At 47.3% G+C, this 144179-nt stretch overlaps 2 protein-coding genes across 7 annotated transcripts in view; one reads left to right on the top strand and one right to left on the bottom strand.

Annotated features, from left to right (window-relative positions):
• Positions 1-44473, top strand: part of LOC116954415 (transcriptional coactivator YAP1-like) — a 73629-nt gene extending 29156 nt beyond the window's left edge. Inside the window, exons 2-8 of one of the 2 annotated variants that reach the window (XM_032974905.2) lie at positions 41-165; positions 1669-1782; positions 15843-16069; positions 21600-21712; positions 24835-24950; positions 26012-26194; positions 28894-44473. In XM_032974905.2, coding sequence (XP_032830796.2) covers positions 41-165; positions 1669-1782; positions 15843-16069; positions 21600-21712; positions 24835-24950; positions 26012-26194; positions 28894-29081 — 1066 coding nt within the window. In that variant the 3' untranslated portion in view covers positions 29082-44473. The remainder of the gene's footprint in view (positions 1-40; positions 166-1668; positions 1783-15842; positions 16070-21599; positions 21713-24834; positions 24951-26011; positions 26195-28893) is intronic. The other variant, XM_076052303.1, reaches the window with a different exon arrangement.
• Positions 44474-71248: 26775 nt separating this feature from the next.
• On the bottom strand, positions 71249-143929 carry LOC116954593 (ras-related protein Rap-2b-like). Of its 5 annotated transcripts, none has more exons than XR_012929637.1 (4): positions 143490-143929; positions 138465-138838; positions 109498-109916; positions 71249-78387 (listed from the first exon to the last, which is right to left on the bottom strand). XR_012929637.1 is itself a non-coding variant. In XM_032975241.2 (4 exons), exons 2-4 carry the CDS (start codon positions 138735-138737, stop codon positions 78376-78378), a joined length of 504 nt encoding a protein of 167 aa, XP_032831132.1. In that variant the 5' UTR covers positions 138738-138838; positions 143490-143928; the 3' UTR covers positions 71249-78375. The 5 variants fall into 5 exon arrangements, 2 of the variants coding, with proteins under 2 accessions (XP_032831132.1, XP_032831128.1); XR_012929638.1 differs by having other exon boundaries at positions 143634-143929; XR_012929639.1 differs by having other exon boundaries at positions 143818-143927.
• Between the last annotated feature and the right edge of the window lie 250 nt (positions 143930-144179).

Raw genomic sequence — 144179 nt, 5'->3', positions numbered from 1 at the left:
GGGCGCCTGACGCAAATTTGCCTTCCGTCTTCGCTTGCAGCCACAACAATCAGACGACCACGTGGCAGGACCCGCGGAAGACGATGAGCCACGCAAGCCTGATCTCGCCGCCGACGCGCACCGCCGTGACCAGCGGCCAGACCCGGCACGGCGTCCACGTTCTGGGTGAGTAACCCCCCACCGCACCCCGCCGGCTCGTCGCCTCCGCTGCCCGTGAAGAATATCTCGCCTGGCCAGGATTTGTAGATCGGTTTAGAGAGCGCAAGTGAGGCGAAGTATATTGTGGGTGGGGTTTTTGTTGTTGTTGTTGTTGTTGCAAATCTGTCATCGTCCATAATAGGTGCAGTGCCACGGTGGATAAGAGATGTTAACTACCTCGCCTTATATACAGGAGGCCATGGGTTCGATCCCGACCTTGACGATGCCTGCTGTATGTTTGGAGTTTGCTGTGTGTCTCTCTTCCTCCCCATGGTCGCGTGGATATTTCTCGGGGTCCTCTAGTTTTTTCGTCCACATTTAAAATCAACATCACGCGTTTAGAGTATTTGGCTGCTATCAATTACCACGTGATAAGCCACTCGAGCGATAATTTGTGGTCAGGTCGCTTATGAAAAAGAGTTATATAGCTCAGTGGGTCTTACCTGGTGAAATTAAAATGTATCTTTCGTTGAGTTTAGAGTGAGTGATAAGGCTCCCCATCGCAATATATCGTATATTGTGGGTCAGGTTCTTTGTAAATCTGTCATTGTCAATCATTGTTGTCAGTATGAGTTGTGTTCGACCTGATCATTATGATCAGCAGCAACAACGGCAGCATCACGACCACTGTAGTCAGCATAATCATCAATCAACAGCAATGTCATCATCCGCAGCAGCAGCAACAACAGCTGTACCATCATTGCTATTGTGGATATATGCAAAAGTAGCAAAACCATCGTCACTAACAGATGTGGTGGTGCATCATGATGTCTTCTGGCAATGCAGTAGTCATATTCGTGAAGAACAGGCATGGTAGTAATGGATATGAGTGGTCACACACAACGTGACTTTACCGAAAGAGCTAAGAATATTATTTTAATCATGTTGCTTATGATGATGATGATGACATTAAGGATGATGATGCTATCCTTCCCAACTGATAAAATACACGTCCGCGTAAATATAAATGAACATCCATAAATTAGGTGTTTTTGGGTTAGATCGCGTAAATATAAATGTGTCGTTGAACCCGCCACCACCCGACACAGCCAATTAGTAAGGGTTTGTCACGTAAACAGAACGTGCCAATTGGTTACTACTACACCACACCGCTTTGGTGTTGGAGAGTGAACCCACGGCAACATTTACAATTCGAGTACCGTGACATTTCGCCGGTAATTACAACCAGCATCATCAGGTGAGACCCTGCTGTGTTTCACGACATTTATATTATCCCCACCCCCCCCCCCCCCAAAAAAAAAACCCTATTGGGGATAATATCGGTCGCGAAAGCCTACCGCGTGTTAAACTGATTATGAACATCGTGCACCAGTTTTGCCTCTGGTCGCATTCTTCACTCGACAATTCGTCCAATTTCATAACTCGTCCCGCGAGGCAAATCCGCCGTGCGAGCAATTCAACCGCGATGGACTTCCCCCGCGTCGTTCCCCTTTTTTTAATTACCAAAAGGGTCCTTTCCGGACGGCTGGGAGGAGGCGGTGAACCAGAAGGGAGAGATGTACTTCATCAACCACAAGACTAAAACCACCTCGTGGATGGACCCACGTCTCGATTCTCGAGCCGGTGAGCACCACGTCGCTTGCCTACAGCACCGCAGGGGCCGTCGTTGACGCTCACACCAAACTCCACTCGCCCATTTCCTTCACTCGCCCATTCCTCTGCTCGTCGATTGGTCCACTGACCAATTCCTTCGCTTGTCGATTCTACCGCTCGCCGATTCCTCCACCCAATGTTAAGGGCTGGACATATGTGTAAAAGAGCTTCATAGCTCATGGGATTCCTCCAGGATGAATAAGTAATTCTGATTCTGATTCCGACTGGGCCTTAATGTGGGTGGAGGCAGGTGGCATTCGAAGCACAGAAGCATGAACACGGGGCTAACAAACAAAAAATATTGAAATAATAATCAAAGAGTTTATAACTCGCACATTTATCACGAAAATACAAAGCAACTTCCAGTCAGCGACGTGGAGGTGCAGAGCCAGGGTGAGGGTTCCTCATACCCCCAGACCTAGACGCGCAGTGGACAGATGCACACGCAGTCAGCAAGCGGACGACATTTCTGACTCTATTGCCAAAAAAGGACTGGGCAGCTTAATTCCGTGCCATTGTTTTTTTTTGTTGCAGAGGCATGTGCTTAAAATAATGTCCCAACCCATGAGGGCCACTCGCACAGCTGTGCGTGAACGTCTGTGCGATGAAAACTCCCCCCCCCCCTCTCCCCATCCTACTCTCTCCCTCGTGTTCATCTCCCGAGGCAGCATCTGGCCGAACACAAGTTGTCGTTTCCCCCAGATAGGAAGCAAAAAGTCTAAACAAGTGCAGGGTTCACCATGCTCAAAACAAAATGCTGCTGGATAGAAAAAAAAGCAAACAAACGCTGGTCTTCTTCTTGCGCATCGGCTCCGCAAAGAAAGCCAAGAGTCCATGACCAGGCCTGATCGCCAAGGGATAGCCTTGCCGCAGACTGAATGGATGTCGGAAATTCCCTGCACTGAATTGACAAGGTTCCCATAATTTAACACCAGCATGGGTTTCAGCATGATCATAAAATAATGGTTCAGACTTTCCAGCCTGTAAACATTGCTAACCTATGTTGCTTACCGGCCTATACCAAACACTCTCGGCAGCCTATAGGCTGGTAAACATAACCATTGTTTTGTTTTGGGTGGTATAATAAATCATCCTATGTTTGTATAGTATCTGTCCATAGTTATCTGACAGCGGTTGGCCTCCTCGCCCTTTTCATACGGCATTTTAATTATCCAAGGGGAAAATACACTCCGTAAATCCGGTGGAAGCAGCATCATGACCGCATGCCTCAAATGTCCTCAGCAGTTTTCCCAGACGCCGTAGCAGACTGAGTGGGCATACAGCACTGCTGGTCGCACTGCCGGTAACGTTTTGCTAAAATCCCTCACAGCTGAATATCAGTGCAGTTGTCAAGAGATCGCACTTACTTCCAATTGTCACCGTATATATATACACGAACACTGCCTTGAGCACAACAGTAGCAATACCATGACTGGTCTATACAATTCTCGCCTGCGGCAATATGTTCAGGAGCTAAACAGCAATGTCGAGGCATGCTGGCAACTACGGTGGTCCATAGTTTGGGTTTCATAGCCACAGCCGCACTGTGGCTCATCTGTGATGTAAACCGTTAACCCTCTCCCATTCTGAGACGCGTTGCAAGTTGCAAGGGTGGTGGGTGTCCCGTTCGCACCGCTGCTTCTGGGAACGCGCGAACGTGTTCCAGCGTTAATTTTATTTAGAGAGGCGTAGCTGCCCCATTGTTTTTAAACACGTTGTACTCGTTGCAGCCAACCGTAGTGGCACGACCGCAAACTCTAGGATGGCTGGTGCCAAACTATGCCACACGCCCTCCCGCATGGCCTTGTGGGAGCCTCGGCACCGATAAAATTTATTAATTTTAGTTTTTCTTTCTGTAATTCCTGCCACGCCGAATGATTAGAGTCAATGTCGACGAGCTTAGCGTCCAGCACCGTAACCACTGCACTACTCTGTCAGATAACCATGAGTTAAGAGTTTAATCTCAACTGCACCTGTGCCAACAGACGCCAGCCTCAATTCATTCTTAAAAAGATGATGACGGTAAGGGCTGCAGCCCTGCAATTACTTTCCCATGCCTCTGCTGGAGGAAGGCGGCGTGGGGGGGGGAGGCGGATTCAATAAACTTGCGCCATAGTTTAAACTGCCGTGCCAGGTGAACGAATCGAAAACCGGCGACCTCTGGATTGCGAGTCAGGTTTTCGTGCCATCTCTTACACCACCGCGGCGTCATCCGTGATTCACTCGCGGGAACTACGGCAAAAAATAAAGCCACCGGACTTTGCGTTTGAGCTAATTTCGCGAATGTCTGTCTGTCACTCTCTCTCTCTCCCTCTTCTTGCGATCCACGCGCCTAACTTTGAGCGTTTTGTTACATTCTTCTCCAGAGTGGGGGGGGGAGGGGGAGGGAGGGCTGCCTTATTTGTGCCTCGCGCGTTGGCTGCTTCAGCTGTTGCGCGGCAAGGGGGGGGGGGGGGTCGAGCAAGGGGGGTTGAGTGGGCACGGCACGTGCAGCGGCCAGCTCGGGTGAGGCGACTAATCCTGAGGAAATGTGGATGCTGCGGTCGGAATAGGAATGGAGAGCGGAGCGAGTGAGTGGGCGGTGGGTTAAGAGAACCGGCGTGGCAGCGCCTCAGCCACCGTGGGTGTCATGGATGTCCGGACACTCACAAGCGGTTGTAGAGACGCGGCTAAGAGGCACCGACAACATTTTGGACAAAAAAACACGGTGTTTCTTTTTTTGAGTCTGTGATTGTATACCTCAACTAAACTATTAACTTACTTTTTATTTTACCCGGGTCAGGACCACTGAGCTATTTGATTGTTTTTCAGAAGCGACCTGGCCACAAATGATAGTTGAACGAATTGGCTTATCATGTGGACATTATAGCAGCCAAACACTTTAAATTCACGTTGATTCTAAACGTGGAGAACATGCAAACTCCAAACATACAGGAGGCATCAAGTCGGAATCGAACCCACAACCTCCTGTACAGTGAGGGAAAAAAGTATTTGATCCCCTGCTGATTTTGTACGTTTGCCCACTGACAAATAAATGATCGGTCTATAATTTTAATGGTAGGTTTATTTGAACAGTGAAAGACAGAATAACAACAACAAAATCCAGAAAAACGCATGTCAAAAATGTTATAAATTGATTTGCATGTTAATGAGGGAAATAAGTATTTGATCCCCTCTCAATCAGAAAGATTTCTGGCTCCCAGGTGTCTAGGAGCACTCCCTTTAAGAGTGTGCTCGTAATCTCAGCTCGTTACCTGTATAAAAGACACCTGGGAGCCAGAAATCTTTCTGATTGAGAGGGGGTCAAATACTTATTTCCCTCATTAAAATGCAAATCAATTTATAACATTTTTGACATGCGTTTTCTGGATGTTTTTGTTGTTATTCTCTCTCTCACTGTTCAAATAAACCTACCATTAAAATTATATACTGATCATTTCTTTGTCAGTAGGCAAACGTACAAAATCAACAGCGGATCAAATACTTGTTTTCCCTCACTGTATACCAGGCGAGGTCGCTAACATCTCTCCATACATCTGACACAAATGCCGGACAGACCTTTTGTAGACACAGTAGTGCATTAACAGTAGGCTGAGTACTGAGTCACAGTCGAACTCCTGTTAACCCTGATAAAGTGGTGGAGGGGGGGTGGGACATGTCCAATCTAGCCAGCCCTTCAATTACTCACTGATATTCCTGCAAGAGTTGAACCCTGGCATGTGCCTGAAGATGTTGGTTGTAATTGCCAACGAAACATCCCTGTCAAATCGTTAAACATGGTGGACTGCCCTCTGAAGCAGTAATACATTGGCTTCCATACTAATGGGGTTTTTTTTGGGTTAGATCGTGTAAATATAAATGTCTTTAAATCCGCCACCACCCAACACAGCCAATTAGTAAGATTTGTCATGTAAACAAAACGTGCCAATTAGTTACTAGTTCAGCACACCGGTGTGTTGGAGAGTAAACCCACAAAATGTACAATTCGAGTATGAAGTTTCGCCTGTAATTACAACCAGCTTCTTCAAGTGATAGCCATAAATTGTGGAGGATTCATCCTGTTTCGGTCTTAAATAGAGTGGGGTAAATGTGATGTCTTCACTTGTGAGCCAATCACGTTGCTGTAGTCATATAAATGACAATGGATGCCTATTGATGGTTGGGTTATTGACAGTTAATCAACATACAATACGTATGTGCAGTATGCTAATCTGGGAGTATGCAGAGAATATTCATTCACGTGGCTCTCCCAGGCGTGCGTGCGATGCCAACGCGCGTTGGCATCGCACGCACGGCGACATGACCCACGGATCAGGACCAATTTAACGAACCGTTGGATTGGTCCGGGCGAAAGCCGATGCGTACACGTCAAATTCGCCGGGTGGGCCGTACACCATCAGGATGCCCCCCCCCCCCGATCCCAACTTCCAAAGCAAGTGTTGGGCTGCGCCCCAAGTGTGGCAAGCCAGCGGTACAGTGAATGGTGTTCGCACTGCGCTGCCATACTGGCGACACGGGTTCTATTCCCAGCCGAGCGTATCGCTATCTTAGTCGTGTTCTGAGTGATCCCTCGGTTGACTCATCCTCAAATTACCACCTTGTGTCAGTGGGGGGGGGGGAGGGGGGGATTGCGGTGGGGGGGGGATCGATTGATATTTAGAAGAGAAAATACATATAATGCTTTATTTATTAGGATAATAGGTTTTTCCCCTTTTTTTCTGGCCAGAAAAAAATGGGAAAAACCTATTATCATATTTTGGTACTGGCAAAGGAGGTCCCATGAATGTTTTATTTATAATTTATGTAGGGCCCTATTAAAAAAAAAAATTGGTATTTTGGGACTACCGCCTCCCCCCGCCCCTTGGGAAGTTTCTAGGTCTGCCTCTGCCTGATGCAGTGCGTGGACATCAGCACTGGGGAGACAAAGGCGGACACGTGTGATGCTGGCCACCCACCTGGTCATGTGCGGTGCTGGCCTTCATAGTTAGTTCATAACAGCACTTGCCACCGGGCAGCCTGTTAGGCCACATGGGCGAATTTTTGTTGCTCTATGTGTGGCACAACTTTGTTTGAATACTGGAAGAATCCGATGAGCTATAAAGCTCTTTTTCTGAGATATTTAGGAACACAATAGTAGTGCAAAGTACAAGAAAGGTCAACAAATCACCCAAACACGTACAAATAAAACTAAACCATCCCCATCATACCAGGCAAAGGCCACGGATGTAGTTACGTATATGTTCAATACTTCATTTGAAGCTTTTGTGACTGCAGGAATCCATACTCTTTGGTTCTTTCCGTGAAGTCACGTAGGTAGAAAAATAAAATAAAATAAAAAATATAAATCACGACGTTTCGACCGCAACACAAGCGGCCGTCCTCAGGTGGGAAAAAAATAATCATCCAGCAGTGGAACTGCTGAACCCCCCTAATCTCCCCCATTAACACAACTGACGTGCTTGCGTCCAGGGATGGAATTTCATTCCAGCTCAGACCCCGCCCGCTTGCCCATCGCCACGTAAATAACCTCTTGTTGTTGTAACAGCTGTCTCGCTGGTTCAGCAGTTTCTACTGCTGGATTTTTATTATTATTTTTCACCTGAGGATGGCCGCTTGTGTTGTGGTCGAAACGTCGTGATATATAATTTTTAGTAATAGGTTTTTACCCTTTTATCTGGCACCAAAACTGACACCTTTATTCAAGGCATCATGTTTGCAATAACCACAACACAAGCAGTCAAAATGCAAACAAAAAGAGACAACTCTGATAATGATGATGGCACTGTCCTTGAATTTGATTGGTCCACACCCGAGACGGATTTTCTTAGAGCCCAGTCTCCACTGTTGGACCAGATGACTCCAAAAGGCGTACAACTCAAAAACAGCGCACTATCAGAGTATTGAGAGCTCGGGGTAAGCATTTACACTATGATACCTCCTTTTGGCGTCATCTGGTCCAACACCAGTGGAGACTAGGCTCTAAGAAAAGCCGTCTCGGGTGTGGACCAATCAATTTCAAGGACAGTGCCAATATCATTATCAGAGTTGTCTCTTTTTGTTTGCATTTTGACTGCTTGTGTTGTGGTTATTGCAAACATGATCCCTTGTGTAAAAGTGTCAGTTTTGATGCCAGATAAAAGGGTAAAAGCCGATTACTATATCTTGCTACTGGCAAAGGAGGTCTCATAGTGTAATATTTTTAATTATATTAAATTTTTCTACCTACGTGAAAGAACCAAATAGCATGTTCAATACTCGCCAGTGCATTTCGGTAAGAATCGGAGTGCTCCAACCCTGATACATCCGATTTATCACGGTGCGCCTGCGAACGGTGCGAGAGAAGTTCAACACGCGTACGTAACGTACGACACGACAGCGGGATTTTAACTCCAGCCGAATTTCACAGCAGCGACGGTTTGATCGAAACGTCACGGTTCGCTACTGCGAACTTACAGCAAGAGCCACCTTTTGCAGCGGCGGCGGCGGCGGGGCTGCGTATTTTTATTTCCCTCGCAAAACCAATAAAAAATGATTCCTGGAAGAACTTTACTGCTCCTTTGCCGGGCACTGAGAGGGGGGGGGAGGGGAGATGTAATTGAAGCCACACGCGTCCGTTTGCGTTTGCACGCACGCACACGTGCACACATCCACGCGCGCACAAAGCGATTGGCACCGCGCCCTCTGTTCCACATACTTTGAAATAAAAAAAACTTTCTGTTATATTTACCTTCCCCCCCACCCAGCTCCCCAAACACTCCGCAGAGGTGGAAAGTTGAGCGCACATCAGAAGTACATTCCAGAGGTCCGTTCTCTCGGCGTGGCAGCTGAAACAATTTAACACGTGGTCGGCTTTCACGACCAATATCATCCACAATACATGTTTTTTTTCGGGGTTAGATCGCGTAAGGATTTGCGTAAGTATTTACGCGATCTATCCCCCCCAAAAAAACCTGGATTACGGCTAAAACAATTTCGAGTTTCTTAAATCTCCCCCACCTCTGTCCACCCAGCAGTACATCAGAATCAGAATATTTATTTACACTGGAGGAATCCGATGAGCTACAAATCTCTTCTTCACAAATGTCCAGTAGGGGCGGGTAAGAACGTCACAACAACAACAAAAAGACGAAAGTCGTGCAAAGTACAAGAAAGGTCAAACAGATGGGTGCACCAGCGTTTGTCGACAAGCAAGTTGCATGCGGTGGGTTAAAGCGTGGGTCACTTCCACCACTTCCCAGATGTCTATCCAGTGTGGAAGAGTAGACCAAAATACCATTTAGATATCCCTCCAGTGGAGGCCCCTTCCTGCAGCAGTGGCATGAGCAGGACATTGCAGGGCCGCGCCTTTGCCTTTTCCATTTTGCCTCTTGCTAAGCGGCGAGTTCAATGGCTGAGGCAAGCGATATCGGTACCAGATGTTTGACCGCAAACCTGATTGAGAACAGGGGCAGCCTCTTCCCTGTGTTGTGACTTTGAACAGCGGTCGCAGCGCGCACGGAATAACCGAACGCATTCCAGAGTTGTTCCGCTCCTGACGGCACTGTACACAGCCGTCTGAGTATCAGCTGTTCTCTGATCTTCAGCAGGCCAAGGTTTCTCTCTCTCTCTCTCTCCCCGTATCCACCTGGCGCTGATGTGCTGCAATGGACAGCGCGCTAGAATTGAGATCCAGAGGTCGCCGGTTCTATTCGACCTCCCGGCGCGACAGTTAAAAACAACGGCGCGAGTTTTCTTAAATCTGCGTGGCCCACCTCTTCCAAGGCGTCTGGGTGGCATGGAAGGGTAGGCCAAATACCTTCTAGAGGGCCTGTCCAAGTCATAGTCCCATAGTTCCATTTATGTTGGTATAGCCCTGTGAGCCATTCGGCTCTTGAATCGGGTGCAACCGCAACAAACAAAAAACAAAAACATGAACAAGAAAACATCTTAAAGTGACTATGTGACTGTGCAAACACAAAATCCAGAGAAAAAAAAAACATCAAAAAATAACACCGTACACCAACGCTGTGTGCAAAAATCCCAGTGGGATGCAAGTCAAACAACAACAACCACAAGACAACTAAGATTAAGGCCATCAGTCTAACTCCGTACTACAATAAACAAAAACATGGCCAAACCAAAAAAACTTTTCGAAATCACCAAAATGAAAGCCATAAATGCAATGTAACAGTCTCCTTCTGGTGGAGGCTCATCTGCCAGCAGTGACATAGTTCGCACCAGTGCCGGATTAAGCTCGTGCGGGGCCTGTAGCATATGTTATAAAGGGGCCCTAAATAAAAAAAAAACACGTAAATATTAAAAAACATACATTTTTAAACTTGCACAGTAAAGTAATTGTATTTTTTCACTTGCTATAAAGCCAGGAAATACGACGAATCGCTAACCTTAAACACCCAGTCGTTCATAAAAGTTGAAGGCAGTATAGTACTATAGTGATAGAGCAAGTGCAGAATCACTGAACCGGAATTGATAGCTTGAAAGCGTTTAGCGCGGGGCCCTTGAAAGTGCGAGGCCAGGAGCATACGTACGTAGCTACTTTTGCTACGAGGATAATCCGGCACTGCTTCGCACACTGCACTCGAAACCTTGTGATCTGAGTTCGACTTCCTGCCACAGCTAACAGGGCTGGCCGAGTGCTATCTGAACCGGTGCTGCCTCCGGCAACCCATCTCCACTAACCCACAATGACCAGCTTAATGGAGTAGGATCGCTGCCGTTGATACAACTTGGGGAGGTCTTCATCCAGCAGTGGGCTTGCCATGTGCGTATGTGCGTAGAAATTATTTTGCGCCGTACGCATCCAATCGTGCTAATCGGACGTGCGGGGGAAGGACAACAACCCGAATGCACAAGAAGCAGTTCTAAAAAAATAAGTTTTCAATCTAAGTGGCATAGCCCCAGTGGCATCCTAATGTCGGAAAAAAGAGCGTTCCAGACGGCCACAGAAGTGCATCTGAAAGCGAGCGATGCGGTGACCGTCTTTGTTCTATGGCTAGCCAAAAGGGTGCCATCATTATTCGATGATGATAATGATTTGACCACACGTGAAACACAGCTTTATGTAAATTGTGGTGATACTGCTTTCACAGTGACGCATGGGCACATCTAACGAGAGCTCAACTACAACAAAAACGCAATCATTGCCGTGCCATTGCCAGAGGCGTCGCCTATCGTAGAGTGATTCCTTTTTAACACGTAGCAGGAGGCTTTCGCGACCAATAGTATTCTTAATCGAGGGTGTTGGGTTACATCTCGTGAATGTAAGTGTGTCATCAGTGACGACATCACATGTATCCCTCTATTTAAGACCGAAACAGGAGGAGGATTTCTCCACAACTCTGGCTGTCGACTGATGATGCTCGTTGTAATTACTGGTGAAACATCGTACTCGAATGGTAAATGTTGTGGGTTTACTCTCCAACACACTAGTAACGAATTGGCATGTTTTATTTACGTGACAAACCTTACTAATTGGCTGTGTTGGGTGGTGGCGGGTTTAACGACACATTTATATTTACGCGATCTAACCACCCCAAAAAAAACCTCTATTATGGATAATGATTCCTCTTCATGGCAGCGTTAACGATGACTACGTGCCTGTTCTTTCTTCCAAGGATTGTAGAATCTGTATAAGCAGGAACACTCACAAAACTCCCGTACTGTTAGCGTCCGTTCCTCGCGATGCGCTGAGCGTGCCGGCGACGGATTCGCAACCGCCCAACGATTCTTTGCGGCACGGAGCCCAACTCCCTAAGATTAAATTAACAGAAGCTGTCCCTGCATTAAGCCCACTTCTGGGTAGGCTGTAACGTGATCGGCAGGCGTCAGACGGGGCATATATTTGACCCAGCCCGCAGAATCCATCCCAGTTTAGCATCCGCATTGGTAGCGTCAGAACCAACACAGTTGTTTTGGAAAGAGTATCCGCTTTGCTGCTTTTTATTTTTGCCATTTCACTGCGGAGGGAATGGACAGCTGCTCGCAGAGAGGCTGTTTGGCGCTGGCCGATATGAAAAAGCCCTCGGGGGGGGGAACCGGAGGCCCAGAGGCAGCAACCTGCTACCTCTGTCATTCTCACGCCTCTTCCTTGCCAGGCCGCCTCGCAGTGATGCGATCGACTGCATTGTCCGGCACTCGGCGTGCGGCACAACGTGGATTATCCCCCCTTCCCAGGAACGAGCGACGGGAACTTTCGCCAGCAAAGTGTTTTTTTTTTCATAGTTTTGTGAGTCAATAATGGTGTGACTACGATAGAGGGAGGTGAGGGAGGGAGATAGAGAGGGTAGGGGAGGGAGGGAGGGAGATAGAGAGGGTAGGGGAGGGAGGGAGATAGAGAGGGGAGGGAGATAGAGGGGGAGGGGAGGGAGATAGAGGAGGGAGGTGAGGAAGGGAGATAGAGGGGGAGGAAGAGGTGAAGAGGAACGGAGAGGAGAGGGTTTGGGAGAGAGTGAAAGGGCATGAAACGAAGAGGCAAGAGAGAGAGCATAATGGGAAGTGGAGCGAGCGCTGGAAAGTGACAATAAGTGGGAGAGAGTATTTAGGGAGAGGCAAGAGAGATTGAGCCAGGAAAGGGATAGTCGGGAATAGGGAGAGCGATTGGTGTTTGGAGAGAGAGAGAGAGACAGGGAGAGAGACAGTGGGGAGAGAAGTGAGTGAGATGCAGTGGACGATAGTCGTTGTGCACTCGTTGATGACCGAGCTGAGATCATTTGCTACACCTGCGAAGCCAGTTGAATTACAGATGGCTGCCTGCATCAGAACCCAAGTACCTTGGCAGTGCCACCACGTGGTACCGGGCCCTTTAATCTACCGAGATGCTTCTTAATAGTTCTTTGAAGCGGCAACAACATCTCTCTCTGTCCATCCACTCATCCGATCCGTGAATCTCCAAAATCCTTGGTTGCTCTGCCAGCGTGTTAGTTGCAGCATAAAAGCGATTCTCGTGCAAGCAAGCGTGTGCACGCCAGCATGGGGATACGCTCTCACTCGCAGGCGCTCATCATCCACATGCAAAGGAAAGGGTAGATTGCTTTCCACACAACAACATCAACTGCAGCTGTCATTCGCCACTAGGTGGTGGTGACATCTCCACAGTGCTTGTGCTCGGCCAGATTGCACTTTGACGCCACGTGAAGTGTGTGGAAGAAGGCTTCACTGGCATGAGGCTCATGGGACAGAGCCAGTTGTTGTGGGCTAACTGACTGAGATGACTGACAGATGCACCCACGTGTTCTCCCGGCTGTGCCCACTCGCCGCATTTGAGCTGCCCGGCGCTTTGCTCTTTGCTGCGAGCGTCGCTCCTCTGCCCTCCGTCGTTGTTAAAAGGCAACTGCCCCCAGTAGCGTCCTTCATGAGCCTCAACCACAGAGGCCGATCTTGACACCGCTGGTGCCGGTAATCGGCAAGTCCACTCAACTCCACATCCCCCTGTACGGCATCACTCCATCTCTTCTCTATCCCATGGCGTGCCTGTTTTAGCCCCCTCGATCCGTCCAAACAGAAGCTGCATAGGCATGTGGTGGCCGGGAATGCGGGCTACATGACCCGGCCAATGCAGCCTCGCCTGCCGGAGGAGCTCACTGTTGCAACTGTTTTCAGAACCTTCAAGGGTCTGTGAGCTCCTCATACAATCCGTCCCGGTTAAACCCCAGACGGATCGTAGACGGGCCTGCCTAAATGTTTTAACCGGCGCACATGTTCCATTTAAAGGGTCCTTGTTACACAACTGTGGCCGGCAAGAGCCACCGTTATGTGGAGTGATAGGTAAGGTAGCTTCCGCACAGCTGAACACAGCAGATGGCAAGATAATGCTGCTTGACCGAGCGAGCAGCAATTACCAGATCACCAGCGAAAAAGAAGGTTTGACCAACAGGGAGCTATCCGTTGACCACATCCAGACCTCGATCAGCCACCCGTTGTATCTGTACAAGATGGAAATTATTCTGGTACAGCGATGTAAATGTCTGCAATTACACGAAACTTCCCTTGGCTTCCCACACACATACAAAGACAAAGATCGACCTCATAGCCTTGAACAGTCTGTTGGGGCAAGTGCCTTTGGGCACCTATAAAGGCCGCCACATTCGCTGTGCGTACGTTGATCTGCATTCCACAGTGAAACCAACATATCGGGTTGGTGCAAGCGCAAGGTTTAGAGTGACATGCAACCGTTTTGTTACAAAAGCATCAACGTGTAAATGTAAAGTCACAAATACACGGAGGGCAATGATAGAGGCACGATTTACGTTTGGAGTTTGCGTGTCTCTCTCCCCTTGGTCACGTGGATTTTATCTCCGGCTCCTCCGGGTATTCCCTCCACATTTATAAACGCGCGTTTAGAGCATTTGGCCGCTAGATATTTCCACGTGATGAGCCACTTCGTTAAGGTCGTCTCTCAAAAAGAGCTCTATAGCTCAGTGTGCCTTACCTGGTAAAAATTTAAATAGTTCAGTAAATTTTATAGTTTTAGATAAGCATTAAAAAGACAATGTAATTTGTATTTATTTAATGAACATGCAATCATTATCTCTATCTCGCATCAACCATTCGCATATTCAACTATTCACGAGTGTCGTGTTTTATTTAAGTGTGAGCTAAATAAATAATAAACGGTACATCAATATTACAAAACGTGGAGTCAAGTTGACGAGAGGTAGCCCTGCGGATCGGTGCGTTGAGAGCTATGGACACGAACGTCAAACACACAAATCCGAGCAGCCACGAGTGATGTTTTTGTTGTTGCAAATCGTGACGAGGATTGCCACCCCACGTGCCCCTGCGGGAGGCACTGACAGGGAGAACGGCGACTTTGGGGGAAGTTTTTGGGCGATTCTCGCATTCAGCGCGGTGCCACTGCTAGCTCCCGTTTTCCGTGCGGAAATATATTCATTTTATGGCATGATGCCGAATGGACTGTAATAATACGGTAGTTGGGAGACCAATTAATTGGATGCGTGGCATAATGCGTGCCATATCTGCGTATTGAGGGGATGTTATAATTATTGCTTTTAAAAAGTTGAGGATTACATTGCACAGACAGCATTCGTGTTGTCGTACTGTATCGATTGAGCCTTTATCAGTTCGAGCCTCAAAGTGCCTGTATGGCTGTGTGCATGCAAATACGTTTAATTAACAACATTGATATTCGACTATTCTGCGGAAAGATAATTTTACTACAGCAGCGTTCACAAAATGCAGTGTCCCCCCCCCCCCGCTGTCAATCTTTGTTTTTTGCTGCGGGAGTTTTTGTCACACTCACTTGGCACGGCTCTTTATCAGAGCCAGACCGTCCGATTATTTAATCAATCGTTGACTCTGCTCGCTGTCCGTTCAGTTACTCGATGACTCTGGTAACACGAAAAGAGCTGTGGAACGAGTCTCACCTCCGTCCCCACGTGCGCCGCTGGACAGGAGGTGATGGGGTGGAGCCTGGTGATGCCATCCATCAGAATGATCAGCCGCGTCACACCTGGGTGTGGCTTGCAGGGGGGTTTCCCTCCTTCAGGATGTGGGAGCCGCCAACATTTTTTATTAAGGGGGTGCCTGAGTGGTTGAGGTGCCTGAGTGGTTGAGTTGATTGGTCGATTACTCGACTAATCGTTCAACCTCGAACTGTCGTTGTTGTGTTTTCCATTTTCAACGTAGTTTCTTGACAATATGGGCCAAAAAACACCACCTACCATGGGCAATTTGCCCTACTGGAGATGGAGATTATCATACAGGCTTTTAGCGAAAACATCTTTCAAAAGAGGCACATTTGCCAACGTGGGATTTGGGTCTGTTCCTTCCTGCTCTTGGGCACAGTTTAGAAAACAATTCGAACTTCAACAAATTACTCAAACGTCATCGCTGCTGCAGAGCTTGCGGCCCATCTTCGTCGCCACGTAACGCCCAACATTTCAGTTCAGAATTGAACGAAATCGATCGCATTTTGGAGCCTGTTATTGTATCAGCAGATTGAGACCAGGTTGGCAACGCATTTTTTTTCCCCGCGTCTCATTGTCTCCGTTTCTCTCTCATTCCTCCTCCAGCCATTCCGCAGTCGCCCGTGCCCCCCATGCCAGCCCAGAACGTCGTGCAGCAGTCTCAAAGTGGCCCCGTACCGAGCCTGCACCCAATGAACGCGGCCGCGTGTGCCCTGGTGTCACCACAACAGCAGCAGCAGCAACAGCAGCAGCAGCAGCAGAAGCTACAGCTGCGGAGGGTGTTGATGGAAAAGGAGAAGCTGTGGCATCGTCACCAAGAACTCATGCAGCAGGTAAGCGACTCACAGGGCTCTCATCTCCCCATCCTCCCCCTCCTCCTCCTCCCCCTCCTCCTCCCTCCTCCTCCCCCCCCCCTCCTCCCCCCCTCCCTCCTCTTGAACTGAACTCTGAAGCCGCAAAGGCTGCCAAGCGCGTAAACCAGAATCCGGAAGCTTTATTCGGACGGGAGGAATCCAATGAGCTGTGAAGCTCTTCGCGTCCGGCAGAACGCGGGGACGGCAATGCCGGACTGCAAACGGCGCGACCCGAAAACCTATCGGAGTTTCCGTGCAGCGCGTTTGCCGAAACCCACGCACCGCTGTACAATGGGTGATTGTAAGAAAGATTGGGATGGACGAATCCGCGGATAGTCGGGTTACGGATAAGCGGAGCTTGACCTGTAGTAGGCTATGTATATTAAAATGCACTCTGTACATTAATTGCATAGTTCTACATGTAACAGCCCTGTGCAAATCTACTGCTCGACGAGGGCCCCACCGCACCGGTCAATGGGAAGTTGGGAAGTTGGTCAAAGGAGCATTGAAGTACAGCACAGCAATGGACATTATTGCTGCGCTGCCTCGCCACTGCCCAGGACGTAGTCCCCCCTCCCCGTAGTCTGAGACGCCTGTTGTGCATGGCGGTCACCTATTCAGGCCCCAAAGCTTGCTGAGATTTCCGAGCTATTTTTTTTATTTATTTTTACGGCGCATCAATTAAAAAAAATCACGAAGATAAAGAGCGTTTGCACAAAAACTTCGCCTTCCCGTCCGAGCCCTTTCCTCCGTTGCCTGAACCCGAAACGTGAGGTTACCTAAACGGGGCCCCCGCGGTGTTCAGGCTGAAGCGTGCCTCCCACAAAGGCTCCCCTTTGTGCCACGAGACGGCACACACACACACCCACGCATGCTCGGGCAGGTGTGGAGTAGCTTCTGGTGCTGCCTTTGCTATGCACAGGACGGTGGCTCTCGAAGCTTTTTTCGTATGGCCCCCCCAACCTCCCCTCCACCCCTGCCCCACCGTGCTAATCGGAGGCGCGGGGGAAGGACAACAATCTAAACCCAACAAGCAGTTCCAAAGAAATTCGTTTTAAATCCTTAAAATGTGTTTTCAATCTAGGATGTGGTGGCGGTGTTGGCTGCGGGAGTGATGGTGGTGGTTGCCTGATGTTGGTGGTGGTGTGGGTATGTATGCATGTATGTTGAACTTCTTTCACACCGTACGTAGCCAACCATGCTAATCGGAGGGGATCAAGAACAGTCAACTCCGCATCATTCGCTCCGTCGCCTCCCTCCCCACTTCATGGCCAGCCTCAAAAACGCACATTTATTCGGTTATGCTACGGATAATAGTAATAACGATGCAATTGATAACGCGCACAGTGTTTCACAGACAAAAATGACCGTGACTCTGAGACGCCGAGTGAAGTTCAGTGTCGCTCGAAAGCCAGGCGAGAGAGGAGGTGGGGCCGCGGTGGCTAGGAGATGTTAACTCCCTCGCCTGGTATGCAGGACGTCGTGGATTCGATCCTGACCCTGACACCTACTGTATATTTGGAGTTTGCGTGTTCTCCCCATGGTCATGTGGATTTTTTTTTCCCCGGGTACTCCGGTTTCTTTCTCCACATTTAGAATCAACGTGCGTTTAGAGTATTCGGCTGCTAAGAATGTCCACGCAACGGGCCACTTCGCTGGGCTATCATCCGTGGCCCAGGTCGCTTCTGAAAACGAGCTCTATGGCTCGGTGGGCCTTACCTGGTAAAATAAAATTAGTTTAGTAGTTTACAATTGCTTATTCTCTTAAAAGTCAGTGCAGATTGAACGCTGCTGCTGCTGCTGCTACTGCGACGGCAGCGAGATGATTGGATTACAAAGCGGCACGGTCTGCCACGGAAAAAAATAAACCGACGCCCGGCAGTGTCCGACGGTCCTGCTCCGTGTCGTAGTGAGGCGGAGGGTTGTGAGTTGCTCTGCTGCTACGGAGAGTTCTCTACCGCGAGCAAGCTGTAGTGCAGGGTTGGCGGGAGAGGGATAGGAATGGACGAGAAGAGAGACGAGGTTTGCGGAGGTGCAGAAGTGCAAACAACAAAGAAGCTCGCTAGAGACATTCGTCAACGACGCTGTGACCTTTCAGGGAAGGGACATTATTCAAAGCACAGAATTAGAGAGGCCAGATATCTAGAGTGGTCACCTGGAGTGGATAATAGACTGCACTTTACACTACGGACACTGAGAAAAAAAATGACATTTTCAAAATGCTTCCTGATTAACAGGTTTTTTTTTTAAATTGACGTATAAATAGTTCACGTTATCACCTGCACGGTATCCAGGCCGCAGCCTGCTCTGCCCCGCCACCAACCTTCAGTTAAAACTACTGGCATAGCAGCTCACAAGCAAGATGTGTTTAACTCTCTCAGTTCATTGCCCCGGTGGAGTTACGGTACGAAGTTGGTTCGACATTTTTTTAGGTCACTTAGGCTCGTCTCTCAGTCGCGACGACGATAAGTCGTGAGATGCAGGAAATATTGCATTTTTCTCCCAGTCTTGCGTTTAAAAAAAAAAATGTACAGTGCTCGACAGAGAGAAAAAAAACTTTGACGGACACAGGCCACTCTTTCCACATTCCTGAGTGCGCGTGTAAGCTGTGGTGGTGGTCGCCGGCCGTGGTTTTGTTGCAGAGGGGAATTGCAAAGGGGCACTTTTTTTGGCTTCAAGCGCTCAGATTTCGCCCCTGCCCTCCCCGCCGTTGCAGTAAGGTTCTGGGTCATCGTTGTTGTGGCGGTGGGGGAAAAAAAACACAACCCCAGAAGAAATATTAACCGCGCGTTTAGTTAATTTTGAACAACGGGTGTTACATTATCCGTCATCTCTCCCTTCTGTCCGCTGGAGGACCGCGCAGGGTGATGGAGATTTTGTTTTATATGAACAGGCGCATGTTGTGAATCCACTGCTGGATGACGGCCTAGTTAAGGGACCAGCAATTGGGGAATTGACTTCCTTGACGGCGACACATCGCCACCGGCACGCGTACTGAAGCACACGCGTGACGGACGTGTCAGCTTGCCCTACGTCTTAAAATGCCACGCAAATAGGGGGTGGGGGGGGGAGGCGGGTTATGCGCGTAGAGGGGAAAATACATTTTGTTTGAATATAATAATCATTATAAATGTTAAAATCGTAAATTTTACCCAGGAAAGGCTCAGGAAAAAAAAAACGTGAAGGATTTATCTAGTTTTTTTAGGAGAGTTCTTGCACTGCTGTGGACAAGTAGCAGTGGTTCGTTAGTCAATTGGTGGACAAGTAGCAGCGATTCGTCAGTCAATTGGTGGACAAGTAGCAGCGATTCGTCAGTCAATTGGTGGACAAGTAGCAGCGATTCGTCAGTCAATTGGTGGACAAGTAGCAGTCGTTTGTCAGTCAATTGGTGGACAAGTAGCAGCCTGTTCATCAGTCAATTGGTGGACAAGTAGCAGCGATTCGTCAGTCAATCGGTGGACAAGTAGCAGCGATTCGTCAGTCAATTGGTGGACAAGTAGCAGCGATTCGTCAGTCAATTGGTGGACAAGTAGCAGCGATTCGTCAGTCAATTGGTGGACAAGTAGCAGCGATTCGTCAGTCAATTGGTGGACAAGTAGCAGCCTGTTCGTCAGTCAATTGGTGGACAAGTAGCAGCGATTCGTCAGTCAATTGGTGGACAAGTAGCAGCGATTCGTCAGTCAATTGGTGGACAAGTAGCAGCGATTCGTCAGTCAATTGGTGGACAAGTAGCAGCGATTCTTCAGTCAATTGGTGGACAAGTAGCAGCGATTCGTCAGTCAATTGGTGGACAAGTGGCAGTCGTTCGTCAGTCAATTGGTGGACAAGTAGCAGTCGTTTGTCAGTCAATTGGTGGACAAGTAGCAGCGATTCGTCAGTCAATTGGTGGACAAGTAGCAGCGATTCGTCAGTCAATCGGTGGACAAGTATCAGCGATTCGTCAGTCAATTGGTGGACAAGTGGCAGTCGTTCGTCAGTCAATTGGTGGACAAGTAGCAGCGATTCGTCAGTCAATTGGTGGACAAGTTGCAGCCTGTTCGTCAGTCAATTGGTGGACAAGTAGCAGTCGTTCGTAAGTCAATTGGTGGACAAGTAGCAGCGATTCGTCAGTCAATTGGTGGACAAGTAGCAGCGATTCATCAGTCAATCGGTGGACAAGTAGCAGTCGTTCGTCAGTCAATTGGTGGACAAGTAGCAGCGATTCGTCAGTCAATCGGTGGATGAAGGCCTCTGTAGCACGCTGGACGGGTTGGCGAAGGCGGGGGGGGTGACCATAGATGTACTTGAAGGGCAGTACAACAATGGATTCTCATGCACTGGCCCCCTGCTGTCGAGCATGTCGTCCTCACAGCCTGTGACAACCTGTCTGTGCGCAGTGGCGGTCACCCGTCCAAGCACCGTCCAGGCTCAACGCTGCTTAGCTTCCGAGGTTTGGTGCGATGCGCAAGTTGGCACGTGGATGGGGGCGGGTGTCTTCCTGCGCAAGCGAGCGTGGGCCAGTGTTCAGTGGTGGAAGTTCCCATGGCTGGGCTAATTTACTCGAGGCCATCGCTGTTCACTTCCCGCAACAGCCACGCTTTGAACGAGCCCTGCAGCAGGGCGACGAGCCGAGTCGGGATTTGAACCCGCGGCGTTGTGATCGTGAGTCAAGCCCTGCAATGTGAGGTGCCACGGTGGCCAGATGTTAACTACATCGCCTGGTGTGCAGGAGGTCGTGGGTTGCATCCCAATCCTGACGCCTGCTGCTGCTGCTGCTGTATATTTGTTGTTTGCACGTCTCCCTGTAGGCCGCGTGGATTATTGTCCGGGCCCTCCGGTTTTAACCTCCTCATTTAGAATCGACACGCGTTCAGAGCATTTGGTTTGCTATACGTTTCCACGTGATGAACCGCTTAGTTGAGCTACCATTTGTGACCAGGTCGCTTCTGAAAAAGAGCTACATAGCTCAGTGGGCCTTACCTGATACCATAAAAAAGGAAATCGCTAAAACATGGATGTTATCCCGAACTTCTTTTGCCATCGTGCGTATCCGACGATGCTCACTGGAGGTGCGGATGACGTTCCTGGAGACGTCGCTGCAGAGCTCAGTATAGTCGTCATCATAATCATCATCGTCGCTAGAGTCATCAATAATTTCATCACCATCATTACCATTACCATCATCATCATCAGCGTCAGCGTCACCGTCACCGTCATCGCCACCGCCGCCACGATCATGAGCGGCAACAGGTGCCGATGTTGTCCATAATTATTGACGGCGATGTCATTGCCGATGCTTCTTCCATTGCTGCTGCTGATGGACACGACGGTGACAATTATTCTGCTGCTCTGCTGCTGCCGTGATTGACGACCACCGTCGTCGTCATCGTCGTCGTCACAATCACGGTGGACGACGCGTTGTCGTCGGGTTGCCCCACGCAGCCGCTAGAAATCCGCGAGCGCTGTCGGAGAGCGACGGAGTCACCGATGATGAAACCCTACGCCTGACCTGACCCCACTGTGTCCGCAGGAGCTGATGATCCGCGAGGGGGTTCAGCCGATGGCGCAGATGCCCACCAACCCCACGCACAGCCCGGACCCGAGGCCTCTTCCCAGCAGCACCTCGGACCCATTCCTCTCCAGGTGACCCTCCTCATCTCATCGTCGTCGTCGTCAGAATCGGGGTTTTTAAGTTGAGACTGCAGGAGAAATCCCGTGAGCCTCCTTGAGCTCTGTGCTTCACAGATGTCCAGTCTGGGCACACGGGGTCAGCACAAGGTTACAACGGGAAACGATACAAACGCTGACGACGGGAGTGCAAACAGAGAAACGGGGTAAACCATGTAACGAAATAACTAAGTAAGCGTTTAATTGTACAGTAAAACCTTGGATTGCGAATAACTTGGTCTGCGAGTGTTTTGCAAGACGAGCGAAAATTTGTTTTAAAATAAATATTCATTTGATAAACGAGCGAGGATCTTGCAATACGAGTAGTGTACGTGTACGCTTTGTCTGCCGAGCGTCACGTGATCACAACTGATACACGAGTGCTTTGATATACGAGTGCTTTGTATTACAAACACGTTTCCGGAACGAATTATGCTCGCAATCCAAGGTTTTACTGTAGAAGTGCAAATTAATGGAGCTTGGGCAACGAATATAAAAAAAAACGAAACAGTCCCAGACCACACCAAGACCACACGCAGCCCCCCATTGAAAATGGCAGATTAACACTGAACTATCGATACATGGGTAAGGATCAAATTACAAATCGCATTTGCAAATGTGATTGCTGTATCCGGCACTAATCTTCTGCTGCAGGATATAATGACCGTCGTTTAACATTTATAAACCGCTGCAACGGCGGACTACATCTTGAGCAGCCAGAGAAAAAAAACCCAGCGATTGAGATCATTCCTTCCGCGTGAAGGGTTTGCAGGCCCAAGTGGGACGCTCCGAAACAATGTGAGATAGACAAACCGCACAACAAACAAGATAACTAAATCGACAAGCGAAGACACGATTGGGTATCCGCTCGTAATTGGCGCTGAACCACCGGAGTTGTTAAAATAACCGTCTTGCATTTTGTCCTAAATTGACGAACTCTGGGTGCATTCGTTACAATCGCTGGGTAAGCTGTTCCACGACTTTGGTGCCAAAAGCCACCAAATGGCATTATCCTTAATTTCATCTGACGTACCTTTAACAACAACAACAAAACACCCCTCCATCACTCGGGTTTCTGTGAAAGAGAACGCAGTGTCAGGGGCTGACTGCACAATGCCTGTCAGCCCCTTTCCATACTTAACAGTGGCTCAAGTGGCACTGAAGGTTTTTCTCGTCAAAGGGGTTGCCACAAATATTGGGAAACTAAGGTGTCGTAACGTAGAAGATCTAAAGGTAAACCTGGCATCCGCGTTGCTAAATTTTGTTGTTGCCGTGATTATCTGAATGATGTTATTCCCTCGAAATGTTTACGAAATTCGAAGTCGATCACTACATTTGTAAAAGCTATAAACCGTTACATTAGTGCTTTGCGAAATGTTTTTTGGAGCAATTGACAGCAAGGTGATGATCTCGTATCTCGCGGAATTGTATTTTTAGTGTGGCTGAGAGCCTGTTATTTGTTCAAAGCGTGATAGACTGTCATAATTACAAAGGTTTGTAATTGGTAAACGGCAGTTGACCTTTTGAGTGATCATTGAATAACATTGTGTTTGTACAGCATTGACTGTGGTGTGTGTGTACAAGCCTTTAGTGTGTGGGTGTACAAGTCTGTGTGTGTACAAGCCTATGTGTGTGTGTACAAACCTGTGTGTGTGTACAAACCTATGTGTGTGTGTACAAACCTGTGTGTGTGTACAAGTCTGTGTGTGTACAAGCCTATGTGTGTGTGTGTACAAACCTGTGTGTGTACAAACCTATGTGTGTGTGTACAAACCTGCGTGTGTACAAGTCTGTGTGTGTACAAGCCTATGTGTGTGTGTACAAGCTTGTGCGTGTGTGTGTGTCCACGCACTGTGCTTGTGTGTGTCCACGCTTGTGTGTGTGTGTGTCCATGCGCTGTGTGTGTCCACGCACTGTGTGTGTATGCATACACGGCCACCACCAGTGACGATTATCTGAACCGGTCCTGGGCCTCTCCTAGGTCGACTCAGCCGTAAACGAGCACCTGGCGCAGTGTCATTTCACAGATGGCGATATATATTCTTGGTTATTTCGGTAAAGTCACGTAGAAGGGAAACAATAAAATCATAAATCATTTCGGGTCGTAATTGATTGTTCACGCTTACGGTGGCTTTCAGACCGCATCCATTATTTTCGTCTCCCCCCTCCTCTTTTCCGAACATAGATGGACTCGTCCATCTGAATGACTGCCAAATCGCTCTCCGTGGTGCTAACGTTAAAAAAACCGCCACTTTTTCAAACTTTCTTGCTGTGGGTTTCACACCTGATGATGATTGCTTGTGTTGCAGTCGAAACGTCGTGAGAATTTGATTGTTTTATATTTTTATTATTTCATTGTTTCCCTTCTACGCGACTTTACCGAAAGAACCAAGAATATGAATCCCTGCAGTCACGAAAGCTTTTAATCAAAATATGGCGAAATGTTTCACAGATGATTCTGTTCTGCCAGTAGGGATAAATATCGCAATATAGATTCCCAATCGAGCAATTTGCGAACAATCTTTATCAAATTTTTTTGGACCATGACACCGGCGACAAACCATCACGGCCCACTTTTCGTGTGCATTTCGCCGGGGGAACTTCATCACCGTGAAGCAGACGGGGCCGTGTTTGCACAGTTCATACCCTCCGCCCCACCACCACCACCACCGCAGTGATAAGCGGGGTGGCCCTCTCGCTTCGAACCTCTCCAACAAGACGCAAACTCCCGCTCGGCCGTGTTGTAGCGTCCCGACAACGCCCCTCCCGGACGTCTGCGAGAAAAGAGCTTTCGATACTCTTTGGTTCTTTCGGTAAAGTCACGTTGGTATAAAATAAAATAAATCACGACGTTTCGATCGCAACACAAGCGGTCGTCCTCAGGCGGTGGAACAGCAGTTCCACTGCTGGTGTCGCGCCCGAAACGTCGCGATTCATTTCATTCTCTACCTGCGTGACTTTTACCGAAAGGACCAAATAGCATGGATTCCTGCAGTAACGAAAGCTTCAAATCGAGCGCTTTCTAGCTCATCGGATTTCCTCCGGTATGAATAGATACTGCGACTCTGCCTCTAACCATCCCGAATTTGTGAACGCAGCAATGGGCCGTTCCACTCGCGGGAGGCGAGCGCCGACAGTGGCCTCGGCATGGGCAACTACAGCCTCTCCCGCACGCCGGAGGAGCTGCTCAGCAGCCTGGATGAGATGGACACAGGTGAGGTAGCACAGCGGCGCTGCCCGTCGCCGCCGTCGCCCCCAGCAGCGTCGTCACCCTGCGACGCTGACGACGAACAACGTTTTGATCGTCGTCGTTGGCAGCAGCGGTCATCGTCGTATTCATCGTTTATCGTCGTCGCCGTCGTCAGCAGCAGCAGCAGCAGCATTGGAAGCATCGCCGTTGACGTCGACATTATTGTCAACGTCAACATCAGTATCTGTTGGCGCTCATGATCATGGCCGTGGTGGTGATGATGATGATGACGGTGGTGACGCTGATGATGATAATGATGGTGACGAAATTATTGATGACTTTAGCGGTGGCGATGACGACTCTTGTCGCTGATGATGATGATGCCACTAGTGACGTGTATGATTTTGATGATGATGATGATGATACTGCTGATGACACATTGGTGTGACTATTCGTGCTTCTGATAATGATGTTGATGTTAATTACGAATGATTGTGATTTTGATGATGATGACAATAATAATAATACTCCTGGTGACACTGTTAATGTTGATGATGATGATGATAATGCCACTGTTGACAAAAACGATGGTAATCATAATGACAATTCTCCCGGTGACACTGATGATGATGATCTAACTGTGGAGGCCGTCCATAAATTACGTCACGCACCTGGGGGGGAGGGGGGGTCAGACATTTGTGTGTGTGACGAGAGGGGGGGGGGTTGAGAAATGTGACGTCACGTCAAAATGCGCAACTTTAAATAAATATAGACAACACGTTCTACTTGATTAAATAGACTTTTTTTAATAAGTGTTTTCTCCGACAACATCAGAGTGCAGCGCCACATTAAATACGCACTACAATGACAATAGTTTAAAGCGATTTGAAGCATGTTTTTTTTTTGGGGGGGGGGGGAGGGGCAGAGCTTTGTGACGTCATATTTGAGGGTGGGTCTGACTTTTTGTGACGCCGTGTGACGAAGAGAGAGGGAGGGAGGGGGGGGGGGGGTCAAAAATCGTCCAAAATCTCGTGACGTCATTTATGGACGGCCCCTTAGCACTAACGATGTTGCCCTGTCTGTAGGTGCCGCTCCTGTCCCATGCCCTGGCAGCCACTTTGGTGCTCCCTCCATGGGCCAGCCGACAGCCGGGAATCCGGCTCCGTGTGCTGTGAGCAGCCAGCAGTCCATGGCCACTCCGTGTGCCATGCCCTCTCAGCAGTCCATGTCGGGACCGTGTTCCATGTCTGCTCACCACCCATCCAGTGGTGAGACAATTAAACGATGCCATGCACCGTGTGCCTTTGTCGATGATTGTTTGTACGCTTAGCAGTATGGGCTGCGGTAGCGTAGCGGTTAGCGCTACGCTACCGCTACGAACCCGGCGACCCGGGTTCGATTCCTGCTCACGGTCAACACCCGTGACGTTTGTCTGAACCGGTCCTGGGCTTCCCCTAGGTCGACTCAGCCTCAAATGAGTACCTGGTGCGGTGTGTAAAACTTGCCACTGGGGAGACAAAGTCGGCCGGGCGTGGTGCTGGCCACCCACCGCCTCGTGTACCGTGCCGGCCTTCATAGGTGCTCGCTAACAGCACTTGCCCCTACAGTCTGTTGAGGCCATATGGGGGATATTTGTCTTTGTAGCAGTAGCGGTTAGCCCACCGCACTCCCCCTGTGCTACAAAGCCGGCGACCCCATTGCTATCCACAACCAATAACGTTGACAAATATACGAGCCAGTCTTCTGGGCCTCCCCTAGGTCGACTCAGCCATAAACGAGTACCTGATGAGGTGTGTAAACATCAGCACTCGGGAGGCAATGGGTATCGGGCGTGGTGCCGGCCACCCACCCCCTCGTGTGCTGTGCTGGCCTTCATAGGTACTGCTCGCGAGCACCACTTGTCCCCCAACAGTATATCCATACACTTCACAAAATAACCATTCAGTGGCGACCTTGTGGACAATTTTAATTAAAACGAATAGTACAGCGTCTCCTTCGGATATCTGAATCTCCACGCAAAAGATCAAAGTGTTTTTTTTTCCGCTTCCCCTTCGCCACACGGCTTTCTGTTCGTACAACTTAGCGGCGTTGGGTCAATGCATGCAAATTCGGGAGCGCTTTCAGCATTCAGTGTCTCATCGGCAGAATCGGCCTCGTCTCAAACCAATGTTGGTGAACTGCCAATTATTTACAGGCAAGGACCTTTTCTGAAAAATAAAGCATTCTTACTCTTTGGTTCTATTGGGTAAAGTCACGTAGGTGAAAATAAAATAACAAAAAAATCACGACGTTTCGGCCATAACACAAGCGGCCTTCATCAGGTGAAGGGACGAGACTGTCTGGAGGACAGCGCTGGAGTGGGAGAAGCCACGCTTAGATCACGAGATCACGACCTTTAAGCTGCGTGAGAAGAAAAACACAAAGCACCTTGACAAAGGAATTAGCATATAATTTAGCATTGAAATGGCTCATTGAAATAGCCAAGTTAAAGTATACACATCCGCAGAGGTACCCCTTGACAAAGGAATTAGCATAGAATTTAGCATTGAAATAGCTGAGTGATTAGCTTGTAACTGGTCACAGTAATAGCTATGTTAAAGTCAGAGCATGTACATTCACCGAGGCACCTAGTACTCATCAAACATGAGAATTTAGCGAAACACATCCACGCTCAGACAGCGGACCTTTAAACTGTGTGCGAGCAAACAAGGTGTTCTGACAAAGAAATTAGCATAAAAATTAGCATTTGATTGGCGGATTTTAGGAAAGAGGTGGTGTACGTGCCGTTTGGCGCGGGGGGGGGGGGGGGGAAGGGGGTCAGGGGGAGTTTACCTATTGATGGTGTGAAAAGGGAATTTTTTTCACACCATCAATAGGTAAACTCCCCCCTTCCCCCCCCCCCCCCCCCCCGCGCCAAACGGCACGTACACCACCTCTTTCCTAAAATCCGCCAATCAAATGCTAATTTTATGCTAATTTCTTTGTCAGAACACCTTGTTTGCTTGCACACAGTTTAAAGGTCCGCTGTCTGAGCGTGGTTGTGTTTCGTTAAATTCTCCTGTTTGATGAGTACTAGGTGCCTCGGTGAATGTATATGCTCTGACTTTAACATAGCTATTTCTGTGACCAGTTACAAGCTAATCACTCAGCTATTTCAATGCTAAATTATATGCTAATTCCTTTGTCAAGGGGTACCTCTGCGGATGTGTATACTTGAACTTGGCTATTTCAATGAGCCATTTCAATGCTAAATTATATGCTAATTCCTTTGTCAAGGCGCTTGGTGTTTTTCTTCTCACACAGCTTAAAGGTCGTGATCTAAGCGTGGCTTCTCCCACTCCAGCGCTGTCCTACAGACAGTCTCGTCCCTTCACCTGATGAAGGCCGCTTGTGTTGTGGCTGAAACGTCGTGATTTTTTGTTATTTTATTTTCACCTACGTGACTTTACCCAATAGAACCAAAGAGTAAGGATCCGAGCAGTCACGAAAGCTTTAAATCTAGAAAAGGATTCTTAGTTCAGTGCAAAACCTCTGCAATGCACAAACGTTGTGGAAGGCGGTCATAACTAAATAAAAAACAAAACAGCTCAATCTCCTTATTTAACGTACACACCGTCCATCCCTGTCAGCGTATCGTCCGGCACGATGTCCGACGTTTTGTTCCACGTTCTGCAACCTTCTTTTTTGAACCTGAAAAGCTCCCAGCATGTGCAAGAAAAACGTCGGACGCTGTGCCGAACGAAACACGTGATTGCCACACGCGCGGGGGGGGGGGGGGGGGGGGGAAGTGGCGGCACCAGCGGCTGGCGCTCTCCGGCCCCATCGCCTGCATTTGATTCCCGGCTGTGGCCGACTATGAGTAGGAGGGAAAACATGCTTTTGGGGAGAGCCGAGGAGGGTCGGGCCCACGCCGACCTACGAGCCGAAGCAATTACCGGAGCTGCATCTTTGCCCTTCCGTTTCCCAGGTGCCCACTCGGGCCCAGGCTTGGTCTTCCCGGACCTGCTGGAGCCCGAGTCGATGGCGATGGACAGCGACGAGCTGGTGGCGAGCCTGAGCGACTCCCTCGTGCCCGAGATCCTGGGCGACGTCGAGGCCGTCCTGGGATCGGTGGCCTCGCACGGCAACCGAGACAGCCGCATCACCTGGCTCTGACAGTGACATTGCGGGGAGACAGCCTCATCACCTGGCTGTGACGGTGAGAGGAGACAGCCTCATCACCTGGCTGTGACGGTGACGGTGAGGGGAGACAGCCTCATCACCTGGCTGTGACGGTGAGGAGAGACAGCCTCATCACCTGGCTGTGACGGTGAGAGCAGACAGCCTCATCACCTGGCTGTGACAGTGAGAGGAGACAGCCTCATCACCTGGCTGTGACGGTGAGAGGAGACAGCCTCATCACCTGGCTGTGACGGTGAGAGCAGACAGCCTCATCACCTGGCTGTGACGGTGACGGTGCTAGGAGATGCAAACCGCCAAGCGACGGTGATAACAAAAACAAACAGCCCTACCTTGTGGTTATTTGGGGGGAGGGGGGGGGGGGTTTGCGGCCTTCCAGAAGATAAAGATGAAGAACCCTGCTCCAAACCAACAACAACAACAGCAACCTACATTGGTGGGGGCAACACACGCGTGTGTGTGTGTGGGTACAAGTGGTAAACAAAAAAGGATTCTGGATGTTGATTCGATTCTGAGGCGTGTGCGTGCCAGGTCTGAAAGTGACTGCAGACCTTTCGCAAATGGAATTGAAATGTCGTTTTTTCTTTGTCAACCACCGTTAACCGATTTGCATGAATTGCTTTTGACGGGGACTTCATAAGCCACCCTCTGTAAACGAAACGAATAGCAAAGGGACAACCAGCCGGGACTTTTTTTATTTGTCCTCTACGTGTTCAGGCAGTAAGTAAACATGAATAGATTCTTACGCTCACGAAGCATGCACAAAACAATGCTCTTGGGTGCACATTATTCCCATTTTATAAAAATTATATGGCAAACGTTGCCTGCTACTGAATCGCCCGGAATTCGTTTAGCCTCATGGCCGAACGCAAGATAAGCAAGCGGTGGGCCTGGATGATGCTCGGATGGGTGACCACCACGCATCAAACATGTGTTGCGAGCAGGTGACACTGCAGCAACAATATATCGTTGTGGTGTTCTTCTATGCCACTCTGTCTATGCTCCCAGCCCTCCGGCCAGCACGATGTAAGGTCAAATAACTCCCACGACCTCCACGGCATGGGGAGACCATGCACACGGACGCACGGCACTTGCTAATGCCACCTTTAGGCTGATGGGGCGAGCAAGGGTGTTGTGAAGAGAACGAGGGCAGAACGAAGGGGAAGCGGTACGAACGAGGCAGTGTAAAGGATGCGACAAGAACATCGGCGAAAGATTCTCGTAAGGAACGGCGAAACCACCCCCCCCCCCACCCCAACATACGACGGCCGTGTTCGTGAAATCTCGGGGGACGGTGGAGTTCAAGGGTTACGTGCCGACACCATGAAATGTAATGGAGATCGTGACCGATGCGGTGGTATAAATATTGCCAGAGGAGTGTCAAACTATCGTTGTGAGTGCATTATACATGGCGATCCGTTTATAGATACCCGACCAATATAATAGGAAGACGTTACTGAGAAAACAACATTCTATTCCAAGGCCTCTCTGGGCGTTCCACCAATCACAACGCAGATAATAATATATAATTTTAAAAAATAACACTGCTTAAGACACTATGTCCAACATAGCCACTGTGATTTGCTTACAAACCTTACAACATTCAATGACACTATCAGCTTTGTCAGTGAGTGGGGCTTTGTCATGGGGACTATGTCAGGCGAACAGGTGAGCTAACCCAATTGTTCCTCCTCGGCCAATCCGCAACACAGACGTCGCTCGTAACCAATCACGCCTGGCATGAGACCAGGTTGAATAGACATCAGTGGGGTCTCTATGAATGGATCACCCTGTGATTATAATTGCAGTAGCCTGGTCCAACAGCCAAACTCCGGCGTTCTCAATGACCTTACGACCTGTTGTGCTTGACAGTTACGTGTGATAATAGGGAAAGCTTACAGGCAGGGTATAAAAGCTAGCCCTATACATACGCGTGTGTGTGTGTGTGTGTAAGCTGTTCGTGGTTATTAGCGCGCTGCGCTACGAACCCGGCAACGCGAGTTCGATGCCTGCTCATGGCCAACACTGGTGACGATTATCTGAACCGTTCCTGGGCCTCTCCTAGATCGACTTTAATGAGTGCCTGGTGTGGTGTGTAAACATCGCCACTGGGGAGACAAATGCGGCCAGACGTGGTGCTGGCCACCCACCCCCTCGTGCGCTGTGGTGGCGTTCGTAGGTGCTGCTCGCTAAATGCACTCGCCCCAAAAGTCTGTGAAGGCTACACGAGGGAGTGTTGTGTGTTGTGTAAGCCGGCGCTGGATTTGAATGAGGCTACACGTATTTGGCTTTCTCAGAATCCTGCATTATAAATCCATGAGCAATCCATATTCGTTTAACATTTATCATTTGTGTAATCCTCGGAGAAGTACAAAACCAGGCAGCAGAGTAGCAATACAGACCTGTATATGTCTTACTTGAATTAGATGCCATAGAACTGCCGTGCTTTATTACCGTAATTTAGATCATCGTTATCTTCATCATATCCATCGTGACAGTCAGCAACATTCTCATCCCTTGGATGAAAATACAATATATCACTTACGGCAGTGCATAAGTGTGGCAATGGTTACCACGGAAAGCATCGGTGAATCCAAAGGCTAAGTTTCTTGCGGGTTCTGCTTTGTAATGGTTGGTCAATTCCCCCTTGTTTGAGTCCTACTACGGCGTAGGCGTTCGTGGTTGTGCCGTATCGCTCTCTCGGGTTGGCACTGTGCGCGTTTTGTTCGGCACAATATCCGACGCATCTCTGCACGTGCTGGGAGCTTTTCAGGTTCCTAAAGAAGGTCCCAGAACGTGGGGCAAAACGTCGGACGTCGTGCACACCGGACAACACGCCGTACAAGATGGATGGTGTGTGCATTGAATAAGGAGATTGAGACGTTATACGCCTTTTTGAATACCGCTTTTCATTGCATTTTGAAAAACAGCATTTTCTCAAACTATATTAGACGAATATTTTTTAGCGGTGCATTCACGGCGCGGCAACATTAACGCACACACACTTCTTTGCTGTTTGTAATATCGCCCGCCTTATTTTTGCAACCTTCCATTACATCGACATGTAAATGCAGAACCGCGGACGGAGGCCGTGCCGTTGGTAAATCTACGGCAACCCTTCTGCCATATCACATCTGGACAGAATATCGAAGCGCCTGCTGAGCCACAGCGGGGCAACACCGCCACGATTTGGCGGACCATTTCGCATTGTCCGTGGCGTCTCCGGAGGACACTGGGCGATGTAAATACGAGAAAGTGGCACGGCCGCCAATTGGTCACCGATCAGACAGGATGTGCCCGCAGCATGGACGAAAGCAAGTGTGGTGTAATTTGTGGGTTGATCCGCCGTGTTGATTCATTGCCGATCGAGCCACGGATCGAGTAATGACGTGGGCACTAGCCCCCACCCACCCCACCCCCCCCCCCCCTTGATTCGATTGACTAACATCAGCGAGATCGGCGATTCCGTCACAGTTCACATTTTGTTGTTACCACGGCGCCGCATTTTTTTTAGTTTTCTCTTCGCACGCGTTACGCAGCGTTACCTCGGACACAAGGGAACCCGCATTGGCAGCATCGTCGAAGGCCGCACATACGGCCGTGGTTAAGGCGCACTCGGCCTCAACGGCAAAGGCGCAGCACTGCAATTGCTTGCTCTCGCCACCGCTGGAGAAAAGGATTTCCACTAGACCCCCCCCCCCCTCCCCATACTCGCGCCTAGAGGGCATTTGGCCTACTCTTCCACGTTGGCCAGACTTCTTTAAAGAGTTGGAAGTACCCATCGTAAACGGTCGGCCTGCACGATTACAAAATGCACAATTCATTGCATGCCTGCTTAACGTATGGTAGGTTTTATATATATTAGATAGAAAAGATGAGTGTCTGTAAAATAATGATTTGTTCCTTGAGCCTATTTATTGGCTTTTTGGATCAATGTTATCCCAGCAGCATTTGTTTAAGCAGGCAAAGTCAACAAGTAGCTGCTTTAAATCATTGATCAAGAGAGCCCACAGGCTGAGAGAGCGAATCCTCATTGTATGTATTTGAAATGATATAAAGGTCCTGATGGTTGCACATTATAGTGTTGAATGTTTTTGGGATTCACTCATGAATATGTACACGTAACAAAAGCATCCTTTGCGTTAAATTAATATAAAAAAGTGCAAAATACAGGTATACATTTTAAAAGATCCAACTGACAACACTTTAAAATGTATTTTCTTCATTCGTCGGATTATTATTTAAACCAATTAATTGTTTTCACGCATTTTTAATCCATGAACACAAAAAAACTAAAAACGTCGGTCGAGTGTAAAGGATACTTTTATTGAGTGGAATAGATTTCTATTTTATGTTATATATAAACATGATTAGTATACTGTACCCACACACGTATTTACACTCACACATACATGTACACATACGTACATACACGCGTAGAAAATATAAGATGTTTTCTTATTTTTCCTTGTTAACTGGTTGGTCAGAGAAGACGCAGAGGTGATAGGAATAACTAAGAACATACGGAGTAACCTGTGCCAAATGAACATTCATTTTACGACTGTTACATTAATGATCAAAAGTCAAAGCGCCTCATTGGGCACACGAGCCTGAGTTGGTTTTCATCTCTGTTGGCAGCCTTCGCTCAAATTCCACATTCCTATGGTGGGTGCCAGTCATTCGTGAGAACAACCACTGCCGACTTCCCACAAAAGTGGCACTCCAATTTAATTGACTCCAGAGGAATGATGGTTAAACAGCGAGAGCGGAGTTCTCGAACAACTGCAGGGCCACCTGCCCAGCTGTATCGTAAATTGCTCTTAAAATGCCATTGTCTCTACGTTTCTATAAATTTGTCGCAAAAAAAAACATGGTGCTAAGCATTGATAGCTTGCAATCTAGTCCTGTCGATCAGAGATGCTGACAAAAATAGTTGCTGTCACCATATTACTCTCTGTTAGGGTTGCCACCTGAGGTGCGGACACTTGGGATGCATCGTGGGAATATGACTATCTCACGATGTATGTAGTATGTATGTTGAACTTCTTTAGTACCGTACGTAGCCAGCTATGCTCATCAGAGGTGCGGGGGAAGGACAACAAACTAAACACAAAAAACGGTTCTAAAGAAATTAGTTATCAATATAGTTTTAAAAGTGTCATAGCTCCAGTGGCTTCCTTATATAGGGAAAAAAGATCGTTCCAGACGGCCGCAGTAGGGCACGATACCGGAATAGGGGAGAACTGCATGTAAATGCGTTGTCTTGAGTGTTAAATTATTCCGTAATGGACATAAACCAGGACTTTTAATGTTCCTAGGAAGAGGGACAGATTTTCCAGGACAGCAGCTGCGTCAGCAGGAGCACGATCCTGGGATGATCAGGACAGGTGGAGACCCTCCTCGGGAATGGGGAGATTTGGTCTCAAGAGTTTTGGGAATTATATATTACCACGTACGTGATAATCAGAGTTTCATCATGAGCTGATATGGATTTTTTTTTGTATCGATGCCAAAAAATTTTGCATATTCTTTTTTACTGACCGTGGTTTGATAACGATTTAATACAAAGCATTGTGCGACAAGTTATAATGCATCTTTTAAATGAATGAAAAGCAAACAGCTGATATAGCATTCTGTGTACCCTATTTTCCCATAATGCTTTAACAAAAATGTGCTGGTATGATTTGCAGTTGTATGAGCATATGAACCAAGAATATGTGAGCATCTGGTTCCCAGAAATTGTTTTATTTACATGCAGAACACTTAGAAATGTGTGTATTCAAAAGTAATCTGATCAGAGCTTTGCTGATTGGATTTGTGGTGGTAAGTCAGTTGTGTTTTGAGTTGTACTTTTAAAAAAAAGCTTCGCTTCGAAAGAAAGTGTTACTACCGAGATCTGCATGATTTCACATTACTCGTGGGGTGATCATTGTTCGAACATATTCTGTTAATTGATGGGAAAATTAGAGAACATGTATGACAGCTTGAGTTTCCAACTCAGCTTGATGTGTTGTTACGTTAAAAAAATATCCATTTAAAAAAAGTTTTTAATGAAAGTAATTTATTTTTTACAAAACTTCCGTTCACAAGCCCGTTTTGATGCCTCATGTCCTGTCTGTGATGAACTGGGTGAACACCATAAAGCATAACGAAGTGATGCTTGGTCAAAATAAGTGCCTGAACGGTTAATAAATATGCAAGGCACGTCTTCAGATGCATGCGAGCTCGTTTAAATCGATCGTGAATGTCACGTGTGTACGGTAAAGGTGCAGTCACACTTGGCTCGACTAACTATCGTGAGGTGCAGTCACACTTGGCTCGACTAACTATCGTGAACTTATATTCTTGGTTCTTTCGGTAAAGTCACGTAGAAAGGAAACAATAAAACAATACAAAATATATATTTAGATATTTTATATATTTTTTATTGTTTTATTGTTTCCCTTCTACGTGACTTTACCGAAAGAACCAAGAATATGAATCCCTGCAGTCACGAAAGCTTTAAATCAAAATATCGTGAACTTAGTTATAACGCTGGGCGGACAGAGGCGGTGGAGGGGATTTAAAAAAAAAACTTGTTTCAACTGCAACTCCTGGAGAACGAACCGGCGAGCTCTGGGTTGTAAGTCCAGTTTGCTCACCGTCACACCGTGGGACGCATCTGTGGCGTAAGCGTTAGGCGCGTGTTGCCCAGAAAATGTTGTTGTTGTGCCTTTTTTTTTACCCTCCCACAAACCCCAAAGAAAAAAAAAAACATATCTTCGTAGTAACTAGTCCGTTTTGTACAAGGTGGATCTGACCTTTAAGTTTGAGGCTTTGTTTTTATATACTAAAAAGGCATGAAGATCACGTTCATGGAGATGCATGCTTCGGGTTACGTTTAGAGACAGAAATTGGAATACGTGGATTCGAAAGCATGCGCAGATGTGTCGAGCTTATTTCGCACCGTACGTAGCCAAAACCGTGCTAATTAGCCGAAACCGTGCAAATAGCATCATCCAAACTGTTGAGAAAGTAAGCGGTCTCGAGCAGAACGCATCGCTATAAGGGATTGATAACCAATGGCAAGACATCACGAGTGGCAGCCAAGCAATTGAATGTATGTGAGAGGGCAGTCACCGAGGAGATGGAGCTATGAAGTCAGCCTGTATGCAGGTGCCAGGTGAATTAGCGGATAGCAGGTTCAGGAGATGTGGTGGGGGCTTTGGGAAGCGTGGTCTGATGGTGGTCGCTGATGATGTACGTTATGCGATCTGTTCGTTTTGAACTGTCTTCCATTAAAGCAGTCGAGAACGTCTCGTGACAGCACCTGTCTTTAGCGAGGGAGATCTGTGGGGGGGGGGGGGGGGGGAAACAGTGATGAACACAACTTTCACTTGAACTTCTTTCGCACCGTACGTAGCCAATAGCGCTAATCGGAGGTGCATAATCACAGGGTGAGCTTAGGGCACAAAGGCTATGAACAACGAGATGTGTGTTTTTACTCTCTCGCAAAGTCAAAAGTGAGATGTATTTTTGCTCAAATGAGTAATCTCTCATTTGGTGACCTTGAGCCTGGGTGAAAACACCACATTAATCATCGGATGACCACGGCCAACTACCTTCAAAGTGGTACTCATTTTATAGCCTACAGGAATAATGGGGTGAGCCACCCCCCCCCCCCCCCAACGAATCTGTAATTTCCAATCCAAGTCGAGTGCTGTAAGCTCACAGCGCCACCCTAGATATGCAGTCATGGAGAGAAGTACTCGCATGTGTTTTGTGGATTATGATGAAAATAAAACCCAGATGAAAATCTGAAAATATGTTTTACTTGAAGGACATGCACAGACACGCTGCAGAAATTCCGAATGATCGAGGCATCGTCCCACGATAGAGGCATTTAATTTCTGTCGATACATCTCGCAATCAGGATTTCAAAACTTGTTCCAACAACTGATCTCACCCCTTTGATGATGTCCATAGTTTTGCCATCTGGTCTAGGCGCTTTCCCGTTTTTCACACTCTGAAGGGCTGTGCTCGCTCCGATCAATTGTGACATCTAGAACTTCGTGAAGGCATTTTTTAAAATTCCTGGGATACATGACATTTGCTGCGGTCGAAATACAAATATCTCTCATGTTGTATGGCTCTCTTTTTCCCATTTATAAATTGCCAATTGGCAACCTCTGCGATGACTTCACGCTCCTATTGCTTGCTATTTTTCCGTCAATCACATTTGTGTTGGTTTTATCTGATTTCTTTTGTCGTACTTTTGTTTGGCAACTCAATTATCAATGTCTCCCCTCTTCCTAAACTTGTGTAGTGTCAGATTGTGTGTCCTGGATTTGCATTTTAACCTCTACACTTTGAACGCACTATCCCATCATTATGGTAGTCATGCCATTATTTAAAATGGTAACATCCATTTCATACGTCTGTTTCTGTAGACCTTTGGATATGAAGGTATGCATTATTTCCGCGCCCTTGCTGGCTGCAAACTTATCATCAACACATCTCTCAATATCAGACTCGGTCGCCTCTCACCAAGATCATTGGGAATTATTTGCAGAAGCAAGGAGAGGTGCCATGCCTGGAATTGCAGAGGCAGAAAGAGGAGCACGTGGATCAGAGGACATAGGCAAGTGAGAGGCATCATGTTGACTGTTAAAAGTAGCGGGCTAGGACAGGACACATCGTCGTTAGAAGGGATGACGTCGAGACGGAATGATGATATTAGCCGATGAGCAGGAAGCTGGGATGGATTGTTGCATCGCGTGAGGGATGGCGATGGCTTGAGGAGCAGCTGATAGGTCACGGATGATGACATAGACCGCAGCGTTTTTTGGTTGTTAAATCAAAACCCGAAACAATTTGGATACTACATTTAAAAAATGTACAGAAAATAAATAGTAAATAAATTATGTGCATAACACTAAGGGCACATCATAATCACACAAAAACATCCACGAGGAATTAAACATATAAGTGAAAGGATGGGAATGAAAACTTTAATGATAAGATATTTGCAACTGAGACCGCATTTCAGACTTTTCTGCAAATGTACCCGTTATCAAATGAGACAGTTTTAATAACACTTGGGAAATTAATAGTAATACAAATTAACAAGTGTGGGGCACAGACGATAGATATTCGTGTTCCATTTTGACTGCCCTGCATGTGTTAAAAGTATCAATGCAGATCGACCCTGGGATCCAATGTTAATTCACAAAAAAAAAACACCAATAATGTTAGCGGAAATTAGAACCGCACATAGCGCTCGAAAATCTTCACGACTTCCACAATTACAGTCGTAATTGAACCCGGTTCTGATTAGGCAGGTGCTGTGAAATGGCAAAGAAATTAGATGTATTGGGGGTTGGTGGATTGCTTGAGGACGGGACCGCTGTAGTGAGTGGTTATATGAACAATCCGAGCTTCCATGCATTGTATCCTGACAATGTTACAAACGAATTCCAGTTGGACTCATCCATTGTATTGAGTCGTGCATATTTAAACTCATTGCTGTTACGGTCAACATTTGAGGTTTAAAAAGAAAAGAAAAATATATTTTGACTTATTGGTGGACTTTTTATTTTATATTTTGGTAAATAAAAATACGTGTTTTATCACTCAATTATGGTATGCAACGTTGCTAGAATACTAACAACAACAAAAAAAAAACATGCCTCATTTTTTACACTTTGAAGAAATTATTTTTTTTAAGTCAATTGTTCTTGTTGTTTCTTTATTATTTTACAACTACCGTTGTGCCTAAACGTTTTATTGATGTAACATGCAGGGCTTAAGCTGTTTGTGTTTTTTTTTTTCAGCAGTCCAACTGAAACCGTGTTCATGGAATTTCGCATATCAATGCACTGTAATGTCATTTGTTCATCCGTTATTTGCGTTTAAAACACTTCTTTGTAAATCCTTGATTTGAAAACTGCATTCGCAGTTGCCTCATGTTGTTGTGTGTTCAGCTGCATAAAAAAAAGCAAATAAACCGAATTGTTATTACACCAAAAGTGATTAAATTACGTGACTTTTGTTATATACTTGCGTGAATTATTGTTTCTGAACATTGACACTGTGTGCTTTATTAAAGGGAATTGATCGGTTACTCATTGTCAGGCTACTTAACCCTTTCCCATTCCGATGACGTAGGTATCCTTCATCGCAACAGAATCAGTACCGAGGCTCCCACAAGGCCATGCGGGAGGGCGTGTGGCACAGATTGGCACCAGCTATCCTCGAGTGCGGTCGTGTCGCTACAGTTTTATGCGGTGAGTACAATGTCTTTAAAAACAACGGCGCTGAGCCTCTCCAAATAAGATTAACGCTGACCGCTTGCACGTCCGGCGGTGAACGAGATTTTACCCAGCAGCTTGCAGACATCTCAGAACGGGACAAGAGTAAAGCACAATACAATGTCGCATATCCCACTCGCTAGGGAACTGGGGTAGAGCAGGATAGTGAAACGCTCAGAGTTGTGCACATCGATTAAAAAATCACGGTAACACCATGCGTAAATACTGCAGTGGACGTGAGCGATCAATCGGTCAGGGTGGATATGTAATGGTCAGATATGTGACGGCCAGATATGCGACATTCCGATATATGATGGTGAAATATGTGACTGTGGGCTCACACGAGATTGATTTTTCCAAGACGGAGGTACTCTGCAAACCTACCGGCTACCTTCAGAGATTTGTTCATGAAGCCATCCAGATATATAAACACAACTTCAACCGAGAGGATGGGTACAAACTGAGCAACATTGGAAGGACGTTATTAACCAGGTAAAGTCTTAACTGACTGTGATGTTTCCATCCTACCTGCCTATGTCAGCTGTTATTTCCAACTCTCTGTGTCTCCCTCTCTATGCCTCTCTTAGATCTCTCATGCTCACATGCCCTTTGGATTGCACTCTCATGCACACATGTCCTTTGCATTGCATTCTCATGCTCACATGTCCTTTGCATTGCACTCTCATGCTCACATGTCCTTTGCATTGCACTCTCATGCCTTTGCATTGCACTCTCATGCTCACGTCCTTTGAATTGCACTCTCATGCTCACATGTCCTTGGGATTACACTCTCTTGCTCACATGTCCTTGGGATTGCACTCTCATGCTCACATGTCCTTGGGATTGCACTCTCATGCTCACATGTCCTTTGGATTGCACCCGTTGGGTTGCACTCCCTCGTCGAGGAGGCCGCTCTCCTCCTATCTTACAGTTACACGCTAATCTCTCACATTAACATCATGCTAATCTCTCACATTAACATCATGCTAATCTCTCACATTAACATCATGCTAATCTCTCACATTAACATCATGCTAATCTCTCACATTAACATCATGCTAATCCCTCACATTGACATAGCCACTTACGTGCCCTCTAATTTCTCATATTACCATCATGCTAATCTCTCACATTAACATCATGCTAATCTCTCACATTAACATCATGCTAATCCCTCACATTGACATAGCCACTTACGTGCCCTCTAATTTCTCATATTACCATCATGCTAATCTCTCACATTAACATCATGCTAATCTCTCACATTAACATCATGCTAATCTCTCACATTAACATCATGCTAATCTCTCACATTAACATCATGCTAATCTCTCACATTAACATCATGCTAATCTCTCACATTAACATCATGCTAATCTCTCACATTAACATCATGCTAATCTCTCACATTAACATCATGCTAATCCCTCACATTGACATAGACACTTACGTGCCCTCTAATTTCTCATATTACCATCATGCTAATCTCTCACATTAACATCATGCTAATCTCTCACATTAACATCATGCTAATCTCTCACATTAACATCATGCTAATCTCTCACATTAACATCATGCTAATCTCTCACATTAACATCATGCTAATCTCTCACATTAACATCATGCTAATCCCTCACATTGACATAGCCACTTACGTGCCCTCTAATTTCTCACATTAACATCATGCTAATCTCTCACATTAACATCATGCTAATCTCTCACATTAACATCATGCTAATCTCTCACATTAACATCATGCTAATTTCTCACATTAACATCACTAGCCCCAGCCACTTCTTTATGACCCTTGGGCTACACCCATTTCAAACCTTTTAAAAACAGTCTGCCTCAGCAGCAGACCACGCTTTCTCACCCGATGACGGACGCTTGTGTTGCGCCCGAAACGTCGTGATTTATTTTATTTTATACCCACTACGTGACTTTACCGAAATAACCAAAGAGTACGTCAGTAATGTGACTGTCAGATAAGTTCAATTCGGTTTTTAAAAAATATATAAACATTTATAGTGTCACGGGTGATCCCCATTGCAGTTCAGTAATAGCATAGATGCCAACCACACAGCCAACCTATTAGGATAAGAGAAGTAAATTGGGTCGAGTTGGCAGATGGCCAATTCTAAACAACCACATTCTCAATATAAAGTATTTTATACAGGTCTGGGTCCAATTAAGAATTATCTCTCCTTCAATGCACACATACACTGCCACAATTTGTCTGCAAGTGCTATTAATATGTACATTTAGGCAAACCATTAGTGAGTAGTTGAGCTGCGATTGGAATTGTTTGATCTTTGTAATTAACACGCTGTCAGAGAGGATGTTTTGTTGTTGTACTATTACATATACACTTAACAGCAAATTGCTTTTAATAATCATGCAATTACAATACCACCTGCCTAAATCTGCAGGAATGTAAATGTAACTGTTGCGTCTTGTAAACCCGCTCATTGCTGAGTATGCTAAACAAACAAAAAACATATCTTAGTGATGTGTGGTGAGTGCCTCTGCATGCCTGTGGTATTATTTTAGCGTTCCACGCCAATTATTATTTTTCATCAGCGGCATAGAAGTCACCGTTTGTTACAACATCATTAGCAGCAGTGTATTTCCATCAGTGTCTTTAGTGCCTTGTTAAACGTTTCATATCCTGCAAAAGGTTTACGTTCATCTTGTTTATAAGCCGGTGAGGAAACTATACAGCACTTCAATTGCGTGTTAATGGAGTTCACAATGATTATCATGATTGAACAAGAATCACCACAGTAATTAACACGATGTGTATCCACTACCAGTCGTGTCCTGCAAACTTAAAATAATGTTATCCATTTCAACTTTTGATTGAGTTCTGCTAATTTTTGGATATCACATGAAAGAAAAAAACATGACTAAAATAAACCAAAGTGCGCTGAAATAATCAAAGTTTCCGTGTTTGGCAAAGGGTGTTAGCACAAAGGGAAGGAACTGAACAAGGAATGATGGCCCCCCCAAAAACGATTAAACTGAAAACTGTTAAACTAACCAATTTTGAACGTTACCAGGTAAGGCCCACTGAGCTACGTAGCTCTCTTTCAGAAGCAACGTGGCCACAAATGACAGCTCAACGAAGTGGCTTATCATCACGTGAACATTGACAGCCGCCAAATACTTTCAACGCAACGTTTTTTAAAACGTGGAGGGCAATAAAACCCAGAGGTCACGGTGAAAAATCCACTCGACCACGGGGAGAGAGAGACACGCAAACTCCAAATATACAGCAGCAGGCGTCAGGGTCAGGGATCGAACCCACGACCTCCTGTATACCAGGCGAGGTAGTCAACATCTCGCCACCGCAGCGAGATGCCCTGGGTCCTCGTCATACTGAATCTGGCCCTGTACATTCCCCAAAGACAAAGATCCCCCGTATAGCTTTCAACAGACCGTTGGGGCAAGTGTTGTTAGCGAGCACCTATGAAGGGTGGCACGGCACACGAAGGGGTGGGTGGCCAACACCACGCCCGGCCGCCTTTGTCTCCCCAGTGGCGATGTTTACACACCGCCACTGGGTACTTATCTAAGGCTGAGTCGACCTAAGGGAGGACCAGCACCGGTTCAGATTATTCGTAACTTGTGTAGGCCGTGAGCGGGGATCGAACTCGGGTTCGTATTGCAGTGCACCAACCTCTACGCTACCGCTTCCCACATACCCCCAATACACACACACACACATCTCTGTAACCTATACATTCCAGAAACATACGCATCCCCCAAACCCACACACAACCCAGAAACACACATATACACACCCAAGCATTTGAAAAACCTTGGAAAATATGAGAAAATTTGTCATTGTTAACCTGTTGTTTTCCATCTCCTTGTGAAATCAAATTCTACTACTGTACTTCTTCTGGTAACTACACACACCCATTCCCAGACACATACACACATTCCCAGACACACACACATAAGCCATAATAACACATACCAGAAACATAGACATTCCAGAAATACACACACATCCTTATAAACAGACATCCCAGAAGCACAGACATCCAAACATTCATACACACCTCCCAAAAAATACACACATATCCCACAAATGCACACATATGTTCCACATATACTTAACCCAGAAACAAAAAGATCCCAGAGGGACACACACACGCATCTCTCAGAAAACATCGCCATCTCAAAAACACAGGCATACATGCAAAAATAACACGCATATCCTATATATATATGTACATATATACACACCGCACTTCCAAATTTGTATGACTCTTCTGAATTGGATGCTGCCCACGGTGTAATGGACGTACAATCCAGAAGTTGCCCATTTCGATTCAATCTCCAGGCACGGCAGTCGAACTAATGGGCCACATTTCTTAAATCTCTATGTCTAATCAGCATAAAAATTGGTGCGGTTGTGTGTGGTGGGTTAAAGTGTGGGTAGTCCCACATTTTCCAGGATGTATGTGCAGCATGGAAGAATAGCCAAATAGCATCTGCATGGGCTTTCGAGAGCTCCCTCTTCGTAGAGATCCTTCCACCAACAGTGAAATGTGCAAGCATTTACAGGGCTGCACCTTTACCTATTTACCCCAATAAATACATATAAAGCATGGAGCCTTGAAGGAAATCTTCACGCCAATGGAATGCCACTCGGACACATTTGAGAAAGAGGCATTCTACTTAGCAAAGAGAATTTCCATTTGGAGGGGTCCTCGACTGTAAAGTTTCCTCTCCTTGCCAATTGTCCAGCGCAAAAAACGCTATGGCGACAGAGGGTTACGCAGAATCCGTCCGGCAAATTGCGACTCGAGGGAGGCTTAAATGTACTCAAGAGACAATGCAATGTCTCTCAAAGTTTACAAGCCATTGCTGCTGGTTGGAATGACTTGAACATGCGCCACCGCTGTGGAATGTTTTCTTTTTTTTGCCCCGTTTTTTTAAAAATAATTTTTGTTAAAATTGCTCACACGTGTGTAGAGTTGTGTGCGTTGCGCACAAACCTGAATAAGTACGTGTTGTGCGTGCTGTGTTCGTGACATGCCTTTGCTGTTGTGTAGGAATATTTTTATTTTTAAAAAAATGTATATTTCTCTACAATGGAGTACTGCCTTCGCCAAACCTTCGCCACAAAGTGCTTAACCCACAAATAAATCACAACACCATTCGCTGTCCTCAACAAGGAGCATAAACCATCATCACTCGAACTGCGGTCATCTTCGCAGCAGCAGCAGCTTATGGCTGGCTGTCAAACAAAGACGGTCGCCGCATCGCGTGGCGCTTTCAGATGCGCTTTTGCGGCCGTCTGGAATGCTCTTCCTTCCGATGTTAGGAAGCCACTGGGGCTATGCACTTTTAAATCGTCCAGATCGAAAACTCATTTCTTTAGAACTGCCTTTTGTGTTTAGCTTGCTGTCCTTACCCCGCACCTCCGATTAGCGGGGTTGGCTACATACGGTGCGAAAGAAGTTAAACACGGTCACGTGGGCTATTTGACCATATATACTTCACCCATGCTGGTCACGGTGGATTTGGTAAAGTAGAGAGCCAGCATCAGTTCAAATACCGCTCGCCACTTTTGTTTGCCATTGTCGGGAATTGGCTCGGTTCATAGCAGTGCGCGAACCACTGCACCACCATTCCACAGATGACCTCCAATGTGCTCGTGTGCTTTGGATAGCCATCGAACAAAGACGGTCACCGCATCGCGCGCTTTCAGATGCTCTCTCGCGGCCGTCTGGAACGCTCTTCCTTCCGATATTAGGATGCCACTGGAGTTATACACCTTCAAATAATCTAGATTGAAAACTAATTTCTTTAGAACTATATTCTTGGTTCTTTCGGTAAAGTCACGTAGAAGGGAAACAATAAAATAATAAAATAATAAAACAATAAAATTCTCACGACGTTTCGACTGCGACACATGCAATCATCATCAGGTGTGAAAACCACAGCAAGAAAGTTTGAAAAAAGTGGCGGTTATTTTTAACGTTAGCACCACGGAGAGCGATTTGGCAGTTTGTTCAGATGGACGAGTCCATCTATGTTCGGAAAAGAGGAGGGGGGAGACGAAAATAATGGATGCGGTCTGAAAGCCACCGTAAGCGTGAACAATAAATTAGGAAATGTTTCACGTGTTTAGTTTGTTGTCCTTCCCCCCCGCACCTCCGACTTGCGCCGTTGGCTACGTACAGTGCGAAAAAAAGAAGTTCAACATCCATACCAAGACGCAGCAAACAAGGGCCTGAATGTTATAATCTTAAAGACCAATAGAGAATGGATTTGGTCACTCGGCCTACCCAGCAACGGCTGTGATCTGATTTATTTTGGGCCGAGTGTCAGTTGGATGCCGGTGAATTTTCCAGCAGATTCACAAGCCTGCTCTATCGTAAACATGCTGCAACCCACCCATCTAGGCTCTGGAGTGACATCGCGTAGTTTGATATTGAAATAATAGCAGGGCTGGGGAGGGGTGGAAGTGGTGTGTGATATTATGGAAGTAACGGTTGAGTGGACTGGAAGAGGGACATCTGGAAATGCATTGCGTGCATGGATGATGTTTGGAATTTTGATCATGCAATCAAATGCATTAAAGTGACATCCACCGTCTGTCCTGCCTCTCTCTGGCCATATGTATGTTTGTCTCTTTGTTTGCGTATTTGTGTGCGTGTGTACGTGTGCGCGCGTGTGCGTGTGTGCGTGTGACCTGCCAGGTGCGATTTGTGTCACCTGGCACCTCCGATTCGTACGGTCGGCGACTTACGGTGCAAAAGAAGTTCAACATACGTAGTGGTGGGTCTCAAAGTGCAGCTAGCAACTAGCCTGGGACCCACCAGCAATCTCAGGTCACTCAGTACACTCGGATCTTTCCTGATGACCTACCAGCAAGCCTTCGACACTTCAAATGCCCGATAAGCACACCGAGCCTGGCGAAAGCACCACAATGATGCTTCGAGCGATACTCATCTTTGCCGGCAGGCTGGGCAGATTTGGTGGAAATTCACATTCGTTATGGGAAGGGACATGTTGTCCTTCCATGCTTGAACACAATGTTCATCACACAAGCGCATTAACAACAAAAAACTGAGTATTTTCACCCACCGCATAAAGTCTCAAAACCAAAGCGTTGCTTTGCTTACGAACTGACACGGGTGGCGAATTGGTCAGGGCACATAATGCGGCGATCGGGTATGCGAATTCGTGGAGGCGTTCAGAGAATATCTATCAACTCCTCCACGCAGTGGGCTCGTTGAGCCTCGATCCGCCATCCACGCCAGTGGTTCTTCACCTGGGGGGTGCACACTGCACCCCCCAGGTGACGCGAGGTGCCATTTCTGGGGGGTGCGAGACATGGCCAGATTCTTTTTTAGAAGGTAAATCATCGAAAACACACATTGAGCACGGGCACATAAGTACAACTACTTTGTTTCATCAAACCTCTGTGTGTATTAACAATATAAAACACGTTTTACGATTGGCAACGAAAGGGGGCCGCAGTGAAGCTTTAAAAGAGCCACTGAACTTTCGCGCAAAACACATTACAGGGACTTTGTGACTCCGTGTTCGAGAAGTAACACGTACACGCGACGCCCACCGACCGTGGGCCATCGGCGTCCAACCGTGGCATAAACATCTCCACAAATCACGAGCCACTGGTGATGGTGGGGAGCGAAGCACCGTTCTGTTTATAGAGGCGACGCCGCAGTGAGATGGTGCCACCAGGGTCCCACTGCGCTCCCCCCCCCTCCTCTCCTTTGACATCTCTCAGCTGGGCGCCGTGCCATGGGCGTCTCGCTGCAAAGTTGAGCCGTGAGGCGGCTACATTTTAGCGGACCGTGCCAACTTCTAATGGAGGAGCGGGGAGGGCGCTCGCCGCTGACCCACAGTAACGCCGCGCCGAGATTTGGAAACGCTGATCCCGTCCGCCGTCAGGGACAATGGGAATCTTCGTTTGTGTCCAGTGAAGAGCGCAACGATTGGAGTACATCGGGAGACGAGGGGGGCCTGGGGACAAGAAGCAGCACGCGGATTAGAGAGCACGCGAATGTTAATGGCGTTGTTCTATCCGCTGAGAAAGAAATAAACAAGTTAAGTGGGGTACGGCAGGGATGGTGGCCGATGGCAGGGGAGGAATGGATTCGGGTATCGAGGGGACGCCCACCGAGGAGACGGAGCTACGAAAACAGTTCGCGTGGAGACGCTAGGGTGGATTATTACATGGCAGGAGGGTGAGAAGTGGCAGCGGCTTGGGGAGGATTTCATCCAGCAGTTGATTGACCATGGCTGAGAGGTAATCCATTGATGGATTACGAGGAGGGGGCATATTTGCCACTGAAATTCACCCTCCTTCGGGATTCTTTGAGTTGTCATGCATGTATGTTGAACTTCTTTCGCACAGTACGTAGCCAATCGGAGGTGCGGGATCTTGGGTGTGTGTGTGTTTTTTTTTTTTTGCAATAACATTCAAGGAGTTCACGATTCGATTCAAGAATACATTCTCCTCTCTTCTCAATGTTTTTTTTTTGTTCGTGCCGTCTTTTGTGTGGTTTCAATGGATCCGTTAGCCATGGCAGGAGACCGAGCTGGCAAGCGCCGATGGATGTCAAGTCCCGTGTGCTCACCGTTACATCACTGTGGCATCCTTTGTGCAGGTATCAGGATTCATTTCCCACTCGACACCTCTTTGCTGTGGATTACTTGCTGCCATTTGCAGATGTATAATTTACAGCCGCCCCCATTGTCAATGCGCTGCTGAATGAAGGCCTTCCCGTGGCGTGCCGGTCGTGGGAGTTGCTTGATTTATTCTGCACCGCCGCTCTTCCACGCAAATTAGCGACGGCAGGGTGACCTGCGCCCGGGTTCAGATGCCGCTCGCCACGGATGCTAAACCACGGCCCGCGGAATCGCTGGGTTATGCACGAATGTGTGTTGAACTTATTTCGCACCGTACTTTTGCCTAATCGGAGGTGGGCGGGGAGAGGGGGCGTACAACAAACTCAGCACACGAAGCAGTTCCAAAGCGCAGTGCACTACATTTCGCCATTGAATTTTAAGCCACTTCCAGCTTATCGGTGGGCAAGCTAGGGATCTTCCTCATTTTGAGATAGTCCCAGTTTGTGTCCAACTTGTCAGCTACGTGCAGTGTCCTCTTTTGGTGTTGCCATAAACTATTGTTCCACCCGTGGTATGTTCTGGATTTTTGTCCAGAGCAGTAGCTGGACATTTATTTATACTGGGGGAATCCGATGGGCTCTAAGGCTCTTTTTCACAGATGTCCAGAAGTTAATGAGATCAGTGAGTGGATTTATTCAGGTTCATGGACAATTGGGTTAGGGTGTATTACTGCACTTATGAACCATTTTGGATGTGTGCGTGTGTGTGAAATAATAATTAAAACAGACAACAATACAAATGTCATTCTGCAAAAAAAAATTTGAGTCCATTAGTCTATAAAAGCTAGAACGCATCGGCACAGAAAGGACAACAGCTGATGTTTTATATTTATGTTGGAAAGACAGACCTTCCTTTGTTTTTGTATTTACAACCCACAGTAACTGTGTTCCATTTCGTGACCTCTTGCCAGCGAGCCTTTGTCACTCTCCTGGACTTCAAAGTGCACCTAGCCTGGCACAAGCACTGTGGTTCAATAAATACCACGTAAGGACAAATGGCAGATGGCATCAGTAAACAACACCCAAGATACGGCGATGACTAAATCGCCAGGAATGTGCCCAATCGTGTCCGATTTCACAAACTAAGCAAGGTTCAGCCTGGATTTTGCTTGGCTGGGTGAACGTCGTGCATAACAGGTGCTGTAGGCTGGGGGGGCTACGTCGGGAATAGAGAAGGCAGTGAAACAAAATCCCGCATTGCGCTGAACTTCCATGCCCCCACGCACACAGTTTTCTCTACCAATCTCCACTGACCAGCGTGGTGAAATATGGTAAAATACCCCCCCACGACCCATACGGCATGGAGAAGACCTCATCCAGCAGCGGATTTGGCGAAAGCGTCTGGAAGTGCACAAATACGCACGCGAGTGGCGCTGGTAAATTTGTGAAGGAAGTGGGGAGCGGTAGTGTATGGGTTAGCGCTACGCTGCGCTACGAACTCAGCCACCCGGGTTCGATTCCCGCTCACGGCCACCACCAGTGAGGATTATCTGAACCAGTCCTGGGCCTCCCCTAGGTCGACTCAGCGTCAAACGAGTACCTGGTGTGGTGGTAAAACATCGCCACTGGGGAGACAAAGGCGGCCGGGCGTGGTGCTGGCCACCCGACCCCCTCGTGTGCCGTGCCGGCCTTCGCAGGTGCTCGCTAACAGCACTTGCCCCTACAGTCTGTTAACATACTTGTCAACCCCTTGTCAGTGTCTCCCTCATTACAGCCCAATTCAGACCGTATTGGTCACCACGTCCCCTTATAAATCTCAACATTCACCCTACAAAGTCCCATCACAAGGGAGAAACATAAACAGACGAAACATTTTTTTTGTCCCGTGTTGAAACGGCTGTACGCCGCATAGACCTGAAAACTAAATTTCCCTGTACAAGAATACAGGGTTAAACCGTGTGTGTTGACACGGTATGCGTTAAGGCTACACGGGAAGATCTTTGCTTTTTGCGTGTGTGTGTGTGAAGGAATGTCAACTCCTCTTGCCCCGAACTATTACCCACAGCCCCTAAGAGCAATGTGCACCACCTGCCGGTTGTGACCTCCATCCATTACGTGGCCATGAATGAACCCGGCCCCCCGTTGCTTTGCGTGGGGCTATCGGCGGCATCGGATTCATTGATAACAATCGATTTTTGTGCTCGAGATCCCACGTTGTCTAATTACGCCATGCAGCAGTCGATTGTTGAGGATGCGCTGTACGCAGATTGTAGCGAACTCCTGCGATAACGTTACACTCGGTCAAACAAACAAAAAAACTCTGAAGAAAGATGCCGCAAAACTATTTTGACAACCGTGCAATGACGACCGAGTTGGCTTTTTTTAGTGGTTTTCTATTAAACATTTTTGTGGTAAATTCGTGAATTTAAATTATTACGTGATATGATTGTCGCATCTTTAGTCTGTTCGGCGAGTATTATTAGCACACTGTAGATTTATCCGGGACAAGTGAAGATTCTGATTATGAATTCATCATCGGCCGTGATTTATCCACTGCTGGGTGAAGGCCTCCTCCCCCAAAACCCATCGCCATCCTGCGAAGTGAGAAAGCCCGCGAACTGATTCCATCGCTCCATCTCCGCGCTGCACGTCGATTTGGGTGCGTTGCCTCCTCCATCGCCATCCTTGACCCCTCCATCGCCATCCTTGACCCAACAGCGACAACACAAACTCTCATGGTATTCTTCTTTGGTTCTTTCGGTAAAGTCACGTATAATGAGAATAAAATAATAAGACAATAAAATTCTCACAACGTTGCAGCCACAACACAAGTAGCCTTCATCAGGTGGAAGAACAGAACTGTCGGGACGACGAGGATTTTATTGTCTCATTTTATTATTTTATTCTCATTCTACGTGACTTTACCGAAAGAACCAAAGAAGATGAATCCTTGCAGTCACGAAAGCTTTAAATCTCATGGTATTATTAGTCCATTACTTCTCTGTCTAAAAATCCGAACCAAACTTTCCCGTATCAGATCAACGCATTCTGTTGAAATCACGGAATGGATTGCCATTTTTTTTAACATTGTATATATATATATTTTTTATATTGCATGAGTACACTGCATGAATGGAGAGGCAATTTCTGGATCCTGGGAGATGGACTGTACGCCATCAATGTGTGTGAATTTTCAGTGGGGGATTCAAGGGGGCTCGTGGAGGTAGGAACAAAGCGCACTTCACTGTCTTGCCCCCATTCCCCATCCACGTTTTCCACCCCAATTCTTTTTCTCTCATCCCCAAGAGATGTTCTATTTATAGATGCGGGATTTAATTATTTCTCCTTTGCCTTCTTTACCAGACTTCCTTCCACTGGCTGCGCCTTGTTGCTCAATACAGGAGGCGTACTGGGTTATTCCAGAAAATACGTCACGTAAATAACCCGAGTTTATAATTGAATACAAATGAATGCGTGTGAGTTGACCAACCTGTTACATAACAATGGAATGGCTTCTAAACTGGCGTCTTGTATTGCCATTTATAGCATGCTGCGTCTTGCAGTTATGTTTCCGGGTATGACTGTATGTGATGGAATACAATGTCACAGCTGATTCCGACCTGTGCATTTGTGCTGTACAAGAAGCATTTAGAGATTCATTACTGGGATACATCGATACTCCTTTTCCACTAGCATATATCCGAGTCGAGCCAGAAAGGGGCCCTCAGGGTATGTATGGGTGGTTGGTTTTCCAGAGCCCGTCACGTATCTCCCCGCAGCCTATAACACCTGTTATCCATGGGAGTTACCCATTCAAGCACAATCCAGGCTTATCCCGTGCGATCTTACGAGAGCCAAACATTCTGGGTGAAGTCACGTTGAAGGGAAACAACAAAATAATAAAATATATATAAAACAATATATTTGTTATTGTTATATATATTTTATTATTTTGTTGTTTCCCTTCAACGTGACTTTACCGAAAGAACTAAGAATATGAATTACTGCAGTCACGAAAGCTTTAAATCAAAAAAATTCTGGGTGATTGGTCCATGGGTCCAGGTGATCACGTAAGACACCGGCCAAGCATTTGCCACATCAGGAGCTGTGTGGCCAGTTCGTTGCTCTGCAAGCACATCGTTCAACTGTTCTGGACAGTAACTTTACTTGGATGAAAATTGCTTTTGCGATTAGAAAATCAACATCATGATCATCATCATCGCCCCCTCATGGAAGACTCATGGTCACACGCATGCCAGTGCAGCGTTCGCAACTGCTAAAAACAACTGCGTGCTTTGAAACTTGTGTTAAGCGATGGGCGCGCAATCTATATATCTCTAAATCAGCCCAAGCCATGGCTGTCAACCCTTTACGGTTTACCCCGTATTCTTGTACAGGGACACTGAGTTTTCACGTCCATACGGCGCACAGCCGTTTAAATCCGGGCCATATTTTTGTTTTTTTTCTATTTGTTTGTGTTTCTCCCTTGTTCATGGGACTTTGTAGGATGAACGTCGAGATTTATAAGAGCGCGGGGTGACCAATGATGTCTGAATTGCTCTGTAATAAGGTAAGGGCACTGATAAGTGGTTGTTGACATGTATGCCATGCTTACCGTGAAACCACGTGACTCCTTTGTGGGCCATCCCCACAATGAACCCCTCCCCTGTCCCCGCCCGCTGTGTAAAACAGACGCTGCTCCGCGTAGAGCGGCCATCCATTGAGTAGGTACGCAAAAATCTGTCAACACTTTACCCTTTCCCCCCCCTTCCCTGTAGGCACGCGTACTTGTTACACCCCCCACCCCCCCACGTGCGTACCCACGCCTGACGCACCCCATCCACCCCCCCCCGTACCCGAATCCTATAGAACGGCCGATATTTAATCCATGCAGAAACGATCAAGGATTTAATAATATGAACGTGTTTAAGCAAACAGATAGTCCACCGCCGGACTATCTCACTCATTTGGAGGCCAATATCGACAAATTATTATCGAGGCTTCACCCCCCCCTCCCCCCGTTTTCCTATGCGTACATTGTCAATAGACCGCCATACCCAAGAGTACGCCTTTGGGTTAACCCCCCCTCGTTTCCCCCCTCCATGCGTACGGACTAAGTGGATGGCCCCTAACATGACGCAGCATCCTCCTCCTCACTATTCTCATCTCCCCTGGAGCCTTTGGCGCCCGTTTCTCCGCCAAATATCCATCCATTTTCCTCTTATTTCCCCCATTCGCTTCCCTTAGGGGCCGTCCATAAATGACGTCACGCGATTTTTGACCCCCCCCCCCGCCATCGTCACACGGCGTCACAAAAAGTCAGACCCCCCCCCTCAAATATGACGTCACAAAGCTCTGCCCCCCCCCCCCCCACACACAAATAAAACATGCTTCAAATCGCTTTAAACTATTGTCATTGTAGTGCGTATTTAATGGGGCGCTGCAACTCTGATGTTGTAGGAGAAAACATTTATTATAAAGTCTATTTAATTAAGTAGAACGTGTTGTCTATATTTATTTCAAGTTGCGCATTTTGATGTGACGTCACATTTCTCAACCCCCCTCGTCACACATCGTCACAAATGCCTGACACCGCCCCCCCCCCCCCCCCCCAGATGCGTGACGTCATTTATGGACGGCCCCTTACTCTGTTCGCTTTCCCCCGTTCATGACATCCTTCACTCTCATCCTTCACTCTACTCCCCACGGGTACAAAGTGGCGAGTGCGTTTTACGTCGCCATTAATGTACAGGGTGGTCCAGATGTGTTGTGACCTCCCCCACCCCAAAAAAAATTTGACCCGAAACATTTTTAGAGAATTAAATGTGGGGGTCACAAGACATCTGGACCGCCCTGGACTGCGTTCTGAAGATGTCGCTGAATAGCAAATTTCGCGGATGACATTGGCCTACGAGTCTCTCTGTAAAAAAAAGGTTCTGATAGCATAAGGGGCCGTCCATAAATGACGTCACGCACCTAGGGGTGGGGGGGAGGAGGGGTCAGATATTTGTGACGATGTGTGACGAGGGGAGGGGGGGAGGGGTTTGAGAAATGTGACGTCACATCAAAATGCGCAACTTTAAATAAATATAGAATTGTTATAACAACACTAATTATTATAACAACACACGTACAGCATCAGAGTGCAGCGCCACTTTAAATACGCACTACAATGGCAATAGTTTAAAGCGATTTGAAGCATGTTTTATTTTCAAAATGGAAATATGGTTTGGGGGGGGGGCAGAGCTTTGTGACGTCATATTTGAGGGGGGTCTAACTTTTTGTGACGCCGTGTGACGAGGGGGGGGGGTCAAAAATCGTCCAAAATCGCGTGACGTCATTTATGGACAGCCCCTAAAGTAAATAAAAGTATTAAAATCATCGTTAATAAATGAACTTGCCGTCAATGATCACTGTATCTCATCAGTGCCTGTCTCATCACTGTATCTCGTCGTTTTATTTCAGTCGTGTGGCGTTCCAGATGCGATTCGCGGATAGCCAAGATCGCGGATTGCAAGTTAGCGAATAGCGAATGGAAAACCGTACAGCATAGCCGTTAAAAGGTTGGAAAGACCGAATTTTAACCCACTGGTCACTAGGTGGCATCAACGTCCGTTAAAATACAAACACACCGGCGAGAGTACTTAGTGCACAACAACCTTCCCGCTCATAATAGTTGAACTAAAAACCTGTAAACTGTGGTTTTTTTTTTTTGCTACGAATTAACAACACTGCGACTGGACAGAGTGCCGTTCCTTCACGTGCACCTCTTAAATGACCAAACCACGTGGAAATAACGCGTGATCGCCAAGCCAGGCCGTTGTTGTTCTGTACTCCCTCCCACCTTCAGTAATCCCCACTGACCAGCGCGGTGAAGTATGGTCAAAATATCCACACAAAGCATGGGAATAACCCGAACACCTTATTGGCAGTGGATTAACAGAAACTAGCTTCACATGTGGTTGCTAATGCTCACTAAGCACGGGTAAACACATTAGCGTGCTGGCTTGGATGTACTCCAGATTCCTCCGGTTTTTTTCCCTCCACCACATGTCGAATCAACACCGCAACGCGTTTTGGAGTATTTTGTGCTGCTGTAAATTTCCAAACGACGATGACTTCGTTGAGCTATCATTTGTGATGGCCAGGTCGCTTATGAAAAAGAGCTATATAGATCAGTGGGCCTTAGCTGTTAAAATAAACGTAGTTTAGTAAAGGGCTGGCAATTACAGATGCAAATATAAACCAATAATGATCATCTTCTTTGGTTCTTTCGGTAAAGTCACGTAGAATGAGAATAAAATAATAAATTGATCAAATAAAATAACACAATAATATTCTCACATATTGTAATAATATTCTCACATATTGTGAGAATATTATTGTGTTATTTTATTTTATCAATTTATTATTTTATTCTCATTCTACGTGACTTTACCGAAAGAACCAAAGAAGATGAATCATTGCAGTCACGAAAGCTTTAAATCCAATAATGATCAGTTTACAGTAAATAAATGAATACATTAACGATCTGCAACAGATCGTTCCGATTGCTGTAAAACCACCTTCATTTGTGCAAAAAAAATGCGAGCATAACACAAACGCAACGTAGCATCACGTCTTGGTTGCCCTGTATAGGTTGCAGGGAACTGGGATACTCCATCGTTTTCACTGCGACTCAAAACCACCCCAGCACTTCTATTAATAGGCGATACTAATCCCCACTTGCGGGGAGCCACCTTTAAATGCTCTCAGAGCCCAAGAGATTTTTGTTGTTGTTGTCATGGACTTGTTGAACCACGCAAACGAAGCACCAGAGTATGAAACACCCAATTAATTTCATCGATCCCAGGAATTGGCAATAAATGCGCGTCTTATTTTGTGAAAATTAAAACAGCTGCCATTGGAAGACGGGCCCAAATGTTGAAGCCAGATGAGCTTCGTTCGTGGAATAGCATTGTCAGGTCTGCGAAGCCTCACAGGTCGCGGCGGCGTGCGACGTTCATTTCGGTTCCCGAACACACGCCCGTAATGTGTATAAAGACACAGATCGCAAATTGCTGTTAGCGAGCAGCACCTATGAAGGCCGGAACGGCACACGAAGGGGTGGGTGGCCAGCACCACGCCCGGCCGCCTTTGTCTCCCCAGTGGCGATGTTTACTACACACCGCACCAGGTTCTCATTTGAGGCTGGGTTGACCTACGTGAACACCTACACCTCATCATGGGACCTTCTTTGCCAGTACCAAAATATGAGAATGGGTTTTCGCCTTTTTTTCTGGCAACAAAACAGGTGTTAAGATGTTAAAACACCAAACTGAAACCTTTTACAAGGAATCATGTCTGCATTAACCACAATACTTGTGGTCAGAATGCAAACGAAAAACATACTCTGATCATTTATGCATTGTCTTTGAAACTGATTGGTCCACACCAGAGACAGCTTTCTTTTGAGCCTCATCTCAAAACGGTGTTAGACCAGAGGACACCAAAAGGCGTCCTCTGGTCAAAGCTAAGGCCCACTGATCTATACAGTTTGGTGAGTGAGCTAGTGCAGGGATGCACGTTGAACTTCTTTCGCACCGTACGTAGCCAACCGAGCTAACCGGAGGTGGACTGCCCCACGAGAAACCTCGTGGGGCCAATCTGAAGCGCTGCCGGCGAATGATAGACGCGAGCAAGTCGATGCAACACACATGGCATATGGTTTGAGATTAGCGACAGCAATAGTACTTTGGACTATCTTAATGAAGGCCGTAATTATAATATATATTGGGGGGAACTCCCCCAATATTCAAATATGCTCAAAATGTCCCCCCCCAATATATTGATATAAAATATTTAAAAATAATAATTGCTATTCTACGACAGGCAACCACGCACCGCCGTCCGAAATAATAATTAGCAAATGTAATCATAATCATAACTAAACTTAACAAATTGCCATTATTGTTACTACTGGTTCTAGTATTACGGTGTACTACAGTTCTGCGTGTGGTTTTATCCAAGTTGTGTTGCCGTACCCCAGGTTATGGTTGTACTTGATTAATCCCTAATCTCTGCCATTACATACAATGAAACAAGAAAAGGTCAAAAAGAAAAAAACAGAGCAATGTAATACAATACACTATTAGACATTCTTGTAAAGAATAAATAAAAAGTCCATCCCACGGGTTAGTGAATTTTTTAATACTTTGTCCAGGAAATTCGTTTTCAAATTTAGATATTTTCTTTCTGGCGGAGGACTTCCAGACCCCCTGGAAGATTGGTCCCCCCCAATGTTGACCCCATGGCTACGGCCTTGATCTTAATTGCTCGCAAAATAACCGCCTAGAGTGAAACTTAACATGACCCCTTCCTGAATTTAGTTTTAAACCTCAGCGAGGCTTTTCTGGGTAAACGAATGTTACACTACTACTAATAATACATACACAATGGGCACTATTCAATGTCCGCTGCCGGAAACAAGACGACCCGGTCACGTTCACCGGCAGCTGCTGCTGCTGCTGCCGCTTAGCTCAGTATTGGCGTCCTTATTCGTGCAAACAACAGTCAACACGAACGGGTCCATCCAGGAAAAAAACAACAACCCCACACAGCAGGAGCAACATCGCGCGATGCGTTGCAACCGAAACCGAGTTTCACTTTGTGGAGGCGTATTTCGTCGTTCAAATTCGCTCGATTCTATTATTGCAACCTTGCACATCCGGGGTATGTATACTACAACGAATCCCACGAGTGCCAATGGGGTGGAGGCGAGCACTTTTTAATTTCCCTGCGCAGCGGTTGCAAACACGGGGGCTTACACATTTCTTTCCAAGGCTCCCAACTAGATCCTCTCGCTGCAGTCATTATCATTTATGGACGGCCCCTTAGACCAAAGTGTGTCAATCGACAGGTCGCCTGTGGTGGGGTAAAGCGTGGGTACTCTCAACTATTCAGAGACGATTGGCCCGTGTGGAAGAGTAGCCCCAAATAAATATTGACATGAAGATTCCGTGACCGCTGGAATTCATATTCTTTGGGTCTTTCGGTAAAGTCACGTACATTTATTTTCTTTGAATCTATCTACGTGACTTTACCTAAAGACCCAAAGAATAATAATAGGGGTTTTCCCCTTTTTTCTGGCAACAAAGCTGAAACCTTTTTACAAGGACTCATGGCTGCATTAACCACAATACCTGCAGTCAAAATGCAAACAAAAAACATAGTATGATAATATATGCATTGTCCTTGAAACTGATTGGTCCACACCAAAGAATAGCCCAAAATGCCCTCCAGAGTAGCTCTCCATATCTCGTGGAGGCCTTTCCACTGGCAGTGACGTAGGCAAGACATTGCAGGGCTGCACCTTTACCCCCTGTTGTTAATGTTGGTGACAATTGAACAGCACCGCACAAAGGTTTAAGACGCGTGAACTCGGGCATCGGACTCCCCTGTGGTGCCAGCACTGGTGGCCACCAATTAAAAATGTGCAGCGAGTCAGCCTCACTGCGGACAGCTGGATGAATAAACGTTCCGTGGGAGGCGCCACGTGCGGAGCAGAGCGAGCAGCTGTCAGCCGGCAGCAGCAGCTCACGAGGCTGGCCCACGGTGCTTCGTGCCATCCTTCCTCTGACCCAATCATCAACTCCCCCAGGAACAGAGTTCCGCCCAGCTCAAGAGCCATCGGGGACTCTTGCGCAGAGCGTGGATAAAGATTTGCGGGTAAATCGATCGGGGTGCGTGCAAAACTGCCATCGGCATTCCCCGCCAATAGTCCCACTTCAGCAGCTGTGCTTACTACGATAACTGCAGTAATTCCCGGCCACGTAAGACTCTTAGATTGCTCGTTTTCCGTGAGAAATTACTCCGTTACAGGTGCTAATTCCCAGCAGTAAAAATGGAAGTAAATGCCCCTACTGGCAGTATGTAAATCGTGTACAAATATATGACTGGATGGTGTCGTGGTGTCATGAATAGCACACCGGATTTGCAATCCAGAGGCCGTTTGGATAAGCGTGGGCACTTGCCACCTCTTCGAAGGCATCTGGCCAGAGTGGAGGAGTTGGCCCCAATACCCTCCAGATGGGGTTTCTAGAGCTCCCTCTGGTGGAGGGGCCCTTCCACCTAGGAGTGGCGTGAGTCAAACCTTGCAGCGGCTGTACCTCGAGAGAATCCGTCACTCTGCGATAGGGAAAATAACAGACAGCTGTCGCTTTCACGCTCTTCTTTCAATGTTGCCATTTTTATGTCATAAAATGTCAAGCTAATACGTATTGTGAGGTTTTTTATTATTATCGAGGATTTGTAAAATATTCTGGCGAAATAATTGCATTAAAAGGAGTTCAAATTTAAAAGTTAGAGCAATTTTTAATTAACCTTGCAAGTCGTCTGTATTCGTTACTCCCACATCTTCGGTGTCGGTATCTATGATGCGTCTTCCACCAATTCAATTCAATGTTTCTGACACGGAAAGTCCCGTGGAGCCAGTTACCCGGATAGTTTCCGTGACAACTGCCCGCAGCCACTAACAACAGAGTTATAAGTGGGATGGAGGGGAGCCCAGCCAGTAGCCAGCCAGGAAATTCAAGGCATACAATATTTTGAATAGTAGAATGATACTACTTTATTGGAATAAAATCGGGGAAAAAAACATGACAACATTTTTTTTACATATGTTCATTTAATAGCTTCTAAATGAAGTTGTTTTAATGTAATAAGATTTCACCTCAAAACATGACATGGTACAAAAACAATTGGTCATTGAAACATTGCAATTTACATATTCAAGATTCAGATTATTAACAAAAAAATAAAGACAGGACCATGTTAAAACAATTACTACAGAAGCACATTAGATTAAGAGCTTATAAATATGAAACGAGCAAGTTAGATTGTCAATAGAAAAAAATACATGATCTGCATGATTCGTAGATTTAAAGTGTCATGCCTAAAAATCTTACATTGTTACTGCGTGAGCGAGTACTGGAGGAATGGTCGTTTGCGTTCGTGCGTGTCTGCGCACATGTATGTGCGTGTAACAATCACATGGTTTACAATACTGCAGTTAGGCCTTTGCCACAATGATTAATAGGCTATACGCCTTTCACGTTACGTTTGGGTTTGTGAAAAAGCCATTGCCGACCTCAGTGGTGAATTAAATGTGAGCGCTGCCATCAGCAGGAGTTGGTATACTAGCTGCACAATTATTACATTATACGTTTACTCGACAGCCTTTGCAAAAAATTTTGTATATTAAAAAAACAATAAATCATGAGCATCATCTAGAGTATTGTGTAATAAAACTTAAGGGTTAAGGAATTGATTTTCCAGTGGTGCACAAGCACAAGAAACTCACCGTGTCAATCAATAACATTGTCTTACGACAGAAAACTATCCAGGGTGCTTAAAAAAATATATGTTAACACTTATCTTTTTTAATGGAAAAAGAACGGAGAACACACTGTAACATGATAACAAATGTAATGTTTATAGCTTCAAAAAGTCAAAGGGTCTCCCACTTGTTCGCCATCGTTGTCAACGCGTGGCCTGGAATCTTCTCCAGGTGATCTCCAGAGCCTGGAGGCAGCAGCACGTTTCTCGTGGAATTGTTGCAAATTCTCGGGAAGTGTTAAAAACATTTTTTTGAAGCACCCCCTGAAAAATGGGCGAACATTGAGGACAACGGGACTTATTCGCCTTTACTCTGTAATTCCAAAGCCATTTGCTGGAAGAAAAAAAAACTCAGCTATTTCTCTGCTCAAACGATCATTGAGGTATTGGTGCTCATCTCCTGTCCACAGCCGAACCAGGGGGTGGACATTTTGCATTCGAACGTTGGTAGCGAGTCGATCAATGGGACAACCACTGTTGTGACTTGCCACGGTGGTACTCATTTTATCGACCCCGGAGGGATGGTGGGCCGAGTCAACCTCCAACCAAGGATTTGAACTTGCAATCTTTAGATTGTTAGACACTCTAGTGCTGCACCACGTGGCTGGATAACTGTTGAAAATGTTAATCTATCGGATTTTTTCCCCATTAGAAATAAAAAAATGTTGGAAAATTGCTAATATGTATTTTTATCACAATTGATGAAGCTATTAAATTAAACTCTTTTTATTTTACCAGGTATGGCCCACTGAGCTATCTAGCTATTTTTCAGAAGAACCTAGCCACAAATCATCGGTCAACGAAGTGGCTTCTGCGGAAATTGATAGCAGCTAAAGAGTCTAAAACGCATGTTTCTAAATGTGGGGGGAAGAACCGGAGGATCCAGAGAAAAAAATCCACGCGACCACGGGGAGTACATGCACGCTCCAAATACACAGGCGTCAGGGTCAGGATCGAACTCACGACCTCCTGCATACCAGGCGAGGTAGCTAACATCTCGCCACCATGGCACCGAATGCACTGTTGTTTGATCATCACTGCATGCTGGTCAGCGCGGATATATGAAGAGGGCCCTCTGGACGCGTTCAGGCGGAACGTGCCGTGCCTATAAGCGATGGCATGGAGTTGAACAAAAGTCGCCAAGCTCATAGCGCAGTTCATTAACCGCCATTGCCAACCCTCCATAATTGCCCATCATGGATGGCTATTTAATAAAAACAAAAAATTCGTTCGGATGCAACAGTCCGCACATATTTTGCTAATTGTGTGTGTGTGTGGGGGGGGGGGGGGTGGAATGACACTGGTCGTCTCCCAAGATAATTGCCCCTCTCAAAAAGCCACGGAAGTCCAGAACCAAATCTCCGCAGAAGCGCCCGGTGTTGGGATGTCGTGGCAGTGTGGTGTGATCGTGCTGGGCGATAGTGTTCTCTTGGTGTGACACGGTAACTTGAACACCTTTCACGCCGACGTTTAATTCGAATGGTGGGCATTGTCGTCACTTGTGAAATTGAGATTGTTATAAAATGCTGCCAGTGTATAAATGTGCGGTGTGTACATCGAGAGAGCGATCTCTGTCATTGTCTTAATTGTGTTTTCGATTGGCGCTCGAGCTGGCAAACCTTTGGGTTGCAGGTCCAGTGTTAACCATGACAGCACGATAGCACCCCATTAATTATGGGTAACGCACAATAAATAATTCAAACAGACTGTAGTCTGCTTCACCATCAAATAATAATAATAATCATAAAAAAACACATTTAGTCACGTCAGCGTAGAATCCTGGATCAATGTTTCCCAGCAGTATTTGTTTCAACGGGGAAAAAAAACTGTGGACTGGATTTTGACATTCCGAGTCTCATCAGCAAGCCGTGTGTGGCCTGCTGAGTTGATTTCACGGGCGAGAGCCAACCATAAGCACCACGGATCCATTCCATGCAGTACAGCAACAACGTATAACATGTATTCCACGCTGCCTTTGTGAATTGCGGTTATCAATGCCTTACACTGGCCACATCTGGTATAGCCTAGAACCCTGTCTACACTGGCGATTACATTTCTCGTTAAACATGATTATGAAATTAATCAAGTGCCCATTTCATATTCACAATAACCTTCATCGTTCGTAGCCTGACAGTGTTGTTGTGATGCAGTAAATGACAGCACGGTATTGAATGGCGCCCGACGCATGTTGAACCTTTTTTGCACACCGTACGTAATATTGTACAGGGTGATCTGCCTATAGTCACCCCACTGGTTTCCAACTACCTTTTCAGCTTTCTTCTCAAACAGGTGATGGCCGACTGCGCTTGCGAAATAGATGGCTCCATATCTCACTCACAAGAGCGACGGAGAAAGGCTGAAGGTGGGAGCATGGGATGGAAATAGTCAAAGATCCGTCACACACACAGCGTCGTCTATTGTAGGAAATATCCGGACGTAATGCCCACCCGCTGCAAAGGGACCCGGTTTTTGCATACTGCAAATGCAATTTCTCCGAGACGCGTTGAGCATTAAAGTAATCCGAGCAGAAATAAAGGAACGCAGACCGCAAGAGCCGAGAAGAACACGCCGCGTGTACGAGGTCGCCCACGCTTAACAGCCGCCAATCGCACATTTACGATTGCAGAATTCACCCCTATTGTGTACGTGTGGGGTATCTCGACATGGATCAGCGTGCACAAACCGAGCCAAACGAAAAGTTAGCGAAAGGAAGCAAACCCGGCTAGTTTACTGAAATAATAAAAAAATTACATAATAGCTATTATGTAAATTTTGATTTAAAGCTTTCGTGACTGCAGTAATTCATATTCTTAAAATAATATATATTTTATTATTTTATTGTTTCCCTTCAACGTGACTTTACCGAAAAAGCTAAGAATATAGCTATTATGGAATTTTATTATTTTTTATTATTTCTTATTTCTACGTGACTTTACCGAAAAAAAACAAAGAGTAATTCCTGCAGTCACGAAAGCACGGGCATCAAGTTTGAGTTTACTGAACCCTGGTGTCGCATAAGCAGCGACCCTTAGCGGTTCCGAGATGAAGCCCTCTTATTACCCGAAACGCGAAACATTCCTGGGGAATTTCGATTTAAAGCTTTCGTGACTGCAATGATTCATCTTCTTTGGTTCTTTCGGTAAAGTCACGTAGAATGAGAATAAAATAATAAATTGATAAAATAAAATAACACAATAATATTCTCACGACGTTTCGGCCACAACACAAGCGGCCTTCATCAGGTGAAGGGGGGCGAGACTGTCTGGTAGGACAGCGCTGGAGTGAGAGAGCCACGTTCAGATCACGGCTTTTAAGCTGTGTGAGAGGAAGAAAGAGCCTTAGAGTCGCGGCATCTCTTCAGAAAGGTGAGAGACTCGATTAGTTGAGCCTTCTTATCCCGAAGTCTGTTGAATGATCTTAAGGATGTGTGGAATCCCTCCCCGTAGAGGCGGTTAAATTTCGATTTAAAGCTTTCGTGACTGCAATGATTCATCTTCTTTGGTTCTTTCGGTAAAGTCACGTAGAATGAGAATAAAATAATAAATTGATAAAATAAAATAACACAATAATATTCTCACGACGTTTCGGCCACAACACAAGCGGCCTTCATCAGGTGAAGGGGGGCGAGACTGTCTGGTAGGACAGCGCTGGAGTGAGAGAGCCACGTTCAGATCACGGCTTTTAAGCTGTGTGAGAGGAAGAAAGAGCCTTAGAGTCGCGGCATCTCTTCAGAAAGGTGAGAGACTCGATTAGTTGAGCCTTCTTATCCCGAAGTCTGTTGAATGATCTTAAGGATGTGTGGAATCCCTCCCCGTAGAGGCGGTTAAATTTCGATTTAAAGCTTTCGTGACTGCAATGATTCATCTTCTTTGGTTCTTTCGGTAAAGTCACGTAGAATGAGAATAAAATAATAAATTGATAAAATAAAATAACACAATAATATTCTCACGACGTTTCGGCCACAACACAAGCGGCCTTCATCAGGTGAAGGGGGGCGAGACTGTCTGGTAGGACAGCGCTGGAGTGAGAGAGCCACGTTCAGATCACGGCTTTTAAGCTGTGTGAGAGGAAGAAAGAGCCTTAGAGTCGCGGCATCTCTTCAGAAAGGTGAGAGACTCGATTAGTTGAGCCTTCTTATCCCGAAGTCTGTTGAATGATCTTAAGGATGTGTGGAATCCCTCCCCGTAGAGGCGGTTAAATTTCGATTTAAAGCTTTCGTGACTGCAATGATTCATCTTCTTTGGTTCTTTCGGTAAAGTCACGTAGAATGAGAATAAAATAATAAATTGATAAAATAAAATAACACAATAATATTCTCACGACGTTTCGGCCACAACACAAGCGGCCTTCATCAGGTGAAGGGGGGCGAGACTGTCTGGTAGGACAGCGCTGGAGTGAGAGAGCCACGTTCAGATCACGGCTTTTAAGCTGTGTGAGAGGAAGAAAGAGCCTTAGAGTCGCGGCATCTCTTCAGAAAGGTGAGAGACTCGATTAGTTGAGCCTTCTTATCCCGAAGTCTGTTGAATGATCTTAAGGATGTGTGGAATCCCTCCCCGTAGAGGCGGTTAAATTTCGATTTAAAGCTTTCGTGACTGCAATGATTCATCTTCTTTGGTTCTTTCGGTAAAGTCACGTAGAATGAGAATAAAATAATATAAAAAAAAAAAATATTTTATCAATTTATTATTTTATTCTCATTCTACGTGACTTTACCGAAAGAACCAAAGAAGATGAATCATTGCAGTCACGAAAGCTTTAAATCGAAATTTAACCGCCTCTACGGGGAGGGATTCCACACATCCTTAAGATCATTCAACAGACTTCGGGATAAGAAGGCTCAACTAATCGAGTCTCTCACCTTTCTGAAGAGATGCCGCGACTCTAAGGCTCTTTCTTCCTCTCACACAGCTTAAAAGCCGTGATCTGAACGTGGCTCTCTCACTCCAGCGCTGTCCTACCAGACAGTCTCGCCCCCCTTCACCTGATGAAGGCCGCTTGTGTTGTGGCCGAAACGTCGTGAGAATATTATTGTGTTATTTTATTTTATCAATTTATTATTTTATTCTCATTCTACGTGACTTTACCGAAAGAACCAAAGAAGATGAATCATTGCAGTCACGAAAGCTTTAAATCGAAATTTAACCGCCTCTACGGGGAGGGATTCCACACATCCTTAAGATCATTCAACAGACTTCGGGATAAGAAGGCTCAACTAATCGAGTCTCTCACCTTTCTGAAGAGATGCCGCGACTCTAAGGCTCTTTCTTCCTCTCACACAGCTTAAAAGCCGTGATCTGAACGTGGCTCTCTCACTCCAGCGCTGTCCTACCAGACAGTCTCGCCCCCCTTCACCTGATGAAGGCCGCTTGTGTTGTGGCCGAAACGTCGTGAGAATATTATTGTGTTATTTTATTTTATCAATTTATTATTTTATTCTCATTCTACGTGACTTTACCGAAAGAACCAAAGAAGATGAATCATTGCAGTCACGAAAGCTTTAAATCGAAATTTAACCGCCTCTACGGGGAGGGATTCCACACATCCTTAAGATCATTCAACAGACTTCGGGATAAGAAGGCTCAACTAATCGAGTCTCTCACCTTTCTGAAGAGATGCCGCGACTCTAAGGCTCTTTCTTCCTCTCACACAGCTTAAAAGCCGTGATCTGAACGTGGCTCTCTCACTCCAGCGCTGTCCTACCAGACAGTCTCGCCCCCCTTCACCTGATGAAGGCCGCTTGTGTTGTGGCCGAAACGTCGTGAGAATATTATTGTGTTATTTTATTTTATCAATTTATTATTTTATTCTCATTCTACGTGACTTTACCGAAAGAACCAAAGAAGATGAATCATTGCAGTCACGAAAGCTTTAAATCGAAATTTAACCGCCTCTACGGGGAGGGATTCCACACATCCTTAAGATCATTCAACAGACTTCGGGATAAGAAGGCTCAACTAATCGAGTCTCTCACCTTTCTGAAGAGATGCCGCGACTCTAAGGCTCTTTCTTCCTCTCACACAGCTTAAAAGCCGTGATCTGAACGTGGCTCTCTCACTCCAGCGCTGTCCTACCAGACAGTCTCGCCCCCCTTCACCTGATGAAGGCCGCTTGTGTTGTGGCCGAAACGTCGTGAGAATATTATTGTGTTATTTTATTTTATCAATTTATTATTTTATTCTCATTCTACGTGACTTTACCGAAAGAACCAAAGAAGATGAATCATTGCAGTCACGAAAGCTTTAAATCGAAATTTAACCGCCTCTACGGGGAGGGATTCCACACATCCTTAAGATCATTCAACAGACTTCGGGATAAGAAGGCTCAACTAATCGAGTCTCTCACCTTTCTGAAGAGATGCCGCGACTCTAAGGCTCTTTCTTCCTCTCACACAGCTTAAAAGCCGTGATCTGAACGTGGCTCTCTCACTCCAGCGCTGTCCTACCAGACAGTCTCGCCCCCCTTCACCTGATGAAGGCCGCTTGTGTTGTGGCCGAAACGTCGTGAGAATATTATTGTGTTATTTTATTTTATCAATTTATTATTTTATTCTCATTCTACGTGACTTTACCGAAAGAACCAAAGAAGATTCCTGGGGAAGTTTGTCTAAATCAACATCAGCTGTTTCCATTCTTCCCATGTCACTTGGCAATGCCACACTGCTGGCACGCTTGTGTGTGTGTTTGTGTGCACCATGTCGCCCTTCATAAGGGGTTCGCCAACATCACTTGCCCTGACGTGCAGTGCAGGCTATTCAGGGAATCTTTGTCTTTATTTGTTTAGCACCATGCAAACAACTCGAGTTCCATTCCTGGTTCACGGTGAACATCAGTGGCGATTATTTGAATCGGTCATGGGCCTCCTCTAGGTCCACTGAGCCTAAAAAAACGAGTACACAGTGCCGCGTGTAAACTTCAAGCAATGTTGAGGCAAAGGAGGATGGCACGGGTGGCGATCTGAGGCCACACCAACCCCTTCGTGCGCCGTGCCGGCCTTCATCGGCGTGCTCGCGAACAGAACTTGGCCCCAGTCATCCTTGTGTAAACCATTACCGGCGATACGTCTTTGTTTTGTATTGTTGTTTGTTGTTGTTTGTTGTTGTTGTTGCTGCGTCTGCACTGCGGTATATGTGTGTGCATCGGCCGTGAATGGGAAGGAGGGTTTGGGCCCTCGTTCCCGCAGCAGTACAACAACGGCTGCCGGGCGCATTCGATCAACAACAACAACAACAGAATGGGACCGTGCCCGATAACTTCACGCGCTCGTGACCGCAGCGCCAAGGCAAAGCGTTCGGGAACGCGTGGCACGGACTTAAGCGCGTCCGACCCAACTGCCCTTCGTGCTTTATTAAACGCCGCGCGCACACGCGCAGCTGCGCGCCCTGTGCCATTACGCAGAAGCCACTCGGGAAAGAATCGACGCGTGAGCCTGCTTTAAACACAAAGGAAAGGAATGCATAAGAAAAATGCCAATCAGGTTTTGACTCCTCCACCCCCTGAATTTTTTTTTTTACAGTTCTGTGCACAACGCAAAAAGATGAACGGCGACAGAAAATAAAACCCTCCAATGCCATCACCATCGCCGCCGTGACGCACACACATCACCTGGGATGTATCCCCTCGGTGCTGACTGAGAGAGAGAGGGGGGGGGGATATCAATCGGTAACGATTTCTGTCGGCTCTGAAAGTAAGATGGCTAACCACTAACGATAGCCCCGTAAACGGCCGAGGACTTTTACATACACACACCAAGCGCCCGTTGCTTAACCTCAGCCTAAGTAATTTATACGGTCGATTTCACCTCTCCCTCTCTCTCTCTCTCAGCACTTTCCACCTCGGGAGGCACAAATAAAACCGGAGCGTATCATGCGAAGGCGAATGTCTCACACGACAAATGAACAGGGAAGAAGGCTGCGGGTGAATACGTGGCCTTGAGTTATGCATTTGACAAAATAACTCCAGGGCTTTTAATGTGGGTGTATTTTTGGTGGTCTTTCGGTAAAGTCACGTACTCACGTGGATAGGTTCTAGACCCAAAGAATACGAATTCCTGCAGTTTACGAAAGCTTCAAGTCAATATATGTAGGTGTGTTGAACGTCTTTCGCACCGTACGTACCCAAACGTGATACGTGGAGGTGCGGGATATCCCAGCAAGATTTTAAATATGTATTCGGGCAACCAGCTTCAAAATAGTGGGATGCTGGAAAAGACAGCTCCCTTCACTACAAGACTGCTAATGGCTTCTGGCAACCTGCTCGATATTGTTTGTAGCAGGATGAGGTGGTGCTCGCTTGTAACTGGAAGGTGAGAGTGAGATGCAGAAAAAGTGGTAATTGCTGCAAGGCGTGCAAGCATAAAAGACTTCACACTTAATGCGCAATCATACATTCACGCACGGAAATAATATGGCACATTACACTCAACAGAGCATCGAAAAAAGTCGCGTGTAGGTAATGCATTAAACGACGCCGGTATTTAGAAGTTAAGCGTGCGGTTAAAGTGGTGCGTAATGCGGTAAGGGATATCTCGGCAGTGGCGAATAATGATTGATTCATTAACTCCTTGCTGAGCGTACAGCAAGGCCTGTAAAGCTGCACACCTCCTCCCAGTCTCACACGAAAATTTAAGGAGGCGATTGCCAACACTATCAATGCAGGCCCTCATGATTTGCTGTGAGATAATGGTAGCGTGAAATTGACCACCGGGTCAGTACTCACAAATGCAAATTTTTTTAAAAAATTCGGATAATGGGATTTTGTGAATGAAGGAATACTAAAAATAAAAATGTAACCAGCAGCACCTCCATCACCACTGCCATCAGAATGAGGCACTGAACAATGACCACGTGTGAATGCTTGTTCTTAAGTGGGCACATATCTCGTTCACACGTCCACGGGTAATCCAACACCCAGCCCATTAAATATTGACTTAAAGCTTTCGTGACTGCAGGAATTCATATTATTTGGGTCTTTCGGTAAAGTCACGTAGAAAGGTTCAAAGAAAAATAACAAAAAAATAACAAAAAACTACGTTTCGATCGCAACACAAGCGATCGTCATCAGGAAGAATGGCATCGCTTGTGTTGTGATCGAAGCAGATAAAGGGATCACAACACAAGCGATCGTCATCAGGAAGATGACGATCGCTTGTGTTGTGATCGAAACGTCGTAATTTTTTGGTATTTTTTTGTTATTTTCTTTTAACCTATTTACGCGATTTTACCAAAAGACCCAAAGAATACCCAGCCCGTTGTCTTGAACTGCCGTGACACAAACACCATGGAAATTCCATAGCAGGTATCCGTCCGACTCCACCTCTTGCAAAGCGCAACAACAGTTGTCATTTCCACTCTGTAACCATGACTCTGCCATGGCGATCGTGCCAGGCTAGGTGCACTTTGAGGCCACATGAAGTGGTGAAGGCTCTATGGCATGACACAGGGCAGGGCCAGGTGTTGTGGGTTGACAGATGACTGGCAGATGCACGACTTATGCTCCCCCCCCCTCTGTGCCAACTTGTCGCATTTCAGCCGCCTGGCACTCCTCTCACTGTTGTGAGCACCGCTCCTCCGCCCTCTGTTGTTGTTGGAGGGCAACCACCCCGAACTGTGCACAATTTCACGAGCTTCCTCCACAGAGGCTGACCTTGACACCACTTGTACCAGTCGTCGACAAGTCCCATCAACTGCACGTCCTCCCTTACCACATCAGCACATCTCCTCTACCCTTGGATCTTTCAAACGTGACTTTACAGAAAGCCCCAAGAATATGAATTCCTGCAGTCACGAAAGCTTTCAGTCCTCTCCAGTCCTTGCCACCACATCGTTTGTCCTCGTCTACATGGCCAAACAGAAGCTGCTTGGGCAAGCGGTGGCTGGGCAACATGACCCAGCAAATGCAACGCCGTTTACTGAATACGCACGCACACACCCACACATAGTTGCCACATCAATAAGGTAAGCCAGAGAATCGAAGAACTGTAATCTGAGCTGCAAAAATCAATGCACAGACTTGTTCACCCTAGCGTGGGAGTAGGAAAGGAAGACGTAATGGTTCGAGACGATGCACCTCCCCATGCAAAGGTAAAGGATATGGTTTTAGCTCGCGTGTTTGTAGACGAATGCAATATGATGCAGGCAGATAATGTGCGCTTGCTTGCACGTGCGTCCGTGTTTGCACGAGTGAAATTATATCCGGCCAGATGGCAAATTGGTCAGAGCATTCACCCCCATGATTGGTCGGCGGCACCCCTTCATCATCCTTCCGGGGTCAAATGCAATAGCGAAGTGTCTGTGGGGGAAATCAAAATGCCCCTGCCATACGAATGTGGAATTTCCACCAATGGCTCAGGGACAACATCGGAGAGAAACTCTAACCATTTGGGCAGCGAGACATACATTTTTTTTTTAACTTGAGTTCATGTCGGTCATCTTCGGACTCACAATGGCCAGCTCCGTATAAGCTGTGAGCAGGTGCTTCGACGGGTGATGCTGTGCAACGTTTGAAATACAACGGAACAAGCTATTTAACGGCCACTGTCACTTTAAGATTTTGCTTTGTTGATGTTTTTGTTTTGTTGCGGTTGCACCCGAGTCAAGAGCCGCATGGCTCACGGGGCATTACCAAATAAATGAAACTTAACTGAAACTGTGAAGCAAGGTGGCGCGTCAGATTATTATGAACATACCCCGAAGTATTAATCAGGGCGGCCGCTGGAGTTGAACCGTTGGAACCGTCTGCAACGAGCGGCGAACGCGCTTACCGCTTGCCCGCATCACCGCCCGAGTTGTGGTGATGATGGTATTGGTGGTGTGAATACGAACAAACAGAAATGTTTACGCCTATACGCGATGATAACAATAATAATAAATCACACGAGGTTTTAATATGGTGAATGTAAACTCACAAAATGAAAACAGAAGAATGAACAATGTTCATGACAAGCGCCGTTAATTGCAATGTTGCCGTTCAATCACTGCGATCGCCGTTACTGAACAGTTCACAATAAGGCTCACAAAGGAACGTCAACATGTGCAAAACAAAAATAGTTAAAAGCTTCACGGCTGTATGCGAAACAATTGTAACTGTTTTATGACGTGTTCGTGTGGAACAATTGTAACTGTTTTATGACGTGTTCGTGTGGAACAATTGTAACTGTTTTATGACGTGTTCGTGTGGAACAATTGTAACTGTTTTATGACGTGTTCGTGTGGAACAATTGTAACTGTTTTATGACGTGTTCGTGTGGAACAATTGTAACTGTTTTATGACGTGTTCGTGTGGAACAATTGTAACTGTTTTATGACGTGTTCGTGTGGAACATTTCCCGAGGGGCCGTCCATATATGACGTCACGCGATTTTGGACGATTTTTGACCACCCCCCCCCCCTACATCGTCACACGACGTCACAAAAAGTCAGACCCCCCCCTCAAATATGACGTCACAATGCTCTGCCCCCCCTCCCCCCAAAACCATATTTCCATTTTGAAAATAAAACATGCTTCAAATCGCGTTAAACTGTTGTCATTGTAGTGCGTATTTAACGTGGCGCTGCACTCTGATGTTGTAGGAGTGTTGTTATAACAATTCCATATTTATTTAAAGTTGCGTATTTTGATGTGAATGTCACATTTCTCAAACCCCCGCCCCCCCTCTCCCCCTCGTCACACATCGTCACAAAAATCTGACCCCCCCCCCTCCCCAGGTGCGTGACGTCATTTATGGACGGCCCCTTATGACAAATTCGCAACGTGGCACGTAACACAATCCGTGGCAAGTGACTGCACGCAGGTCACACGGCTTCCCACTGTCATAACGAACGCATTTGGACTCCCGTCTGTTTGCTGTGCGCAATGCCTCCAGGAGAAACAAACAAAAAAAGGTGAACATTTTTTAGCTCGCGTAAGTTTTGTTTTTTGGGGGGGAAATAACAGAAAGTAACGTCATTGCGTCCGTGCAATTTGCAGTTTTTCTGCTTTTTCTTTGTCGCCTGCCATTATTCACTTCGGCATTTCTCCCCCACCGCCCTCCCCATCAAAATTTCCAGCGCGGCCCTCTTAGTGGCTAGTCCGTCTCAAGCATCGCGTTTCATTAACGTTAGGTGACAGTTTCCTAACTAAAGCCGCGCACAGCAGCTGCTGTCGTTAACTTTGTCCCCCACCCTCGCACCTCCGATTAGCACGGTTGGCTACAGATGTACGTCGCTTAAGAAGGTCAACGTACGCACATACAACACACTGCCACAATCACACTGCCACTGCCACAATCACACTGCAACAATCCACACTGCCACTGCCACATCACACTACCACAATCACACTGCCACAATTTCACTGTCACAATATACACTGCCACAATAAATCAATCACACTGCCACAATCACACTGCCACAATCACACTGCCACAATCTCACTGCCACAATCCACACTGCCACAATCCACACTGCCACAATCTACACTGCCACAATCACACTCCCACTGCCACAATCCACACTGCCACTGCCACAATCTCACTGCCACAATCACACTGCCACAATCACACTGCCACTGCCACAATCCACACTGCCACTGCCACAATCACACTGCCACTGCCACAATCTACACTGCCACAATCTTCAAAATCTACACTGCCACAATCACACTGCCACAATCACTATCTCACTGCCACAATCATACTGTCACAATCACACTGCCACAATCTCACTGCCACAATCCACACTGCAACAATCCACACTGCCACAATCCACACTGCCACAATCTACACTGCCACAATCACACTGCCACAATCACACTGCCACAATCTCAGTGCCACAATCACACTGCCACAATCACACTGCCACAATCCACACTGCCACAATCTACACTGCCACAATCACACTCCCACTGCCACAATCCACACTGCCACTGCCACAATCCACACTGCCACTGCCACAATCACACTGCGACAATCTCACTGCCACAATCACACTGCCACAATCACACTGCCACTGCCACAATCCACACTGCCACTGCCACAATCACACTGCCACTGCCACAATCTACACTGCCACAATCTTCAAAATCTACACTGCCACAATCACACTGCCACAATCACTATCTCACTGCCACAATCACACTGCCACAATCTCACTGCCACAATCCACACTGCCACAATCCACACTGCCACAATCCACACTGCCACAATCACACTGCCACTGCCACAATCCACACTGCCACAATCCACACTGCCACTGCCACAATCTCGCTGCCACAATCACACTGCCACTGCCACAATCACACTGCCACAATCAATCACATTGCCACAATCACACTGCCACAATCACAATCTCACTGTCACAATCACACTGCCACAATCACAATCACACTGCCACAATCTACACTGCCACAATCTACACTGCCACAATCACACTGCCACAATCTACACTGCCACAATCACTATCTCACTGCCACAATCACACTGCCACAATCACAATCACACTGCCACAATCTCACTGCCACAATCACACTGCCACAATCCACACTGCCACAATCCACACTGCCACAATCCACACTGCCACAATCACACTGCCACTGCCACAATCCACACTGCCACTGCCACAATCCACACTGCCACTGCCACAATCACACTGCCACTGCCACAATCACACTGCCACAATCAATCACATCGCCACAATCACACTGCCACAATCACAATCACACTGCCACAATCTACACTGCCACAATCACAATCACATTGCCACTGCCACAATCTACACTGCCACAATCTTCAAAATCTACACTGCCACAATCACACTGCCACAATCACTATCTCACTGCCACAATCACACTGCCACAATCACAATCACACTGCCACAATCTCACTGCCACAATCCACACTGCCACAATCCACACTGCCACAATCTACACTGCCACAATCACACTCCCACTGCCACAATCCACACTACCACAATCCACACTGCCACTGCCACAATCACACTGCCACAATCTCACTGCCACAATCACACTGCCACAATCACACTGCCACTGCCACAATCCACACTGCCACTGCCACAATCACACTGCCACTGCCACAATCAATCACATTGCCACAATCACACTGCCACAATCACAATCTCACTGTCACAATCACAATCACATTGCCACAATCACACTGCCACAATCTACACTGCCACAATCACAATCACATTGCCACTGCCACAATCTACACTGCCACAATCTTCAAAATCTACACTGCCACAATCACACTGCCACAATCACACTGCCACAATCTCACTGCCACAATCACACTGCCACAATCATAATCACACCGCCACAATCACAATGCCATAATCACAATTACACTGCCACAATTTCACTGCCAGCCAAGAGAATGTGCAGTTTCTGTCGCCTCCAGGAATGCCGATGCCCTCCGTGGAACGCCCAGACACCCAACTCCTGATTTACACGTGTGGTGGAATTTTCTGCAAACAAACAATCGGGCTTCATCCCAGCGCTGCCACGTGTAGACGATGCAACTGCAGTGCTGGGCAGCCAGCATCAGTTAGGCCTCCTGTGCAACAACCCTCGTCAGATTAAATCAGCAGTTCTTGAGCCCCCATCTCGAAGCCACGAATCTGTCATTTAATTGGCACTTTACTTCTCATTATTGTTTGGGGGGGGGGGGAGTTTCGTTGTTTAAGCGTTCGCTGCTCAGGCCATCGATCATCGGATCAATCCTCCAGGTTCAAGCTGCTCCTCATCCCTGGTTACAGGGGCGTCTTGTGAAGTGGCACGAAATAAAATCAAATAAAAAAATGACCCCGTCGAATTTGGATACGAAGCACAGTGTCGCCGCTGTCATCAACGCTGTTGCTGTTTCTCAGTTAGACCTCACGTCCTGTTGCGGAGGAGGAGGAGTGCAGCCCTCAACTGTGTGGGCCAGAGGTCCCTTGAAGGGGGATCTCAGAGGTAGCTCTGTGAAACCCGCTTCCGTGACCCGTTCTCTCACACGAAGGAGGGTTTCGAACCGCCCTGCGAGACAGGCCCGAATTGGGCACTCCGTGTCATCACATGACCACCCGGGTGCATGGCTTTGATCTGCCAAGTAAAACTACGATGCTCCATCAACCGCTTGAGAACAGCAACTTGTCGCTGCGCCACACCTCCTCGTCGACAAGTTGGAGAATCAAAGGCAACCCACACAATGTGCGACCGCGGCAATCCGAACCGGACGACGGAACCACCGTACCGCGAACGAACTGCACCGTACGCCCGCAATCCCGGCGGGCCGAGCAGTATTCGTCGTGCCAACGAGGCGATCGCACGGCTCGCAGACTTTGAACAACTTGGACGCGTGATCTTGCACGCGCTTGCCACAAACGCTTAGAAGAAGACCGTGAGCACGATCAGGATAACACTTGACAACAAGGACTAATACCCTATGGTTTTTTTCGGTGAAGTCACGTAGGTAAAAAAAAAGCAATAAAATAAATGAAAACAACCAAATTCAATCACGCTACGGGCGCTTGTGTTGCGCCCGAAACGTCGTGATTTAATTTAGTTGTTTTCATTCAATTTCATAGATTTTTTTTTTACCTACGTGACTTTACCAGAAAAAAACAAAGAGTATGAATCCTTGCAGTCACGAAAGCTTCAAATCTAGAACAAGAACTAACTACATTTTAGTCCGTCTAAATCTATGACCGTGCTTTCGGTGGCACGGCAATATTCCCGTGAGCGGTAAAAACAAGAGTGAGGAAAGTGCTGGGAAAGGTGAAATTTTTGTTTGCAACCGCTAAATTTATTGCATCGTGTCCGACCGATATATTTACTTTCACAGAGATCGATGATACGGGCCTGAGAAACCTAACGGGAATGTCTACGCGGGAGGGGGCAATAAGAATATCTGTCAAAAGAGAGAGAGGGAGAGAAAAAAATCATGAATTTTTAAAAGGCTAAGGGAATTTGGAGCGTTAAATTGCAATGGCGGTTTTTAAACTGGAGCTTTTAAACTGTCAATCAGAAGCAGTACTTTGATTTCTTGATTTGAAAAAATAAAAAAATCAGGCACCGGGTTCACTCGAGGGACCTGATATAATGGTCAGGCGAAATCTCCCGAAACAAAAGTTGAAATATGACAATATAAGAAATGAAGGTGGATAGCTCTCAATTCTCATATCAGCCGTGCTCATTCGCACGTTGAAGCGAGCACTGGTCTAATCGTCCACTGCTCGCGTCAGCAAAGTAAAACGATTACTTAAAGAAGCAAAAGAGATGGCACATTATACATCTTAAGCCCCCCCCCCCCACACACATTCCGTGCAGGTAAAGTTGAAATAAATGTTCATACCCTAAATTACGCGGGTTGCATTTTTTTTCCCCGTAAGCCCCAGTCCTCCCCTCCCGACAACCATTACCCCAGATAATTCATAGTTGACTGTAACAAAACCTTGCGAAACACCAAACAAATCTAAAGTAACTTTAAAAAGATGAGGAAGCTGTGTACGTGTGCATGTTGAACTTCTTTCGCACCGTACGAGGCCAGCCGTGCTAATCGGAGGTGCGGGAGAAGGACAACAAACTATGGGTCTTTGCGTGAGTCTACAGGTCTCTGTGTGAGTCTATGAGTCTCTGTGCGAGTCTATGGGTCTCTGTGTGAGTGTATGGGTGTTCGTGAGAGTCTATGGGTCTCTGCGTGAGTCTATGGGACTCTGTCCGAGTTGTCTAAGTATGCATGTTGAAATTCTTCCGTACCGTGCGTAGCTAATCGTGCTCATCGGAGGTGCGGGGGAAGGACAGCAAACTAAACACAAAAAAGAAATGGGTTTTCAATTCGGAGGCTACACCAGGCAACCAAGCAGTATGCGGCTGACCTCAACACTGTATCCATTGTCCAGTGGACACACTGACCCTGTCCGTGCCACCAACTCACCCGGTGGGAGAAACAATCAAAGCCTTCTTTTCCACGATCCGCTTAAAGATGCAAAACGCGAGTGCGGGTGGGATGGCGCCCGCATCCCACGCTGCGCTCGCAGTCAAACAAAAACAAAGGAAATCGGGAGGGGGAGGCTCCCGAGAGAGTTCAACTTGGGGGTTGACTTGGGGGGGGGGGGGTGGCGGGGGAGGGGGGATGTGGAAGCTGGACAAAATAAAAAAACCCGAGGGGGTGTCTACGGAACGAAGCGACTTTCCCGAGCGACGACTCGTGGCAAAACGGAACGCCGCGAAACAACAACAACAGAAAATCATCGACGTCGCCTACCGCATGGGTGCATGGCCCAAAACAACAAACGGTCACCTGTATTCTGTGGGGTTAAAGCAATTGAAAGACGCTCTCCGGAGAGTAAAGACACGCCCGAAACGTGTTGCCGCATGTCAATAGAGCTACACAAATCTGGCACGCACGCAAGCAAGCACGCGACTGCCGGATTATAAGATGAAACCACCCCGAAAGTTGCTTTAAAATACAGAGGGGGGGGCGGGGGGAGGGAGAAGCGGGTGATAAGCAGAATTCGGCGCGTAAAATATTACGAACAACAGCCAGGCTAAATAAAATACCGTTAAATTCTTGCCGTTTCTTTATTAAAAATTATGTTTATTGGTTCCCCCCCCCCTCTCATATGCATTCAAATCGTCTTGCAATTTTAATCTCTTGCGTGGAGAGCAACGTGTGTCGGGGGGGGGGGAAGGTTGTGTATGTGTGTGTGTGTGTTTAGGGGGCGGTGTGGGGAAAATCCCCCCTGAACAAATGGTTACAAGGTTTTCTCATTATCAACGGAAGCTTCCACTTCCTCGGCATTTGAGCAGCCCCACAAGCGAGCACGGGAAGCAGCGAGGTCGTGACGGCGGCGCTTGTGACGACGAGCTGGTGGTGGTGGAGTGAGGCCGGAAAGAAAATGTTCAGCCGTCGACACACACACGGCCACACTTGTGAAGGGTTCCCCCCCCACCCTCCTCCTCTTCCCCACACGCCGCTCCTCTGCCGATGGGTTTGGCGCGTCCAAACTGGTCCCCTTTACTTCCCTGCCTGCATCGTGCGCACGCACGCACACGTACACACGCAGGCACACACGCACGCACGCACGTGCACGCACGCACATGCACGCACACACGTACACACGTACGCACGCGCACACACACACGCACGCACACACGTACACACGCGTACACACACGTACGCACACACAGGTCGAAATTAACACAGGCACAGGGACGTGGGCATGTGCAAGTACACGCAAGGTAGACATTGACACGCGCAGATTAGCACGCAAATACAAACACACGTATGTACGTATGTACGTTGAACTTCTTTTGCACAGTACGTAGCCAAACGTGCTAATCGGAGGTGCGGGGAGGGGGGGGCAGAAGGACAATAACGCTTAACACACCAAGCATCTCTGCTAAAGAAATCAGTTTTCAATTTAGAACAAACAGCCCTGCCATGATCCGTGCGTGACTGCCCAAGTCATTTGGCGACGGTGCGTTGGCGGTGATGCACGCGCGCATTTAACCGAGGTGCACATGCAACAACAGCTGCCCGTTCACCAGTAAGTGACGCTGATGTCACCACAGCCTTGTGCCAGGCGAGATGCACTTTAAGGTCACGTGAAGGGTCAAAGGTTCGCCCACAGGTCACGGGACAGACATCGGGTGTTATGGGTTGACTGGCGGATTGCACTTAGAGGTCACCAGATCTGACCACACACCCATGGTCAGATGCACGCACACGTGCATAGACACAGAGTGACATGCCTATGCAAGAACTCCCCCTTGCAGCATTTTTAAGACTGTCAGGATAAAGTGCTGTAAATGAGTCACTTGTTAAGGCCAGCACAGCGCAAAAAGGAGTGGTGTGGCCTAAAACCATGCCCGGCTGCCTTCATGCCCCCAATGCTGATATTAAAACACTGCCACATACTCCATTGAAACTGGAGTTGACATAAGGGAGTCCTAGGACCCCAGATTTTGGCTGTGAGAATCGAACTTGGGTCACTGGGTTCGTAATGCAGTGAACTAACCACTACACGACCACTCCCCACATGTTGAAAAACATACAATGACGGTGGCAAAGACAAAGATGCCCCATATAGCCTTTAACAGACTGTTCGGGCAAGTGCTGCTCGCGCACACAAGAGGTTGGGTGGCTAATACCACTCCCGGCTGCCTTCGACTCCCCAGTGGCGATGTTCACACACCACACCAGGTACACCTAAGGGCAGGCCCAGGAACCATTCATATAATCGTTACTGGTGTTGGCCATGAGCAGGATTTAAACTCGGGTCACCGGGTTCGTAGCGCAGCGCGCTATAACCGCTACACTAGCGCACACACACACACACGCGCAGTCCTATGCGTGTGTGCAACAACAACTGCCGTTCACCACTAAGTGACGGTGATGCCACCACGTCGCTTGTGCCATGGACATCTGGCTATACAACCTAGAAGCGGGTGCATACAGCGGCACACACAAAAAAAAGCCAGCACACATATACCACGTAAGAAAATAATGACAATAGATCAAAATGTACCCCTTCAGGCACTCTGGGCTGCCTTAAAATAAGAATGTACATCAGGGCAAGATCGTGTGGATCTCTAAGAAGATGCCTGGAGGCTTTGGCCAGAGAGCGAATGGGTGCGAGAGAAAGTGGGTGGGTAAGTAACAAGAGATTCAGTGTAACCTACTTTGTGTCGAAGGCCTCTTACGAGCTCAACTGTAATATCCCTTAACCCGAACCGCACAGTTCAAGTGAAAGAAAAAAATCCAGTCGGCGTCCCGTGCGTGCTCTCGGCTCTGCTTCGCTCTGCGCTGCCCGGCTCCCAAGGGCTGAGGCAAGGCCGGATGAAGATTTTTAAGGCCCCTGCCCTCCCCCCCCCCCACCCCCCACCACCACCCCAGTAATATTTTCAAAAGGAAAACAAAGTGAAATAAATAATTTCAATTTTTTTTTACAAGGCTAACAACATAAAATTGAGCATTCACAAATGAAATAACTTTTCACTTCATCTCTGGAGGCCCTCCAGCATGGCGGAGACCCCCTAGGCTGCAGCCCCTCCAAAAGCCCCCACGTGCCTAGATCCGACCCTGGCGTGAGGCTTTCGAGGAGCGGCCCCAGCAGCAATGTGCTCCCAGGGAGAGAAACGTCGGTGGGCCATTCAATGCCAATTAAAATAGAATCGGGCTCAGAGCACAGGGCACAGTCGCGTGCGGGCAGCGGCGTGCGGAAGCAAAAGGGGTGAAAAAACAGCTAAAGGTGCAGCCCCGCAATCGCTTGCTCGCGGCACTGTTGGCAGAAGGCGCCTCCACTGGAGGGGATTCTACAGGGGGTCGTTATAACGGTGTGTGTGTGTGTTACTTTGGCCTACTCTTTCACACTAAGTAGATGTGTGGGAAGCGGTGGAGGTACTCGCGTTTTTTTTTTACCTCCATCATACGTGACCCGCTGATGGACGAACTGTGTTGTACCCATTTATACTGCTGGGTGGGCACAGCTGGAAGAAGGGTGGGATTTCTAATATTTGCCGCACTGTTTCAACTGCAAAATTGAGATTCAATCGAACCCGGTGTAATAAACTAAATTATTATTATTATTTTACCAGGTAAAGCTCACCGAGCTATGTAAATCTTTTTCATAACCGACCCGGCTACAATTGATAGCTCAAAGATGTGGCTTATCACGTGGGCATTTATAGAAGCCAAATACTCTTAAACGCATGTTGGTTCTAAATGTAGAGGAAAAAAACCAGAGGACCCGGTGACAAATCCAAACGACCACGGGGAGAGAGACACGCAAACTCCAAATATACAGCAGCAGCAGCAGCAGGCGTCAGGGTCGGGATCGAACCCACGACCTCCTGCATACCAAGCGAGGTAATCATCTCTCGTAGCAATGCAGAGCAAGAATATTTGACCAACATCTTAAACAAACATTGTGTGGTTGGCATGGGCCCTAGTTACAAGGAATTAAATAGATTCGCCACAAAAATAACAGGAGAGAATCTTTAGAGAATACATTTCATTCCAAAATCTCTGCGCATCTCCGATCAATCGCAATACACTTATTAAAATCCCTTAACACTCCCCACTGCAATATTTGGAGCCGTTGCTTTCACAAAATTAGCCTCTTGAGAAGAAAGTAACAGAGGATCTTACGAGTGGCAAATAATGACAGTCTGTTCCCCTATGACGCGTGCTTCCATTACGTGAATTAAAAAAAAGCGATGAATGTATTAGGGAATTTTTTTTTTCATAACGCGGATGCGAATTGGATACAACACGACTGAGCGAACAGAACTACGTCGCGCGAGTATGATTAAGCGGTCGTAGCGGCTGCCACGGCGTAGCGTCATCGCACGAAACGGGATGCTGCTGGATGCTTCTAGAAGCCACCCGCGCGCCTCGGTCTTTGTTCAGCCTGCGCGTGCGCATCCCCTCGTGATATCCCGGACTGTGCTTTACCCTACGTTATATTTTATTCATCATGACGAGATTTTTTACAGAGCGCGGCGTTCTTCAGGAACGCAAAAAAAACTACCGCGCTATCGGAGATGAGACTGTGATCGGATAAGCCTGGAGTTGTGCACTGTTCTGGGACTGTTCTTTGACACAAGGAGTTATTGCACTGAGCACCGCCAAGTGGAAACATCGTCATGTCGCACAACATGACAGCGATAGCACAATTGCAATTGTAATAATTTGTAGAAAAAAAACAGCAAACGCTGTTCAAAATATGAATCGTCGAGTAACAATGACCTTTCAAGGGCAGGGCATACGTGTGTGTGTGTGTGTGAAACTGCTTTCGAATGAGCATGCATTATTTTTTTGTTCTCCTGCTCTGGGGCATCTCAACCACTAAGTTCACGATGGCACCGCCACTGTTGCCCACGTGAGAGCTGGGGGATGGCAAATGCTTTCATGCACAGGTCATTTTATGCCTTCTCCACGGAGGATAATTTAATTTACTGCTACCTCCACACGCAGCTGTGTCTTTGCGGGCTGAACGAAGCGGAACGAGGGAAAGAGTTCGAGAAAAGGTCGATGTTACGCCCCCGGTCTCAGCTTCTGCAACGTGGCGGTCATCTCCTCTAGGTTCACTCAGCCCGAAATTAGCTCACGGAACTGCTAAGAAAACTGTGTATAGGTGTGCTGCCGACTCCTCACCCAGGCAAGCGCACCGACACCAGATGTTCCTGCTTATTATCTCTTCGCGCGCGTTTACATTACCAATCTGGCGAAGCAGACGTCGACCGATATTCACTTTTACGACGTTTTGGGACGTCGGACAACATTTATTCGCGGCTCCTGCGCTGTGTTGCGAACATCCCCCGGACTTGGCTCGCGAAGCCGAGCATTGCGCTGCATCTCAGCAAGAGAAACCCCAGCGCAAACCTGACTTTGCGGGACTGGACGTAATAAGCACGACGCCGCGGACACAAAGGGGCTTACAGAGAATGTTCTCGGAACGCGTGCACGCGGAAAAGAAGCGGAAGAGGTGTTGACGATGGTCGCGACGGTGATGGCGGCAGTCGAAGTGATGAAGGGTTTGGAATGAACTTCGCTCATCGTCACTGATCCCTCCGAGATCGACAAACGGCGTGCCGCTTTGTGGGAAAGCGAAAGATGGAAAGACGGCACAGGACTGTGGAATTTCAGCCACTCTCTCAGGAATACCGACAGAGATTAGCGGCGCACAAATGTTCGTTTGAGCATAGAGGCACACTTTGACTTTGATGTTGATGATGGCAATGATGACCCTGACCCTAAAAAGTAGGCTTGTGTTGGTAATGATTATGATAATGTTGATGTTAGTGTTGGTAAATATGATGGTGTTGTTGACCATGCCAATAATAATATTTATGTAGTGGTTTTTCATCAAGGATCTCAAAGCACTGTACAAGACACAGCAGCAGCGCACCCTCCGCATAAAAATAATATTATGAATACATTTGAAGAATCCATTTACTAAATGATGATAACCGTGATCCTGATTCCGAAATTGATGCTGGTGTTGTCGACGGTGGTAACGATGATGACGGTACCGTAGCAAACATTAAGCAATATCCATCCGCTGTACCTCCGATTAGCACGCAGTTGGCTATGTACGGTGTGAAAGAGGTTCAACATACGTACACATCACAACGGAGAGTGACCTGGGGTTTGAAGTTGTGCCAGACACAGCCTGCGGAGTTGATAAATCATCACCAGATGGCCTCTGGTCTTCAAGGTACGCTGGAATTTGCGCAAGCCAATTCTGGAATGTGTGGGCCCATACCTGGACTCTGTTCAAATAACCTCGTGGCACCATATTCTTTATTTATGTTTTTCAACTTTGTTTTCAAAGCCAACCAAACTGATTGGCGAAGAGTTCTGTGGCACTTCTCTTTCAAGAGTGACTTTAAACGGGAACACGAGAAACTCCTCGGTGCACAGGAAGCCTGTGACTTTACAACCCATGCTGTTTGTACATGTGGTCACACCATGCTGGTACGCGCGAGCACATATACCGCGCGTGCCGATGTATAGCTATGTAATGTACATAAATAATACATATAATTACGCATACACGGTGTATAATTTCGTAAGGGATAACAATGAACGTCTCTTTTATCAATACACTGCTGGATGAAGGTCTCCCTGGGTTGTGTCGGTTCAAGGGGTTGTTGACCATACTTCACCATGCTGGTCAGCGTGTGGGGCCGGATAAACGGTCAGTCAACCCATGGCACCTGGGTCTGTCCCGCGACCTCCTCCCGCCAGCGAGCCTTGGACACTTCACGTGGCCTCACAGTCCACCTGGCCTGGCGCAGGTGCTGTGGTGGCGTCACCGCCACTTAGGAGCGAACGGCACAGGTACCAGTTAAGATATCACCACTGACGTTAATCGCGGCTGGGAATGGAACTCAAGGTGGCAAGGCTCATAGCACAATGCGATATCCACCGCGACACCGTTCTGCCCAATTGCAATGCCAATGTAAGCCTTGCGCAGATTCAAGTAACGTTTCAGAAGTGCCTCTGATAGCTTCACGTATGCAACACGAACGTTTTTGTGCGCTTTGATTGAGTCCTATCGACGCACATGTATGGAAGCGTATCTGTATGTTTGAATTCGAATGCAACTTTATATATTTCATTCAGTAAGTGAACTAATTCACCGAAACCCAATCTGAATTACAAATTCAAAGTGTATTAATGAATGAACGACAACGAATTACCGCAGATTTACTTTCGAGAAAAGTACGACTTTGTTAACGAACGCAGTCAGTAACTTGAACGGAAGAAAGAATGAAATGCATGAATGACCGAGACGGGGGCAAGGAACTCCGTTGAAATGTGAGGTCAAACCACAGAAGGCGTGTTCGGGAATCGAGTGAGCTCTGCTGAGAAGTAGCAAACACGTCCCACCTATGGTTTTCTGCCCGAAAACAAATACACGTCGCAGTATCTGCCGTGTGTTGTGACTGCGCGTCTCTAGAAGTTCACATTTCCCAACTATTTCACGTCCTGCAATGCGTTCTTAACCCTCGCCTACCCTCACACAGTCAACCTTGCTCCCTGTGTGTATGCACGTTGAACTTCTTTCGCACCATACGTAGCCAACCTAGGTGCGGGGGCAGGACAACGAACTAAAACACGACAAACAGCTCTAAAGAAAGAAGTGTACAAAGCAGTTTTAGTTTTAATTTTGCCCAGTAACCTATTCCGGGAATCATGTAACCGTCATGGTATACTGGACGTTGTACTGCACCTCGGGGTCCCCAGTTGGCTGTGCATGTGACGCACTGTATTCATACGCTATGTTGAGCAAGGAAAAAGCCACGGCACTTTCATTATGTGTGTTTGGTGAACTTTTTTCGCACCGTACGAAGGCAATCCTCTTCGTGGTTCTTTCGGTAAAGTCACGTAGAATGGAAATAATAAAATAATAAAAATAAAACCTAATTAAATAAAATGCTCACGACGTTTCGGCCACAACACAAGTAGCCTTCCTTAGGTGAAGAAACAGAACTGTCCGGAAGACAGCGCTTCACTTCACTGAAGCTTCACTGAAGCGCTGTCTTCCCGACAGTTCTGTTTCTTCACCTGAGGAAGGCTACTTGTGTCGTGGCCGAAACGTCGTGAGAATTTTATTGTTTTATTTTTATTATTTTATTATTTCCATTCTACGTGACTTTACCGAAAGAACCAAGAAGATGAATCCCTGCAGTCACGAAAGCTTTAACTCGAAGGCAATCCTGCTAATCGGAAGTGTGGTGGGAAGGGACAAACCAAATTCTTTTTTTCATTTTCAGTCAAAACGTACAAACCGTGCTTTCGTTTTTAGAACATTAAGGAGAAAATCAAGATCAAGAGATTATTACGGCCAAAGCCATCGATGCCGCCACCACCACAACCTCCCCATCGCTTCTTTTCTCCTGCCCGATTCCCCAGCCGTTGGGCCCAGTTGACACCCGGCCACCAAAGGTCTGCTTCGAAATAATCACCACCACCATCTGGCTTGCAGGTCCTTCCTCTAGGCTCCCAGGACTATGACCATTTTGGAACGACAAGAGGAAGAGCGCTGGTATGCGGGGGACAAAAAATAAAATAAATAAATAAATAACGGGACGATCACCAACGCGACGTGACCACATAGCCCGTTTATAAAAGCGGAGAGTCTCGAGCGGAAACTGCTGCGTTTATTTGTTTCCTCCCGAAATAATGGGCGGCGAGATTATTTCACGACGCGCGTGATCGCGATCCGTTTGTGTAACTCAGAGGGGATCCCGGAGCCGATAGTTTTGCTTATGCAAAACTATCGGTGGCATAAGCAAGCTATTTTCCTCCACAACGGTGGCTAGGAGATGTTAACTACCTCGCCTGGTATGCAGGAGGTCGTGGGTTCGATCCCAACCCTGACGCCTGTGGTCGCGTGGAATGTTTCTCCGGGCACTCCGGTTTTTCCCTCCACATTTAGAAACGCGCGTTTAGAGTATTTGGCTGCTGTAAATTTCCACGTGATAAGCCACTTCGTTGAGCTGCCATTTGTGGCCAGGGTCACTTCTGAAGATCTAAATAACTCAGTGGGCCTTCAGTGGTAAAATAAATCAATAAAATAGTTTAAATGGAGCCTTAGGAAGCCACTCTGGAGGGTGTTTTGGCCTCCCCTCCCACACCGGGCAGACTTCTTGGAAGAGATGGGAGTTCCCACACTTTACCCCACCACTGCTGATCGCTTAACTGTGGTGTACTTATTTATACTGCCGGGTGGACAGAGGGGGTGGGATTCAAGAAAAAATGTTAATTATTTTAACTGCCGTGCCAGGAGATGTAACTCGTGATCTCTGGATTGCTAGTGTGCTAACCATTTACATCATGTCAACATACCAGTACTACAGTACAGTATTAAATTATATCCCAGTCATTGAAATGAATCACCAGTTACTGTGCATTCCCAGTAATTATCAATGTAATTATTCATAGTTGGGCATGTGATAAATGTGTCAGCTCGGTTGATTAAAATATCTTCATGCTCGAGATACATGCGCCAAATCTTGTGCGTACGCATCACTGATTTTTGAGTCAGTTTGCCGAAATTCCAAGATATTTCCGCCACGGAAACAAAAAATGTGACGGTGCAACGGTTGACGGAGTTGCACGACATGGCTCCGATACAAACGCGATGACGTAAACAACAGGGAGAGAGCCAAGGGACGGTACCGGATGACACGCGGTTACCGACGGGAACAAACGAGGGCGCACAGCAACAACGAGGTGTTGCAACACAGTCGACTAAAGGAGGCTCCACACGGGTGCTGTCACAAACGGAAAGAAACAGAAAGGGAAAGTCAATTGCGGCCATTGCAAAGCGGGGCGGAAGGGTGGCACAGTGCTAACGCTCGTGGCCACCACGCAGCAAGAAACATGGGTTCGACATCCAACTCGGGCACCTCTCTCCATGGAGTTTGTATGTTCTCCCCCCTGTTCTGCGAGGTTTTAGGGTCCGGGTTTCTCCAGTTTCCTCCCATAGCTAAAAGTAACAAAAATCACGCAAAATCAATGGGAATGGCCAAACATCCCAATGCTGAAACGCGACCTGTAAATTACTCAATTCGCATTACGCTGTGTTATTTTAAAACGTAGGCTGACTAACCCAACCAAGAATAGATATCCATTATAGTTTATATGAATACATTAACCTCCCCCCCCCACTCTGCACTCTGGTATTCGCATCTGATTGGCTTCCAAGTGATGACATCACATTTATCCCCTCTATTTAAGACCGAAACAGGAGGATTTTTCCACAATTGTGGCTGACGCCTGATGCGGCTGGTCGTAATTACCAGCGAAACGTCACAGGACTGGAATTGCAGAATTTGTGAGTTTACCCTCAACCACACCGGTGTATTGAACTAGTAACTAAATTGGCATGTTTTGTTTAAGTGATAAACCTTAGTAATTGGCTGTGCCGGGTGGTGGCGGGTTTAACGACACATTTAAATTTACGTAAACTAACCAGAAAAAAACCCTCTATTATGGACATGGAGTTCCGTCAACCCCCCAACTGTGAAAATTTGTCAGGGCCCTGCTGAAAAAGTATTTAAATTCAGTGAGGCTTTCCTGCATTCACAAGCTTGAATAATGATACAAAATAAAAATGACTAAAAATAAATGAGTTGCTGAATAGGATCACACACCATGACAACGTGAAATTAAGGATGAAGGCAAGAGGAGCTAACTGTATGAGTCCTCTAACGATGTGACAAAATAAAAACAATCATCGATAACCTCACACTGCCAGTACAGCATCATATCGCGTCAAGGGACAGGGCCCTGGAAGATGACATCACGAAGCCACTTCAGTCACAAAGCAACATGCCAGACATGCCAAGCACTACCAGATGGTGCACATATTTTGTTCATACAGTGAAGCCTTAATATTCGCGAGGATACGTTCGTGGGGAATGGTGCAAATATGAATACTTGAAGCGTATAAGAAAAATATGGGTTTGTGGGGCGTAAACGTACATTACGTTTAAACATATAAACTGTACGAATGTATATACGAATGAACACATACATTGCATAGTATTATTCTGTTGATGAACTTACGTTTAATTATGACGGGCATGAAAGTATTCGACCATACGAGCACGTGATAAAAACAAAATTCGTCACGTGGGCAACTTTCGCGCTCCTCACTTGTCCACGGCGCAGCCCGTGTCGTCACGAATTCTTGTCGACTCGTCGCCAGCCACAAGCCACGAAATATGCAAATAAACACAACCTCGCGAATTTGAAATAGCACTGCAATGATAAGTGGATGCTATTCCTCACAGTTGGGATTCGCTGACGTGAATTAAAAATGAATAATAATAATACTAAAAATCCGGATGGCTTCGAGGTCAGTGCTGAGCTGTCACCACTGTGATCATGGATATATACAGTGAGGGAAAGAAAGTATTTGATCCCCTGCTGATTTTGTACGTTTGCCCACTGACAAAGAAATGATCAGTCTATAATTTTAATGGTAGGTTTATTTGAACAGTGAGAGAGAATAATAACAACAAAATCCAGAAAAACGCATGTCAAAAATGTTATGAATTGACTTGCATTTTAATGAGGGAAATAAGTATTTGACCCCTCTGCAAAACATGACTTAGTACTTGGTGGCAAAACCCTTGTTGGCAATCACAGAGATCAGACGTTTCTTGTAGTTGGCCACCAGGTTTGCACACATCTCAGGAGGGATTTTGTCCCACTCCTCTTTGCAGATCTTCTCCAAGTCATTAAGGTTTCGAGGCTGACGTTTGGCAACTCGAACCTTCAGCTCCCTCCACAGATTTTCTATGGGATTAAGGTCTGGAGACTGGCTAGACCACTCCAGGACCTTAATGTGCTTCGTCTTGAGCCATTACTTTGTTGCCTTGGCCGTGTGTTTTGGGTCATTGTCATGCTGGAATACCCATCCACGACCCATTTTCAATGCCCTGGCTGAGGGAAGGAGGTTCTCACCCAAGATTTGACGGTACATGACCCCGTCCATCGTCCCTTTGATGCGGTGAAGTTGTCCTGTCCCCTTAGAAAAACACCCCCAAAGCATAATGTTTCCACCTCCATGTTTGACGGTGGGGATGGTGTTCTTGGGGTCATAGGCAGTATTCCTCCTCCTTCAAACACAGCGAGTTGAGTTGATGTCAAAGAGCTCCATTTTGGTCTCATCTGACCACAACACTTTCACCCAGTTGTCCTCCGAATCATTCAGATGTTTATTGGCAAACTTCAGACGGGCATGTATATGTTTTCTTGAGCAGGGGGACCTTGCGGGCGCTGCAGGATTTCAGTCCTTCAAGGCGTAGTGTGTTACCAATTGTTTTCTTGGTGATTATGGTCCCAGCTGCCTTGAGATCATTAACAAGATCCTCCCGTGTAGTTCTGGGCTGATTCCTCACCATTCTCATGATCATTGCAACTCCACAAGGTGAGATCTTGCATTGAGCCCCAGGCCGAGGGAGATTGACAGTTCTTTTGTGTTTCTTCCATTTGCGAATAATCGCACCAACTGTTGTCACCTTCTCACCAAGCTGCTTGGCTATGGTCTTGTAGCCCATTCCAGCCTTGTGTAGGTCTACAATATTGTCCCTGACATCCTTGGAGAGCTCTTTGGTCTTGGCCATGGTGGAGAGTTTGGAATCTGATTGATTGCTTCTGTGGACAGGTGCCTTTTATACAGGGAACAAGCTGAGATTAGGAGCACTCCCTTTAAGAGTGTGCTCCTAATCTCAGCTGGTTACCTGTATAAAAGACACCTGGGAGCCAGAAATCTTTCTGATTGAGAGGGGGTCAAATACTTATTTCCCTCATTAAAATGCAAATCAATTCATAACATTTTTGACGTGCGTTTTCCTGGATTTTTTTGTTATTCTGTCTCTCACTGTTCAAATAAACCTACCATTAAAATTATAGACTGATAATTTCTTTGTCAGTGGGCAAACGTACAAAATCTGCAGGGGATCAAATACTTTTTTCCCTCACTGTAGAAACATGCGTTTAGATTGTTTAGATTACTTTGCTGCTATACATTTCCACACAATAAGCCACTTTGTTGCGCTATCACTTGTGGCCAGGTCGCTTCTGAAAAACAAATTAATGCTTCGGTGAGCTTAATCAAGCAACATCAAAAAAAGATTAGTTTAGTTGAATTTGTTTATTGCGATTTGTTCACCGTTTCTATACATTGCATTCCTAATGTGGCTTTTGTATTGCTTGTTGTCATCACGTTCTGACCCGTCCCTACCGGACATCTGTGACAATACAGAGCTTCATAGCTCATCGGATTCCTCCGGTATAAATAAATATTCTGATTCTAATTAATCCAATCAGCCCACCTGTTCTCGAGTGTAGCGAGTTGAAACCCTCAGCCCAGTAACCAATTACTGCACACACACAAAAAAACCATCACGTTAAATATGACACTTCACGTAATTAGCCTAAATTGCAGCTCTGGAAAAATTTTAATATAATTGCTTTTACTGCCATGCGAGTATTCATATGCAGAATGGCTGGGAATATGCTGCCTACCCTTGACTATTTGGACCCAAAGGTCACTGCAAGGGACCAACAATGGTGACTCTGTTATATCCGATTCCATGGGCCGTTCTCTCACACAAGGGGTTGCACTTCTGTGTGAGAGACGCGAATTATCATTTCTTATTCAGATATGACGCCGATGATAGCACCATCGAGGCAAATAAATGTACAGCCTGTTCTCCTGTAACATGCCTTCAAAACGCGAATTGGATATAACGCAATAGGGAACACGCTTTTTGACAACGCCAATGTGAATTGGATATAACGCGATTGAGTCAACAGAACCACGTCGCGCGCATAGGAATAAGCGTTTGTAACAGCTGCCTCGGCATAGCATCGTCACACAAGGCGGGATGCTGCTGGATGCTTCCAGATGCTACCCACGCGCTTCAATCTTTGTTCAGCCTGCATGCGCATCTCACGTGCTATCGCGGACTGCGATTTACCCCAATATTGTAATTTATTATATGGCGATTTTTCCATAACACGGTGTCCTTCAGGAACGAAACTACTACGTTATAGGAGAACAGACTGCAGTCTATACTACTCACTACAATGAGAAGCTGGCTTAATCTTTGCATGGCTTAAACCCGGATTCAAACTCACTATCTCAGCAGTGCCGATTGAAGCGTCCTGACAGGCCCATTATGCGCTTGCGAGCCACCCCAATTTTGCGCAGAAGATATTCACAGTTACGTGAAGCGGAGAGTTCTGCCTCAATTTGCACGGACTGTGCGGCAAAAAAAAAGATCTGAGATTATAAGGAGCCGATGAGACAATCCGTGTTGTACCACATGTACATTTGTGTTTAAATGACAATAAGTGCGTGTCTTGTGTTAATCTGGCATGGTTGCAGTGAGGATTTCGTCTCCAAATGCGCATGAAGCATTGCTTATTTAATTACAGCTCCTATTTTCCCTTCCTCAGCAGCCCAGCCAGTCTGTGGCCAGGATTTGATGTTATCTAGATACAGTGCAACCCCAAGCAACACTTACCACCTTGAAATGTTACATCAAGTTTTAAGGACTCCATTCTTAAGACTCGATAATGGCTCAGATCCTCCGAGAAGTAACCCGCGAGAAACACGTGCGTTAAAAATAAAAATTAACGGGAACTGATATTGTGACAATTGTCATTTGGGGAAGATGTACAGGGTGCTTCATAAAATGTTAACACATATGGGCCTATCGTTTTTAATGGAAAAAGAACGGATAAAACACTGTAAAATAACAAATGTAATGTTTATAGCTTGGAAAAGTCAGTCTCCACTTGTTCGCCATCGTTGTCAACACGTCCATGGAATCTTCAACCAGGTGGCCCTCCAGAGCCCGGAGGCACATGTCACGTGGTATTGTTGCAATTTCAGAAGTGTTAACATTTTTTAAAGCACCCTGTATATCTTGGCAATCCCCTACTTTTAACCAAGATCACATTGAAACTCACCGAGACCCCACGCACTTGTGAACCCTGCATAATACAGGCGTGCCTACGACAGCGCCCAGGATGTGCTGTACGAAACAGCGCTATACGAAACAGCGCTATAGGAAGTCACTTTAACATAGTTCCAATGGAGATGCGTTTTCGACTTCGAAATTGTTTTTTTGGGGCTCTGAACGGATATGAGGGCATCACCGGGGTATTGCTAATACAGTTAATAATGATACTGTACGCATAAATGTATTCACAAATTTGATTAATAAAAGTGTTCGCTTTTAATGACATTTTAATAAAATACAAAAAGTGATGTAGTCGCCAATGGATTCGTTCGGAGCTTGCGTAAGAAAAACCACCGTCTGCCGTAAAGACACGTTCCGCTGGAAGTCACACTAGCCAATGAGATTACTCGATCCACAGATAGCTTGCCAATGAGTCGCTGCTGTGATTAACTCTCGATGAAATGATAATTAATCTACTGTGGCTGCCGGATCGAGTATGAGCTGAATCGATACAATAGACACCTCAATCCAGGTTCCACAAGACCATACATGGGCAGAGACATGCCCCTTACGGGCAATGCAAATGCATACTTTTTTACATATATAGGGAGGGCTTCATCCGCGCAGGAATTTTCCTCCAGGACGAAGAGCGTTATAAGGAAATGGCATTATCGGAGGCGGTGCTACAGTTGGTATGCTTTTAATGAAAACGTGGATGGGTGGCTCAAAAATAGCCATTCATGGGCTACAGACTCGGCATCCCACATTCGTGTCAACAGAACCCGTTTCCAATCCAAATTTGATTCATACGCATACCTGTTAACCCGTACGGGTTGCCCGTATTCTTGTGCAGCGAAACTGAGTTTTCGGGTCCATACAACGTACAGCAGTTTCAATACGGGCACAGATTTATAAGGGCACGGGGTGACCAATAAATAAGGTCTGAATTGGTCCGTAATAAGGTAGGCACTGATAAGGGGTTGACAGATATGCGTACGTGTTTATTTATACTACTACACTGGATTCCCACCATGGGAATGTGGAATTCCCACGGCTGACTGGGCCACCAATAGAGAAAAGTACACGGGGCCCTTTTGCTCATCTAAGCAGGGAGACGCCTTGACTGGACTTTAAATGCTTGAGTGTTTGCAGTTTGCCGGGTGGTTCAGAGATAAGGGAACTGATGGTCCTGGGTTCCAATCCAGGTAGCCATCTGTGATTTCAAATGTGCTTCTGCGGCCGTCTGGAACGCTCTTCCTTCCGATATTCGGAAGCCACTGGAGCTATGCACTTTTAAATCGACATTGAAAAGATTTTCCTTTGTGTTTAGTTTTGTTGTCCTTCCCCGCACGTCCGATTTATCACGGTTGGCTAAGTACGGTAAGAAAGAAGTTCAACATACATGAAACTTGATTCCTAAGTGTAACAGAGTTAACGATCTCAGCGTGGTCACCAATGACTGCACGACAACATCACACTGAATATGACTATTCACTTAATTTGGCTAACTTCGAGCTGAGAATTCAACAATGTGAGAAAGCATTCAAACCTCAGTTAAATGCCGGATAGCAAGACCCCAGACTAGCCGGATTTTACATTTAGCCAGATAGAGTCATACAATTATATAAAAATAGATTACAAGAAACAAAATAGCAGATGAAGATTACATGCGCTGCAAAATAATATTTAAGAAAAAATATATACAGTATAGTGTATTAAATAATTATTTGTTTTAGCAGGTGGGATGGGGGGGGCATGTGGGTTATGGGGGACCGACACGCCGAACTGAAATGAGATACCTATTCTGTACAATGTGTACCATGCACTTCATATGCCAGTGGTGGGAGAGAGGTGGGGGGGGGAGAGAGGTGGGGGGGAGAGAAGTGGGGGGGGGAGTGAGAGGGGGTGGGGAAGGCTGGCGGAGTGGGGGGGAAGGAACCAACCCAAGGATAGAACTAAACTATAAAGATCCCCCGTATAGCCTCAACAGACTGTAGGGGCAAGTTCTGTTAGTGAGTAACACCTATGAAGGTCGGCACGGCACACGAGGGGGTGGGTGGCCAGCACCACCCTCGGCTGCCTTTGTCTCCCCAGTGGCGATGTTTACTACATACAGTGCACCACAGGATACACAGCGGCTACTTTTTGCTGCATATCGTAAAATCTACACGCACTGTACACGGACACATGTAACACACATACACACACACGGGGCTTTTATTACATAAGGATGTCATTAGGTTAGCAGCGGAGCTGGACTCTCCAAGGGCTACTACCCCTGCATTAGTCCGGCGAGCCGAGGTTTGTCTATACTCCCTTATGGCACGGCGAGTGGGGAACGTGCCACTCCCCTACCGCGAGAACCGAGGGGTGTCACCTCAAGTGATCTCAACAGTAGTTCTGTGATATCCATTTCCGTAGCGCCATTCTCTGCCGACAAAGAGGGGGGCGTCTCGGTGGTTGCAATACTTTTGTAAGATATCTCGACGGACACAATGTCGATCGGTGAAAATTGTGGAACACAAAACTTAATGCAGAAAAAAAACCACATACATGCACGCGTTTGCGTGAGAACATGCAGTTGCTTGAAACATCCTCCATCCTACAAGTTCGCCGAAGATGAAGACGTTTAAAAAAAGTGGCAACCCTTCCAGTGGGGAGTTTGTGCGCACGTACATCTCAACCCCTCTAATCGGGCCACATCATTTCCGCTCGTCCAACGTTTAAGCCCGCAGACGGAAATGCCGCCTTTTATCAAAAACTCTCAGCAGCGAAATACAGTTTTGGGTTTTCTCTCTCTCTCTCTCTCACCCACCCACAGAGTGGCAGCAATGGCAACTCGGCTGTGGGATGCACGGGCAGCAGAAGAAGCGTTGTTTGTTGTTGTTGTTGTTGATGACCGAGCGCCGATGATGACCTCACCCCGTAACTTCATTTTTTCGCATTATTAAACAGAGATAAATTAAAAAGTCGACCAAGTTACTCGGTCCATATCGAACTTGGGTAGTCTTTTAAATGTTCTAGAAACGCTGAAGCAAGGATTGTATGCCCAGGCTGATTCATTTGAAAACGGCGCACACAGACACCGCACTGCATCCGTTTGAGGAAACAAATGCAATATTTTCCCATAAGAGAGGTTTTTGTGGAATAGATCACGTTAAATATAAATGTGTCGTGAAACCCGCCACCACCTGACACAGCCAATGAGTAAGGTTCGTCACGTAAACAAAACGTGCAAATTAGTTCCTAGTTCAGCCCACCGGTGTGTTGGAGAGTTACAAGCACAACATTTACAATATTTTTCCATTAATACCTTTCAGTGCCTGTGACCAAATCGCCTGTAACGCGCCCTCGACCACGCCAGCCCACGCTGCCCAAGCAGGGTTTAACACGTGGGTGTAATGCTCGGATGGGTTTCAGTTTTTCAGTTTATTTATTTTGGTATAGCCCTGTGAGCCATTCGGCTCTTGAATCGGGTGCAACCACAACAAACAAACAAAAACAAAAACACGAACAAGAAAACATCTTAAAGTGACTATGTGACTGTGCAAACAGAAAATCCATGAAAAAAAACAGCAAAATTTTCCTGAAAAAAGCACCGTACACCAACGCTGTGTGCAAAAAATCCCAGTGGGATGCAAGTCAAACAACAACCACAAGAAAACTTAGATTAAGGCCGTCAGTCTAACTCCGTACTACAACAAAACAAACATGTCCAAACCAAAAAACTTTTCGAAATCACCAAAAAATAAAGCTATAATTGCAACGTAACAGTGATCATAGGGACTGACCGAATTTTTACAATAAACTACATAAATAACATGTAACACCAAATCCTAGAGCCATAGCTGGCTGCATGAGCTACTCCACAACAACAGAAGCATCAGTCAGAGTATCAAATTTTACAATGCACCTTTAAGATCAGCACGCTAAATCAAAATACAGATAATACGTGGCGTCATCCGGAGCGAAACATTTTATTTTATGCCAATGAATAGCATGGCAGCTAGGGGTGTACAACTCCTCTAGAGCAGTTTTGAGAGAAGATCTCATTGGTAGCGATTCAAGTTGCAGTTTATTGGCAATAGCATTCCAGACCATGGGGGCATCAATAGCAAAGGCCCTTCCTCCGGTTTTTGTACGGCAATAGGGAATGTGAAGCTGGTAAATGAGCGAATACCTGAGGTCAAATTTGTTCTTTGAAACAGAGAGGAGATCCAGCAGGTAGTCTGCGGATTTTTTTGTAAGTACATCGTGAAAAAATAAGATCTGGTGCACAAGCTGTCGAACATGAATAGATGTTAAGTTTGACCCAATGTAGAGATCAAGGTGGTGAGTCCTATATGGGCAGTTCAATGTAAATCTTAAGGCCGACTGATAGATGGAATCAAGCTTCTTCAGTACAGTACTTGGGGCTGATTTATACACGATGTCACAGTAGTCAAGTAGAGGCAGTATGGTAGCTTTTATCAATTCCAAACGGAACATTGGGGGGAAGCAGTGCTTGTGTCGATACAGAAAAACAATTTTTACTTTTGTCTTTTTACCAATATAATCAATGTGATCTTCAAAATTCAGTTTTGAATCCAGGATGACCCCAAGATACTTATAGATCTTGACTTGCTCTATTTGATCATTATTTAAGGAATGTAATTGGGGAAAAATAACTTCCTGCTTTAGTCCTGGTGAGAAGCATAGCTCCTTGGTTTTGGAGGTATTCAGGACTAGTTTAAGAGCAACTAGCTGATGTTGTAGTTTGTTGAAATCACCCTGTAGCTTAGCAATCACGTCATCCGGAGAGCAGCCAGCAGTAATTAGTATCGTGTCATCTGCAAAAATATTTACCCTGGAATGATCCAGGTCAGTGCCCAAGTCATTGACATAAAGAGAGAACAAAAGGGGGCCGAAGATGGAAACCTGTGGAACCCCTTTTGTTATCTTAACACTGTTTGACCTCCAATCATCTGTGAATACAGTTTGGGTGCAAAAAAAGAGGTAATTTTGTAACCATTTTACTGCGTTTTCGGAAAAACCGAGGCAACTTAGTTTACTAAGCAGGGTGTTGTGGTCTACTGTATCAAAAGCTTTGGACAGGTCTAGAAAAAGACAGGCATAGTACTGCTTATTATCAAGGCTACTGTAAATGTGATTCAGAGAGTCTAATGCAGCAGATTATTTTCGGAACCCAGATTGTTTTAGATGTAGTAGATTGTTGGTGGACAGGAAACTGTTAATTTGGTAGGTCAATAATTTTTCAAAAAATTTCATCAACGGGACAAAATTGAGATAGGTCGGTAGTTATTTAGATCATCTTTAGGGCCCCCTTTGTGAAGTGGACGGACATAGGAATGTTTCCATTCTAGAGGAACTGATGCTTCTTTGATGGACAGGTTGAAAATATGGGCTATATGTTTGTATATTAGGTGACCAACAGTTAGTAGAGCAAAGACGGGAATACTATCTGCTCCGGTAGAGGAGGACCCTTTTAGGTAGGACAGCTGTTTCAAAACATTACTTTCGTGGATTGGCTGGAAACTAAATTCGTTTAATGTTTGGACAGGGGTGTAGGAATTTGCATGAGCAGGGGTGTCTCCCAATATATTATCAAAAAGATTACCAGCTTCAGAAAAATGAAAGTTAAAATTGTCAACTATTTTTTGGTGATCTGAAAAATATTCCCCATTTTGGTTAAGCTCAACGGGCAGATTGTCTGTTTTGGATGCCTTTTCGACACATTTGATTGTTTTCCAGAAAATCCTGGCATTTCCATGTGATTCCAGGAGAGTGGAGGAAGAGTAGGCATTTTTTGCATGCCATATTATTTGACACATCTATTCCTTAAAATCCTGTATTCTAGCCAGTCATTGACCAAATTACTTTTCTGAGCACATGCCCAAGCCTTGTCCCTAGTTTTCATGAGCTTTGTAATCAAAGGATCAAACCATGGTGGGCGGTTGCCTTTAGTTTTAAATCTAACCAACGGAGCATGTTTGTTAAGAATTTGGAGAAACGTGTACCTGAAGGTCTCCCAAGCCATAGTCAGGTTGGGGATATCACAGACCTTGTCAATATCTGAGTGAAGCACATCATTAGTAAATGCCTGAGTGCTGAAGTGTCTCATAGAGTGCTTCTCAACCAATTTAGCGGGGGCTTTGGGTCTGGCTGTTGGTCTCACCCCAAAAATGAAGGAGTGATCACTAAGGTTATTACCCAGAACACCAGTCAGTGTGAAATTGTGAAGGGCATTTTGTCAATTAGACGTCAAGCAGAGCTGACTGTCCCGGATTTTTTAGGTTGGGTCTTGTGGGGCCATTTATTAATTGAAACAGATTAAATACATCTGCAAAATTTGTGGCCACGGCCGGCGGGTTTAGCCAATTCCAATTTAGATCACCCACTAAAACTATTTCACCTTGAGGGAGGCCTCCAAAAAGCTCTCTCAGTGGAGATGCAGCTTCAACATCCTTCCCACTAGGCGGTCGATAGCAGCACACTACCAATATCTGTTGATTATTTGGGAGAGTTATTCTGAGAGCCAGACCTTCAAAGCAATATTTTTTAAACAAGTAGTGAGCTGGTGAACATGCAATAGTATTACGAACATAGATGGCAATTTCACCTCCTTTAGATCCTCGGTCAAGCCGAAAAAGGTTGTAGTTGTCAATCGCAATCTGCAAGTCATTGACAGCAGGAGTGAGAAATGTTTCTGTTAGGCAAAAAATGTCCGGGTCAAGATTTGCCACTTCTAGTTTTAGTTGACTTAATTTAATCACAAGCCCTCTGATGTTGATATGCAGAACACCAACACCTTTCCTGCCAGAAAAATCTACGGAATTATACGAGTTTTTTTTTCATTTGGGCCAGGATGAAGCTCAATACCACCCAGAAAAAGTAGAATTAATGGTTTGTACAAGTATTTTCTGTGAAAGGATGAAGAGCGGCGAACCTTGGACGAATAGCAGTAGCTCGCAGATGGTGTTATTGTTAAGAGCAGAATGAAGTTTGGAAGGAGTGCTGGTGAAGTAATGGGATGAAGATAGGTTTTAAAAGGATACAATGGAGTGTAGAAGTGTCTATGAGCTGTTTCATTAGCAGGTGTAGTGGCAAATCGAGGGTAGCTGTTTGTAGAGTTGAGTGTGGCACTAGCTATGGCCGGGAGGTAGAGCAGTAGGATACACAGCAGGAGAATTGCCATCTAAAATATCCGGGGTAAACAAAGATGAACACACAAGCGGAAAAGAAAAAAATATATATACGTGTAGGCCGAACGTCTTGCCGCACTCGTCACACATGCACGGCTTCTCGCCCATGTGCTAGGGTTGAACAGCGCCCCCACCCCCAGATAGGGACAGCAGATTTTTGGCTGTTGTGGGCTCGGCTGAACCGCTTGCACCGCCTCCTTTCCCTGTCGCAGGATGGTGCTCGAGCTAGCCCTCCTTGAGCTCTGCCCACGACTGGAATGTCGTTTCTTGGCCTCTCGTGTCTCTGTTGCCCGACCAGACGGCCCCACTGAACCCCACACAGGGAACTCTTCATTCACGACCCTTGGCCGTCTTGACGATCTCCGTGAAGTTTTCCAGGAACATAGCTTGGGGTCCGTGGCAATGTTGCCTTGACAGGAACACAGCTTGGGGTCCGTGGCAATGTTGCCTTGGCAGGAACACAACTTGGGGTCCGTAGCAATGTTGCCTTGGCAGGAACACAGCTTGAGGTCCGTGGCAATGATGCCCTGGCAGGAACACAGCCTGGAGTCCGTGACAATGTTTCCTTTGCAGGAACACAGCTTGGAGTCCGTGGCAATGTTGCCTTGGCAGGAACATAGCTTGGAGTCCGTGGCAATGATGCCTTGGCAGGAACACAGCCTGGAGTCCGTGACAATGTTTCCTTTGCAGGAACACAGGTTGGGGTCCACGGCAATGTTGCCTTAGCAGGAACACAGCTTGGAGTCCGTGGCAATGTTGCCTTGGCAGGAACACAGCTTGGAGTCCATGCCAATGTTGCCTTGGCAGGAACACAGCTTGGGGTCCGTGGCAATGCCGCCTTGGCAGGAACATAGCTTGTGGTCCGTCACACTATTAACTAGGCCTCACTCAAGCTGCCCCATGAGCGCGATCAACCAGGCCTCACTCAGGCTGCGTCAGGTGCACAATTTACTAGGCCTCACTCAGGCTGCGCCAGGTGCACTGTCAACCAGGCCTCACTCAGGCTGCGCCTTGTGCATGATTAACCAGGCCTCTCTCAGGCTGCGCCAGGTGCACGATACGCCAGGCCTCACCCAGGCAGTGTCATGTGCACAACCAGGCCTCACTCAGGCTGTGACACGTGTATGACCAACTAAGCCTCACTCAGGCTGCGCCTTGTGCATGATTAGCTAGGCCTCACTCAGGCAGTGTGATGTGCACAATTTACTAGGCCTCACTCAGGCTGCGCCATGTGCGCGATTAACTAGGCCTCACTCAGGCTGCGCTACGTGCACAATTAACTAAGCCTCACTCAGGCTGCGCCAGGTGCATGATTTACTCGGCCTCACTCAGGCTGTGTCATGTGCAGTACTACCTAAGCCTCACTCAGACCGTGCCACGTGCACAATTAACTAAGCCTCACTCAGGCTGCGCCAGGTGCATGATTTACTCAGCCTCACTCAGGCTGTGTCATGTGCAGTACTACCTAGGCCTCACTCAGACCGTGCCACGTGCACGATTAACTAGGCCTCACTCAGGCTGCGCCAGGTGCACGAGTAACTAGGCCTCACTCAGGCTGCGCCAGGTGCATGATTAACTAGGCCTCACTCAGGTAGTGTCACGTGCACAATTTACTAGGCCTCACTCAGGCTGCGCCATGTGCACCATCAGCCCGGCTTCACTCAGGCTCCACCAGGTGCACGATTTACTCGGCCTCACTCAGGCTGTCATGTGCAGTATTACCTAGGCCTCACTCAGGCCATGCCACGTGCACGATTAACCAGGCCTCACTCTGGCTGCGCCAGGTGCACGATTTACTCGGCCTCACTCAGGCTGTCATGTGCAGTACTACCTAGGCCTCACTCAGCCCATGCCACGTGCACGATTAACTAGGCCTCACTCAGGCAGCGCCAGGTGCACGATTAACTAGGCCTCAGGCTGCGCAAGGTGCACGATCAGCCAGGCCTCACTCAGGCTCCGCCAGGTGCACGATTTACTCGGCCTCACTCAGGCAGTGTCATGTGCACAATTAACCAGGCCTCACTAAAGCTGCACCACGTGCACTATTAACTAGGCCTCACTCAGGCTGCGCCAGGTGCACGACCAACCAGGCCCCACCCAGGCCACACCAGGTGCACGATCAACCAGCCCTCACTCAGGCTGCGCCACGTGCGCGACCATCCAGGCCTCACTCAGGCTGTGCCACGTGCGCGACCAACCAGGCCTCACTCAGGCTGCACCAGGTACACACACAAGCGCACATCACCACACCATCACACACGAGTGTACACCATCACACACACACGAGCGCACATCACCACACGATCACACACACACACGAACGCAGAAGTCCCTCTCGTCACGGCCACTCTCACACGGCTCACTCACACACACTCACACGCAGCTCACACACAGCTCATTCTCACTCATATTTTCACACATTCTCACGCACAGTTTACACTCACGAAAACAACTTACACGCTGCTACACACGCACGCCGCCGCCATCTTGCCAGCCGCCATGATGTATGACCACCACGTTTGTACGGTAGGTGCAGTTTAGCGCTGTGGGGTAGTGCAGTAACAGGTCCCTGCAGGGTGGTCTGGTAGGAACATTGGAATTTTGCGCAATTTTATGGCATTGTTACGTAAAATTGTGCAAATTGAGAGCGTCTTCCCACCTTTTTGCCCTCAAAATCGTTGAGGGTTCTTCGGACAAATTAACCTCTGTAGAGGAATGGAATGGTGAAATCCTTGACTGAAATCTGCTCATTTTGGCGCAATGTATCATAAAATTGTTAAGGGCTGGGCCGAAAAATGACAATTGCATTTTAAAATGAGGAATTGTTTCCCGGTATACGGTAATATGGGGCTTTTGAAAGGGGACGGACGGACGGACACATTAATCTATTGCAGCCTGGTACACTCAGTTTACAGCTTCGTTCCTACCAGTATAACCCCACTAAACTCTCTCTCTCTCTGTACTGCACTCCCCCCAACCCACTAATCTTCACCAACCCGGACTGGCCGGAGTGGTGAAATATGGTGAAATCACCCTCACTGCCTACACGGTGTAAGCGGATTGTAATACGTGTACTCGTGCACGTGGTAGGTGGCAGAAAGCAAATATCGTGCAGTCAAAAGTCAAACAGTCTCCCCCGCTCACACATGCGCTAGCGGGGGGAGAGGTACCCCCGTTTTTGCTGGCAGCTGCGATCTCGTGGTGGAAATTGTACGTTCCCATGACGGGGGACAATTTGTGCCACGCCGTGTTTCACGTGCCACTCTGCAGCACACACGGGGATCCATTTAGAGATACGGCATGCTTTTATAGTGACCCACTCACAGCAACCGGCAGTGTGCATTGTGTTCAACGAGTTGCGTGAACATTGTGCGAGCGATGGCGATGTTGAGCCCACGTGTGTCAGGAAGAGTGTTGCTCATGAGTGTTCTGAGATTGGTGGGAGTTGTGTAGAGGCTTTGAATGAAAACGGTGGTTTTATCTCGTTTCTCCCGATTCTTTCCGTGAGTTATCTATAAATGGATCATGGGCACTGCTGGGTTAATCTGATTTGACCAAGCCCGGCTTGGCTTCACATTTGGCAAAAAAACCTTCCATACATACGTACAAGCGTGGCTGTTTATTATGGAACTTAGTTATCGAAACAGGAGGGGGATTTCTCCACAACTCTGGCTCTCGCCTGACGATGCTGGTTGTAATTTACTGGCGAAACATCACGGTAGTCAAATTGTAAAATGTTCATCTTCCTTGGTTCTTTCGGCAAAGTCACGTAGAATGAGAATAAAATAATACATTAATAAAATAACACAATAAAATTGTCGCGAAGTTTCGGCCACAACACAAGTGGCCTTCTTCAGGTGAAAGGAACAGACCTGTCGGGACGACAGAGCTTCAATGAACGTTAAGATTCGTAGCGTCTTAACAACGTTTATTGAAGCTCTGTCGTCCCGACAGGTTTGTTCCTTTCACCTGAAGAAGGCCACTTGTCTTGTGGCCGAAACGTCGTGAGAATGTTATTGTGTTATTTTTTTATTAATTTATTATTTTATTCTCATTCTACGTGACTTTATCGAAAGAACCAAAGAAGATTAATCCTTGCAGTCACGAAAGCTTTAAATCGAAATTTGTAAAATGTTTTGATTTAAAGCTTTCGTGACTGCAGTAATTCATATTCTTAGTTTTTTCGGTAAAGTCACGTTGAAGAGAAACAACAAAATAATAAAATATATATAACAATAAAAAATTCTCACGACGTTTCGACCACCTGAAGACGACCGTTTGAGTTATGGTCGAAACGTCGTGATAATTTTGTATTGTTTTATATATATTTTATTATTTTGTTGTTTCTCTTCAACGTGACTTTACCGAAAAAACTAAGCATATATATTTGTAAAATGTTGTCGTGGGTTTACTCTCCAACACACCGGTGTGCTGTACTAGTAACAAATTGGCACGTTTTGTTTACGTGGCAAACCTTACTGATCGGCTGTAAACTTCGTTATCTTTTGAGACTCTTGCTCCTTAGCTAAAGAATCGATTCCTTCAGGATGGTTGGTTCTTAAAACTAACAATCTGCTGCCTTTAACCAAAAGCAACATTATTAGCCCTCTGATATATATCCATTCTCTTTTACGTTTACAATAGAGTGACAAGACTAGAGTCCCTGAACAGGTCTTTTGTCCAAAGGAATGACGGATTGGTCACTGATAGGGGGGTCTCTTTATACAATAGACGGACAAACCGGTCTCTGATCGTTTTTTTAGACAATAGATCGACCTAGGGGAGGGCCCCAGGGACAGCTACAGATAATTTGTTAACTGGTGTTGGCCACCAGCAGGAATCGCAACTGAGATCACCACTGGCTCCACACAATTAAACAACTAGCAGCGTTGTTTTATTTTCCAACTCCCAATTTCTATTTGCTCCACCGCTGTACTTTATTTAAATTGCTCTTTTGCTTTTGTCACGTTGGTGACCCGGGTCACTCTTGCGCTGACCGCTACACTACCGTGGGGAGCGGTAGTGCCGCGGTTAGCGCGCTGCGCTACCAAACCCGGCGACCCAAGTTCGAATCCCGCTCATGGCCAATAACAGCGACGATTATCTGAACCAATCCTGAGCCTCCCCTAGGTCGACTCGGCCTCAAATTAGTACCTGGTGCGGTGGGTAAAAATCGGGCGTGGAGTTGGCCACCCACCGCCTCGTGTGCCGTTCTGGCCTTCATAGGAGCTCGCTATAACAGCATTTGCCCCAAGTCTGTTAAGGCTACACGGGGGATCTTTGTCTCGTCTTGCTCATGAGACTATCCTGGTCTCTTTTGAGTCCTCACCCTGCTTAAACAAAAATAAACTTTAACTTGTAGAATGCGTACACGTTTCAACCGTCCACAAGGTAACTGGATAATGCACTGCATTGAGACCTGGGTGGGTTATATTTTGAATGGCAGTGGAGGGATGGAGGCGTTCGATGAATAGCGGCGGTGAGAATTGGTCTCCTTTGCGGCTCGGGCCAGTTTAAACCAGGAAATCCCCTAAAAGCGTGCAAAATAAATAAATATAAGAGGACGTTTTGAAAAAAATAAAATTGAAAAACACACAGTGCGCACGCAACTTAAATTGGTATTGACTGAAAAGCCAAACAGAAATCGTTCGTGCGTTGAACGCCACGATGTTCGCTGTTCGAGGCCTGTGAAGTTTCGTTTTCACAGGCGCCCGCGGACGTGTGTTAAATGTAAAATGTTACGACACTGCACACACACCACCACCACCACCACTCGCTCAGTTGGAATTTTGGTGCAACTATACCTTGGGTCCACTTAGCGAGCAAAAAACCTTTTTTTTGTTACAGGTTTGCAGCTCTGTGATTTAAGCACACAGAGTCACTGGCTAGAGGAAGCATTGTGGCTTTTACTCCACCCGAGTTGATAATGAGAACATTAACCTTTTTATCGAAATTGAAAAAAAAATGTATTTATTTTGCTCACGAATTTACTCTCCTGACCACGGTTTCTCTTGTAAAGAATAGTTCGTGTTGTTTTGTGTGTGGTTGTGTTTGCGACGCCATGCACGCTTGTGCGGCGCGTGCGCGCGCGCGCGTGCGTGCGTGGGCACATTTCTGAGAAGCGCGTAAATTATTAATCGTGAAAGGAAGTGTGCTTTGTGGCAAAGCAATTAGCAAAAACAAAATATCATCACCAAAAAATGCCCTTTACTTTGTTGAAGACCTGCTTGGGTCTCCCTCTGGGATGTCCATAAATGCTCATGAAGCCCCAAGTGTTTGTTTTTGCTAAGGGCCCTTGCCCGCTTCTTATTATTTTGTCACGCAAACAAGGCAGTTCCATGCCCCCTGATGTAAGAATTTCCTCTCTTCTACCGAGCTGTTATACACAACGGGGAGCGACTGTAATTGACTGTTCGCAATGGATGTGGTGGAGGGGGGGCAACAGGCCGACATCCTGCAAATTATAAATTTAAAAAGATACAACCGAAAGATCATTTTATGAAAAAAAAGGTTCGCAAATGCCTATTAAGGTGGCCAACGTGGCACACTTATGAAGGGAGTGGGTGTGTGGGCAGCAGTGTGCACGCCTGGCTAATTTCAGACTGCGTGTCAGTCATCTGATATGTTTGTAAACTTTCAACCTCAAAGCCAGGTTACGCTGAATTAAGTGAAACGGATTTGTGTGCAGTTGCTGGTGACTGGACAGCATCAAACTCATTACATTAGGACTGCAGGTGGACCAGAAGGTTTCTAAATGCCCATATCAGAACCTTGACCTAGGGCGGAGATGGAATCTAGCTTACAGCCAGCCTTATTTAAAGTGGGTTTCTCAAGTGTACTTAGCTCATGGTCTCAGCCTGGTCACCAATGACAATACAATTCAAAACAAAGCATGATATAACATTTTTTTATTCATTCAGTAAATTTCAACTTCTGATGACTGCCACATGGAGGGCATTTTCAGAAGGTGCAAGGTAGTCCCCATTCAAGTGACTTCAAAACTTCATTCTGTGAATTTGAACTTTCATAGCGATTGTTTGACACAAGGCTGTGTACCGCAAGCTGTGACAGTTTTGAATGTGAATCACTGTACCTTCTCTTTACATAAATGCGCGTTTCCCAATTGATAAATAACTGCAAAATAAACCCCTCGCAAAATTAAATCCTACAACTGATTATTATTATTATTATAATATATTTTTTGACATTGTGACAAATGCAGTGGGCACCAGTGGCTGCGTGTGTGTCATATGAACCGCGGCACATACAACATGGGATTGTGCCGTGGTGTAATGGTCATTATGACACTCAATTTGCAATTCAGAGGACTTTGATTCGGTCTCTCGGCTTGGCGGTTCAAACAGTGCTGGAAAGCTTCTTAATTCCCTTGCCCGTCCACCCGGCATTGTAAACGGGATGCAACAGCAGAGTCCGTCGCCCTTTTCCACGATGTCTGCAGAACCAGTGTGGAAGAGGAGGCCAAAATAGGCCCCCCAAGGGTGCACACCTACTGGAAATCTCCTTCTGCCAACAGCGGCGCGAGCTAGAAACTGCAGGGCTGCCCCCTCCACCTCCGACATGTAACGTGTAACCGCACCTCCGATGAGCACGGCCGTCTCCGTACGGTGCGAAAGAAGCTGTGTACGCACGCGCGCGCACACAACGTGGATTTGAATTGAAAAGAAAAACACCATGCATTTTTTGCACGAGCATTGACGCGTCGTCACGCCCCCCCCCCCCCCCCACATTCGCCGTGCTCTCGTCACGCACGCGCGGGGAATGTGGCGCTGGCCACAGCGCCGCGTGAGTGGCGAGGGACGGCGGGAGGTATTGATTTGCCTCTAGGGCTGCGTTCGGTGAGAAAGAACCCACTTTTCAGTTTGCCTCCTCGCATCCCTGGACACCGTCAAAATGGGTTTATGTCTCGGGCAGCTTTATTGTTTTTTTTTGTTTCCCCCTCTCTCTCTCTCTCGCTCGCCTCCACCCTGCTGCCTGCAACCCATAAAGTCTTGGTGGCAGGAAGCAAAGGGAGAATGGACAAAAGGGGCTGGGTCGGAAAAATAAACGCACTTCCATATCAGTTGAGAGCAGGCGCATTAAGCCAAGGCATTCACAGTCCACACACTCATCGCTCTGTGGTCCTGATACATTTCCACCTCGTAGGCACCAAAATAATTTTTGTTTAAAATGTGTAACCATTGCGCCCGGTCATTGGCCAACAGCTATGCAAATGTGGAATTTCAACAATGGTCTTCCTATAGAGGGCCTAACTGGCCCCCACCATGGCAATGTGGAATTTCCTCCACTGGCTAAAAGCTGCCAACAGAGATGAGTGCCGCCCCCCCCCCCCCCCCATTGCTCTCCCACGTAAGCAGACACTTTCACTTTTTTTTTTTAGAAGTGAAAGCTTCTGCAGAATTAAAATTCAGAGGCTCCCAGCGTGCGAAGCAACGGCACGCGCGGTACAGCCCTGAGTGCCCTCTTCAATTTGTGCTTCTTAACTCCGCGAGCACTGCGGGAACTACTCGCCTTACGCCTTTCGCGAGGCGCGACATCGAGAAATGTGTCACGGCGATTGCGATTTTACCCCCAACCATGCGAATGCCTGCCAAAAAAAACACAAAAAACAAATCGGACGTGGAACTCAAATGGAGCGAGCGCTGATCTGATAGACACGAAGGGGGCGACAACAGCACAACTACCACCCCCCTTCCTCCCCCCCCTACTGAAAAAGGCCGGGAGCCTGAACGTTGCCCCTACGTTAGCAGGGGGCAGTGTTCCCAGCCACCTTTCCCTGCCCCGAGGGCACCCGGCCGGCCTCAGAGGCTTGTCGTTCGCGGAACATCTGTAACTCTCATTGCCCGTCGCTCACACGCTCTTGTATACTGCTTTCTGTGTTTCGTTTATTCTGCTTCCACCGCACCTCAAACATACTGCTATATACTACACTATACACTACAAACTATACACCACGCTGCTACACACTACACCACTATACTAAATGAAAAAAAACTCATTCCTTTAGGAGTGCTTGTTGCGTTTAGTTTGTTGTCCTTCCCCCGCACCTCCGATGAGCACGGTTGGCTACGTACGGCGCGAAAGAAGTTCAACATACAGACGTACATAACACATCAGTGGTGATTGTTTTGAACCCGTCCTGCAAACCGCTCCCCCCACCTCATCCACTCCACCAACCCACACTGAGGAACTTAAGCAGCACGGTGAAGTACAGTCATGCAAAAATATAACCATAAAACATACGTATGTGTGCGAGTCTATGGGCGTCTGTATGCATGTACGCTGAACTTCAATTGCCCCTTACGTAGCCAACCGTGCTAATCGGAGGTGCTTGGGGAAGGACAACAAACTATACACAATAAGTAGTTCTAAAGAAATGAGTTTTCAATCTACAGGGTGGCCCAGGTGTCTTGTGACACCCACTTAATTCTATAAAACATTTAAAATGTGGGGTCACAAGACAGCTGGAGCACCCTGTATATTTCAAAGCGTATTGCTCCAATGCGTGCAAAAAGAAGTTCAACATACCTCCATACAAAAAAACCATAAACTATTTTTTTTATTTTACTCGGTTAAGGCCCACTGAGCTACACAGCGCTTTGTCAGAAGCCACTCGGCCACAAGTGACAGCTCAACAAAGCGGCTCATCACGTAAACATTCATCGCAGCCGAAAACTCTCTGAACGCGACCACGGGGGACAACATGCAAACTCCAAATATACCGCGGGAATCAGGCTCGGGATCGAACCCACGAGAACCTCCGTGTATACCAGGTGAGGTGCTTTAACATATCGTCGCCGCCGTGACGCGTGCCCCCCCCCCCCCCCACCCCCACCCCGGTATATATATATATTAAAAAAAAATCGGCGAGAAAAACCAAACAAGAACAGAAAAGTCCTCCGCCACCACCAACTAACCTGCAGGTGCGTGTGAGCGCACGCACGCACGCGCGCGCCCCCCTCCCTCCCCTCCTCGCGCGTGCGTGCGCCCTCCTCCGCCCTCCTCCGCCCTCCTCCGCCCTCCGCCCTCCGCCCTCCGCCCTCCGCGGCTACTGCAGCGAGCACTGCGCACAGCGCGCCCGCGACTCGGACTCGCCGACGCAGCTCATCTCGCGCACCACCTCGGCGAAGAGCTCATCCACGCCCTGCCGCGTCTTGGCCGACGCCTCCAGGAACGGGCAGCCCCACTCGCGCGCCAGCGCGCGGCCGTCCGCCTCGGCCACCTCGCGCTCGCCCCCGGGGCCCGCCAGGTCGGCCTTGTTGCCCACGAGCACCAGCGGCACGCGCTGCTGCGACCGCTTGACGCGGCCGATCTGCTCGCGCAGGCCCCGAACGTCCTACGGCAAGGGGGGGGGGGTGGGGGGAGAGAGACGGACGGGGGGGGGGGGGGGGCATCGTCCAGCGTGATTGGAAAAGTTGAGCTGTGGATGTTTAATAAAATAATAAATTGATAAACTAAAAAAACACAATAATACGTGAGAATATTATTGCGTTATTTTATTTTATCAATTTATTATTTTATTATCATTCTACGTGACTTTGCCGAAAGAACCAAAGAAGATGAATCGTTGCAGTCACGAAAGCTTTAAATCGAAACTGTGGATGTTATTGCACCGGTGGCCCAGGTGCTGGGGCACATTGCACCATTGCACAAGCCACCCCCCCCACCTCCCACATTGAATTCCTTGCACCAGAGGCCCATGACAACCACACTCCAGCGCCAGAGGACTTGCAATGATGGTGGATTGACCATGGCCGACGACGATGATGATGATGACGACTATGGTGATCAAGGTATTTCCAATGCGTGCAAAGCCGACGGGAATAGTGTGATGAATGTCACTGTGAAGCATCGCAGAAGTGGTTTTGCATTGCAAGGGCATTAAAGTGATGGATTGCTAGAACAAATTGTGGCGGTGATAATGGTGGTTATCGCAGTGGAGGGAGTGCTGATGGTGCTTGCGGTGGCGATAATTGTCGTGGCGGTAGCGATGATGATCGTGGTGGTGGTGGTGGTGGCGTGATTTAAAGTGATGGTGAAGATGATGATGACGGCAGTGTTGACAATTGCGGTTGTTTACGTGGTCCTGACCATGATAATGTGGGCAAAATTAATTATGAATGCGACTTCAAAATGATAGATTGATAATAAATAAAAAAAAACAGATGACAAAGCAAGCGATGAATAACGTAAGACCATGGGGTTACACATTCGCCGACAAATTATAACGAACAACACGGCCACAAAACGCAGTCACGCGGGGGCAAACGAGACATTTTGATCGCACAACTGAGCAACCGCTTTTACTTTTTGCCGAGCGAGCACGGCACACACCGTTCCCGGGCTCTTGAAAAATTGCTCGCAGGAGCCACACAACCACCAATCCCGCTCCCCCACCCCACCACCGGCTCATCGCAGCCCACACGGCTCACACGTATATCAAATTCACACGTTCAAGCCACCCACTCGGTTCGCCTGCACAAAAGGAGGGTGGGGGAGCGTGGGGAGGGGGGGGGGTCAATGCGCCCACCGCATCGTCATCGTCTGCCGCTCGAGCAAAAACAAAAACATTATCATGCGGACCCCAACGCCCGTTGACCACAGGGCTTCTAAAATTTGAATGCGCAGCGGCGCGTTGGGGTTTTCATTTTCAAAACAGTCGTGTCGCTTATTTCAGAGCTTTTTCTTTTTTACAAAGGCGCAATGATACATCCTCAGCACAATGGGGGCTACCAGCTAAAGTGCTCGCACGCACGCACGCAAACGTGCTCGGCTCCACAATGCCCGCCCACCCGCACGAAGGAACACAGGGCGAACGGGCTCAGGTTTAAACGATGGTAGGTGCCGCCGAGATGCGGTGTTGCGGATGAATGGTAAGGAGTAAGCTGGCATGAGAAGAAAGAGGAAGAATGAAGATGTTCTCAAAAAGAATTGCGACGGGCTGGAATTACTGAGAGGTCCGACGAGAATAAGAAATGCGGCTTGCTTGGGGCATATCCTAAGAAGGTTACAGCTGGAGATATCACAAAGATGATCCTACAATGGAAAATGAAAGGGAAGATAGTAAGAATAAGAATATGGATCATTTGGGCAGAGAATGCAAGCTGCTGGTCGGGACTCTTTTAGAGACCACGGAGATCATGAAAGATGAAAAGCATCTATCATGGACATCGACCCTCAATTATGAATAAGACACTTGGGAGGCAGTGTCATCGTGAGCTTCACGATGACAAATTTGCACTTTTTTTTTTAAAGAGACACACGGGCAGAGCAGAAGTGAGAACTCTCACAGCTGCGTGAATTCCCCGGTGAGATTAATAAACACATCCGAAACCGGGCGGCTTTATTCTTAAAACATTGCCAAGAGCCAGCGGTGCGTTGGGGGTGAAAGCAGATTTTTTTTTTGGTTAAATTGTCTCGTTTTCCACACGATGAATAATATCAGAAAAACAGAACAACCATGCGGGGCAGACAGGACTGAGCGGGAGTCTTGACCTCTGCACAATGCCAATGTCTCCTACGCTATCCACAGCGTGCGACAGCATCTCATTTTTCCATGTGTTTCACTAAGGAAGCGAATGTTTTCCATTAACAGCACCCGGGGTCACATCCTCTATCGTTACTGATGAAGACAGCACCCACACCACCACCGGCTGCCTATGGTGCCAAGACGAAACTATTTCACAATAACAATTTTTTTTTACCAGGTAAGGCCCACTGAGCTATAATAGCTCTTTTTCAAAATCGACCTGGTCACAAATGAGAGCTCAACAAAGTGGCTCATGAATGTGGAAATAAATATCAGTCAAATACTCTAAATGCATGTTCATAACTCCAAATATAGAGGCATCAGGGTCGAACCCACGACCTTCTGCATACCAGGCGAGGGAGTGAACATCTGAGTATTGTCCCCTGTATGCCTGGGTATGAATCTGGGCACACACCGGTTACCCACCCATCGGCCAAAACACGCAATCGTGGAAATTGCCAAACATCCAGAAATGCAGGAGCCTATTGAAAAGGTCTCTCCATGCCGTGCCAGTCATTGCGGTTGTATGACCATACTTCACCACACACTGGCCAGTGCGGAGCGGCAACAGGGGGGGGATTCAAGAGAGGTTCAGATTTGACTTTCGACCGATGTTCGCCATGGCTGGCAATGTAACCCAGGCTGACGGGTTCAGTGGTGCAGAGCACCAACCACTCCATCAGTGCCAGTGTTCCCTCATTATTTGCATCGAGGGATACGTACCAGAGGTGCTCTTGAATGAGCAACTCGAAGGATAATGATATTGGCCTACGAAAACCTATATATATATTTTTTAATGAATTGCCATAAATAAATAAGCTATGAAAACACATGAAAATGATAATAACACAACTAAATACAAATTGGTTGTAATAAGCATAAAGTAAATAAAAATAAATATTAAAGCATTAAATAATATTCTTGGTTCTTTCGGTAAAGTCACGGTAAAGTTGTTTCCCTTCTACGTGACTTTACCGAAAGAACCAAGAATATGAATCCCTGCAGTCACGAAAGCTTTAAATCATTAAATAACAGTTTATAAATTAATTTACTTTCAATTATCACTTCATCTCATCACATTCTCGCTCTCTCTCTCGATGCAGTCGTGTGGAGTTTCAGATGTGAACAACGGAAAATTCCACGTTCCCATGACGAGGCCACATCTCCCCACAGGGGGAACATTGCTAACGTCTCACAAAGTGGTCATTGCCTTTCGGACCCATTTGGGGGAAGCTGATGATGGGCCACAAACCGGAATTTTAACACGCAACATTCTACTGCGTGCGCGTTTGCGCGGTTGCGCTGCAACCGCTGTGCCGCGTGCTTTGAGCTTGTGTCACGTTTGGCCGGCACAATGTCCGACATTTCAATCAACTTGCTCGCAGCGAAATGTCAGACGTCACCGACATGAAAAAGCATCAGAGAGCTATGCAACCTTCCGATTGTTCTGCCACCGTTGCCAAGTGCATTATGATATAAGGGCTTAATCCACAGTAATAATACCAGGCCATTGCCAGTGAGCCTTGAATGGGGGTTAAGGGTGTGGAATTGGAAGGATGGGGCCCAAGTTCGTATGGATAGTGTGCGCAATAACACCCGAATCCAACTCTGATGAAACAGCTTAATCATTAGTGTCGACCCAGCAGTACTGCTCTTTGTACTGTGTGATATTACCAACAGCGCTTAAAAACATGTCAACACGTTTTCATTATCACCAACTTATAGTTTTATCATCCCCATCATCATATTCCAATTATCATCCTCTAATAGTTTCACCAAGTATCTTTTGTCATCATCATAAATTGTGGTAATATTTCCAGCTTCATTGTACGGTATCTCATCGAATGCGCATCACAATCTTTATTGTCATTATCTCATTCATCATCGTCATCCCAATGCGTCATCGCCACAATCGTTAGCCTCATCAACACCACATTCAAGTGGGTGGTGGTGCACGTACGGATTATTTTTGTTTTAAACCATGTTTGAAAGCAGCCCGTGGAACACGGTGAACGCGTTAAGTTGTCAGCGCTTGCCTGCATGTGCCATTTTTTGTCGTTTTTGCTGTGTGTGCGCGCGAGCGAGCGAGCGTTTTAACTTCCACACGTATGCAGCAGAGCAGCACGCTAAACTGAAAGGCCCTCAGAGCTGCCCTAAGCTTTTGCCTTTATTAAAAGCACTTCAACAGCACGCGGATGAGAGCCATGCATTGATGCTAAGGAGCGCATGGGTGCAAGTGTTGGACAGCAGCCTTTTGTGTGCCCTTTGTCTGTGTCTCCTGCCCGGCGATCTGTCTCCCACCCAGCTCCCCCCCCTAAACCCTATCATTACACGTGAGAAGGAAGCCTTCATTTTTCCACAGGAACGTTTGTGCAATGACTCACGCTGTTAAGATTTTATTAATCTTTTCGCAGGTTTTATTCTCGCTCGTTTTTTTTGTGTCTTCATCCCAATTGTATTACATTTGTGCCATTGCTGCTATCAGCGCCACGCCAAAAGAAGAGGCTTTTTTTATAGATGGTGCATCACGCACCCCCCCGCCCCGCCACCACCACCATGTAGAATAATATCACCGCTTAAGGAGACACGAAAGAAACACTTCTGATATCCCTTCTCGCGACTTCTTATCCACACTGGGGGCAATGCAGTTTTCCCCAGATCCATGCTGCGGCACGAGAAATTTTCCCGGAACGGCAGCCAAACTTTTTTTGCGTTGCACACGTTCGAAATCCCGGGGTTCCGAGTGTCGACATATCCGCAATAATGTCACGAATGACAGTGTTTTTTTTTACCATTTGATGTTGTTTTTGCTGCTTTTATGATTTTATGTAAAGTGCCTTTGAGTATTCAGAAAGGCGCTCGCAAATAAAAATGTATATATATATTACTCTCCGCCACGGCCGCTGGAAGGGAGAGATCTCCCGGGGTTTGGTAGTTGTCTTTGAGCAGTCACCTGTCTGCATGCGCGTGCGTCTTCCTTGAGGCCGGTTGGCATTGCTGCGCATTACGCACGTTTCGCTTTAGGGGGCTGTATTTTCACGTGCAAGTTTTGTGCGGCGATCGTGGCTCGAGTGGTTTATTTATGGTCCTTTGAGTTGAGTGCTTGCTGTGGTGTGTGGTTGTTTGAGCGGTCGTTCACGGTTTTGCTGTGGTCGTTGGCGTGCTTATTTGGGATGGACAGTTTGTTGATTGTTTTTGGCGTACGGTTGTGGTTGCTTGATTTGGTTGTTGACATTCACGTTATCTAACGATGCGATAAACTATCGTAACATTAACGGTGCATTCCACTATATCTTACTTTGATAAAATCTTGAACACGAATAACATTATTTATAATGACAACTCCCCCCCGCCCACCGCCGCCGCCCCCGCTTCCTTCTCCCCGCTGCAAATACGCCACTCTCGATCGCACCTCCGATTAGCGCGGTTGGCTACCTACGGTGCGAAAGAAGTTCAACATACATACATCAAACAGGGACTAAACTTCAGTACTAAATCGTCGTTCTGCTGGTAGGGTCTGACACCATTTGCTCGCTGGCCAACATTTCTCTGGAACTGCTTTTTGTGTTTAGTTTGTCGTCCTTCTCCCCGCACCGCCGATTAGAAAGGTTGGCTACACGTGGTACAAAAGAAAGTTCAACGTAGACGCACGTTAATATTGGCCAGTTCATAACGCAGAGCATTACAACCGTTTCACCATTGCTCCAGCGAAACCAGGCTGCATTCTGAAAACAATTCATAATAATGAAAATGAAGAACTTGACAACTTCACGTTATGCGTAACGTTTCCCAACACCGCACTGTACCCAAGGTCCGCTCAAGCGATGTTGAATGTCAAGGTACAGCCTCAGCCGTGCATTCGCGCAGGCGTTGCGATAGAAGCCTTTTGTATGACAAACCGATGGCAAAGACCGTGGCATGCATGCATTTTGCATGTCTCTCTCTCTACACAAATAGCCACAAGTTGCCCCCCACGGTGAAAGGGGGGGGGGGCACAGTGAGCCCCCAAAAGCCCTCTAGGGCACGATCGTGACCTGCGGCTCCCTCTCGGATGTCTGCGTTGTGTTTTTTTTTGGGCGGGGGGGGGGGGTGCGGGAGTTCTTGAATAATGTTATTATAATAATAAAAACACATTATTTATAGCGATGCAATAAATTACTATGACGTTAACAATATTGCTGTGCTCACCTCCGCCACGCGCGACCTCTCTCCTGCGTGGCTGCTGCTGCCGCCGCTAAACGCTGGCGTTCAGCGTGGACAGCGCCCACGTAATTGAGAAACGTGCATTGGGATTATTGAGATGATTTTGCTGCTATGAATGTCCAAACGATAAAGCCACTTCGCTGAGCTTTCATTTGCGGCGAGGTAACTTGTGAAAAAGACGTTAATGCCTCGGTGGGGTTTTCCCTGCTAGGATGGGGATGGTGAAGTTGCGTTTGTGCGTGTGTGGGCGATTTATTTACCTTACATGTACTTTGCACTCCCATCGTGTTTTTTTTGCATCGCTTGTTGTTACAGCGTTTTTAAACCTGCCCCTACCCGACATCTGCGAAGAAGAGCTTTACAGCTCATCGGATTTCTCAAGTGTGAATAAATATCCCGATCTTTGGTTCTTTCGGTAAAGTCACGTAGAATGAGAATAAAATTATAAATTGATAAAATAAAATAACACAATAATATTCTCACGACGTTTCGGCCACAACACAAGCGGCCTTCATCAGGTGAAGGGGCGAGACTGTCTGGTAGGACAGCGCTGATGAAGGCCGCTTGTGTTGTGGCCGAAACGTCGTGAGAATATTATTGTGTTATTTTATCAATTTATTATTTTATTCTCATTCTACGTGACTTTACCGAAAGAACCAAAGAAGATGAATCATTGCAGTCACGAAAGCTTTAAATCGAAATATCCCGATGTAAACGAGCGTTTCCACTTTCAAGCTTCCCTGCCCTCCCCCCTGAGAAGACGAGAAGCGGAGGCCCCTTCTGCCGCTCCGCCCGCGTCTGCCAAACGCCTCCTCGCCACGAAATACATTGGGTGGGGGGGGGGGGGGGGCACGAACGGTACATCGCTTCCTGCCTAGATTCACGCAGTTTTTTTTTTCAGTACTCGGGGGGGGGGGGTCCCTGGGTGGGGTGTTTTTTTGTTTTTTTAAAGCAGCCATTAGCATGTTCCATCCACCGCGGACTTGGCCGCATCGCCGGCGTTCACCCGGATTCTGTCGATGGTAAAAAAAAAACAGTTCTGGGGGCCGCCACCTGCCACTCCCGGAGCCCCCCCCCCATCACACCCCTGCATTACCACACCCCTGCATTATCACGCACGTGACTTGTCCCCCGTACCAGAAGCCCCCATCGGTGATAATATCACTCGGAGTTTTTTTTTTTTAAACCAGAATTGGAACTTTTTATTTTACATCCTGGAGAAATTCGATGCGCTACGAAGTTTTTCTTCGCAGATGTCCACATCGGCGGGAGTTTGTGGGGGGCGGGGGGGGGGGCAAGGGTTCGCTTTGTCCCGCACATTAGGAATAACGGGTGCATACAATCAACATGTTTATTTTTTATCTTAATCGTAAACTACTGAAAATAATTTAATAAGGGTGTTCAGTTTTGGCGGGGGGGGGGGGGAGCATTGCTCCCCCCGTGTCCCCCCCCCCACCACCCTGGACACTCCGCCCATGGATGTCCACGAGACCGACCAAGATGCCCGACTGGCCATAGACGTGGCCTCGATGCCACTGCACCTGGCCAATGCTCTCTACCTTCTGCCAGATCCCGCGGCTGTGCTGCTGCTGCTGCTGCACAGAGGAAACGCAACAACCTCCAAAGCTCTGCCCTCACAGTATCCCAGGCAATGTCGATGCTTATAACAAGAAAAACAATCCTGCCTTCTCCCGGGGGAGGGGGAAAACAACGCGAGCGAGACGGCCGCGATGAACGCAACACAAACAATCTGACCAACATCCCGTAGTCGAGTGGGACAGAGCGAGCGGTAGGGGACATGCCGATTGGAACGAGCACGGAACGTCGTGATGCAGACGAGTGCGAACGCAGCTGTGCACTTAGTTAGCCTTCACAATGTCCCCCCCCGTACATCACGAACCGGTGACAAGAGCATTTCGGGAGATGGGAGCCACACGGGCCCCCTCTGTTCGCTATATGAAGAGGACCGAGTCTCGATAACGTGGATCCTGCCATTGTAATCACCCAGCTCAAACTAAATGCAACGGCGCTGCCATCCTTCAGTGATTCGCCAACCTCATTATCTGCAGTCACAGTGCCCATCCCCCCCCCCGTAAATAGACCTTCCCCCATGGTGCGTAACGAGTCGATGCTAAAAATCCTGCGTGAAACCAGACGCTTGCGCGCGCACAACACCGCAGACGTTAACGCACGACTTTACACCCAGCACGGAAACACTCACCACACCACGGTTTACACACACACACACACACAACCATTACGGCAAGTGTGTTGTTGCCGTCACAGTGCGTTCTTATTCGTACACACGTGGAGAGGGGAGGGAATTGCACGTTCCTGTGACAGGTGCAAGTCAATCATCAGCACAACTCCTTGTCTTCGCACGAAGCGATTCAGACTGAATCATCCGCAGCAGGATGATGATGGGCTGAGTTGATGTGAAATTGTGATCTGTTAACAGTGTGATGTGCATTGTAGAAGGGTAAAGTATTAAGGGTTTCTACATCATTAGACCTCCTTTGCCAGTACTAAAATATAATAATAGGGTTTATATTCTACTTTACTTTTGGCGTCATCTGGTCGAGCACCAATTGGGTCGAGGCTCAAAAGAAAGCCGTCCCTTGGTGTGGACCAATCAGTTTCAAGGACAATGCCACATATATTATCATAGTATGTTTTTTGTTTGCATTTTGACTGCAGGTATTGTGGTTAATGCAGACATGAATCTTTGTAAAAAGGTTTCAATTTTGTTGCCAGAAAAACGGGGAAAAACCCTATTATTACATTTTGGTACTGGCAAAGGAGGTCTAATGATGTAGATGCTCACCCCGAGCCCTCATTACTTTGATAGTGCATTGTCTTTGAGCTGTGTGACGCCTTCTGGCGTCATGTGGTCGAGCACCAATTGGGTCGAGGCTCAAAAGAAAGCCGTCCCTTGGTGTGGACCAATCAGTTTCAAGGACAATGCCACATATATTATCATAGTATGTTTTTTTGTTTGCATTTTGACTGCAGGTATTGTGGTTAATACAGACATGAATCCTTGTAAAAAGGTTTCAGTTTTGTTGCCAGAAAAAAGGGGAAAAAACATATTATTAGTATTAAGGGTTGTTGTATTCAAATTACACAGTACTGTACACATGTCAGTGCTAAATACAAAAAGCAGTTCTAAACAAATGAATTTGCAATCTAGATGATTACAAAGTGCATAAGCTCCAGTGGCTTCCTAATATCGGAAGAGCGTTCCAGACGGCCGTAGAAGCGCATCTGAAAGGGCGCGATGCGGTGACCGTCTTTGTTTGACGGTCAGCCAGAAGCCGCTGCTGCGGGGATGATCCGAGTTCGCGTGATGACGGTTCATTTTCTTTGACGAGATCAGCGGGGTAAACGGCATAGGTACACGACGGCTATTCTAAAGTGCTGCACTATACATTAATTGGGTCCAATGCACATTTAAATATATAAATGCAAATATATAAATGCTGATGAGCGTGACCGACGAGAGGAAATTCCTACGGTGCTCTAGAAGGGTGTAACGATGCATCGATTGAAATCCAATTTACCGAGCTCAAAATACACGCAATGAACATCTGGGCGAGGATCTTGGTCACCAACAGTAACTTGTAATGGGTTACACCGGCCGCATAATTCGAAGATGCTCAAGTGAACCTTATGGCGGGACCCCAGGGTCCCATAAGCCCCCGGCTCTCGCATAAACTGCGTTGCGACGTCATTTTACGTCTGCTGAAGGCGAACGACGCGGCGATCTGGTCCTCTCGACGAAGCTCTCTCTACACGACGCGCTAATCAAAGTTTCAAAGTTTTGTTTCTTCTGCGCATTCGTCCCCGCCGCTGCGCTTGGACGACACGGCAACAGAACGATCAGCGCCAGGCGGGTCGCGGTGTTTACGTGCGCGGTGGGAAGGAGTCGCCAAAAGCAAATAAATTATTTACGATTTTGACCTCTGTTTATTCGGGACCCCGGGGGTCCCCCGCCATAAGGTTCAAGTGCCCTAAACTATAAACTAAACTTTCTACTTTACTAGGTGAGGCTTACGGAGCTACACATTGTGTTCAACCACCACAATGCAAGCGACGACGCTCCACTCTTTGCATCTATGTTTTTATTTTACCAGGTAAGGGCCCACACCGAGCTACAATAGTTCTTATTTTCTAAGTGACCTGGCCACAAATGATAACTCAACAAAGTGGCTTATCATCGTGTGGACATTCACGCGGGCCAAATGCTCGAAAGCGAACGTCGATTATAAGTGCGGAGGGTAAAAACTGGAGGGCCTGGGGAAATATCCACTCGACCACGGCGAGGGAGAACATGCAAACTCTACGTACACAGGGGTTGGGATCGAACCCACGGCCACCTGTATACCAGGCGAGGTAGTTAACATCTCGCCACCGCAGTGGTAGCCAGATGTCGCCAGTTCAATCTCCCGGCACGGAAGTTCAAACAATGGGGCAAGTTTCCCCCCTCCATCTCCGTCCACCCAGCACTATAAATAGTTACACCAGAGACTGTCGACCGGCAGGTCACGTGTGGTGTTGGGCTAAACGGTGGTGTACTCTCAACTCTTCCAAGAGGTCTATAGGCCCTCTGGAAGAGTAGGCCAAAACATCCAGCAGAGTGGCTCGCTAGGGCTCCCCCCCGAGCGGAGGCCCCTCCCACCAGCAGCGGCGTCACGCAAAATAAATTTGCAGGGCCGCACCTTGACCTGTTACTGCCATCAGCGATTCACCCGCAGGGGCAGCGCTGCGAATGTGGTCATCTTTGTGGCAGCATTTCTCAAAAAAGCTTTGGCATGTTTGCGACGCAAGGGTGATGGCGTTGTATTATTTTTATGACCATCGCGTTCACAGGGCGTGCGAGTCACGCCGCTGAGCGTCGCTTTGTGGGGGGGGAGAATGCCGATTAAGCTGCGAGTCCAGACTGACGGCCCCAAGGCTTAAAACGCCACCCTGGCAGGTTTTTTTTAATTCATGTTTTATTTTAGGTGTAGCGCAGAAGAACTCCAGAAGTCATGTTTCGCGCAAAATCAATCGACGGAGATTTGTTTTCCCTCTCTCTTTTTCACCTCGATAGTTTTGTAATTTCTCTCGAATTTAACTCCGCGGCGTGTAGGATGTTATCGGTGTTCATGGGACACCGTTTAACATTGTCATTCCACTACCTACGTACAGTGCTCTGTTCAATGGCGCTCCCACCAAGGGTCACCAGTCTCTGTTCTGTACTTGTGTGAGGCATGACATTGAGCAATACATAATGATGATGATGATAACTGTTAAAAGGAATGGTGCTCTGAGAGAAGTTAAGAGCGTTTGTCATTGTAGAAATCGGCCCACCCATGGGAAGGGCATTTCCACCACAGAATGGGCGCCGCAGTGGCGAGATGTTAACTACCTCGCCTGGTATACAGGAGGTCGTGGGTTAGATCCCCGACACTGACGCCTGCTGGTATATTTGGAGTTTGCGTGTTTTCCCCGTGGTCGCGTAGATTTTTCTCCGGGTCCTGTGGGTTTTCCCTCCACATTTATAAACGTGCGTTTAAAGTATTCAGCTGCTCTACATTTCCACATGATAAGCCACTTCGTTGAGCTATCATTTGTGGCCCGGTCGTTGCTGAAAAAGAGCTACATAGCTCCTACGATTAGCACGGTTGGCTACGTACAGTGAGAAAGAAGTTCAACATGTATACAGTGGGACAAAGCTTATTTTAGTTTAGAAGAGCATCACCTATTGTTTGCGAAAGCGGAAAGACACTGACTTCATATATTTTTTCGCGTATCACGGCAGGAAATGTAAAATAATTTGTTTTAATTTAACTATCCTCATTTTTTTATGTTAAAACAGGGGTTTCCCTCGACCAGACACAAAGGGCTTGCTTCATAAATAATTTATGTTCTTAAATGCAGCGATTGTGTTAACTTCCATTTTTATATAGCGACAGGTGCATTTAGACCATGCCTATTGCTGCTACTACACACCGATACCATTCATTCATCCCGCAGCACTTGGAACACAGACATCGTGAAATATCTTCCGCCTAAAAAGACAACACTTCCTCTGCTCTGACGAATGGAGACTTCCGAAAGCATCGTCCGCTTTCATTATATCCCGCACTTTACAATAAAGAGCTCAAGATGTAATCGTCATCAGAAGATTACGATGAGCGTGATATGTGTGCGGGGCCGCAGGAGGGCTGGCCACCGAGACAGACATTTGGATTGGTTAACCGCAGGTTGGTGACTCAGAGGAAGACTCCAAAGCCAGACGGTGGTGGTGGTGGTGGCGCTGATTGGACCGTAGGAGCTCAACTCTGATAGCAGACGGAAGGAAGTGACGATGAGGCATAGTGACATCATTCGCACCGCCCGATTCTCTCTTCACCTATTTAATTTTACCAGGTAAGGCCCAACGAGCTGTATAGCTCTCTTTTTCAGAAGCAACCTGGCCACAAATGGTCGCTCAACGAAGTGGCTTATCGTCATGTGGAATTTTTTTAGCAGCCCAATAACTCTAAATGCACGTCGATTCCAAATGTGGAGGGGAATATCTGGATGACCCGGAGAAAAATCCACATGACCAGGGGGAGAACATGCAAACTCCAAATATACAGGCGTCAGGGTAAGGATTGAAACGACAACTCCTGCATACCAGGCGAGGTAGTCAACATCTTGCCACCGTGGTGCCATCTTGGATTCCATACCGAACACAGCTCTAATAGGGAAGGCGTTCCATTAATTTTGGTCTGTATTTCAAGCTTCTAAGTCTTGCTAACAATGGCATACCCATTTAGAAACAATTAAATTGCATATGCGTTTAGAAACAATTATTTTTCTTCTTCCAGATTTGACGACGTTCTCCGACCTACATTCTTGGCTATTAATTTACAACCTTCTCGTAATCTACACCAGGCATTTATTTTCGACAGACAAATGTCTTCTCAACCAATGACACGATTCTGGTGGCGGAACGTTGGTGCAGTGGTTCGCGCACTGCACTAAAGAACACAGCGACCCGAGTTCGATTCCCTGCCACGGCTCACATAACTGGTGAGCGATAGCTGAACTGATGCTGCCCCCCCCCCCCTTCACTCAATCCTCTCACAAACCGGCATTGACCAAGGCAGTGAAGTATGGAGACTCCACAGTGGCAAGATGTTAACTCCCTCGCCTGCTATACAGGAGGTTGTGGGTTTGATCCCGACCAGGGAGCCTGGGCGCCCCGGTTTCTCACTCCACATTTAGAAACATGCATATTGAGTATTTGGCCGCGATAAATTTCCAAATGATAAAACACTTTATTGAGCTATCATATGCGGGCAGGCCGCTTCTGAAAAAGAGCTTTTTAGCTGGTAAAAATTAAAATCGTTTAGTTTAGTTTTCAGTTTATGGTCTAACAACGTCTATGACTGAGACTGAGTGGGGAGGCCTGCATCCAATTAGAAAACAGGTCTGTCCGTTTGTACATCACGACAGTCCACAAGCACTTGGTAAAAATAAGTCAGAATGTATACACTCGTAAACTTACGTATCAAATAAAGCACTATCCGATTCCGTTCCGATGGCGTGCGGGAGGGCGTGGCACAGTTTGGCGTCAGCCATCATAGAGCTGTGGTCGTGTCGCTAGAGTTCTCTACGGTGAGTACAACGTCTTTAAAAACAACGGCGCTATGCCCCTCTAAATAAAATTCACGCTGAACGTCTCGCGCGTTCCGAGATTCAGCGGTGAGCGGAACCCACCCTGCAACTTGCAGACATCTCGGACCGGGAAAGGGTTAAGATCAAGCACGGAGCAGGTGTGTAATTGGACGTGTGACGTTCCCTGCAAAGTTATCCATGCAATGCGCGGACCTGCAATAGGAAGGTCTCGGGGTCGGGAGTAACGTCGTCACACGGGACCTCACAAGCGGCAGAAGAAAAACACACGCACGATTTTCGCGCTGTTTCTCCCTGGCCGGGAGCTGTGTGAAAAAGGTCATCCGGGACGGTTAAACAAATACTTTTGGAAAGCCAATCACAGGGATACCTCTGCCGAAGCACTTGTGGCTATTTGCGTGGAGAGATGTAAGATGCAGGCCACGGTCTTCCCCATCTGTTTGTCACACAAAAGGCTTCTATTGCAATGCCTGCGTGACTACACAGCCTAGGCTGTATCGTGAGATTCGGCATCGATTACGCAAACCTGAAATACACTGCGGCGTTGGGAAACGTTACGCGTAACGGTGAAGTTGTCAAGTTAATAATTTCCATTATTCTGAACCAATTTCCAAGTACAGCCTAGTTCGCTGGAGCAATGGTGAAGTGGTTATAATGCTCTGCGTTATGAACCTTTTGCACCGTAACGTAGCCAACCGTGCTAATCGAAGGTGCGGGGGAGAAAGACAACAAACTAAATGCAAAAAGCAATTCCAAAGAAATTAGTTCCCAATCGAGGTGATTTAAAAGTGGCATAGCTCCAGTGGCTTCCTAACGCAGGAAGGAAGAGCATTCCAGACGGCCGCAGAAGCGCACCCGAAAGCGTGCGACGCGGTGACCACCGTCTTTGTTAGTTGGCCAACACCAGCAGGCGACCGATATCTGAACCCAGCCTTGGCCCCTTACTTTCAGTTTTCAGTTTCATTTATTTGGTGAAGCCCTGTGAGCCCTTCGGCTGTTGAATCGGGTGCAACCGCAACAAACAAAAAACAAAAACATGAACAAGAAAAACATCTTGAAGTGACTATGTGACTGTGTATACAGAAAATCCAGGAAAAAAAACAGCATAAATATTCCAGAAATAGCACCGTACACCAACGCTGTGTGCAAAAATCCCAGTGGGATGCAAGTCAAACAACAACAACCACAAGACAACTAAGATTAAGGCCATCAGTCTAACTCCGTACTACAACAAACAAACGTGGCCAAACCCAAAAAACGTTTTCGAAATCACCAAAATAAAGCCATAAAAGCAATGTAACAGTGACCATAGGAACCGTGACCGAATCTTCGCAACAAACGACATAAACAACATGTGCCACCACCAAACCCTGCAGCCATAGCTGGCTACATGAGTCACAACAACTTCACCAACATGTGCCGGCCAATGCGACGAAATATCCTTCATCCAGCAGTGGACTGACCAAGGTCCGTAAATTGTCATTATGTGTTATTACACAGCATCGTTCACGCAGCCATGATCTGGTGTTGCCCTGTGGGGAGGTGGTTGTGGCTGTTTGTTAAACATCACCAAAGTCACCGTGACCACAACCCGGGCACAACGACCTGTCCTCAACAAATTGCGTTACGTGATGCGTATTCCCAAGAGGCAGGCATGCAAAGGTAAAGGTTCAGACCTGCATCTTGCATGTGATTCAGTAGCACACCGTTTAATTTCATGCATATTCAGGTTATCATACGTTGATGCACTGTGGACTAAGAGTAATATGTACTGCATATTCTCAGATTAACATAATCCGTTGTAGTTTCTATGATTACAATAGCCCCACTCTGATCTTCACACCTCATAGTGATGACATCACCTTACTCGAGTTTTAGACTGGAAACAGCAAGACTTCTTCACAATCCTGGCAAATCGCCTGATGAAGTTGGTTGTAATCACCAACGAAACTTCGTACTCAAATTGTAAATGTTGCGGATTTACTCTCCAACACACCAGTGTGCTGAAAGAACAACTATCCATAACAGAGGTTTGTGGGTTAGATTGCGTGAACATTAATGCGTCGTTAAGCCCGCCACCACCCGACACGGCCAATTAGTAAGGTTTGTCACGTAAACAAAACACGCCAATTCGTTACTAGTTCAGCACACCGGTGTGTTGGAGAGTAAACCCACAACATGTACAATTCGCAATAACCAATGGGAAAGTTTCGTTTACGTTAAAAACCTTTACGAATTGGCCGTGTCGGGTGGTGGCGGGTTTAACGACACATTTACGCTGACGCGATCTAACCCCCCCCAAAAAAAAAAAGACTTTACTATGCATGCTCTTGCCACTGTTGCCGGAAGGACCTCCCCCCACCCCCCCCACATGGTATTTTAGCTTGCTCTTGCACACTGGGCCAGACAGACGTCTTGGGAAGAGGTGCGAGTACCCCCATTGTTTCACGTGCCGCGTCGGGAAATCCAATTGAGTCCGGCGACCTCTGGATGGCTGGGTCCAGTGCGCTGACCATCGCTCCTTTGGCAGCACTGTGGCAGGAAAATCCATTCCGTGTAACATTTGATGAGGCAGGTCTCTTTGAGAAAGATACTGTTGCGCCATTTGTCAAGTCCACCGCTGGACGGAGCGGGGGAGGGGGGGGGAGAGGGGGGGGGGAGAGAGGGGGGGAGAGAGGGGGGGGGCTCCCCAAACTTTGCGAACCCCGAGGGTGTTCTATGGCCATGCTTCACCACGCTGGACTGTTCGGGTTGGCGAAGGGGGGGAGCGTGGGATCATAGACGTACGGTATAACAATGGCTTTCGCTGCACTGCCCCTCCATACAGCCTTGGGATTTGAACCCCGCAACCTCCCACCAACGCCCCCCCCCCACACCTCCCACCACCACAACCTACCACCACCACCACAACCTACCGCCACAACCCCCCCCACCACCACCACAACCCCCCCACCCCACAACCCCCCACCACCACCACAACCCCCCCACCCCACCACAACCCTCCCCCGACCCCACCACCACAACCCCCCCCACCACAACCCCCCCCCCACCACAACCCCCCCCCCACCACAACCCCCCACCACCACCACAATCCGCCCCCACTCCACCACCACAACCCCTCCCCACCACCACAACCCGCCCCCACTCCACCACCACAACCCCCCCCCCCGACCCCACCACCACAACCCCCCCACCCCACCACAACCACCCCACCACAACCCCCCCCGACCCCACCACCACAACCCCCCCACCACCACGACGCCCCCCACCCCCCCACCCCTACCCCCCACCCACCCCCCCCCGACCGTGGAAGCGGTAAAACGTGAAGCATCCAAGCTCGTACTGTGACCTGACGTAACAGCAGTGCAACTGTAACAAAGGAGGAGGAGGAGGAGGGGGGGGATGTTTTAATGCTGCTCTTGTGACTCAACGAATGCAAAAAGGTGCCCCCGCGTTAATATTTTAAAAGCAGCGCCGATAGCGTTAACAAGACGATTAACACAACAGCTCATGCGCTCACAGCAGCGACAGCAGCAGCAGCAAAAGCAAAAAAACAAGTACACGCCACGCACCGACTTGCCCTAACGTGAACACGGCGTCTTGGGAAGAAATGGAAAACCCACACCGGCAGTATTTTCGGTGTAAGTGTAAATATTTATAGATGTATTTTTTTAAAAAAAATGTTTTAATAATAGGAAATGGGCCCTTAGATTTGTCATCGCTGTTTTGCTGTGCTCCACTCGTTCGTGTTTACATTCGCGGCAAATTAAAGGAGGAATTAATAAGAAGAAAATTGGTCTCTGCGTGTGCGTATGCTATTTGAATGGTATTTGAAATGTCAGCAAATTCACATCCCTCTCCCTTGCTCAAAACTATCCCCTAGCAGTACCAAACTCCGAAGGCGGGAAACCCCCTGCAGGCCACGCCCAGCGAGATCCAACTGACAATTCTGAGATGTCACCAAGCACCGTCCATAACCTCCCGTCCAGTGGCACCAGTTGGTAAGACTAACTATATGCACGTCATCCAATTCTGTGAGTCACGAAATGGATACAAATTCTAGTAATTTATTACTTAAAGAATCAGAAAGCTCAGATGTCTGATTCTTGGAGACCCAACTTACGGAAATGCTCCCGTAAATCACGTGTAAAAAAATCTACGTGTGACAACGTTTTAATTAGTTACGTAAGCGCAAATAGTGCAGCACGGTGAGGTTGCGGATTAATACCACAGAGCAAGACGTAAGGCGTCCCACCAAAACGCCGCCTTCACCGAGCCAAAGCTTCACTAGGATGAAGGTAAATGGAATTTTTTTGGAGCGTTATGTAATCATTTTTCCTTTTGTTTTGTAGCATTACATAATTGTTGGTTTTCTACACTTAGAACAATTTTTTTTGCCCCACGTTTCTATTGCTAGTTTTCTTCACTTTAAGTTTATTTCAGGAGTTATTTACTGTATGTACTGTGTGTATGTGAGGGTGGTACAGATATAATGGGAGGCTGATCGATGCCCGGGTGCGGTCAAGGGATGGCTCCCTATTGCTGATCTGGTGATTGTTGCTGACTCAGAGGACGAGTTGGACGTGCTGCTGCTGAACCTGGAGCTTGCCGCCAAGAGATGGGGCCTTACCATCAGCCCCACCAAAACTAAGCACCTGCCTGGGTATTTTGTACCATCGGACACTCCACCCCCACAACTCCCAATTGGTGATAGGGCAGTTGTGGAGAGAGTGGACAGTTTCCCATACCTTGGCAGTGTACTCATGACCGGCTCCAGTTTAACAGCAGAGGTCTGACTCCGAATCAGTCGAGCAGCATTATCTTTTCATCGGTTGCGTAACGCTGTGTGGAAGCTACCTGGTCTGTCGCTCCGCACAAAGTTTCGGGTCTACTTGGCCAAAGTCATTCCCTCCCTTCTCTACGTTTGCAAAACGTGGACCCCCTTAATGGAACATCTTCGCCGGTTAGAAACATTTAGGCTGGCCTGCCTACGATCCATCCTGGGTTTAACCAGGCTGGATTGTGCGAGGAGCTCACAAATCCTCTAAAGATCTGGAAAAAAGTCCCATCGGTGAGCTCCTCCGGCAGGCAAGGCTGCGTTGGCTGGGCCATGTAGCCCGCATGCCCAATCACCGCATGCCCAAACAACAGCTTTTGTTCGGCCGGATCGAGGGGGTTAAACGGGCGCGGTACGGGCTAGAGAAGAGATGGAGTGATGTGGTACAGGAGGATGTGGAGCTGAGTGGACTTGCCGATGACTGGTACCAGCGGTGTCAAGATCGGCCTCTGTGGAGGAGGCTCGTGAAGGACGCTACTGGGCAGTTGGAGGCAGTCGCCCTCCAACAACAACGGAGGGCGGAGGAGCGACGCTCACAACAACGAGCGGAGCGCCGGGTGGCTAAAGCACAGCAAGTTGGCGCAGGTGGTGCATCAGCCAGTCATCTCAGTCATCTCAGTCAGTCGACCCGTGGCACCTGGGTCTGCCCCGTGACCTCCTGCCAGCGGGCGTTCGACACTTCACGTGTTCTCAAGGTGCACATAGCCTGACACAAGCGTCGTGGTGACGTCACCACTACTTAGTGGCAAATGGCGGTTGTTGTTGTTGTGTGTAGACGAGGCTACTACCTTTGTGTGCGTGTATGTGTGTGTATGTCAAGTCGAGGCCAAGCCTAATGCATGGTAAACGAGCATTCGGAAGTGACTTCTTTCTGTCAACAATGAATGTAAAAATGTTTCGTGGTATTCATAAACAAATGGATACAGTATATGTTCCATTAGTTGAGTTATGGGTAGTTAGGGTAGATATTTGATGAAATTAAAGAATCGTGGGAAGTGCAGAGCGTACAGTACAGCCATACGATACAGGCACCGAGAGAAAATGAACTCGTAATCGGGTAGGGGAGGCACAACTATATATCCGGCTATGGGATGTTATCGTTAATTCGGGGGGGGAAATTGTTCAGTTGTCGAATTACGGAAAATTTGTGTTACGGATCGTTCTCGGGAACCTAACCCTTCCGTAACCCGGGGAATGCCTGTACCCAAAACTGTTTATACACCGAGACCAACGCTTATATTTTTATCAGTTGGAATATTTTATATTTCAGTGCCCAGTAAATGTGAGATTATTGACATAGGTGGCTGACGAAATATAGATTTTACATTTGAGAAATATTAAATCACCAATTCTACACAACGCACAGAGGCCCTGTAATTAGGCCATCACTTACAGCTCGTTGCTCCGGTGACAACTAGTTATTTAAAATTAATCAGAAAAAAACTCGTCTAAACTTAGAAAAATATATTAATATATAGAGTTCTGTGCGGACATGTGTAGAAAAGCAGGCAAATTTCATCATTAGGCCTCCCCTGTGCCAGTACCAAAATGTAATAATAGGGTTTTTCCCCTTTTTTCTGGCAACAAAACTGAAACCTTTTTACAAGGATTCATGTCTGCATTAACCACAATACCTGCAGTCAAAATGCCAAAAAAATACTATGATAATATATGCATTGTCCTTGAAACTGATTGGTCCACACCAAGGGACGGCTTTCTTTTGAGCCTCGATCCAAGAAAAAAGGGGAAAAACCCTATTATTACATTTTGGTACTGGCAAAGGAGGTCTAATGATGTAGATGCTCACCCCGAGCCCTCATTACTTTGATAGTGCATTGGCTTTGAGCTGTGTGACGCCTTCTGGCGTCATCTGGTTGAGCACCAATTGGGTCGAGGCTCAAAAGAAAGCCGTCCCTTGGTGTGGACCAATCAGTTTCAAGGACAATGCATATATTATCATAGTATGTTTTTTGTTTGCATTTTGACTGCAGGTATTGTGGTTAAGCTTCAGTTTTGTTGCCAGAAAAAAGGGGAAAAACCCTATTATTACAGCTGGCATATTGTCAAGGCTTTGATGGAATGAATCGTGCTGGCTGATAAGTCTGTGTAATACAAAGAGGCATTAAGAATTCCGTGACAGTGTTCTTGCCTACAATCAAATTGTGCCCGATCTTGTCAGATCTCAGAACCTAAGCAGGCCTAGGCCTGCTTAGGTTCTAAGAAGGCCTAGGCCTGCTTAGGCCTAGGCCTGGTTAGGACTTTGCCGGGTGAACACCGTGCACAACACAGGTTGCCATGGGCAACTGTGGGCCTATGCTACATATGGTGGTCCGTAGATTGTCAAGTTCTGAGCCAAATTTCGCAAACCACAATTAATTAATTCATGGTATTTATTTTTGTAAATCAAGTTTTCTGTGTTATAATGTTTAAATTTGGGAAATTGCTGTGTTCTTACACTTATTTAAACCCATGAAGAGAGACCCTGGCTTTAAATGGGCTCTAACTTATATATACATAGAGGTCACCTATCTATCAACTATCTATTCACTTGTCAAGATGAAAAATGTCTGTGCTTAAGCAAGCTCTTCCCTTGGGGCCAAGTGGCCTCAGGGAAATAATTGGCATACAAATGATGACCAATTTTAATGACAGAATGAATGATGCCATCATTGCTTGCCTGGTTAAAAATAATTTGACCGTAACAATATTACATTTTCTTTCTCTTTATTTAACCAAGGAAATCCCCAACGCTCACTCTTAAGCAGGGTCCCGCTTTGAAATTCACATTTAATTCCATTCAGCATTAGTTTTCTTCATGCTGTAATACGAAGGGTACAAAATGCAAGATTGCAACGCATCTCGTCGCGAATCTACTTGCCGCGCTCGCCTTGCAAAGCTTCGCGTAGCCCGGCGTCAAAGTCACGGGGATGTGGTGCATACGAGGTGGGTAAAACTAAACTCAGAAAAACATATAACTATTTTTTTCATTTTACCAGGTAAGTCCCACTGAGCTGTATGGCTCTTTTTCACAAGCGGCCACAAATGATAGCTCAGCGAAGTGGCTTATCACCGTGTGGGAAATGTAAAGCCGCCGAATACTCTTAAACGCACTTTGATTCTATCTGTAGAGGGAAAAACCGGAGGGCCTGGAAAAAAAAACCACGTGGCCACGGGGAGAGAGGCATGCAAACTCTAAATATACAGTAAGCATCGGCCTGGATCGAACCCAGTTATGATTCACCCCCACTTCCCCCGTGCAAGCGGATGAATATTCATGATTAAAGGCCACGATTAAATAAATAAAAATCGATGAATTAACATCTAGTTCAAATCTTTTCCATCTCAAGTGCAGTTTTTTTTTACTTTCCATTAAACTGGAATACTCAACTCTCACACGTGATAACGAACGCACATATTGAGTGTAAAAATGCATTCGAATCGAGGAATTGCTGCGTTGTTACATAGCGTACAGGAACACAGATGGTCTATTCACGTGAATGTACAGGCACTCAGAAGTTTCCCATGTAGACTTGTAGACTTTTGAGGCAAGTGGTGTTAGTGAACACCTATTAAGACCAGCATGGCACATGAGAAAGTCGTGTGGTAAGGACCAAAGCATGTCTCCCCAGAGCCGATGTGGGGAGGACTTCATCCAGCAGTGGATAATCACCGACTTCTAACGATGAAGCACCTCCGATTAGCACGATCGGCTACGCACGGCGCGAAATAAGTCCGGCATACATACATCCCAAGCCTAAACGACGCCGTGTCAAATTTCAGCTTTTCGCCCCTTGTGCTGAAAATCATTACAATTTACATCATTCACTCAGCCACTCAATCTCTCACTCACGACGGGCTCCGTATACATCATTGGGGGGGGGGGGGGGGAGCAGGGGGGTGGGGGGCCCTCCTCTGCCTGTGTCCGCGTGAGACTGCAGCCCAAGCGACCGCCGCTGCAAATCCACCGCGGCGGCAGCGGAGGCCAAGGTAAAACAAACATCGCCGTGGGAATTGAATGGCCTCGTGGCCACGATGTGGTTTTGGCGATGAACATCGATTGGCAGAGAAATGCAATCCTGCTGTTGTCATTTTCTACGCTGCGATCAATTGGGAGGCGGAAAGTATTTTTATTCAAACAACAATGTCTTATATGTAATAATATACACATGTATATTACAGTTTCAGTTTTTTTTCTTTATGCTACGTTAACAGATCCTGATATGTAATTGGATAATGCGTAATGCACATGTGCAAGTGTGTGCGCACATGTGTTTGTGTGTGCACGTGTGTTTCTGTGTGTGTGTGTGTGGGGAACGTGAGCATAATGGTTTGGGCTCTGTGGAGGAAAACCTGCCGTCCAAGTTCGATTCCCGGCCACAGCTAACATGGGTAGCGATACATCTGAACTGGTCCTGGCCATCAACCAGTGTCGACTCGGTCTTAAATGAGTACCTGGTGCAGTGTGAACAACATCAGTACTGGGGAGACAAAGGTGGCCAGGGGTAGTCCTGGCCACACCGCCCCTTCATCGGTGCACCATGCTCACCTTCACAGGCGCTCACCGACAGCACTGCCGCAACAACCTGTGTAGGCCACGTGGTGCGTCTCTTTGCCTTTGTGGGTGCGTGTACAGCTAGGGAGCAGGACGGGACCTCTGATTTGTGCAAACGCATTACAATCCTGCCAACATAACTTCAATTCCCAGCCATGGATAAAATCTCTGGCAAATGGCATCTAAATGCGTGCCGATATGTCGAGCGTAAACATATTGGCCATCTTAACACCTGTAATTTACTTCACAAAGAGTTAAGAAAAAAAAACATTTTTTTATCATTCAGTATCTTTATACTGGCAAACGGGTCCCAGAGTTGTAAATGTCAACATTGGGAAAATAAAAGGTTGCCTGGGGGTGTGGTGTTGGTCCCACCACCTCTTCATGTGCCATGCCAGTCTAAGTAGGTGCCCTCAAACAGCGCTTGGCCCCCGTAGTCTGCAAGGCTCAACGGGGGAATGTTTGTTATGCAGCATTCAGAGCGATGGCACAAATATCCAAGAGACAAGAAGTCTAATGGCTGGCCATGACCGAATACAGTCGAAGGTACGGGGGGTCGACATCACGAATGGGGAAGCAATAGACTGAATTCTAAAACTAAATCTACGTGGCTCATCAATGTGGAAATAAATATTAGTCAAGTACAGTAAAACCTTGGATTGCGAGTAACTTGGTCTGCGAGTGTTTTGCAAGACGAGCAAAAAATGTAAATGAATATTCATTTGATAAACGAGCGAGGGTCTTGCAATACGAGTAGTACGTATACGCTTTGTCTGCTGAGCGTCACGTGATCACAACTGATATACGAGTGCTTTGATATACTGTACTCTAAATGCATGTTTATAAACGGAGGAAAAAACCGGAGGACCCGGAGGACCACAAGGAGCGAGGGACACACAAACTCCAAATATAGAGGCATCAGGGTCAGGATCGAACCCACGAGACCTCCTGCATACCAGGCGAGGGAGTTAACATCTCAACGAAGTGGCTTATAACGTGGAAATTTTGAGCAGCAAAACACCAAAAATTCTAAGCAAGACCCTCTTGAAAAAAGTTTCTTGAGACCAGGTGGGCCTTTTCTAGACAAGATATCTACAAATGTTAATATCCCTAACAAGGTACCACTTTTTTTTGAAAGTCAAAATCGGTAATTCTACGAGCGGCCACGCTCCGACCATGGCAATGTGGAATTTCCAACACTGACTTAACAGACGCCCGATGGAGGGGAGTGCCCCCCAAATTCGTGTGAGCGTGGAGGCAAAATTGTGTGTTTTTAAGCGAACGGGGAGAGACTGGGTAAAAACTAATCGTGCTAATAATAATAATAATACGCTCATGCACCGGTGCCCTTTTCCACCCGCCCGAGAAATACAAACTCTCACTGGATTTGCGAAGTGCACAACCCACCGCGGCCGCGTCAGTGCAACCACAGCCGTGTACAGTCACAGCAAAGGGCCGCGCGAGTGAGGGGGGTAAATATAGAATGTCTTGTTTGTGCTGCAGGAAGGGATGCTGTAAACATTACACAGATCCCCCAGGAACAGACCTCTCCGTTATTTCATGGTCTCAGTCACGTTGCCGTCATGGGCCCGATGGTTCGACATCCTATTTGAAGGGCTTACAAAAAGGAAAATGAACTGTGGCTTCACATCACGGTTTACAATGTAGCCGAGGGATTTTGACTCATCGTCTCTGCCTATTTAACAGTCAACAAAAAATATAAATACTGCATGAACGTACGCATGTTGAACTTCTTTCGCACCGTACGTAGCCAACCGTGCTAACCGGTATACTCATATAAATACCGTTCTGTCAACGGGATGGTATCGTGGTGCAATGATTAGCACACTGGCCTTGCAATCCAGACGTCGCCGATTATATTCCATCTCCATCTGTACGGTAATTGAGACAATGGTTCACGTTTCTTAAATTCCACCAAGGGGAGACGTTACAGAATACCACCGACCACCGATGGGTGCATGGCCAAGAATCGAACCCACGTCACTGGGAGTTTTGCCGTAAAGCACAAACCACTTGCACAAACTCAATCACAATGACCGCCATTCGCCAGCACGCGTCGCCAATATCGCCGTGGTGCTTATGCCTGGCTAGGTGCGCTGTGAGGCCACGTGATGTGGTGAAAACTCACTGGCAGGACATGGGACAGAGTCAGATGCTACGTGTTAATTGTCTAGAGAGGACTGGCAAATGCACAACAATGCACTTCAAAAACCATGCCTGCTCGCTGTGTTTTATCTATTCAACACTCTGCTCGGTTTACCAGCATGCAATTGGATTTGTATGTATGTCTGTTGAACTTCTTTCGCACCATACTCTTTGGTTTTTTCGGTAAAGTCAAGTAGGAAAAAAAAACATTTAAAATGAAAACAACTAAATTTAATTTAGTTTTAATTTAGTTGTTTTCATTTTAATTTATTTTATTTAGTCTTTTACCTACGTGACTTGACCGAAAAAAACAAAGAGTATGGTTCCTTGCAGTGACGAAAACTTCAAATCTAGAATTCTTTCGTACCGTGATAATCTGAGATGTGTCACATCACAGGGAAACCCTTCATATGAGAGAACGACCAATGGAAACGGACATCACTGCTCTGAGATCTCTTCAAAAGTTGGCCTCTGGTCCACACAGTAGGGAGGGGGAAGCTCCTTCCCACCCCAATCTGTACACGAGAGTTCAGTTTGTCATATGACACTCAAACCGATGTTTAATTCTCAGAGCTGAAATTTGTCCATATTAAGTGCCGAACCAAATTTCACGCGACGTTTTTTTTTTGTGTGTGTGCAGTCATTGGTGGCCGAGCTGAGACCATCAACTCCTCACTACAATTGAGCACAGGCGGCTGACGGGATTTGTACCCAGGATCTCAGCGGTGTCAGCTCAGTGCCCTGACCTCCGAGCCACCCAGCAACCTCAAGAATTCTGCTTTGTTGTTGTGGGCGTCAATCAATCACACTCTCTCATTCACTCACAAAGGGGGGGGTGGGGGGGGGACATCTACCGTCTAGCCTACATCCACTGTTGGGGTTAAAGTGTTGTTGGCGTGCACCTATGAAAGGCCAGTACGTTGCACAAGTGAGTGGGGGTGATGATGTGGAAAGCACCACGTATGGCCACTCTATCTCCCCAGTGCTGATGTTTCACACAGCCACCCCACTCACTCAGTTTAGGTCGATTCAACCTAGGAGGGCCCGGGACAAGTTCTCATCACCGACGTCGGCCGTGGCCCGGAATCGTACTAACGCTCACCACAAACACATATACCCACACAGACACGGCAACGACAACAACAGCCGCGACTCATCACTAAGTGGCGGTGACGTCGTCACACCGCTTGTCCCAGGCTAGGTACACTTTGAGGCCAAGTGCCACAGGCTTGCTGGCAGGATGTCACGGGGGGCATAGCCAAGTGTTACGGGTCAAATTAATGAGATGACGAGTAGATGCTGCCACCTGTGCTCCCCACTGTGTTGGCAAAAGACAAAGACAAAGAATTCCTGTATAGCCTGCAATAGGCTGTTGGGTTAAGTGCTGTTAGCTAGCACCTATGAAGGCTGCCACAGAACACGGGGAGGTTGATGGCCAACACCACGCCCGGACGCCTTTGTCTCCCCAGTGGCGATGTTTACACACGGCACCATGTAATAATTTGAGGCTGAATCGACCTAGGGGAGGCCCAGGACCGGTTCAGATAATCGTCACCGGTGTTAGCCGTGAGGGGGAATCGAACTCGAGTTGCTGGTTTGTAGCGCAGTGCGCTAACCACTCCACTACCGCATACATACAAAGACCCCCAAATATTCTTGGTTCTTTCGGTAAAGTCACGTAGAAGGGGAACAAAGCAATAAAATTCTCACGACGTTTCGACTGCAACACAAGCAATCATCATCAGGTGTGAAAACCACAGCAAGAAAACACTTTTCTTCAAATTTTCTTGCTGTGGTTTTCACACCTGATGATGATTGCTTGTGTTGCAGTCGAAACGTCGTGAGAATTTTACTGTTTTATATTTTTATTATTTTATTGTTTCCCTTGATACGTGACTTTACCGAAAGAACCAAGAATATGAATCCCTGCAGTCACGAAAGCTTTAAATCAAAACAAAGATCCCCCATAAGCCTTAACAGACTGTTGGGGCAAGTGCTGCGAGCGAACACCTATGAAGGCCGGAACGGCACACTAGAGGGTGGGTGGTCAACACTACGCCCGGCCGCCTTTGTTTCCCGAGTTGAGATGTTTACACACTCTTTGGTTCTATTCGGTAAAGTCACGTAGGTAAAAAATAAAATAACAAAAATCACGACGTTTCGGCCACAACACAAGCGGCCTTCATCAGGTGAAGGGACCGTGCTGTCATGAGGACAGCGTTGGAGTGAAAACAGCCAAGCCCAGGTCGCGTCCTTTAAGCTGTGTGGGAGGAAGCAAAACGCTTTGACAAAGGAATTAGCATAAAAATGAGCATGATGTACGTAGGAGGTGCATGGGCCATGATGGACCAGGAGCGGGTGGGGTCCATGACGGACCAGCAGCGGGGGGGGGGGAGTAGAGTGAGTGAGTGGAGTGAGTGAGTGAGTGGAGTGAGTGGAGTGAGTGGAGTGAGTGAGTGGAGTGAGTGAGTGAGTGGAGTGAGTGAGTGGAGCGAGTGGAGTGAGTGGAGTGAGTGAGTGGAGTGAGTGAGTGGAGTGAGTGGAGTGAGTGGAGTGAGTGAGTGGAGTGAGTGGAGTGAGTGGACTGAGTGGAGTGAGTGAGTGAGTGGAGTGAGTGAGTGAGTACCTGGTGTGGTGTTAACACACCGCACCAGGTACTCAATGTGAGGCCGAGCCGACCTAGGGGAGACCGAGGACCGGTTCAGATAGTCGCCACCGGTGTTTATTGGCCGCAAAACGGGAACCGAACTCGGGTCGCCGGGTTCGTACCGCGGCGCGTGAACTGCTGCACTACCGCACGCACACACGGACGCACGCACACACACAATCATGCACGCACACACACACACGCAAGCACACACGCAATCATGCACGCACACACACACACGCAAGCACACACGCAATCATGCACGCGCTTGTTGTGACTCACCTGGAAGGACTGGTGGTTGAGGAGGCTGTAGACGAGGATGAAGCCCTGGCCGTTCTTGATGTAGAGGTCGCGCATGGACGCGAACTGCTCCGTGCCGGCCGTGTCCAGAATCTCCAGCACGGAGGGCGACGAGTCCACCTCAATCTCCTTGCGGTAGAAGTCCTCGATGGTCGGGTCATAGCGCTCGGGGAAGCTGCCCGTCACGAATCGCACCGTGAGCGCCGACTTGCCGACCCCGCCGCTGCCCAGCACCACCACCTTGTATTCCCGCATGGTGGGGGCAAAGGGGCTCCGGCTACATCATGGTCTCTCCCCACCCACCGGCTAGTGTGGCTGGGATGACTCGGGCAGCGGTGACCGACGTCCCATCGTCCCTGGAGACGAGAAGAGGAACCCTGGGCTCAGAGGGGGGTTATCGGTAAGCAGAGGCGGCCGTGCTAGGAGCAAGCGAAACGAAGCAAAGGCTAGGGGGCCCCAAAGAGTTTCAAGTTTCATTTATTAGGTATAGCCCTGTGAGCCATGCGGCTCTTAAGAGCTCAAGGTCCCCGCCCCCCCCCCAGATTAGAGACTTGTCAGAGCGCATCCAATATCAGCTTGAAATGTAAAATCCTCATAACAACAACCGCCATTCGCCACTAAGTGGCGGTGACGTCACCACGGCGCTTGTGCAAGGCTAAACATAACAAGCTCATAAACATAGCAAGCTAATTCGCATGCGAATACGATTTCATCTCCGTTTCACTCGGCTCACTCCGTGTCAATTTGTGTCCGTCTACATGAGGAGCAGGAGACGAGGACATTAGAATCGACAGGCAGCAAGAACATTTTACTGGTAGGAACCTCCTGGTTATTACACCAGCCCACAGGGGATTATTGTGTCCGTCCGTCCGTCGTGCATACAAAAATGTGAGGGGTGGGGCTGGGTGGTGAGGGGAGGATGGGGAGGGTGGGGCTGGGTGGGGAGGGTGGGGCTGGGTGGGGGGTGGGAGGGGAGGGGGTGGGAGGGGAGAGGCTGGGTGGGGAGGGGCTGGTCACCCCGTGGTACCCTTATAAAACTCAACGTTTAACCTACTCACGCCGGCCTGTGCTCGCCCTCAGTCGGGCATATTTGCGGAATACACCACGCCGCCGTTGACCCTGGCCATTGACCGAGCAACCCAACGTTCCTACCAGCTCCCTCCGCAGGAATGTGTTGTAGACCTGAAAAAGTCTATAAAATGGAAGTGGAGAATGACAAATCCAGGAATTTGAAGCTAAATTCCATTGACATTCGTGGACAACGCCCAGATGATCGGAGATTCCTGAGCACAGCAACATTTAACAAAAGAAGTGATAACAGGTTGGCGAGATGCAAGTGGCACTTCAAGCGTCATCAAAGAGAGGGCAGAGCTTATTACAGGTAAGAACAGGGCAATTTTACATCAACGATGTAATTCACTCTGAGAGTGAATGGAATTCTGACAGGTCCTCAGGCAACCCGTTCAAATTTCCGAGAGATGCAAAACGATTGGATGGATGTCACACCACGTTGAATGACAGATAAACAGCACTGACATTTTCGTTAACAGTACACCGAAAGTAGGGGTGGGAAACGTTTTGGAAAGAGGACAAAGTTACCCGAAACCACAAAACACACGAAGAAAAAAACGAAGGGAGATTAAAAGGGTTACAAAATTCTATAAAACAGCACACTAAACACCGATTTACTCGGAATTGTAAACCCATTATGGGGATATTAATCACACAAAAATATGATGTAAGATATCGTGACAAGCTATATGGGGGCACAAACGGTGCAATTGGTCGACCGCGAATAGTAGACGGGACCATGATGCATTATGGGAAGCAGAATAATAACACTCGGAGAGGGGGGAACTATATGCTTACTTTTATAGCATTAGAAATCATATATAACGCAGGAAAAAAAAAGCTGAGTTTGAAAAGGAAGTTCCAGATGTTACACCTGAAGCTATAACCACCACCACCACCACCCTTTGCAGTTACGAAAAAAAAAGATGGGGATCTCCCAGACGAGATGAGCGCCACGGTGGCTAAGAGATGTTAACTACCTCGCCTGGTACACAGGAGGTTGTGGGTTCGATTCCGACCCCGACGTCTGTATATTTTGAGTTTGCATGTTCCTCTCCCCGTGTTGGCGTGGATTTATCTCCGGGTCCTCCGGGTTTTCCCTCCACATTTAGAATCAACATCGCGCCTTTTAGAGCATTTCGCTGCTATAAATTTCCACTTGATAAGCCACTTCGTTGAGCTGTCATTTGTGCCAAGGTCACTTCTGAAAAAGAGCTATATACAGCCCAGTGGGCCTTACCCTTGTAAAAATATATATTTCTTTAATGTGTAGTTTAGATGGAGTAACTGTGGACTTGATCGAAATAGTGAGACCAGCTGTTGGTTCAAACTTGGCAGATCTATTTCCGAAATGTTTCACGCAGAAAAAAAAACAACCTCAATCGTGGGAATTATGTCTCATTAATTAATCACTCTGCAAAGGAGGGAGAGAGACCCCTGTATCATCTCATTAAACACACACACATGCACACGAATATAAATTGCTCAGAAAATCATAGAGGACTCAAGAAATTGTCAATTTTATCAGACCATCCCATCCACGGTAAGAAAACTTCATTGGGTGTTTCGATCACCGGACGACGTTACAGAGTTTCAAAAATTGCGGGAAAAGACGACGCCTATTGAGGAGCGTTCCTGCAATACGAAAACGGGGACGACGTTTGGCCAAATTCCCGCAGACGAGCGTTCGCGACAAGCCTGAGGAAACGACGAAGAGCATCCGGAGGCAAGCCCACCGCATTAGCAACAGCACTCAACGGATCCGCACAGATGGATGCCCGAATTGCCGCACCCAAATCTCCCGATCGGCTTGCCACACGCGGCGTTATACGCGCTGCTCGGCACGTGCGAGGGCCACTAAGCTGCGTTGACACTTTGTGCATATCATTTAAAATTGAGATTGCACTGCTCTGTGTATTAGGCTATGTTACGGTATCGCGTGCACACCTTTGCTCTGTCTACTGCTGGATGACAGCTTCCCCATCGTGGCGTGTGCCGTGACCATACTTCACCAAGCCGGCCAGTGCGATTCGACGGCGGGGAGATCATAAGACGTAAGTAACATAGGACCGTACAATACAACAATGGACTTCGATGCACTGCCCTCTAGAGGCGGGAGCAGTCAGCGAGGCACTGTGTGGGTCGCCCATCCGAGCACTATCCCGGCTCAACCCCTGCTTAGCTAAGCGAGACGTGTTGGCAAGGTCAGGCACATTCAATGGGTAAATATCGCGAAGTTCCACCAAGTGATGAATACAGCCCTGCGCGCTGTTACAACATTATTGTGAGACGTCTGACACACACGTACACGCACTGAATATCGTTGTAACTTCGTGACCCGCCCCTACTGGAAATCAGTGAGAGAGTGAGTGAGCGCTTTATAGCTCATCGGATTCCTCCGGTATGAATTTTTTTTTTTAAACCGTATTCTGAATGACTTTTCAGCGGCTTGCGGAAGGGGTCTCTGGTGTCCACGCGCAGGCTATGCAGGAGCGCTACTGTGTTATTGTACTTCGCTGTACTATTGTACACGCAGCACGAGTTAGTGTGTACGCACACACACACCACACACGCGCACCGGGGCTGCGTGATGCAGCGTGTAAACAAACACGGCAGTGTTGTACGCTGTGCACAGCGTACAACTTCACGAGCCCGTGTTTTGTACGCGCGCCGTGTGTCGGTGGTGTGCGCGCTCGCTATTCAACTCGCGGAGTCGTTTCGGCGGTGTAACACAGAACGGCGCTGTAACACAGAACGGGGGTGTAACACAGAACGGCGATGTAACACAGAACGGCGGTGTAACACAGAACGGCGGTGTAACACAGAACGGCGGTGTAACACAGAACGGCGCTGTTCAGGCCCGTCAGATGTGTAAAGTCTCCAACACGGCAGGCTCTCCTCTCTGTGCGTGTCTGTTGTGTGCGAGGTGTGTAACTCATGCGGTGTGTTGTCATTCGCGTGGCGCTTATATCTCCGTGAACATTGGCAACGTTGGCCGCCAACGTTCAAACAACGTTGGCCACCGACGTTCGCCACCAACGTTGGCCACCGACGTTCAACCAACGTTGGCCCCCCAACGTTCAACTAACGTTCGCCACCAACGTTGGCCACCGACGTTCAACCAACGTTGGCCCCCCAACGTTCAACCAACGTTGGCCACCGACGTTCAACCAACGTTGGCCCCCCACGTTCAACCAACGTTGGCCACCGACGTTCAACCAACGTTGGCCACCGACGTTCAACCAACGTTGGCCCCCCACGTTCAACCAACGTTGGCCCCCCAACGTTCAACCAACGTTGGCCACCGACGTTCAACCAACGTTGTCCCCCTACGTCCAACCAACGTTGCCCCACCAACGTTCAACCAACGACGTTCAACCAACGTTGGCCCTCCAACGTTCAACCAACGTTGGCCCCCCACGTTCAACCAACGTTGGCCGCCCAACGTTCAACCAACGTTGGCCACCGACGTCCAACCAACGTTGGCCACCAACGTTTCGTGTTTATATCTCGGCAATGTGGCCTCACACCGGTTCGGCATATCGGCTTGTTAATTTACAAGGGGCGCTTTATTGAAGCGTTTTGTCCTAGTTGCTGCTGATGTTCTTTTGCTGCCGAAGACGATGATCGATTTGTCCTGCCGCTGCTGTTGACGATTTTCTTTGCTGCTACTGCTGCTGTTGAAGAAGACGATGATGATGATAAATACTGCTCGGGTTGCTAACTGCTGCAGCTGCTGCTGATGCTGCTGCTGCTGCTTGCAATGATTGTTCTTAAGAGCGTTCGGCGCACAGCAACTGTCTAGCGTATTCACAACCCGTCCAAAATACACACGCTACATATACAGTCTGTACACACAACACACACACAATGGTGAACAGTCTATACGTATAGGCAACGTTAACACACACGGCAAAATTAGAAAAAGGCGCTTACCTGCAGTGTTTAACCTTGAACAGGACGAGCTATCCGTGTGTGTAAGACCGCTGCGATTACACACACACGCACAGCGCACCGCACACTACAGCTGATCTTGCATTGTCCAGGCGTGAACGTTTGCGCGAGCGAGCCGTATCTCACCCGATGTAATCTGCCGGCGAAACCAAAACACAAAGGCGTCCCGACGTCTTGCCTCTGCCACGTCTGCGAGAGCCGATTTCACAGAGGGCTGGGTGAGAGCTGAACTAAGCAGGCGACCCGCACGGAGAGAGAGAGAGAGAGACTTTGTCGCAGGCACAAGCCGCACGATCCGTCCCGCTCGAACCTTGTGACGGAGGGCTCAGACGAGAGCCACGCGAATGGAGCCGCACGGAGAGGAGGAGGAGGAGACGTGCCAAGCGGGAACCGCCCCGCTGAGCCCCTGCAATTCCTGCCCCCCACCGCCCACCACTCACTCAGCATGGCTCGACCCACCCACCAGACCCACCCACTAGATCCACCCACTCACCCACTAGGCCCACCCACTCACCCACTAGACCCACCCACTCACCCAACAGACCCACCCACCAGATCCACCCACTCACCCACCAGATCCACCCACTCACCCCCCAGACCCACTCACCCACCAGACCAACTCACCCACCAGACCCACTCACCCACCAGACCCACTCACCCACCAGACCCACT

Source organism: Petromyzon marinus, chromosome 55, assembly GCF_048934315.1.
Source record: "Petromyzon marinus isolate PM22_M1 ecotype Great Lakes invasive population chromosome 55, UKy_Petmar_22M1.pri1.0, whole genome shotgun sequence".
NCBI lineage: Eukaryota > Metazoa > Chordata > Hyperoartia > Petromyzontiformes > Petromyzontidae > Petromyzon > Petromyzon marinus.
Note: the sequence above shows the minus strand (reverse complement) of the source record. Positions and strands in the feature narration are given on the sequence as shown.

Excerpts from the sequence above, each read along its gene's own strand:
- LOC116954593 (XM_032975237.2), bottom strand. The coding sequence starts at position 138,737 with ATGCGGGAATACAAGGTGGTGGTGCTGGGCAGCGGCGGGGTCGGCAAG. Across the intron at positions 109,917-138,464 it reads TCAACCACCAGTCCTTCCAG|GACGTTCGGGGCCTGCGCGA; the intron begins GTGAGTCACAAC and ends CCCTTGCCGTAG.